Raw genomic sequence first — 144,179 nt, 5'->3', positions numbered from 1 at the left:
TATGTTTACTGTATCGCTTGGACCTTCGTATTGACGATGAAACACAGAAATTGCATCGGAATTAAATACAAAAGGCACAATGCTGACTTAAGTACACGAAGAGTGGCTCTTCTTACGGTCTATGTTTTCAACCATTCCTGTGACACTAGTTATTGATTCCGATGCTTCACTTCAGGTTTACTGTATCCCTTGGACCTTATTATTGCGACGAAACACAGAAATTGCTTCAGATTTAAATACAAAAGACACAATTCCGACTTAAGTACAAGAAGACTGACTCTTCTTACTGACTATGTTTTGAACATCTCCTGTGAGACCAGTATAAAATTACGATACTTCACTATATGTTTACTGTATCGCTTGGACCTTCTTATTGACGATGAAACACAGATATTGCATCGGAATTAAATAAACAAGGCACAATGCCGACTTAAGTACAAAAAGACTGAATCTTCTTACTGACTATGTTTTGAACATCTCCTGTGAGACCAGTATTAAATTCCGATGCTTCACTATATGTTTACTGGATCCCTTGGACCTTCTAATTGATGACAAAACACCGAAATTGCATCGGGATTAAATACAAAAGGCACAATGCCGAGTTAAGTACAAGAAGACTGGCTCTTCTTACTGTCTATGTTTTGAACCATTCCTGTGGCACTAGTCATAGACTCCGATGTTTCACTTCAGGTTTTCTGTAGCCCTTGGACCTTCTTATTGACGACGAAACACAGAAATTGCATCGGTATTAAATACAAAAGGCACAATGTCGACTTAAGTACAAGAAGACTGACTCTTCTTACTGTCTATGTTTTGAACAATTCCTGTGACACTAGTTATAGATTCCGATGCTTCACTTCAGGTTTACTGTATCCCTTGGACCTTCGTAATGACGACGAAACACAGAAATTGCATCGGAATTAAATACAAAAGGCACAATGCCGACTTAAGTACAAGAAGACTGGCTCTTCTTACTGTCTATGTTTTGAACAATTCCTGTGACACTAGTATTAAATTCCGATGCTTCACTATATGTTTACTGCATCGCTTGGGCCTTCTTATTGACGATGAAACACAGAAATTGCATCGGAATTAAATACAAAAGGCACAATGCCGACTTAAGTACAAAAAGACTGACTCATCTAACTGACTATGTTTTGAACATCTCCTGTGAGACCAGTATTAAATTCCGATGCTTCACTATATGTTTACTGGATCCCTTGGACCTTGTTATTGACGACGAAACACAGAAATTGCTTCAGAATTAAATACAAAAGGCACAATGCCGACTTAAGTACAAGAAGACTGGCTCTTCTTACTGTCTACCTTTTGAACCATTCCAGTGACACTAGTTATAGATTCCCATGCTTCACTTCAGGTTTACTGTATCACTTGGACCTTCTAATTGACGACAAAACACAGAAATTGCATCGGGATTAAATAAAAAAGGCACAATGCCGACTTAAGTACAAGAAGACTGGCCCTTCTTATTGTCTATGTTTTGAAACATTCCTGTGGCACTAGTTATAGAATCTGATGTTTCACTTCAGGTTTTCTGTAGCCCTTGGGCCTTCTTATAGACGACGAAACACAGAAATTGCATCGGAATTAAATACAAAAGGCACAGTGCCGACTTAAGTACAAGAACACTGGCTCTTCTTACTGTCTACGTTTTGAACAATTCCTGTGACACTAGTTATAGATTCCGATGCTTCACTTCAGGTTTACTGTATCCCTTGGACCTTCGTATTGACGATCAAACACAGAAATTGCATCGGAATTAAAATTCGGAAGGCACAATGCCGACTTAAGTACAAGAAGACTGGCTCTTCTTACTGTCTATGTTTTGAATCATTCCTGTGGCACTAGTTATAGATTGCGATGATTCACTTCGGGTTTACTGTATCCCTTGGACCTTCTTATTGACGACGAAACACAGAAATTGCGTCGGAATTAAATACAAGAGGCACAATGCCGACTCAAGTACAGGAAGACTGGCTCTTCTTACTGTCTATGTTTTGAACAATTCCTGTGACACTAGTTATTGATTCCGATGCTTCACTTCAGGTTTACTGTATCCCTTGGACCTTATTATTGCGACGAAACACAGAATATGCTTTAGATTTAAATACAAAAGGCACAATGCCGACTTAAGTACAAGAAGACTGGCTCTTCTTACTGTCTATGTTTTGAACCATTGCTGTGACACTAGTTATAGATTCCGATGCTTCACTTCAGGTTTACTGTATCCCTTGGACTTTTGTTATTGACGACGAGACACAGAAATTGCATCGGAATTAAATACAAAAGGCACAATGCCGACTTAAGTACAAGAAGACTGACTCTTCTTACTGACTATGTTTTGAACACCTCTTGTGACACCAGTATTAAATTCCGATGCTTCACTATATGTTTACTGTATCGCTTGGACCTTCGTATTGACGATGAAACACAGAAATTGCATCGGAATTAAATACAAAAGGCACAATGCTGACTTAAGTACAAGAAGAGTGGCTCTTCTTACGGTCTATGTTTTCAACCATTCCTGTGACACTAGTTATTGATTCCGATGCTTCACTTCAGGTTTACTGTATCCCTTGGACCTTATTATTGCGACGAAACACAGAAATTGCTTCAGATTTAAATACAAAAGACACAATTCCGACTTAAGTACAAGAAGACTGACTCTTCTTACTGACTATGTTTTGAACATCTCCTGTGAGACCAGTATTAAATTCCGATACTTCACTATATGTTTACTGTATCGCTTGGACCTTCTTATTGACGATGAAACACAGATATTGCATCGGAATTAAATAAAAAAGGCACAATGCCGACTTAAGTACAAAAAGACTGAATCTTCTTACTGACTATGTTTTGAACATCTCCTGTGAGACCAGTATTAAATTCCGATGCTTCACTATATGTTTACTGGATCCCTTGGACCTTATTATTGACGATGAAACACAGAAATTGCATCGGAATTAAATACAACAGGCACAATGCCGACTTAAGTACAAGAAGAGTGGCTCTTCTTACTGTCAATGCTTTCAACCATTCCTGTGACACTAGTTATAGATTCCGATGCTTCACTTCAGGTTTACTGTATCCCTTGGACCTTATTATTGACGACGAAACACAGAAATTGCTTCAGAATTAAATACAAAAGGCACAATGCCGACTTAAGTACAAGAAGACTGGCTCTTCTTACCGACTATGCTTTGAACCATTCCTGTGACACTAGTTATAGATTCCGATGCTTCACTTCAGGTTTACTGTATCCCTTGGACCTTCTAATTGATGACAAAACACCGAAATTGCATCGGGATTAAATACAAAATGCACAATGCCGACTTAAGTACAAGAAGACTGGCTCTTCTTACTGTCTATGTTTTGAACCATTCCTGTGGCACTAGTTATAGATTCTGATGTTTCACTTCAGGTTTTCTGTAGCCCTTGGACCTTCTTATTGACGACGAAACACAGAAATTGCATCGGAATTAAATACAAAAGGCACAATGCCGACTTAAGTACAAGAACACTGGCTCTTCTTACTGTCTATGTTTTAAACAATTCCTGTGACACTAGTTTTAGATTCCGATGCTTCACTTCAGGTTTACTGTATCCCTTGGACCTTCGCATTGACGATCAAACACAGAAATTGCATCGGAATTAAATACGAAAGGCACAATGCCGACTTAAGTACAAGAAGACTGACTCTTCTTACTGACTATGTTTTGAACACCTCCTGTGAGACCAGTATTAAATTCCGATGCTTCACTATATGTTTACTGTATCGCTTGGACCTTCGTATTGACGATGAAACACAGAAATTGCATCGGAATTAAATACAAAATGCACAATGCTGACTTAAGTACACGAAGAGTGGCTCTTCTTACGGTCTATGTTTTCAACCATTCCTGTGACACTAGTTATTGATTCCGATGCTTCACTTCAGGTTTACTGTATCCCTTGGACCTTATTATTGCGACGAAACACAGAAATTGCTTCAGATTTAAATACAAAAGACACAATTCCGACTTAAGTACAAGAAGACTGACTCTTCTTACTGACTATGTTTTGAACATCTCCTGTGAGACCAGTATTAAATTCCGATACTTCACTATATGTTTACTGTATCGCTTGGACCTTCTTATTGACGATGAAACACAGATATTGCATCGGAATTAAATAAAAAAGGCACAATGCCGACATAAGTACAAAAAAAAACTGAATCTTCTTACTGACTATGTTTTGAACATCTCCTGTGAGACCAGTATTAAATTCCGATGCTTCACTATATGTTTACTGGATCCCTTGGACCTTATTATTGACGATGAAACACAGAAATTGCATCGGAATTAAATACAACAGGCACAATGCCGACTTAAGTACAAGAAGTGTGGCTCTTCTTACTGTCAATGCTTTGAACCATTCCTGTGACACTAGTTATAGATTCCGATGCTTCACTTCAGGTTTACTGTATCCCTTGGACCTTATTATTGACGACGAAACACAGAAATTGCTTCAGAATTAAATTCAAAAAGCACAATGCCGACTTAAGTACAAGAAGACTGGCTCTTCTTACCGACTATGTTTTGAACCATTCCTGTGACACTAGTTATAGATTCCGATGCTTCACTTCAGGTTTACTGTATCCCTTGGACCTTCTAATTGATGACAAAACACCGAAATTGCATCGGGATTAAATACAAAAGGCACAATGCCGACTTAAGTACAAGAAGACTGGCTCTTCTTACTGTCTATGTTTTGAACCATTCCTGTGGCACTAGTCATAGACTCCGATGTTTCACTTCAGGTTTTCTGTAGCCCTTGGACCTTCTTATTGACGACGAAACACAGAAATTGCATCGGTATTAAATACAAAAGGCACAATGTCGACTTAAGTACAAGAAGACTGACTCTTCTTACTGTCTATGTTTTGAACAATTCCTGTGACACTAGTTATAGATTCCGATGCTTCACTTCAGGTTTACTGTATCCCTTGGACCTTCGTAATGACGACGAAACACAGAAATTGCATCGGAATTAAATACAAAAGGCACAATGCCGACTTAAGTACAAGAAGACTGGCTCTTCTTACTGTCTATGTTTTGAACAATTCCTGTGACACTAGTATTAAATTCCGATGCTTCACTATATGTTTACTGCATCGCTTGGGCCTTCTTATTGACGATGAAACACAGAAATTGCATCGGAATTAAATACAAAAGGCACAATGCCGACTTAAGTACAAAAAGACTGACTCATCTAACTGACTATGTTTTGAACATCTCCTGTGAGACCAGTATTAAATTCCGATGCTTCACTATATGTTTACTGGATCCCTTGGACCTTGTTATTGACGACGAAACACAGAAATTGCTTCAGAATTAAATACAAAAGGCACAATGCCGACTTAAGTACAAGAAGACTGGCTCTTCTTACTGTCTACCTTTTGAACCATTCCAGTGCCACTAGTTATAGATTCCCATGCTTCACTTCAGGTTTACTGTATCACTTGGACCTTCTAATTGACGACAAAACACAGAAATTGCATCGGGATTAAATAAAAAAGGCACAATGCCGACTTAAGTACAAGAAGACTGGCCCTTCTTATTGTCTATGTTTTGAACCATTCCTGTGGCACTAGTTATAGATTCTGATGTTTCACTTCAGGTTTTCTGTAGCCCTTGGGCCTTCTTATAGACGACGAAACACAGAAATTGCATCGGAATTAAATACAAAAGGCACAGTGCCGACTTAAGTACAAGAACACTGGCTCTTCTTACTGTCTACGTTTTGAACAATTCCTGTGACACTAGTTATAGAATCCGATGCTTCACTTCAGGTTTACTGTATCCCTTGGACCTTCGTATTGACGATCAAACACAGAAATTGCATCGGAATTAAAATTCGGAAGGCACAATGCCGACTTAAGTACAAGAAGACTGGCTCTTCTTACTGTCTATGTTTTGAATCATTCCTGTGGCACTAGTTATAGATTGCGATGATTCACTTCGGGTTTACTGTATCCCTTGGACCTTCTTATTGACGACGAAACACAGAAATTGCGTCGGAATTAAATACAAGAGGCACAATGCCGACTCAAGTACAGGAAGACTGGCTCTTCTTACTGTCTATGTTTTGAACAATTCCTGTGACACTAGTTATTAATTCCGATGCTTCACTTCAGGTTTACTGTATCCCTTGGACCTTATTATTGCGACGAAACACAGAATATGCTTTAGATTTAAATACAAAAGGCACAATGCCGACTTAAGTACAAGAAGACTGGCTCTTCTTACTGTCTATGTTTTGAACCATTGCTGTGACACTAGTTATAGATTCCGATGCTTCACTTCAGGTTTACTGTATCCCTTGGACTTTCTTATTGACGACGAGACACAGAAATTGCATCGGAATTAAATACAAAAGGCACAATGCCGACTTAAGTACAAGAAGACTGACTCTTCTTACTGACTATGTTTTGAACACCTCCTGTGACACCAGTATTAAATTCCGATGCTTCACTATATGTTTACTGTATCGCTTGGACCTTCGTATTGACGATGAAACACAGAAATTGCATCGGAATTAAATACAAAAGGCACAATGCTGACTTAAGTACAAGAAGAGTGGCTCTTCTTACGGTCTATGTTTTCAACCATTCCTGTGACACTAGTTATTGATTCCGATGCTTCACTTCAGGTTTACTGTATCCCTTGGACCTTATTATTGCGACGAAACACAGAAATTGCTTCAGATTTAAATACAAAAGACACAATTCCGACTTAAGTACAAGAAGACTGACTCTTCTTACTGACTATGTTTTGAACATCTCCTGTGAGACCAGTATTAAATTCCGATACTTCACTATATGTTTACTGTATCGCTTGGACCTTCTTATTGACGATGAAACACAGATATTGCATCGGAATTAAATAAAAAAGGCACAATGCCGACTTAAGTACAAAAAGACTGAATCTTCTTACTGACTATGTTTTGAACATCTCCTGTGAGACCAGTATTAAATTCCGATGCTTCACTATATGTTTACTGGATCCCTTGGACCTTATTATTGACGATGAAACACAGAAATTGCATAGGAATTAAATACAACAGGCACAATGCCGACTTAAGTACAAGAAGTGTGGCTCTTCTTACTGTCAATGCTTTGAACCATTCCTGTGACACTAGTTATAGATTCCGATGCTTCACTTCAGGTTTACTGTATCCCTTGGACCTTATTATTGAGACGAAACACAGAAATTGCTTCAGAATTAAATTCAAAAGGCACAATGCCGACTTAAGTACAAGAAGACTGGCTCTTCTTACCGACTATGCTTTGAACCATTCCTGTGACACTAGTTATGGATTCCGATGCTTCACTTCAGGTTTACTGTATCCCTTGGACCTTCTAATTGATGACAAAACACCGAAATTGCATCGGGATTAAATACAAAAGGCACAATGCCGACTTAAGTACAAGAAGACTGGCTCTTCTTACTGTCTATGTTTTGAACCATTCCTGTGGCACTAGTCATAGACTCCGATGTTTCACTTCAGGTTTTCTGTAGCCCTTGGACCTTCTTATTGACGACGAAACACAGAAATTGCATCGGTATTAAATACAAAAGGCACAATGTCGACTTAAGTACAAGAAGACTGACTCTTCTTACTGTCTATGTTTTGAACAATTCCTGTGACACTAGTTATAGATTCCGATGCTTCACTTCAGGTTTACTGTATCCCTTGGACCTTCGTAATGACGACGAAATACAGAAATTGCATCGGAATTAAATACAAAAGGCACAATGCCGACTTAAGTACAAGAAGACTGGCTCTTCTTAATGTCTATGTTTTGAACAATTCCTGTGACACTAGTATTAAATTCCGATGCTTCACTATATGTTTACTGCATCGCTTGGGCCTTCTTATTGACGATGAAACACAGAAATTGCATCGGAATTAAATACAAAAGGCACAATGCCGACTTAAGTACAAAAAGACTGACTCATCTAACTGACTATGTTTTGAACATCTCCTGTGAGACCAGTATTAAATTCCGATGCTTCACTATATGTTTACTGGATCCCTTGGACCTTGTTATTGACGACGAAACACAGAAATTGCTTCAGAATTAAATACAAAAGGCACAATGCCGACTTAAGTACAAGAAGACTGGCTCTTCTTACTGTCTACCTTTTGAACCATTCCAGTGCCACTAGTTATAGATTCCCATGCTTCACTTCAGGTTTACTGTATCACTTGGACCTTCTAATTGACGACAAAACACAGAAATTGCATCGGGATTAAATAAAAAAGGCACAATGCCGACTTAAGTACAAGAAGACTGGCCCTTCTTATTGTCTATGTTTTGAACCATTCCTGTGGCACTAGTTATAGATTCTGATGTTTCACTTCAGGTTTTCTGTAGCCCTTGGGCCTTCTTATAGACGACGAAACACAGAAATTGCATCGGAATTAAATACAAAAGGCACAGTGCCGACTTAAGTACAAGAACACTGGCTCTTCTTACTGTCTACGTTTTGAACAATTCCTGTGACACTAGTTATAGAATCCGATGCTTCACTTCAGGTTTACTGTAACCCTTGGACCTTCGTATTGACGATCAAACACAGAAATTGCATCGGAATTAAAATTCGGAAGGCACAATGCCGACTTAAGTACAAGAAGACTGGCTCTTCTTACTGTCTATGTTTTGAATCATTCCTGTGGCACTAGTTATAGATTGCGATGATTCACTTCGGGTTTACTGTATCCCTTGGACCTTCTTATTGACGACGAAACACAGAAATTGCGTCGGAATTAAATACAAGAGGCACAATGCTGACTCAAGTACAGGAAGACTGGCTCTTCTTACTGTCTATGTTTTGAACAATTCCTGTGGCACTAGTTATTAATTCCGATGCTTCACTTCAGGTTTACTGTATCCCTTGGACCTTATTATTGCGACGAAACACAGAATATGCTTTAGATTTAAATACAAAAGGCACAATGCCGACTTAAGTACAAGAAGACTGGCTCTTCTTACTGTCTATGTTTTGAACCATTGCTGTGACACTAGTTATAGATTCCGATGCTTCACTTCAGGTTTACTGTATCCCTTGGACTTTCTTATTGACGACGAGACACAGAAATTGCATCGGAATTAAATACAAAAGGCACAATGCCGACTTAAGTACAAGAAGACTGACTCTTCTTACTGACTATGTTTTGAACACCTCCTGTGACACCAGTATTAAATTCCGATGCTTCACTATATGTTTACTGTATCGCTTGGACCTTCGTATTGACGATGAAACACAGAAATTGCATCGGAATTAAATACAAAAGGCACAATGCTGACTTAAGTACAAGAAGAGTGGCTCTTCTTACGGTCTATGTTTTCAACCATTCCTGTGACACTAGTTATTGATTCCGATGCTTCACTTCAGGTTTACTGTATCCCTTGGACCTTATTATTGCGACGAAACACAGAAATTGCTTCAGATTTAAATACAAAAGACACAATTCCGACTTAAGTACAAGAAGACTGACTCTTCTTACTGACTATGTTTTGAACATCTCCTGTGAGACCAGTATTAAATTCCGATACTTCACTATATGTTTACTGTATCGCTTGGACCTTCTTATTGACGATGAAACACAGATATTGCATCGGAATTAAATAAAAAAGGCACAATGCCGACTTAAGTACAAAAAGACTGAATCTTCTTACTGACTATGTTTTGAACATCTCCTGTGAGACCAGTATTAAATTCCGATGCTTCACTATATGTTTACTGGATCCCTTGGACCTTATTATTGACGATGAAACACAGAAATTGCATCGGAATTAAATACAACAGGCACAATGCCGACTTAAGTACAAGAAGAGTGGCTCTTCTTACTGTCAATGCTTTGAACCATTCCTGTGACACTAGTTATAGATTCCGATGCTTCACTTCAGGTTTACTGTATCCCTTGGACCTTATTATTGACGACGAAACACAGAAATTGCTTCAGAATTAAATACAAAAGGCACAATGCCGACTTAAGTACAAGAAGACTGGCTCTTCTTACCGACTATGTTTTGAACCATTCCTGTGACACTAGTTATAGATTCCGATGCTTCACTTCAGGTTTACTGTATCCCTTGGACCTTCTAATTGATGACAAAACACCGAAATTGCATCGGGATTAAATACAAAAGGCACAATGCCGACTTAAGTACAAGAAGACTGGCTCTTCTTACTGTCTATGTTTTGAACCATTCCTGTGGCACTAATTATAGACTCCGATGTTTCACTTCAGGTTTTCTGTAGCCCTTGGACCTTCTTATTGACGACGAAACACAGAAATTGCTTCGGTATTAAATACAAAAGGCACAATGTCGACTTAAGTACAAGAAGACTGACTCTTCTTACTGTCTATGTTTTGAACAATTCCTGTGACACTAGTTATAGATTCCGATGCTTCACTTCAGGTTTACTGTATCCCTTGGACCTTCGTATTGACGACGAAACACTGAAATTGCATCGGAATTAAATACAAAAGGCACAATGCCGACTTAAGTACAAGAAGACTGGCTCTTCTTACTGTCTATGTTTTGAACAATTCCTGTGACACTAGTATTAAATTCCGATGCTTCACTATATGTTTACTGTATCGCTTGGACCTTCTTATTGACGATGAAACACAGATATTGCATCGGAATTAAATACAAAAGGCACAATGCTGACTTACGTACAAGAAGAGTGGCTCTTCTTACGGTCTATGCTTTCAACCATTCCTGTGACACTAGTTATGGATTCCGATGCGTCACTTCAGATTTACTGTATCCCTTGGACCTTCTTATTGACGACGAAACACAAAAATTGCATCGGAATTAAATACAAATGGCACAATGCCGACTTAAGTACAAGAGGACTGACTCTTCTTACTGGCTATGTTTTGAACATCTCCTGTGAAACCAGTATTAAATTCCGATGCCACACTATAAGCTTACTGTATCCCTGGGTCCTTCTTATTGACGACGAAACACAGAAATTGCATCGGAATTAAATACAAAAGTCACAATTCCGACTTAAGTACAAGAAGACAGGCTCTTCTTACTGTCTATATTTTGAACCATTCCATTGACACTAGTTACAGATTCTCATGCTTCACAGCAGGTTTACTGTATCCCTTGGACCTTCTTATTGACGACGATACACAGAAATTGCATCGGAATTAAATACAAAAGGCACAATGCCGACTTAAGTAGAAAAATACTGACTCTTCTTACTTACTATGTTTTGAACATCTCCTGTGAGACCAGTATTAAATTCCGATGCTTCACTATATGTTTACTGTATCCCTTGGACCTTCTTATTGACGATGAAACACAGAAATTGCTTCGGAATTAAATACAAAAGGCGGAATGCCGACTTAAGTACAAGAAGAGTAGCTCTTCTTACTGTCTATGTTTTGAACCATTCCTGTGACACTAGTTATAGATTCCGATGCTTCACTTCAGGTTTACTGTATCCCTTGGACCTTATTATTGACGACGAAACACAGGAATTGCTTCAGAATTAGATACAAAAGGCACAATGCCGACTTAAGTACAATAAGACTGGCTCTTCTTACTGTCTATGTTTTGAACCATTCCTGTGACACTAGTTATAGATTCCGATGCTTCACCTCAGGTTTACTGTATCCTTTGGTCCTTCTTATTGACGATGAAACACAGAAATTGCATCGGAATTAAATACAAGAGGCACAATGCCGACCTAAGTACAGGAAGACTGGTTCTTCTTACTGTCTATGTGTTGAACCATTCCTGTGACACTAGTTATAGATTCCGATGTTTCACTTCAGGTTTACTGTATCCCTTGGACCCCCTAATTGACGACAGAACACAGAAATTGCATCGGGATTAAATACAAAAGGCACAATGCCGTCTTAAGTACAAGAAGACTGGCTCTTCTTACTGTCTATGTTTTGAACCATTCCTGTGGCACTAGTTATAGATTCCGATGTTACACTTCAGGTTAACTGCAGCACTTGGACCTTCTTATTGACGACGAATCACAGAAATTGCATCGGAATTAAATACAAAAGGCACAATGCCGACTTAAGTACAAGAAGACTGGCTCTTCCTACTGTCTATGTTTTGAACAATTCCTGTGACACTAGTATTAAATTCCGATGCTTCACTATATGTATACTGTCTCGCTTGGACCATCTTATTGACGATGAAACACAGAAATTGTATCGGAATTAAATACAAAAGGCACAATGCTGACTTAAGTACAAGAAGAGTGGCTCTTCTTACGGTCTATGCTTTCAACCATTCCTGTGACACTAGTTATGGATTCCGATGCGTCACTTCAGATTTACTGTATCCCTTGGACCTTCTTATTGACGACGAAACACAAAAATTGCATCGGAATTAAATACAAATGGCACAATGACGACTTAAGTACAAGAAGACTTACTCTTCTTATTGGCTATGTTTTTAACATCTCCTGTGAAACCAGTATTAAATTCCGATGCCACACTATAAGTTTACTGTATCCCTTGGACCTTCTTATTGACGACGAAACACAGAAATTGCATCGGAATTAAATACAAAAGTCACAATTCCCACTTAAGTACAAGAAGACTGGCTCTTCTTACTGTCTATATTTTGAACCATTCCATTGACACTAGTTACAGATTCTGATGCTTCACATAAGGTACTGTATCCCTCGGACCTTCTTATTGACGACGATACACAGAAATTGCATCGGAATGAAATACAAAAGGCACAATGCTGACTTAAGTAGAAAAATACTGACTCTTCTTACTTACTATGTTTTGAACATCTCCTGTGAGACCAGTATTCAATTCCGATGCTTCACTATATGTTTACTGTATCCCTTGGACCTTCTTATTGACGATGAAACACAGAAATTGCATCGGAATTAAATACGAAAGGCAGAATGCCGACTTAAGTACAAGAAGAGTGGCTCTTCTTACTGTCTATGTTTTGAACCATTCCTGTGACACTAGTTATAGATTCCGATGCTTCACTTCAGGTTTACTGTGTCCTTTGGACCTTATTAGTGACGACGAAACACAGAAATTGCTTCAGAATTAAATACAAAAGGCACAATGCCGACTTAAGTACAAGAAGACTGGCTCTTCTTACTGTCTATGTTTTGAACCATTCCTGTGACACTAGTTATAGATTCCGATGCTTCACGTCAGGTTTACTGTATCCCATGGACCTTCTAATTGACGACAAAACACAGAAACTGCATCGGGATTAAATACAAAAGGCACAATGCCGACTTACGTACAAGAAGACTGGCTCTTCTTACTGTCTATGTTTTGAACCATTCCTGAAGCACTAGTTATAGATTCCGATGCTTCACTTCAGGTTTACTGTATCCCTTGGACCTTCGTATTAACGACGAAACACAGAAATTGCATCGGAATTAAATACAAAAGACACAATACCGACATAAGGACAAGAATACAGACTCTTCTTACTGACTATGTTTTGAACATTTCCTGTGAGACCAGTATTAAACTCCGATGCTTCACTATACGTTTACTGTATAGCTTGGACCTTCGTATTGACGATGAAACACAGAAATTGCATCGGAATTAAATACAAAAGGCACAATGCTGGCTTAAGTACAAGAAGAGTGGCTCTTCTTACGGTCTATGCTTTCAACGATTCCTGTGACACTAGTTATTGATTCCGATGCTTCACCTCATGTTTACTGTATCCCTTGGACCTTATTATTGCGACGAAACACAGAAATTGCTTCAGATTTAAATACAAAAGGCACAATGCCGACTTAAGTACAAGAAGACTGACTCTTCTTACTGACTATGTTTTGAACATCTCCTGTGAGACCAGTATTAAATTCCGATACTTCACTATATGTTTACTGTATCGCTTGGGCCTTCTTATTGACGATGAAACACAGAAATTGCATCGGAATTAAATACAAAAGGCACAATGCCGACTTAAGTACAAGAAGACTGACTCATCTAACTGACTATGTTTTGAACATCTCCTGTGAGACCAGTATTAAATTCCGATGCTTCACTATATGTTTACTGGATCCCTTGGACCTTGTTATTGACGATGAAACACAGAAATTGCATCGGAATTAAATACAACAGGCACAATGCCGACTTAAGTACAAGAAGAGTGGCTCTTCTTACTGTCTATGCTTTGAACCATTCCTGTGATACTAGTTATAGATTCCGATGCTTCACTTCAGGTTTACTGTATCCCTTGGACCTTATTATTGACGACGAAACACAGAAATTGCTTCAGAATTAAATACAAAAGGCACAATGCCGACTTAAGTACAAGAAAACTGGCTCTTCTTACTGTCTACGTTTTGAACCATTCCAGTGACACTAGTTATAGATTCCCATGCTTCACTTCAGGTTTACTGTATCACTTGGACCTTCTAATTGACGACAAAACACAGAAATTGCATCGGGATTAAATACAAAAGGCACAATGCCGACATAAGTACAAGAAGACTGGCTCTTCTTACTGTCTATGTTTTGAACAATTCCTGTGACACTAGTTATAGATTCTGATGTTTCACTTCAGGTTTTCTGTAGCCCTTGGACCTTCTTATTGACGACGAAACACAGAAATTGCATCGGAATTAAATACAAAAGGCACAATGCCGACTTAAGTACAAGAACACTGGCTCTTCTTACTGTCTATGTTTTGAACAATTCCTGTGACACTAGTTATAGATTCCGATGCTTCACTTCAGGTTTACTGTATCCCTTGGACCTTCGTATTGACGATGAAACACAGAAATTCCATCGGAATTAAATAAGAAAGGCACAATGCCGACTTAAGTACAAGAAGACTGGCTCTTCTTACTCTCTATGTTTTGAACCATTCCTGTGGCACTAGTTATAGATTGCGATGATTCACTTGGGGTTTACTGTATCCCTTGGACCTTCTTATTCACGACGAAACACAGAAATTGCGTCGGAATTAAATACAAGAGGCACAATGCCGACTCAATTACAGGAAGACTGGCTCTTCTTACTGTCTATTTTTTGAACAATTCCTGTGACACTAGTTATTGATTCCGATGCTTCACTTCAGGTTTACTGTATCCCTTGGACCTTATTATTGCGACGAAACACAGAAAATGCTTCAGATTTAAATACAAAAGGCACAATGCCGACTTAAGTACAAGAAGACTGGCTCTTCTTACTGTCTATGTTTTGAACTATTGCTGTGACACTAGTTATAGACTCCGATGTTTCACTTCAGGTTTTCTGTAGCCCTTGGACCCTCTTATTGACGACGAAACACAGAAATTGCATCGGTATTAAATACAAAAGGCACAATGTCGACTTAAGTACAAGAAGACTGACTCTTCTTACTGTCTATGTTTTGAACAATTCCTGTGACACTTGTTATAGATTCCGATGCTTCACTTCAGGTTTACTGTATCCCTTGGACCTTCGTATTGACGACGAAACACAGAAATTGCATCGGAATTAAATACAAAATGCACAATGCCGACTTAAGTACTAGAATACTGGCTCTTCTTACTGACTATGTGTTGAACATTTCCTGTGAGACCAGTATTAAATTCCGATGCTTCACTATATGTTTACTGTATCGCTTGGACCTTCTTATTGACGATGAAACACAGATATTGCATCGGAATTAAATACAAAAGGCACAATGCCGACTTAAGTACAAGAAGAGTGGCTCGTCTTACGGTCTATGTATTCAACCATTCCTGTGACACTAGTTATGGATTCCGATGCTTCACTTCAGATTTACTGTATTCCTTGGACCTTTTTATTGACGACGAAACACAAAAATTGCATCGGAATTAAATACAAAAGGCACAATGCCGACTTAAGTACAAGAAGACTGACTCTTCTTACTGACTATGTTTTGGACATCTCCTGTGAGACCAGTATTAAATTCCGATGCCACACTATATTTTTACTGTATCCCTTGCACCTTCTTATTGACGATGAAACACAGAAATTGCATCGGAATTAAATACGAAAGGCACAATGCCGACTTAAGTACAAGAAGACTGGTTCTTCTTACTGTCTATGTTTTGAACCATTCCTGTGGCACTAGTTATAGATTGCGATGATTCACTTCGGCTTTACTGTATCCCTTGGACCTTCTTATTGACGACGAAACACAGAAATTGAGTCGGAATTAAATACAAGAGGCACAATGCCGACTCAAGTACAGGAAGACTGGCTCTTTTTACTGTCTACGTTTTGAACCATTCCAGTGACACTAGTTATAGATTCCCATGCTTCACTTCAGGTTTACTGTATCCCTTGGACCTTCTAATTGACGACAAAACACAGAAATTGCATCGGGGTTAAATACAAAATGCACAATGACGACTTAAGTACAAGAAGACTGGCTCTTTATACTGTCTATGTTTTGAACCATTCCTGTGGCACTAGTTATAGATTCTGATGTTTCACTTCAGGTTTTCTGTAGCCCTTGGACCTTCTTATTGACGACGAAACACAGAAAATGCATCGGAATTAAATACAAAAGGCACAATGCCGACTTAAGTACAAGAACACTGGCTCGTCTTACTGTCTATGTTTTGAACAATTCCTGTGACACTAGTTATAGATTCCGATGCTTCACTTCATGTTTACTGTATCCCTTGGACCTTCGTATTGACGACGACACACAGAAATTGCATCGGAATTAAATACAAAAGGCACAATGCCGACTTAAGTACAAGAATACTGGCTCTTCTTACTAACTATGTGTTGAACATTTCCTGTGAGACCAGTATTAAATTCCGATGCTTCACTATATGTTTACTGTATCGCTTGGACATTCTTATTGACGATGAAACACAGAAATTGCATCGGAATTAAATACAAAAGGCACAATACTGACTTAAGTACATGAAGAGTGGCTCGTCATACGGTCTATGTATTCAACCATTCCTGTGACACTAGTTATGGATTCCGATGCTTCACTTCAGATTTACTGTATCCCTTGGACCTTCTTATTGACGACGAAACACAAAAATTGCATCGGAATTAAATACAAAAGGCACAATGCCGACTTAAGTACAAGAAGACTGGCTCTTCTTACTGTCTATGTGTTGAACAATTCCTGTGACACTAGTTATAGATTCCGATGCTTCACTTCAGGTTTCCTGTATCCCTTGGACCTTCGTATTGACGACGAAACACAGAAATTGCATCGGAATTAAATACAAAAGACACAATGCCGACTTAAGTACAAGAATACTGGCTCTTCTTACTAACTATGTGTTGAACATTTCCTCTGAGACCAGTATTAAATTACGATGCTTCACTATATGTTTACTGTATCGCTTGGACCTTCTTGTTGACGATGAAACACAGAAATTGCATCGGAATTAAATACAAAAGGCACAATGCTGACTTAAGTACACGAAGAGTGGCTCGTCATACGGTCTATGTATTCAACCATTCCTGTGACACTAGTTATGGATTCCGATGCTTCACTTCAGATTTACTGTATCCCTTGGACCTTCTTATTGACGACGAAACACAAAAATTGCATCGGAATTTAATGCAAAAGGCACAATGCCGACTTAAGTACATGAAGACTGACTCTTCTTACTGTCTATGTTTTGAACCATTCCTGTGACACTAGTTATAGATTCCGATGCTTCACGTCAGGTTTACTGTATCCCATGGACCTTCTAATTGACGACAAAACACAGAAATTGCATCGGGATTAAATACAAAAGGCACAATGCCGACTTAAGTACAAGAAGACTGGCTCTTCTTACTGTCTATGTTTTGAACCATTCCTGAAGCACTAGTTATAGATTCCGATGCTTCACTTCAGGTTTACTGTATCCCTTGGACCTTCGTATTAACGACGAAACACAGAAATTGCATCGGAATTAAATACAAAAGACACAATACCGACATAAGTACAAGAATACAGACTCTTCTTACTGACTATGTTTTGAACATTTCCTGTGAGACCAGTATTAAACTCCGATGCTTCACTATACGTTTACTGTATAGCTTGGACCTTCGTATTGACGATGAAACACAGAAATTGCATCGGAATTTAATACAAAAGGCACAATGCTGGCTTAAGTACAAGAAGAGTGGCTCTTCTTACGGTCTATGCTTTCAACGATTCCTGTGACACTAGTTATTGATTCCGATGCTTCACTTCATGTTTACTGTATCCCTTGGACCTTATTATTGCGACGAAACACAGAAATTGCTTCAGATGTAAATACAAAAGGCACAATGCCGACTTAAGTACAAGAAGACTGACTCTTCTTACTGACTATGTTTTGAACATCTCCTGTGAGACCAGTATTAAATTCCGATACTTCACTATATGTTTACTGTATCGCTTGGGCCTTCTTATTGACGATGAAACACAGAAATTGCATCGGAATTAAATACAAAAGGCACAATGCCGACTTAAGTACAAGAAGACTGACTCATCTAACTGACTATGTTTTGAACATCTCCTGTGAGACCAGTATTAAATTCCGATGCTTCACTATATGTTTACTGGATCCCTTGGACCTTGTTATTGACGATGAAACACAGAAATTGCATCGGAATTAAATACAACAGGCACAATGCCGACTTAAGTACAAGAAGAGTGGCTCTTCTTACTGTCTATGCTTTGAACCATTCCTGTGACACTAGTTATAGATTCCGATGCTTCACTTCAGGTTTACTGTATCCCTTGGACCTTATTATTGACGACGAAACACAGAAATTGCTTCAGAATTAAATACAAAAGGCACAATGCCGACTTAAGTACAAGAAAACTGGCTCTTCTTACTGTCTACGTTTTGAACCATTCCAGTGACACTAGTTATAGATTCCCATGCTTCACTTCAGGTTTACTGTATCACTTGGACCTTCTAATTCACGACAAAACACAGAAATTGCATCGGGATTAAATACAAAAGGCACAATGCCGACATAAGTACAAGAAGACTGGCTCTTTTTACTGTCTATGTTTTGAACCATTCCTGTGGCACTAGTTATAGATTCTGATGTTTCACTTCAGGTTTTCTGTAGCCCTTGGACCTTCTTATTGACGACGAAACACAGAAATTGCATCGGAATTAAATACAAAAGGCACAATGCCGACTTAAGTACAAGAACACTGGCTCTTCTTACTGTCTATGTTTTGAACAATTCCTGTGACACTAGTTATAGATTCCGATGCTTCACTTCAGGTTTACTGTATCCCTTGGACCTTCGTATTGACGATGAAACACAGAAATTCCATCGGAATTAAATACGAAAGGCACAATGCCGACTTAAGTACAAGAAGACTGGCTCTTCTTACTCTCTATGTTTTGAACCATTCCTGTGGCACTAGTTATAGATTGCGATGATTCACTTGGGGTTTACTGTATCCCTTGGACCTTCTTATTCACGACGAAACACAGAAATTGCGTCGGAATTAAATACAAGAGGCACAATGCCGACTCAATTACAGGAAGACTGGCTCTTCTTACTGTCTATGTTTTGAACAATTCCTGTGACACTAGTTATTGATTCCGATGCTTCACTTCAGGTTTACTGTATCCCTTGGACCTTATTATTGCGACGAAACACAGAAAATGCTTCAGATTTAAATACAAAAGGCACAATGCCGACTTAAGTACAAGAAGACTGGCTCTTCTTACTGTCTATGTTTTGAACTATTGCTGTGACACTAGTTATAGACTCCGATGTTTCACTTCAGGTTTTCTGTAGCCCTTGGACCCTCTTATTGACGACGAAACACAGAAATTGCATCGGTATTAAATACAAAAGGCACAATGTCGACTTAAGTACAAGAAGACTGACTCTTCTTACTGTCTATGTTTTGAACAATTCCTGTGACACTTGTTATAGATTCCGATGCTTCACTTCAGGTTTACTGTATCCCTTGGACCTTCGTATTGACGACGAAACACAGAAATTGCATCGGAATTAAATACAAAATGCACAATGCCGACTTAAGTACTAGAATACTGGCTCTTCTTACTGACTATGTGTTGAACATTTCCTGTGAGACCAGTATTAAATTCCGATGCTTCACTATATGTTTACTGTATCGCTTGGACCTTCTTATTGACGATGAAACACAGATATTGCATCGGAATTAAATACAAAAGGCACAATGCTGACTTAAGTACAAGAAGAGTGGCTCGTCTTACGGTCTATGTATTCAACCATTCCTGTGACACTAGTTATGGATTCCGATGCTTCACTTCAGATTTACTGTATTCCTTGGACCTTTTTATTGACGACGAAACACAAAAATTGCATCGGAATTAAATACAAAAGGCACAATGCCGACTTAAGTACAAGAAGACTGACTCTTCTTACTGACTATGTTTTGGACATCTCCTGTGAGACCAGTATTAAATTCCGATGCCACACTATATTTTTACTGTATCCCTTGCACCTTCTTATTGACGATGAAACACAGAAATTGCATCGGAATTAAATACGAAAGGCACAATGCCGACTTAAGTACAAGAAGACTGGTTCTTCTTACTGTCTATGTTTTGAACCATTCCTGTGGCACTAGTTATAGATTGCGATGATTCACTTCGGCTTTACTGTATCCCTTGGACCTTCTTATTGACGACGAAACACAGAAATTGAGTCGGAATTAAATACAAGAGGCACAATGCCGACTCAAGTACAGGAAGACTGGCTCTTTTTACTGTCTACGTTTTGAACCATTCCAGTGACACTAGTTATAGATTCCCATGCTTCACTTCAGGTTTACTGTATCCCTTGGACCTTCTAATTGACGACAAAACACAGAAATTGCATCGGGGTTAAATACAAAATGCACAATGACGACTTAAGTACAAGAAGACTGGCTCTTTTTACTGTCTATGTTTTGAACCATTCCTGTGGCACTAGTTATAGATTCTGATGTTTCACTTCAGGTTTTCTGTAGCCCTTGGACCTTCTTATTGACGACGAAACACAGAAAATGCATCGGAATTAAATACAAAAGGCACAATGCCGACTTAAGTACAAGAACACTGGCTCGTCTTACTGTCTATGTTTTGAACAATTCCTGTGACACTAGTTATAGATTCCGATGCTTCACTTCAGGTTTACTGTATCCCTTGGACCTTCGTATTGACGACGAAACACAGAAATTGCATCGGAATTAAATACAAAAGGCACAATGCCGACTTAAGTACAAGAATACTGGCTCTTCTTACTAACTATGTGTTGAACATTTCCTGTGAGACCAGTATTAAATTCCGATGCTTCACTATATGTTTACTGTATCGCTTGGACATTCTTATTGACGATGAAACACAGAAATTGCATCGGAATTAAATACAAAAGGCACAATACTGACTTAAGTACATGAAGAGTGGCTCGTCATACGGTCTATGTATTCAACCATTCCTGTGACACTAGTTATGGATTCCGATGCTTCACTTCAGATTTACTGTATCCCTTGGACCTTCTTATTGACGACGAAACACAAAAATTGCATCGGAATTAAATACAAAAGGCACAATGCCGACTTAAGTACAAGAAGACTGGCTCTTCTTACTGTCTATGTGTTGAACAATTCCTGTGACACTAGTTATAGATTCCGATGCTTCACTTCAGGTTTCCTGTATCCCTTGGACATTCGTATTGACGACGAAACACAGAAATTGCATCGGAATTAAATACAAAAGACACAATGCCGACTTAAGTACAAGAATACTGGCTCTTCTTACTAACTATGTGTTGAACATTTCCTCTGAGACCAGTATTAAATTCCGATGCTTCACTATCTGTTTACTGTATCGCTTGGACCTTCTTGTTGACGATGAAACACAGAAATTGCATCGGAATTAAATACAAAAGGCACACTGCTGACTTAAGTACACGAAGAGTGGCTCGTCATACGGTCTATGTATTCAACCATTCCTGTGACACTAGTTATGGATTCCGATGCTTCACTTCAGATTTACTGTATCCCTTGGACCTTCTTATTGACGACGAAACACAAAAATTGCATCGGAATTTAATGCAAAAGGCACAATGCCGACTTAAGTACATGAAGACTGACTCTTCTTAATGTCTATGTTTTGAACCATTCCTGTGACACTAGTTATAGATTCCGTTGCTTCACGTCAGGTTTACTGTATCCCATGGACCTTCTAATTGACGACAAAACACAGAAATTGCATCGGGATTAAATACAAAAGGCACAATGCCGACTTAAGTACAAGAAGACTGGCTCTTCTTTGTCTATGTTTTGAACCATTCCTGAAGCACTAGTTATAGATTCCGATGCTTCACTTCAGGTTTACTGTATCCCTTGGACCTTCGTATTAACGACGAAACACAGAAATTGCATCGGAATTAAATACAAAAGACACAATACCGACATAAGTACAAGAATACAGACTCTTCTTACTGACTATGTTTTGAACATTTCCTGTGAGACCAGTATTAAACTCCGATGCTTCACTATACGTTTACTGTATAGCTTGGACCTTCGTGTTGACGATGAAACACAGAAATTGCATCGGAATTAAATACAAAATGCACAATGCTGGCTTAAGTACAAGAAGAGTGGCTCTTCTTACGGTCTATGCTTTCAACGATTCCTGTGACACTAGTTATTGATTCCGATGCTTCACTTCATGTTTACTGTATCCCTTGGACCTTATTATTGCGACGAAACACAGAAATTGCTTCAGATTTAAATACAAAAGGCACAATGCCGACTTAAGTACAAGAAGACTGACTCTTCTTACTGACTATGTTTTGAACATCTCCTGTGAGACCAGTATTAAATTCCGATACTTCACTATATGTTTACTGTATCGCTTGGGCCTTCTTATTGACGATGAAACACAGAAATTGCATCGGAATTAAATACAAAAGGCACAATGCCGACTTAAGTACAAGAAGACTGACTCATCTAACTGACTATGTTTTGAACATCTCCTGTGAGACCAGTATTAAATTCCGATGCTTCACTATATGTTTACTGGATCCCTTGGACCTTGTTATTGACGATGAAACACAGAAATTGCATCGGAATTAAATACAACAGGCACAATGCCGACTTAAGTACAAGAAGAGTGGCTCTTCTTACTGTCTATGCTTTGAACCATTCCTGGTGACACTAGTTATAGATTCCGATGCTTCACTTCAGGTTTACTGTATCCCTTGGACCTTATTATTGACGACGAAACACAGAAATTGCTTCAGAATTAAATACAAAAGGCACAATGCCGACTTAAGTACAAGAAAACTGGCTCTTCTTACTGTCTACGTTTTGAACCATTCCAGTGACACTAGTTATAGATTCCCATGCTTCACTTCAGGTTTACTGTATCACTTGGACCTTCTAATTCACGACAAAACACAGAAATTGCATCGGGATTAAATACAAAAGGCACAATGCCGACATAAGTACAAGAAGACTGGCTCTTTTTACTGTCTATGTTTTGAACCATTCCTGTGGCACTAGTTATAGATTCTGATGTTTCACTTCAGGTTTTCTGTAGCCCTTGGACCTTCTTATTGACGACGAAACACAGAAATTGCATCGGAATTAAATACAAAAGGCACAATGCCGACTTAAGTACAAGAAACACTGGCTCATCTTACTGTCTATGTTTTGAACAATTCCTGTGACACTAGTTATAGATTCCGATGCTTCACTTCAGGTTTACTGTATCCCTTGGACCTTCGTATTGACGATGAAACACAGAAATTCCATCGGAATTAAATACGAAAGGCACAATGCCGACTTAAGTAAAAGAAGACTGGCTCTTCTTACTCTCTATGTTTTGAACCATTCCTGTGGCACTAGTTATAGATTGCGATGATTCACTTGGGGTTTACTGTATCCCTTGGACCTTCTTATTCACGACGAAACACAGAAATTGCGTCGGAATTAAATACAAGAGGCACAATGCCGACTCAATTACAGGAAGACTGGCTGTTCTTACTGTCTATGTTTTGAACAATTCCTGTGACACTAGTTATTGATTCCGATGCTTCACTTCAGGTTTACTGTATCCCTTGGACCTTATTATTGCGACGAAACACAGAAAATGCTTCAGATTTAAATACAAAAGGCACAATGCCGACTTAAGTACAAGAAGACTGGCTCTTCTTACTGTCTATGTTTTGAACTATTGCTGTGACACTAGTTATAGACTCCGATGTTTCACTTCAGGTTTTCTGTAGCCCTTGGACCCTCTTATTGACGACGAAACACAGAAATTGCATCGGTATTAAATACAAAAGGCACAATGTCGACTTAAGTACAAGAAGACTGACTCTTCTTACTGTCTATGTTTTGAACAATTCCTGTGACACTTGTTATAGATTCCGATGCTTCACTTCAGGTTTACTGTATCCCTTGGACCTTCGTATTGACGACGAAACACAGAAATTGCATCGGAATTAAATACAAAATGCACAATGCCGACTTAAGTACTAGAATACTGGCTCTTCTTACTGACTATGTGTTGAACATTTCCTGTGAGACCAGTATTAAATTCCGATGCTTCACTATATGTTTACTGAATCGCTTGGACCTTCTTATTGACGATGAAACACAGATATTGCATCGGAATTAAATACAAAAGGCACAATGCTGACTTAAGTACAAGAAGAGTGGCTCGTCTTACGGTCTATGTATTCAACCATTCCTGTGACACTAGTTATGGATTCCGATGCTTCACTTCAGATTTACTGTATTCCTTGGACCTTTTTATTGACGACGAAACACAAAAATTGCATCGGAATTAAATACAAAAGGCACAATGCCGACTTAAGTACAAGAACACTGGCTCATCTTACTGTCTATGTTTTGAACAATTCCTGTGACACTAGTTATAGATTCCGATGCTTCACTTCAGGTTTACTGTATCCCTTGGACCTTCGTATTGACGATGAAACACAGAAATTCCATCGGAATTAAATACGAAAGGCACAATGCCGACTTAAGTAAAAGAAGACTGGCTCTTCTTACTCTCTATGTTTTGAACCATTCCTGTGGCACTAGTTATAGATTGCGATGATTCACTTGGGGTTTACTGTATCCCTTGGACCTTCTTATTCACGACGAAACACAGAAATTGCGTCGGAATTAAATACAAGAGGCACAATGCCGACTCAATTACAGGAAGACTGGCTGTTCTTACTGTCTATGTTTTGAACAATTCCTGTGACACTAGTTATTGATTCCGATGCTTCACTTCAGGTTTACTGTATCCCTTGGACCTTATTATTGCGACGAAACACAGAAAATGCTTCAGATTTAAATACAAAAGGCACAATGCCGACTTAAGTACAAGAAGACTGGCTCTTCTTACTGTCTATGTTTTGAACTATTGCTGTGACACTAGTTATAGACTCCGATGTTTCACTTCAGGTTTTCTGTAGCCCTTGGACCCTCTTATTGACGACGAAACACAGAAATTGCATCGGTATTAAATACAAAAGGCACAATGTCGACTTAAGTACAAGAAGACTGACTCTTCTTACTGTCTATGTTTTGAACAATTCCTGTGACACTTGTTATAGATTCCGATGCTTCACTTCAGGTTTACTGTATCCCTTGGACCTTCGTATTGACGACGAAACACAGAAATTGCATCGGAATTAAATACAAAATGCACAATGCCGACTTAAGTACTAGAATACTGGCTCTTCTTACTGACTATGTGTTGAACATTTCCTGTGAGACCAGTATTAAATTCCGATGCTTCACTATATGTTTACTGAATCGCTTGGACCTTCTTATTGACGATGAAACACAGATATTGCATCGGAATTAAATACAAAAGGCACAATGCTGACTTAAGTACAAGAAGAGTGGCTCGTCTTACGGTCTATGTATTCAACCATTCCTGTGACACTAGTTATGGATTCCGATGCTTCACTTCAGATTTACTGTATTCCTTGGACCTTTTTATTGACGACGAAACACAAAAATTGCATCGGAATTAAATACAAAAGGCACAATGCCGACTTAAGTACAAGAAGACTGACTCTTCTTACTGACTATGTTTTGGACATCTCCTGTGAGACCAGTATTAAATTCCGATGCCACACTATATTTTTACTGTATCCCTTGCACCTTCTTATTGACGATGAAACACAGAAATTGCATCGGAATTAAATACGAAAGGCACAATGCCGACTTAAGTACAAGTAGACTGGTTCTTCTTACTGTCTATGTTTTCAACCATTCCTGTGGCACTAGTTATAGATTGCGATGATTCACTTCGGCTTTACTGTATCCCTTGGACCTTCTTATTGACGACGAAACACAGAAATTGAGTCGGAATTAAATACAAGACGCACAATGCCGACTCAAGTACAGGAAGACTGGCTCTTTTTACTGTCTACGTTTTGAACCATTCCAGTGACACTAGTTATAGATTCCCATGCTTCACTTCAGGTTTACTGTATCCCTTGGACCTTCTAATTGACGACAAAACACAGAAATTGCATCGGGATTAAATACAAAATGCACAATGACGACTTAAGTACAAGAAGACTGGCTCTTTTTACTGTCTATGTTTTGAACCATTCCTGTGGCACTAGTTATAGATTCTGATGTTTCACTTCAGGTTTTCTGTAGCCCTTGGACCTTCTTATTGACGACGAAACACAGAAAATGCATCGGAATTAAATACAAAAGGCACAATGCCGACTTAAGTACAAGAACACTGGCTCGTCTTACTGTCTATGTTTTGAACAATTCCTGTGACACTAGTTATAGATTCCGATGCTTCACTTCAGGTTTACTGTATCCCTTGGACCTTCGTATTGACGACGAAACACAGAAATTGCATCGGAATTAAATACAAAAGGCACAATGCCGACTTAAGTACAAGAATACTGGCTCTTCTTACTAACTATGTGTTGAACATTTCCTGTGAGACCAGTATTAAATTCCGATGCTTCACTATATGTTTACTGTATCGCTTGGACATTCTTATTGACGATGAAACACAGAAATTGCATCGGAATTAAATACAAAAGGCACAATACTGACTTAAGTACATGAAGAGTGGCTCGTCATACGGTCTATGTATTCAACCATTCCTGTGACACTAGTTATGGATTCCGATGCTTCACTTCAGATTTACTGTATCCCTTGGACCTTCTTATTGACGACGAAACACAAAAATTGCATCGGAATTAAATACAAAAGGCACAATGCCGACTTAAGTACAAGAAGACTGGCTCTTCTTACTGTCTATGTGTTGAACAATTCCTGTGACACTAGTTATAGATTCCGATGCTTCACTTCAGGTTTCCTGTATCCCTTGGACCTTCGTATTGACGACGAAACACAGAAATTGCATCGGAATTAAATACAAAAGACACAATGCCGACTTAAGTACAAGAATACTGGCCCTTCTTACTAACTATGTGTTGAACATTTCCTTTGAGACCAGTATTAAATTCCGATGCTTCACTATATGTTTACTGTATCGCTTGGACCTTCTTGTTGACGATGAAACACAGAAATTGCATCGGAATTAAATACAAAAGGCACAATGCTGACTTAAGTACACGAAGAGTGGCTCGTCATACGGTCTATGTATTCAACCATTCCTGTGACACTAGTTATGGATTCCGATGCTTCACTTCAGATTTACTGTATCCCTTGGACCTTCTTATTGACGACGAAACACAAAAATTGCATCGGAATTTAATGCAAAAGGCACAATGCCGACTTAAGTACATGAAGACTGACTCTTCTTACTGACTATGTTTTGAACATCTCCCGTGAGACCAGTATTAAATTCGGATACCACACTATATTTTTACTGTATCCCTTGCACCTTCTTATTGACGATGAAACACAGAAATTGCATCGGAATTAAATACGAAAGGCACAATGCCGACTTAAGTACAAGAAGACTGGCTCTTCTTACTGTCTATGTTTTGAACCATTCCTGTGGCACTAGTTATAGATTGCGATGATTCACTTCGGGTTTACTGTATCCCTTGGACCTTCTTATTGACGACGAAACACAGAAATTGCGTCGGAATTATATACAAGAGGCACAATGCCGACTCAAGTACAGGAAGACTGGCTCTTCTTACTGTCTATGTTTTGAACAATTCCTGTGACACTAGTTATTGATTCCGATGCTTCACTTCAGGTTTACTGTATCCCTTGGACCTTATTATTGCGACGAAACACAGAAAAATGCTTCAGATTTAAATACAAAAGGCACAATGCCGACTTAAGTACAAGAAGACTGGCTCTTCTTACTGTCTATGTTTTGAACCATTGCTGTGACACTTGTTATAGATTCCGATGCTTCACTTCAGGTTTACTGTATCCCTTGGACCTTCTTATTGACGACGAGACACAGAAATTGCATCGGAATTAAATAAAAAGGCACAATGCCGACTTAAGTACAAGAAAACTGACTCTTCTTACTGACTATGCTTTGAACACCTCCTGTGAGACCAGTATTAAATTCCGATGCTTCACTATATGTTTACTGTATCGCTTGGACCTTCTTATTGACGATGAAACACAGATATTGCATCGGAATTAAATAAAAAAGGCACAATGCCGACTTAAGTACAAAAAGACTGAATCTTCTTACTGACTATGTTTTGAACATCTCCTGTGAGACCAGTATTAAATTCCGATGCTTCACTATATGTTTACTGGATCCCTTGGACCTTATTATTGACGATGAAACACAGAAATTGCATCGGAATTAAATACAACAGGCACAATGCCGACTTAAGTACAAGAAGAGTGGCTCTTCTTACTGTCTATGCTTTGAACCATTCCTGTGACACTAGTTATAGATTCCGATGCTTCACTTCAGGTTTACTGTACCCCTTGGACCTTATTATTGACGACGAAACACAGAAATTGCTTCAGAATTAAATACAAAAGGCACAATCCCGACTTAAGTACAAGAAGACTGGCTCTTCTTACTGTCTATGTTTTGAACCATTCCTGTGACACTAGTTATAGATTCCGATGCTCACTTCAGGTTTACTGTATCCCTTGGACCTTCTAATTGACGACAAAACACCGAAATTAATCGGGATTAAACACAAAAGGCACAATGCCGACTTAAGTACAAGAAGACTGGCTCTTCTTACTGTCTATGTTTTGAACCATTCCTGTGGCACTAGTTATAGATTCCGATGTTTCACTTCAGGTTTTCTGTAGCCCTTGGACCTTCTTATTGACGACGAAACACAGAAATTGCATCGGTATTAAATACAAAAGGCACAATGCCGACTTAAGTACAAGAAGACTGACTCTTCTTACTGTCTATGTTTTGAACAATTCCTGTGACACTAGTTATAGATTCCGATGCTTCACTTCAGGTTTACTGTATCCCTTGGACCTTCGTATTGACGACGAAACACAGAAATTGCATCGGAATTAAATACAAAATGCACAATGCCGACTTAAGTACAAGAATATTGGCTCTTCTTACCGACTATGTGTTGAACATTTCCTGTGAGACCAGTATTAAATTCCGATGGTTCACTATATGTTTACTGTATCGCTTGGACCTTCTTATTGACGATGAAACACAGAAATTGCATCGGAATTAAATACAAAAGGCACAATGCTGACTTAAGTACAAGAAGAGTGGCTCGTCTTACGGTCTATGTATTCAACCATTCCTGTGACACTAGTTATGGATTCCGATGCTTCACTTCAGATTTACTGTATCCCTTGGACCTTCTTATTGACGTCGAAACACAAAAATAGCATCGGAATTAAATACAAAAGGCACAATGCCGACTTAAGTACAAGAAGACTGACTCTTCTTACTGACTATGTTTCGAACATCTCCTGTGAGACCAGTATTAAATTCCGATGCCACACTATATTTTTACTGTATCCCTTGCACCTTCTTATGACGATGAAACACAGAAATTGCATCGGAATTAAATACGAAAGGCACAATGTCGACTTAAGGACAAGAAGACTGGCTCTTCTTACTGTCTATGCTTTGAACCATTCCTGTGGCACTAGTTATAGATTGCGATGCTTCACCTCGGGTTTACTGTATCCCTTGGACCTTCTTATTGACGACGAAACACAGAAATTGCGTCGGAATTAAATACAATAGGCTCAATGCCGACTCAAGTACAAGAAGATTGGCTCTTCTTACTGTCTATGTTTTGAACCATTCCTATGACACTAGTTATAGATTCCGATGCTTCACTTCAGGGTTACTGTATCCCTTGGACCTTCTTATTGACGACAAAACATAAAAATTGCATCGGAATGGAATACAAAAGGCACAATGACGTCTTAAGTACAAGAAGACTGGCTCTTCTTACTGTCTATATTTGTACCATTCCTGTGGCACTAGTTATAGATTCCGATGCTTCACTTCAGGTTTATTGTATCCCTTGGACCTTCTTATTGACGACGAGACACATAAATTGCATCGGAATTAAATACAAAAGGCACAATGCCGGCTTAAGTACAAGAAGACTGACTCTTCTTACTGACTATGTTTTGAACACCTCCCGTGAGACCAGTATTAAATTCCGATGCTTCACTATATGTTTACTGTATCACATGCACCTTCTTATTGACGACGAAACATAAAAATTGCATCGGAATTAAATACAAGAGGCACAATGCCGACTTAAGTACAAGAAGAGTGGCTCTTCTTACGGTCTATGCTTTCAACCATTCCTGTGACACTAGTTATGGATTCCGAAGCTTCACTTCAGATTTACTGTATCCCTTGGACCTTCGTATTGACGACGAAACACAAAAATTGCATCGGAATTAAATACAAATGGCACAATGCCGACTTAAGTACAAGAAGACTGACTCTTCTTACTGTCTATGTTTTGAACAATTCCTGTGACAGTAGTTATAGATTCCGATGCTTCACTTCAGGTTTACTGTATCCCTTGGACCTTCGTATTGACGACGAAACACAGAAATTACATCGGAATTAAATACAAAAGGCACAATGCCGACTTAAGTACATGAAGAGTGGCTCTTCTTACGGTCTATGTTTTCAACCATTCCTGTGACACTAGTTATGGATTCCGATGCTTCACCTCAGGTTTACTCTATCCCTTGGACCTTCTTATTGACGACGAAACACAGAAATTGCATCGGAATTAAATACAAAAGTCACAATTCCGACTTAAGTACAAGAAGACTGGCTCTTCTTACTGTCTATGATTGAACCAATCCTTTCACACTAGTTATAGATTCCGATGCTTCACATCAGGTTTACTGTATCCCTTGGACCTTCTTATTGACGACGATACACAGAAATTGCATCGGAATTAAATACAAAAGGCACAATGCCGACTTAAGTACAAAAAGACTGACTCTTCTTACTGACTATGTTTTGAACTCCTCCTGTGAGACCAGTATTAAATTCTGATGCTTCACTATTTGTTTACTGTATCCCTTGGACCTTCTTATTGACGATGAAACACAGAAATTGCATCGGAATTAAATACAAAAGGCACAATGCCGACTTAAGTACAAGAAGAGTGGCCCTTCTTACTGTCTATGTTTTGAACCATTCCTGTGACACTAGTTATAGATTCCGATGCTTCACTTCAGGTTTACTGTGTCCCTTGGACTTTATTATTGACGACAAAACACAGAAATTGCATCGGGATTAAATACAAAAGGCACAATGCCGACTTAAGTACAAGAGGACTGGCTCTTCTTACTGTCTATGTTTTGAACCATTCCTGTGGCACTAGTTCAAGATTCCGATGTTTCACTTCAGGTTTACTGTAGCCCTTGGACCTTCTTATTGACGACGAAACACAGAAATTGCATCGGAATTAATTACAAAAGGCACAATGCCGACTTAAGTACAAGAAGACTGGCTCTTCTTACTGTCTATGTTTTGAACAATTCCTGTGACACTAGTTATAGATTCCGATGCTTCACTTCAGGTTTACTATATCCCTTGGACCTTCGTATTGACGACGAAACACAGAAATTGCATCGGAATTAAGTACAAAAGGCACAATGCCGACTTAAGTACAAGAATACTGACTCTTCTTACTGACTATGATTTGAACATTTCCTGTGAGACCAGTATTAAATTCCGATGCTTCACTATATGTTTACTGTATCGCTTGGACCTTCTTATTGACGATGAAACACAGAAATTGCATCGGAATTAAATACAAAAGGCGCAATGCTGACTTAAGTACAAGAAGAGTGGCTCTTCTTACGGTCTATGTTTTCAACCATTCCTGTGACACTAGTTATTGATTCCGATGCTTCACTTCAGGTTTACTGTATCCCTTGGACCTTATTATTGCGACGAAACACAGAAATTGCTTCAGATGTAAATACAAAAGGCACAATGCCGACTTAAGTACAAGAAGACTGACTCTTCTTACTGACTATGTTTTGAACATCTCCTGAGAGACCAGTATTAAATTCCGATACTTCACTATATGTATACCGTATAGCTTGGACCCTCTTATTGACGATGAAACACAGAAATTGCATCGGAATTAAATACAAAAGGCACAATGCCGACTTAAGTACAAAAAGACTGACTCTTCTTACTGACTATGTTTTGAACATCTCCTGTGAGACCAGTATTAAATTCCGATGCTTCACTATATGTTTACTGTATCCCTTGGACCTTCTGATTGACGATGAAACACAGAAATTGCATCGGAATTAAATACAAAAGGCACAATGCCGACTTAAGTACAAGAGGAGTGGCTCTTCTTACTGTCTATGTTTTGAACCATTCCTGTGACACTAGTTATAGATTCCGATACTTCACTTCAGGTTTACTGTATCCCTTGGACCTTATTATTGACGTCGAAACACAGAAATTGCTTCAGAATTAAATACAAAAGGGACAATGCCGACTTAAGTACAAGAAGACTGGCTCTTCTTACTGTCTATGTTTTGATCCATTCCTGTGACACTAGTTATAGATTCCGATGCTCCACTTCAGGTTTACTGTATCCCTTGGACCTTCTAATTGACGACAAAACACCGAAATTGCATCGGGATTAAATACAAAAGGCACAATGCCGACTTAAGTACAAGAAGACTGGCTCTTCTTACTGTCTATGTTTTGAACCATTCCTGTGGCACTAGTTATAGATTCCGATGCGTCGCTTCAGGTTTACTGTAGCCCTTGGACCTTCTTATTGACGACGAAACATAGAAATTGCATCGGAATTAAATACAAGAGGCACAATGCCGACTTAAGTACAAGAAGACTGGCTCTTCTTACTGTCTATGTTTTGAACAATTCCTGTGGCACTAGTTATAGATTCCGATGCTTCACTTCAGGTTTACTGTATCCCTTGGACCTTAGTATTGACGACGAAACACAGAAATTGCATCGGAATTAAATACAAAAGGCACAATGTCGACTTAAGTACAAGAATACTGGCTCTACTTACTGACTATGTTTTGAACATTTCCTGTGAGACCAGTATTAAATTCCGATGCTTCACTATATGTTTACTGTATCGCTTGGACCTTCTTATTGACGATGAAATACAGAAATTGCATCGGAATTAAATACAAAAGGCACAATGCTGACTTAAGTACAAGAAGAGTGGCTCTTCTTACGGTCTATGTTTTCAACAATTCCTGTGACACTAGTTATTGATTCCGATGCTTCACTTCAGGTTTTCTGTATCCCTTGGACCTTATTATTGCGACGAAACACAAAAATTGCTTCAGATGTAAATACAAAAGGCACAATGCCGACTTAAGTACAAGAAGACTGACTCTTCTTACCGACAATGTATTGAACATCTCCTGTGAGACCAGTATTAAATTCCGATACTTCACTATATGTTTACCGTATCGCTTGGACCTTCTTATTGACGATGAACCACAGTAATTGCATCGGAATTAAATACAAAAGGCACAATGCCGACTTAAGTACAAGAATACTGACTCTTCTTACTGACTATGTTTTGAACATCTCCTGTGAGACCAGTATTAAATTCCGATGCTTCACTATATGTTTACTGTATCCCTTGGAGCTTATTGACGATGAAACACAGAAATTGCATCGGAATTAAATACAAAAGGCACAATGCCAACTTAAGTACACGAAGAGTGGCTCTTCTTACTGTCTATGTTTTGAACCATTCCTGTGACACTAGTTATAGATTCCGATGCTTCACTTCAGGTTTACTGTATCCCTTGGACCTTATTATTGACGACGAAACACAGAAATTGCTTCAGAATTAAATACAAAAGGCACAATGCCGACTTAAGTACAAGAAGACTGGCTCTTCTTACTGTCTATGTTTTGATCCATTCCTGTGACACTAGTTATAGATTCCGATGCTTCACTTCAGGTTTACTGTATCCCTTGGACCTTCTAATTGACGACAAAACACCGAAATTGCATCGGGATTAAATACAAAAGGCACAATGCCGGCTTAAGTACAAGAAGACTGGCTCTTCTTACTGTCTATGTTTTGAACAATTCCTGTGACACTAGTTATAGATTCCGATGCTTCACTTCAGGTTTACTGTATCCCTTGGACCTTCGTGTTGACGACGAAACACAGAAATTGCATCGGAATTAAATACAAAAGGCACAATGCCGACTTTAGTACAAGAACACTGACTCTACTTACTGACTATGTTTTGAACATTTCCTGTGAGACCAGTATTAAATTCCGATGCTTCACTATATGTTTACCGTATCGCTTGGACCTTGTTATTGACGATGAAATACAGAAATTGCATCGGAATTAAATACAAAAGGCACAATGCTGACTTAAGTACAAGAAGAGTGGCTCTTCTTACGGTCTATGTTTTTAACCATTCCTGTGACACTAGTTATTGTTTCCGATGCTTCACTTCAGGTTTACTGTATCCCTTGGACCTTGTTATTGCGACGAAACACAGAAATTGCTTCAGATGTAAATACAAAAGTCACAATGCCGACTTAAGTACAAGAAGACTGACTCTTCTTACTGACTATGTTTTGAACATCTCCTGTGAGACCAGTATTAAATTCTGATACTCCACTATATGTATACCGTATCGCTTGGACCTTCTTATTGACGATGAAACACAGAAATTGCATCGGAATTAAATACAAAAGGCACAATGCCGACTTAAGCACAAAAAGACTGACTCTTCTTACTGACTATGTTTTGAACATCTCCTGTGAGACCAGTATTAAATTCCGATGCTTCACTATATGTTTACTGTATCCCTTGGACCTTCTTATTGACGATGAAACACAGAAATTGCTTCGGAATTAAATACAAAAGGCACAATGCCGACTTAAGTACAAGAAGAGTGGCTCTTCTTACTGTCTATGTTTTGAACCATTCCTGTGACACTAGTTATAGATTCCGATGCTTCACTTCAGGTTTACTGAATCCCTTGGACCTTATTATTGACGACGAAACACAGAAATTGCTTCAGAATTAAATACAAAAGGCACAATGCCGACTTAAGTACAAGAAGACTGTCTCTTCTTACTGTCTATGTTTTGATCCATTCCTGTGACACTAGTTCAAGATTCCGATGTTTCACTTCAGGTTTACTGTAGCCCTTGGACCTTCTTATTGACGACGAAACACAGAAATTGCATCGGAATTAATTACAAAAGGCACAATGCCGACTTAAGTACAAGAAGACTGGCTCTTCTTACTGTCTATGTTTTGAACAATTCCTGTGACACTAGTTATAGATTCCGATGCTTCACTTCAGGTTTACTATATCCCTTGGACCTTCGTATTGACGACGAAACACAGAAATTGCATCGGAATTAAGTACAAAAGGCACAATGCCGACTTAAGTACAAGAATACTGACTCTTCTTACTGACTATGATTTGAACATTTCCTGTGAGACCAGTATTAAATTCCGATGCTTCACTATATGTTTACTGTATCGCTTGGACCTTCTTATTGACGATGAAACACAGAAATTGCATCGGAATTAAATACAAAAGGCGCAATGCTGACTTAAGTACAAGAAGAGTGGCTCTTCTTACGGTCTATGTTTTCAACCATTCCTGTGACACTAGTTATTGATTCCGATGCTTCACTTCAGGTTTACTGTATCCCTTGGACCTTATTATTGCGACGAAACACAGAAATTGCTTCAGATGTAAATACAAAAGGCACAATGCCGACTTAAGTACAAGAAGACTGACTCTTCTTACTGACTATGTTTTGAACATCTCCTGAGAGACCAGTATTAAATTCCGATACTTCACTATATGTATACCGTATAGCTTGGACCTTCTTATTGACGATGAAACACAGAAATTGCATCGGAATTAAATACAAAAGGCACAATGCCGACTTAAGTACAAAAAGACTGACTCTTCTTACTGACTATGTTTTGAACATCTCCTGTGAGACCAGTATTAAATTCCGATGCTTCACTATATGTTTACTGTATCCCTTGGACCTTCTGATTGACGATGAAACACAGAAATTGCATCGGAATTAAATACAAAAGGCACAATGCCGACTTAAGTACAAGAGGAGTGGCTCTTCTTACTGTCTATGTTTTGAACCATTCCTGTGACACTAGTTATAGATTCCGATACTTCACTTCAGGTTTACTGTATCCCTTGGACCTTATTATTGACGTCGAAACACAGAAATTGCTTCAGAATTAAATACAAAAGGGACAATGCCGACTTAAGTACAAGAAGACTGGCTCTTCTTACTGTCTATGTTTTGATCCATTCCTGTGACACTAGTTATAGATTCCGATGCTCCACTTCAGGTTTACTGTATCCCTTGGACCTTCTAATTGACGACAAAACACCGAAATTGCATCGGGATTAAATACAAAAGGCACAATGCCGACTTAAGTACAAGAAGACTGGCTCTTCTTACTGTCTATGTTTTGAACCATTCCTGTGGCACTAGTTATAGATTCCGATGCGTCGCTTCAGGTTTACTGTAGCCCTTGGACCTTCTTATTGACGACGAAACATAGAAATTGCATCGGAATTAAATACAAGAGGCACAATGCCGACTTAAGTACAAGAAGACTGGCTCTTCTTACTGTCTATGTTTTGAACAATTCCTGTGGCACTAGTTATAGATTCTGATGCTTCACTTCAGGTTTACTGTATCCCTTGGACCTTCGTATTGACGACGAAACACAGAAATTGCATCGGAATTAAATACAAAAGGCACAATGTCGACTTAAGTACAAGAATACTGGCTCTACTTACTGACTATGTTTTGAACATTTCCTGTGAGACCAGTATTAAATTCCGATGCTTCACTATATGTTTACTGTATCGCTTGGACCTTCTTATTGACGATGAAATACAGAAATTGCATCGGAATTAAATACAAAAGGCACAATGCTGACTTAAGTACAAGAAGAGTGGCTCTTCTTACGGTCTATGTTTTCAACAATTCCTGTGACACTAGTTATTGATTCCGATGCTTCACTTCAGGTTGTCTGTATCCCTTGGACCTTATTATTGCGACGAAACACAAAAATTGCTTCAGATGTAAATACAAAAGGCACAATGCCGACTTAAGTACAAGAAGACTGACTCTTCTTACCGACAATGTATTGAACATCTCCTGTGAGACCAGTATTAAATTCCGATACTTCACTATATGTTTACCGTATCGCTTGGACCTTCTTATTGACGATGAACCACAGTAATTGCATCGGAATTAAATACAAAAGGCACAATGCCGACTTAAGTACAAGAATACTGACTCTTCTTACTGACTATGTTTTGAACATCTCCTGTGAGACCAGTATTAAATTCCGATGCTTCACTATATGTTTACTGTATCCCTTGGAGCTTATTGACGATGAAACACAGAAATTGCATCGGAATTAAATACAAAAGGCACAATGCCAACTTAAGTACACGAAGAGTGGCTCTTCTTACTGTCTATGTTTTGAACCATTCCTGTGACACTAGTTATAGATTCCGATGCTTCACTTCAGGTTTACTGTATCCCTTGGACCTTATTATTGACGACGAAACACAGAAATTGCTTCAGAATTAAATACAAAAGGCACAATGCCGACTTAAGTACAAGAAGACTGGCTCTTCTTACTGTCTATGTTTTGATCCATTCCTGTGACACTAGTTATAGATTCCGATGCTTCACTTCAGGTTTACTGTATCCCTTGGACCTTCTAATTGACGACAAAACACCGAAATTGCATCGGGATTAAATACAAAAGGCACAATGCCGGCTTAAGTACAAGAAGACTGGCTCTTCTTACTGTCTATGTTTTGAACAATTCCTGTGACACTAGTTATAGATTCCGATGCTTCACTTCAGGTTTACTGTATCCCTTGGACCTTCGTGTTGACGACGAAACACAGAAATTGCATCGGAATTAAATACAAAAGGCACAATGCCGACTTTAGTACAAGAACACTGACTCTACTTACTGACTATGTTTTGAACATTTCCTGTGAGACCAGTATTAAATTCCGATGCTTCACTATATGTTTACCGTATCGCTTGGACCTTGTTATTGACGATGAAATACAGAAATTGCATCGGAATTAAATACAAAAGGCACAATGCTGACTTAAGTACAAGAAGAGTGGCTCTTCTTACGGTCTATGTTTTTAACCATTCCTGTGACACTAGTTATTGTTTCCGATGCTTCACTTCAGGTTTACTGTATCCCTTGGACCTTGTTATTGCGACGAAACACAGAAATTGCTTCAGATGTAAATACAAAAGTCACAATGCCGACTTAAGTACAAGAAGACTGACTCTTCTTACTGACTATGTTTTGAACATCTCCTGTGAGACCAGTATTAAATCTGATACTCCACTATATGTATACCGTATCGCTTGGACCTTCTTATTGACGATGAAACACAGAAATTGCATCGGAATTAAATACAAAAGGCACAATGCCGACTTAAGCACAAAAAGACTGACTCTTCTTACTGACTATGTTTTGAACATCTCCTGTGAGACCAGTATTAAATTCCGATGCTTCACTATATGTTTACTGTATCCCTTGGACCTTCTTATTGACGATGAAACACAGAAATTGCTTCGGAATTAAATACAAAAGGCACAATGCCGACTTAAGTACAAGAAGAGTGGCTCTTCTTACTGTCTATGTTTTGAACCATTCCTGTGACACTAGTTATAGATTCCGATGCTTCACTTCAGGTTTACTGAATCCCTTGGACCTTATTATTGACGACGAAACACAGAAATTGCTTCAGAATTAAATACAAAAGGCACAATGCCGACTTAAGTACAAGAAGACTGTCTCTTCTTACTGTCTATGTTTTGATCCATTCCTGTGACACTAGTTATAGATTCCGATGCTTCACTTCAGGTTTACTGTATCCCTTGGACCTTCTAATTGACGACAAAACACCGAAATTGCATCGGGATTAAATACAAATGGCACAATGCCGACTTAAGTACAAGAAGACTGGCTCTTCTTACTGTCTATGTTTTGAACCATTCCTGTGGCACTAGTTATAGATTCCGATGCTTCACTTCAGGTTTACTGTATCCCTTGGACCTTATTATTGCGACGAAACACAGAAATTGCTTCAGATGTAAATACAAAAGGCACAATGCCGACATAAGTACAAGAAGACTGACTCTTCTTACCGACTATGTTTTGAACATCTCCTGTGAGACCAGTATTAAATCTGATACTCCACTATATGTATACCGTATCGCTTGGACCTTCTTATTGACGATGAAACACAGAAATTGCATCGGAATTAAATACAAAAGGCACAATGCCGACTTAAGTACAAGAATACTGACTCTTCTTACTGACTATGTTTTGAACACCTCCTGTGAGACCAGTATTAAATTCCGATGCTTCACTATATGTTTACTGTATCCCTTGGACCTTCTTATTGACGATTAAACACAGAAATTGCATCGGAATTAAATACAAAAGGCACAATGCCGACTTAAGTACAAGAAGACTGGCTCTTCTCACTGTCTATGTTTTGAACAATTCCTGTGACACTAGTTATGGATTACGATGCTTGACTTCAGGTTTACTGTATCCCTTGGACCGTCGTATTGACGACGAAACACAGAAATTGCATCGGAATTAAATACAAAAGGCACAATGCCGACTTAACTACAAGAATACTGACTTTTCTTACTGACTATGCTTTGAACATTTCCTGTGAGACAAGTAATAAATTCCGATGCTTCACTATATGTTTACTGTATCGCTTGGACCTTCTTATTGACGATGAATGACAGAAATTGCGTCGGAATTAAATATAAAAGGCACAATGCTGACTTACGTACAAGAAGAGTGGCTCTTCTTACGGTCTATGCTTTCAACCATTCCTGTGACACTAGTTATGGATTCCGAAGCTTCACTTCAGATTTACTGTATCCCTTGGACCTTCGTATTGACGACGAAACACAAAAATTGCATCGGAATTAAATACAAATGGCACAATGCCGACTTAAGTACAAGAAGACTGACTCTTCTTACTGGCTATGTTTTGAACATCTCCTATGGGACCAGAATTAAATTCCGATGCCACACTATATGTTTACTGTATCACATGCACCTTCTTATTGACGATGAAACTCAGAAATTACATCGGAATTAAATACAAAAGGCACAATGCCGACTTAAGTACATGAAGAGTGGCTCTTCTTACGGTCTATGTTTTCAACCATTCCTGTGACACTAGTTATGGATTCCGATGCTTCACCTCAGGTTTACTGTATCCCTTGGACCTTCTTATTGACGACGAAACACAGAAATTGCATCGAAATTAAATACAAAAGTCACAATTCCGACTTAAGTACAAGAAGACTGGCTCTTCTTACTGTCTATGTTTGAACCATTCCTTTGACACTAGTTATAGATTCCGATGCTTCACATCAGGTTTACTGTATCCCTTGGACCTTCTTATTGACGACGATACACAGAAATTGCATCGGAATTAAATACAAAAGGCACAATGCCGACTTAAGTACAAAAAGACTGACTCTTCTTACTGACTATGTTTTGAACACCTCCTGTGAGATAAGTATTAAATTCCGATGCTTCACTATTTGTTTACTGTATCCCTTGGTCCTTCTTATTGACGATGAAACACAGAAATTGCATCGGAATTAAATACAAAAGGCACAATGCCGACTTAAGTACAAGAAGAGTGGCTCTTCTTACTGTCTATGTTTTGAACCATTCCTGTGACACTAGTTATAGATTCCGATGCTTCACTTCAGGTTTACTGTATCCCTTGGACTTTATTATTGACGACAAAACACAGAAATTGCATCGGGATTAAATACAAAAGGCACAATGCCGACTTAAGTACAAGAAGACTGGCTCTTCTTACTGTCTATGTTTTGAACCATTCCTGTGGCACTAGTTCAAGATTCCGATGTTTCAGTTCAGGTTTACTGTAGCCCTTGGACCTTCTTATTGACGACGAAACACAGAAATTGCATCGGAATTAATTACAAAAGGCACAATGCCGACTTAAGTACAAGAAGGCTGGCTCTTCTTACTGTCTATGTTTTGAACAATTCCTGTGACACTAGTTATAGATTCCGATGCTTCACTTGAGGTTTACTATATCCCTTGGACCTTCGTATTGACGACGAAACACAGAAATTGCATCGGAATTAAATACAAAAGGCACAATGCCGACTTAAGTACAAGAATACTGACTCTTCTTACTGACTATGATTTGAACATTTCCTGTGAGACCAGTATTAAATTCCGATGCTTCACTATATGTTTACTGTATCGCTTGGACCTTCTTATTGACGATGAAACACAGAAATTACATTGGAATTAAATACAAAAGGCACAATGCTGACTTAAGTACAAGAAGAGTGGCTCTTCTTACGGTCTATGTTTTCAACCATTCCTGTGACACTAGTTATTGATTCCGATGCTTCACTTCAGGTTTACTGTATCCCTTGGACCTTATTATTGCGACGAAACACAGAAATTGCTTCAGATGTAAATACAAAAGGCACAATGCCGACTTAAGTACAAGAAGACTGACTCTTCTTACTGACTATGTTTTGAACATCTCCTGTGAGACCAGTATTAAATTCCGATACTTCACTATATGTATACCGTATCGCTTGGACCTTCTTATTGACGATGAAACACAGAAATTGCATCGGAATTAAATACAAAAGGCACAATGCCGACTTAAGCACAAAAAGACTGACTCTTCTTACTGACTATGTTTTGAACATCTCCTGTGAGACCAGTATTAAATTCCGATGCTTCACTATATGTTTGCTGTATCCCTTGGACCTTCTTATTGACGATGAAACACAGAAATTGCTTCGGAATTAAATACAAAAGGCACAATGCCGACTTAAGTACAAGAAGAATGGCTCTTCTTACTGTCTATGTTTTGAACCATTCCTGTGACACTAGTTATAGATTCAGATGCTTCACTTCAGGTTTACTGAATCCCTTGGACCTTATTATTGACGACGAAACACAGAAATTGCTTCAGAATTAAATACAAAAGGCACAATGCCGACTTAAGTACAAGAAGACTGTCTCTTCTTACTGTCTATGTTTTGATCCATTCCTGTGACACTAGTTATAGATTCCGATGCTTCACTTCAGGTTTACTGTATCCCTTGGACCTTCTAATTGACGACAAAACACCGAAATTGCATCGGGATTAAATACAAAAGGCACAATGCCGACTTAAGTACAAGAAGACTGGCTCTTCTTACTGTCTATGTTTTGAACCATTCCTGTGGCACTAGTTATAGATTCCGATGTGTCACTTCAGGTTTACTGTAGCCCTTGGACCTTCTTATTGACGACGAAACATAGAAATTGCATCGGAATTAAATACAAGAGGCACAATGCCGACTTAAGTACAAGAAGACTGGCTCTTCTTACTGTCTATGTTTTGAACAATTCCTGTGACACTAGTTATAGATTCCGATGCTTCACTTCAGGTTTACTGTATCCCTTGGACCTTCGTATTGACGACGAAACACAGAAATTGCATCGGAATTAAATACAAAAGGCACAATGCCGACTTAAGTACAAGAATACTGACTCTACTTACTGACTATGTTTTAAACATTTCCTGTGAGACAAGTATTAAATTCCGATGCTTCACCATATGGTTACTGTATCGCTTGGACCTTCTTATTGACGATGAAATACAGAAATTGCATCGGAATTAAATACAAAAGGCACAATGCTGACTTAAGTACAAGAAGAGTGGCTCTTCTTACGGTCTATGTTTTCAACTATTCCTGTGACACTAGTTATTGATTCCGATGCTTCACTTCAGGTTTACTGTATCCCTTGGACCTTATTATTGCGACGAAACACAGAAATTGCTTCAGATGTAAATACAAAAGGCACAATGCCGACATAAGTACAAGAAGACTGACTCTTCTTACCGACTATGTTTTGAACATCTCCTGTGAGACCAGTATTAAATTCCGATACTTCACTATATGTTTACCGTATCGCTTGGACCTTCTTATTGACGATGAAACACAGAAATTGCATCGGAATTAAATACAAAAGGCACAATGCCGACTTAAGTACAAGAATACTGACTCTTCTTACTGACTATGTTTTGAACACCTCCTGTGAGACCAGTATTAAATTCCGATGCTTCACTATATGTTTACTGTATCCCTTGGACCTTCTTATTGACGATTAAACACAGAAATTGCATCGGAATTAAATACAAAAGGCACAATGCCGACTTAAGTACAAGAAGACTGGCTCTTCTCACTGTCTATGTTTTGAACAATTCCTGTGACACTAGTTATGGATTACGATGCTTGACTTCAGGTTTACTGTATCCCTTGGACCGTCGTATTGACGACGAAACACAGAAATTGCATCGGAATTAAATACAAAAGGCACAATGCCGACTTAACTACAAGAATACTGACTTTTCTTACTGACTATGCTTTGAACATTTCCTGTGAGACAAGTAATAAATTCCGATGCTTCACTATATGTTTACTGTATCGCTTGGACCTTCTTATTGACGATGAATGACAGAAATTGCGTCGGAATTAAATATAAAAGGCACAATGCTGACTTACGTACAAGAAGAGTGGCTCTTCTTACGGTCTATGCTTTCAACCATTCCTGTGACACTAGTTATGGATTCCGAAGCTTCACTTCAGATTTACTGTATCCCTTGGACCTTCGTATTGACGACGAAACACAAAAATTGCATCGGAATTAAATACAAATGGCACAATGCCGACTTAAGTACAAGAAGACTGACTCTTCTTACTGGCTATGTTTTGAACATCTCCTATGGGACCAGAATTAAATTCCGATGCCACACTATATGTTTACTGTATCACATGCACCTTCTTATTGACGATGAAACTCAGAAATTACATCGGAATTAAATACAAAAGGCACAATGCCGACTTAAGTACATGAAGAGTGGCTCTTCTTACGGTCTATGTTTTCAACCATTCCTGTGACACTAGTTATGGATTCCGATGCTTCACCTCAGGTTTACTGTATCCCTTGGACCTTCTTATTGACGACGAAACACAGAAATTGCATCGAAATTAAATACAAAAGTCACAATTCCGACTTAAGTACAAGAAGACTGGCTCTTCTTACTGTCTATGTTTGAACCATTCCTTTGACACTAGTTATAGATTCCGATGCTTCACATCAGGTTTACTGTATCCCTTGGACCTTCTTATTGACGACGATACACAGAAATTGCATCGGAATTAAATACAAAAGGCACAATGCCGACTTAAGTACAAAAAGACTGACTCTTCTTACTGACTATGTTTTGAACACCTCCTGTGAGATAAGTATTAAATTCCGATGCTTCACTATTTGTTTACTGTATCCCTTGGTCCTTCTTATTGACGATGAAACACAGAAATTGCATCGGAATTAAATTCAAAAGGCACAATGCCGACTTAAGTACAAGAAGAGTGGCTCTTCTTACTGTCTATGTTTTGAACCATTCCTGTGACACTAGTTATAGATTCCGATGCTTCACTTCAGGTTTACTGTATCCCTTGGACTTTATTATTGACGACAAAACACAGAAATTGCATCGGGATTAAATACAAAAGGCACAATGCCGACTTAAGTACAAGAAGACTGGCTCTTCTTACTGTCTATGTTTTGAACCATTCCTGTGGCACTAGTTCAAGATTCCGATGTTTCAGTTCAGGTTTACTGTAGCCCTTGGACCTTCTTATTGACGACGAAACACAGAAATTGCATCGGAATTAATTACAAAAGGCACAATGCCGACTTAAGTACAAGAAGGCTGGCTCTTCTTACTGTCTATGTTTTGAACAATTCCTGTGACACTAGTTATAGATTCCGATGCTTCACTTCAGGTTTACTATATCCCTTGGACCTTCGTATTGACGACGAAACACAGAAATTGCATCGGAATTAAATACAAAAGGCATAATGCCGACTTAAGTACAAGAATACTGACTCTTCTTACTGACTATGATTTGAACATTTCCTGTGAGACCAGTATTAAATTCCGATGCTTCACTATATGTTTACTGTATCGCTTGGACCTTCTTATTGACGATGAAACACAGAAATTACATTGGAATTAAATACAAAAGGCACAATGCTGACTTAAGTACAAGAAGAGTGGCTCTTCTTACGGTCTATGTTTTCAACCATTCCTGTGACACTAGTTATTGATTCCGATGCTTCACTTCAGGTTTACTGTATCCCTTGGACCTTATTATTGCGACGAAACACAGAAATTGCTTCAGATGTAAATACAAAAGGCACAATGCCGACTTAAGTACAAGAAGACTGACTCTTCTTACTGACTATGTTTTGAACATCTCCTGTGAGACCAGTATTAAATTCCGATACTTCACTATATGTATACCGTATCGCTTGGACCTTCTTATTGACGATGAAACACAGAAATTGCATCGGAATTAAATACAAAAGGCACAATGCCGACTTAAGCACAAAAAGACTGACTCTTCTTACTGACTATGTTTTGAACATCTCCTGTGAGACCAGTATTAAATTCTGATGCTTCACTATATGTTTACTGTATCCCTTGGACCTTCTTATTGACGATGAAACACAGAAATTGCTTCGGAATTAAATACAAAAGGCACAATGCCGACTTAAGTACAAGAAGAGTGGCTCTTCTTACTGTCTATGTTTTGAACCATTCCTGTGACACTAGTTATAGATTCCGATGCTTCACTTCAGGTTTACTGAATCCCTTGGACCTTATTATTGACGACGAAACACAGAAATTGCTTCAGAATTAAATACAAAAGGCACAATGCCGACTTAAGTACAAGAAGACTGTCTCTTCTTACTGTCTATGTTTTGATCCATTCCTGTGACACTAGTTATAGATTACGATGCTTCACTTCAGGTTTACTGTATCCCTTGGACCTTCTAATTGACGACAAAACACCGAAATTGCATCGGGATTAAATACAAAAGGCACAATGCCGACTTAAGTACAAGAAGACTGGCTCTTCTTACTGTCTATGTTTTGAACCATTCCTGTGGCACTAGTTATAGATTCCGATGTGTCACTTCAGGTTTACTGTAGCCCTTGGACCTTCTTATTGACGACGAAACATAGAAATTGCATCGGAATTAAATACAAGAGGCACAATGCCGACTTAAGTACAAGAAGACTGGCTCTTCTTACTGTCTATGTTTTGAACAATTCCTGTGACACTAGTTATAGATTCCGATGCTTCACTTCAGGTTTACTGTATCCCTTGGACCTTCGTATTGACGACGAAACACAGAAATTGCATCGGAATTAAATACAAAAGGCACAATGCCGACTTAAGTACAAGAATACTGACTCTACTTACTGACTATGTTTTAAACATTTCCTGTGAGACAAGTATTAAATTCCGATGCTTCACCATATGGTTACTGTATCGCTTGGACCTTCTTATTGACGATGAAATACAGAAATTGCATCGGAATTAAATACAAAAGGCACAATGCTGACTTAAGTACAAGAAGAGTGGCTCTTCTTACGGTCTATGTTTTCAACTATTCCTGTGACACTAGTTATTGATTCCGATGCTTCACTTCAGGTTTACTGTATCCCTTGGACCTTATTATTGCGACGAAACACAGAAATTGCTTCAGATGTAAATACAAAAGGCACAATGCCGACTTAAGTACAAGAAGACTGACTCTTCTTACCGACTATGTTTTGAACATCTCCTGTGAGACCAGTATTAAATTCCGATACTTCACTATATGTTTACCGTATCGCTTGGACCTTCTTATTGACGATGAAACACAGAAATTGCATCGGAATTAAATACAAAAGGCACAATGCCGACTTAAGTACAAGAATACTGACTCTTCTTACTGACTATGTTTTGAACACCTCCTGTGAGACCAGTATTAAATTCCGATGCTTCACTATATGTTTACTGTATCGCTTGGACCTTCTTATTGACGATGAAACACAGAAATTACATTGGAATTAAATACAAAAGGCACAATGCTGACTTAAGTACAAGAAGAGTGGCTCTTCTTACGGTCTATGTTTTCAACCATTCCTGTGACACTACTTATTGATTCCGATGCTTCACTTCAGGTTTACTGTATCCCTTGGACCTTATTATTGCGACGAAACACAGAAATTGCTTCAGATGTAAATACAAAAGGCACAATGCCGACTTAAGTACAAGAAGACTGACTCTTCTTACTGACTATGTTTTGAACATCTCCTGTGAGACCAGTATTAAATTCCGATACTTCACTATATGTATACCGTATCGCTTGGACCTTCTTATTGACGATGAAACACAGAAATTGCATCGGAATTAAATACAAAAGGCACAATGCCGACTTAAGTACAAAAAGACTGACTCTTCTTACTCACTATGTTTTGAACATCTCCTGTGAGACCAGTATTAAATTCCGATGCTTCACTATATGTTTACTGTATCCCTTGGACCTTCTTATTGACGATCAAAAACACAGAAATTGCATCGGAATTAAGTACAAAAGGCACAATGCCGACTTAAGTACAAGAAGAGTGGCTCTTCTTACTGTCTATGTTTTGAACCATTCCTGTGACACTAGTTATAGATTCCGATGTGTCACTTCAGGTTTACTGTAGCCCTTTAACCTTCTTATTGACGACGGAACATAGAAATTGCATCGGAATTAAATACAAGAGGCACAATGCCGACTTAAGTATAAGAAGACTGGCTCTTCTTACTGTCTATGTTTTGAACAATTCCTGTGACACTAGTTATAGATTCCGATGCTTCACTTCAGGTTTACTGTATCCCTTGGACCTTCGTATTGACGACGAAACACAGAAATTGCATCGGAATTAAATACAAAAGGCACAATGCCGACTTAAATACAAGAATACTGACTCTACTTACTGACTACGTTTTGAACATTTCCTGTGAGACCAGTATTAAATTCCGATGCTTCACTATATGTTTACTGTATCGCTTGGACCTTCTTATTGACGATGAAATACAAAAATTGCATCGGAATTAAATACAAAAGGCACAATGCTGACTTAAGTACAAGAAGAGTGGCTCTTCTTACGGTCTATGTTTTCAACTATTCCTGTGACACTAGTTATTGATTCCGATGCTTCACTTCAGGTTTACTGTATCCCTTGGACCTTATTATTGCGACGAAACACAGAAATTGCTTCAGATGTAAATACAAAAGGCACAATGCCGACTTAAGTACAAGAAGACTGACTCTTCTTACCGACTATGTTTTGAACATCTCCTGTGAGACCAGTATTAAATTCCGATACTTCACTATATGTTTACCGTATCGCTTGGACCTACTTATTGACGATGAAACACAGTAATTGCATCGGAATTAAATACAAAAGGCACAATGCCGACTTAAGTACAAGAATACTGACTCTTCTTACTGACTATGTTTTGAACATCTCCTGTGAGACAAGTATTAAATTCCGATGCTTCACTATATGTTTACTGTATCCCTTGGACCTTATTGACGATGAACACAGAAATTGCATCGGAATTAAATACAAAAGGCACAATGCCGACTTAAGTACAAGAAGAGTGGCTCTTCTTACTGTCTATGTTTTGAACCATTCCTGTGACACTAGTTATAGATTCCGATGCTTCACTTCAGGTTTACTGTATCCCTTGGACCTTATTATTGACGACGAAACACAGAAATTGCTTCAGAATTAAATACACAAGGCACAATGCCGACTTAAGTACAAGAAGACTGGCTCTTCATACTGTCTATGTTTTGATCCATTCCTGTGACACTAGTTATAGATTCCGATGCTTCACTTCAGGTTTACTGTATCCCTTGGACCTTCTAATTGACGACAAAACACCGATATTGCATCGGGATTAAATACAAAAATGCACAATGCCGACTTAAGTACAAGAAGACTGGCTCTTCTTACTGTCTATGTTTTGAACAATTCCTGTGACACTAGTTATAGATTCCGATGCTTCACTTCAGGTTTACTGTATCCCTTGGACCTTCGTATTGACGACGAAACACAGATATTGCATCGGAATTAAATACAAAATGCACAATGCCGACTTTAGTACAAGAACACTGACTCTACTTACTGACTATGTTTTGAACATTTCCTGTGAGACCAGTATTAAATTCCGATGCTTCACTACATGTTTACTGTATCGCTTTTACCTTGTTATTGACGATGAAATACAGAAATTGCATCGGAATTAAATACAAAAGGCACAATGCTGACTTAAGTACACGAAGAGTGGCTCTTCTTACGGTCTATGTTTTTAACCATTCCTGTGACACTAGTTATTGTTTCCGATGCTTCACTTCAGGTTTACTGTATCCCTTGGACTTTATTATTGCGACGAAACACAGAAATTGCTTATGATGTAAATACAAAAGTCACAATGCCGACTTAAGTACAAGAAGACTGACTCTTCTTACTGACTATGTTTTGAACATCTCGTGTGAGACCAGTATTAAATTCCGATACTTGACTATATGTATACCGTATCGCTTGGACCTTCTTATTGACGATGAAACACAGAAATTGCATCGGAATTAAATACAAAAGGCACAATGCCGACTTAAGTACAAAAAGACTGACTCTTCTTACTGACTATGTTTTGAACATCTCCTGTGAGACCAGTATTAAATTCCGATGCTTCACTATATGTTTACTGTATCCCTTGGACCTTCTTATTGACGATGAAACACAGAAATTGCTTCGGAATTAAATACAAAAGGCACAATGCCGACTTAAGTACAAGAAGAGTGGCTCTTCTTACTGTCTATGTTTTGAACCATTCCTGTGACACTAGTTATAGATTTCGATGCTTCACTTCAGGTTTACTGTATCCCTTGGACCTTATTATTGACGACGAAACACAGAAATAGCTTCAGAATTAAATACAAAAGGCACAATGTCGACTTAAGTACAAGAAGTCTGGCTCTTCTTACTGTCTATGTTTTGATCCATTCCTGTGACACTAGTTATAGATTCCGATGCTTCACTTCAGGTTTACTGTATCCCTTGGACCTTCTAATTGACGACAAAACACCGAAATTGCATCGGGATTAAATACAAAAGGCACAATGCCGACTTAAGTACAAGAAGACTGGCTCTTCTTACTGTCTATGTTTTGAACCATTCCTGTGGCACTAGTTATAGATTCCGATGTGTCACTTCAGGTTTACTGTAGCCCTTGGACCTTCTTATTGACGACGAAACATAGAAATTGCATCGGAATTAAATACAAGAGGCACAATGCCGACTTAAGTACAAGAAGACTGGCTCTTCTTACTGTCTATGTTTTGAACAATTCCTGTGACACTAGTTATAGATTCCGATGCTTCACTTCAGGTTTACTGTATCCCTTGGACCTTCGTATTGACGACGAAACACAGAAATTGCATCGGAATTAAATACAAAAGGCACAATGCCGTCTTAAGTACAAGAATACTGACTCTACTTACTGACTATGTTTTGAACATTTCCTGTGAGACCAGTATTAAATTCCGATGCTTCACTATATGTTCACTGTATCGCTTGGACCTTTTTATTGACGATGAAATTCAGAAATTGCATCGGAATTAAATACAAAAGGCACAATGCTGACTTAAGTACAAGAAGAGTGGCTCTTCTTACGGTCTATGTTTTCAACTATTCCTGTGACACTAGTTATTGATTCCGATGCTTCACTTCAGGTTTACTGTATCCCTTGGACCTTATTATTGCGACGAAACACAGAAATTGCTTCAAATGTAAATACAAAAGGCACAATGCCGACTTAAGTACAAGAAGACTGACTCTTCTTACCGACTATGTTTTGAACATCTCCTGTGAGACCAGTATTAAATTCTGATACTTCACTATATGTTTACCGTATCGCTTGGACCTTCTTATTGACGATGAAACACAGAAATTGCATCGGAATTAAATACAAAAGGCACAATGCCGACTTAAGTACAAGAATACTGACTCTTCTTACTGACTATGATTTGAACATCTCCTGTGAGACCAGTATTAAATTCCGATGCTTCACTATATGTTTACTGTATCCCTTGGACCTTATTGACGATGAACACAGAAATTGCATCGGAATTAAATACAAAAGGCACAATGCCGACTTAAGTACAAGAAGAGTGGCTCTTCTTACTGTCTATGTTTTGAACCATTCCTGTGACACTAGTTATAGATTCCGATGCTTCACTTCAGGTTTACTGTATCCCTTGGACCTTCTAATTGACGACAAAACACCGATATTGCATCGGGATTAAATACAAAAATGCACAATGCCGACTTAAGTACAAGAAGACTGGCTCTTCTTACTGTCTATGTTTTGAACAATTCCTGTGACACTAGTTATAGATTCCGATGCTTCACTTCAGGTTTACTGTATCCCTTGGACCTTCGTATTGACGACGAAACACAGATATTGCATCGGAATTAAATACAAAATGCACAATGCCGACTTTAGTACAAGAACACTGACTCTACTTACTGACTATGTTTTGAACATTTCCTGTGAGACCAGTATTAAATTCCGATGCTTCACTACATGTTTACTGTATCGCTTTTACCTTGTTATTGACGATGAAATACAGAAATTGCATCGGAATTAAATACAAAAGGCACAATGCTGACTTAAGTACACGAAGAGTGGCTCTTCTTACGGTCTATGTTTTTAACCATTCCTGTGACACTAGTTATTGTTTCCGATGCTTCACTTCAGGTTTACTGTATCCCTTGGACTTTATTATTGCGACGAAACACAGAAATTGCTTATGATGTAAATACAAAAGTCACAATGCCGACTTAAGTACAAGAAGACTGACTCTTCTTACTGACTATGTTTTGAACATCTCGTGTGAGACCAGTATTAAATTCCGATACTTGACTATATGTATACCGTATCGCTTGGACCTTCTTATTGACGATGAAACACAGAAATTGCATCGGAATTAAATACAAAAGGCACAATGCCGACTTAAGTACAAAAAGACTGACTCTTCTTACTGACTATGTTTTGAACATCTCCTGTGAGACCAGTATTAAATTCCGATGCTTCACTATATGTTTACTGTATCCCTTGGACCTTCTTATTGACGATGAAACACAGAAATTGCTTCGGAATTAAATACAAAAGGCACAATGCCGACTTAAGTACAAGAAGAGTGGCTCTTCTTACTGTCTATGTTTTGAACCATTCCTGTGACACTAGTTATAGATTTCGATGCTTCACTTCAGGTTTACTGTATCCCTTGGACCTTATTATTGACGACGAAACACAGAAATAGCTTCAGAATTAAATACAAAAGGCACAATGTCGACTTAAGTACAAGAAGTCTGGCTCTTCTTACTGTCTATGTTTTGATCCATTCCTGTGACACTAGTTATAGATTCCGATGCTTCACTTCAGGTTTACTGTATCCCTTGGACCTTCTAATTGACGACAAAACACCGAAATTGCATCGGGATTAAATACAAAAGGCACAATGCCGACTTAAGTACAAGAAGACTGGCTCTTCTTACTGTCTATGTTTTGAACCTTTCCTGTGGCACTAGTTATAGATTCCGATGTGTCACTTCAGGTTTACTGTAGCCCTTGGACCTTCTTATTGACGACGAAACATAGAAATTGCATCGGAATTAAATACAAGAGGCACAATGCCGACTTAAGTACAAGAAGACTGGCTCTTCTTACTGTCTATGTTTTGAACAATTCCTGTGACACTAGTTATAGATTCCGATGCTTCACTTCAGGTTTACTGTATCCCTTGGACCTTCGTATTGACGACGAAACACAGAAATTGCATCGGAATTAAATACAAAAGGCACAATGCCGTCTTAAGTACAAGAATACTGACTCTACTTACTGACTATGTTTTGAACATTTCCTGTGAGACCAGTATTAAATTCCGATGCTTCACTATATGTTCACTGTATCGCTTGGACCTTTTTATTGACGATGAAATTCAGAAATTGCATCGGAATTAAATACAAAAGGCACAATGCTGACTTAAGTACAAGAAGAGTGGCTCTTCTTACGGTCTATGTTTTCAACTATTCCTGTGACACTAGTTATTGATTCCGATGCTTCACTTCAGGTTTACTGTATCCCTTGGACCTTATTATTGCGACGAAACACAGAAATTGCTTCAAATGTAAATACAAAAGGCACAATGCCGACTTAAGTACAAGAAGACTGACTCTTCTTACCGACTATGTTTTGAACATCTCCTGTGAGACCAGTATTAAATTCTGATACTTCACTATATGTTTACCGTATCGCTTGGACCTTCTTATTGACGATGAAACACAGAAATTGCATCGGAATTAAATACAAAAGGCACAATGCCGACTTAAGTACAAGAATACTGACTCTTCTTACTGACTATGATTTGAACATCTCCTGTGAGACCAGTATTAAATTCCGATGCTTCACTATATGTTTACTGTATCCCTTGGACCTTATTGAATATGAAACACAGAAATTGCATCGCAATTAAATACAAAAGGCACAATGCCGACTTAAGTACAAGAAGAGTGGCTCTTCTTACTGTCTATGTTTTGAACCATTCCTGTAACACTAGTTATAGATTCCGATGCTTCACTTCAGGTTTACTGTATCCCTTGGACCCTATTATTGACGACGAAACACAGAAATTGCTTCAGAATTAAATACAAAAGGCACAATGCCGACTTCAGTACAAGAAGACTGGCTCTTCTTACTGTCTATGTTTTGATCCATTCCTGTGACACTAGTTATAGATTCCGATGCTTCACTTCAGGTTTACTGTATCCCTTGGACCTTCTAATTGACGACAAAACACCGAAATTGCATCGGGATTAAATACAAAAGGCACAATGCCGACTTAAGTACAAGAATACTGACTCTTCTTACTGACTATGTTTTGAACATCTCCTGTGAGACCAGTATTAAATTCCGATGCTTCACTATATGTTTACTGTATCCCTTGGACCTTATTGAATATGAAACACAGAAATTTCATCGGGATTAAATACAAAAGGCACAATGCCGACTTAAGTACAAGAAGACTGGCTCTTCTTACTGTCTATGATATGAACAATTCCTGTGACACTAGTTATAGATTCCGATGCTTCACTTCAGGTTTACTGTATCCCTTGGACCTTCGTATTGACGACGAAACACAGAATTTGCATCGGAATTAAATACAAAAGTCACAATGCCGACTTAAGTACAAGAAGACTGACTCTTCTTACTGACTATGTTTTGAACATCCCCTGTGAGACCAGTATTTAATTCCGATGCTTCACTATATGTTTACTGTATCCCTTGGACCTTCTTATTGACGATGAAACACAGAAATTGCTTCGGAATTAAATACAAAAGGCACAATGCCGACTTAAGTACAAGAAGAGTGGCTCTTCTTACTGTCTATGTTTTGAACCATTCCTGTGACACTAGTTATAGATTCCGATGCTTCACTTCAGGTTTACTGTATCCCTTGGACCTTATTATTGACGACGAAACACAGAAATAGCTTCAGAATTAAATACAAAAGGCACAATGCCGGCTTGAGTACAAGAAGACTGGCTCTTCTTACTGTCTATGTTTTGATCCATTCCTGTGACACTAGTTATAGATTGCGATGCTTCACATCAGGTTTACTGTATCCCTTGGACCTTCTAATTGACAACAAAACACCGAAATTGCATCGGGATTAAATACAAAAGGCACAATGCCGACTCAAGTACAAGAAGACTGGCTCTTCTTACTGTCTATGTTTTGAACCATTCCTGTGGCACTAGTTATAGATTCCGATGTGTCACTTCAGGTTTACTGTAGCCCTTGGACCTTCTTATTGACGACAAAACATAGAAATTGCATCGGAATTAAATACAAGAGGCACAATGCCGACTTAAGTACAAGAAGACTGGCTCTTCTTACTGTCTATGTTTTGAACAATTCCTGTGACACTAGTTATAGATTCCGATGCTTCACTTCAGGTTTACTGTATCCCTTGGACCTTCGTATTGACGACGAAACACAGAAATTGCATCGGAATTAAATACAAAAGGCACAATGCCGACTTAAGTACAAGAATACTGACTCTACTTACTGACTATGATTTGAACATTTCCTGTGAGACCAGTATTAAATTCCGATGCTTCACTATATGTTCACTGTATCGCTTGGACCTCTTTATTGAAGATGAAATTCAGAAATTGCATCGGAATTAAATACAAAAGGCACAATGCTGACTTAAGTACAAGAAGAGTGGCTCTTCTTACGGTCTATGTTTTCAACTATTCCTGTGACACTAGTTATTGATTCCGATGCTTCACTTCAGGTTTACTGTATCCCTTGGACCTTATTATTGCGACGAAACACAGAAATTGCTTCAGATGTAAATACAAAAGGCACAATGCCGACTTAAGTACAAGGAGACTGACTCTTCTTACCGACTATGTTTTGAACATCTCCTGTGAGACCAGTATTAAATTCTGATACTTCACTATATGTTTACCGTATCGCTTGGACCTTCTTATTGACGATGAAACACAGAAATTGCATCGGAATTAAATGCAAAAGGCACAATGCCGACTTAAGTACAAGATTACTGACTCTTCTTACTGACTATGTTTTGAACATCTCCTGTGAGACCAGTATTAAATTCCGATGCTTCTCTATATGTTTACTGTATCCCTTGGACCTTATTGAATATGAAACACAGAAATTGCTTCGGAATTAAATACAAAAGGCACAATGAAGACTTAAGTACAAGAAGAGTGGCTCTTCTTACTGTCTATGTTTTGAACCATTCCTGTGACACTAGTTATAGATTCCGATGCTTCACTTCAGGTTTACTGTATCCCTTGGACCCTATTATTGACGACGAAACACAGAAATTGCTTCAGAATTAAATACAAAAGGCACAATGCCGACTTCAGTACAAGAAGACTGGCTCTTCTTACTGTCTATGTTTTGATCCATTCCTGTGACACTAGTTATAGATTCCGATGCTTCACTTCAGGTTTACTGTATCCCTTGGACCTTCTAATTGACGACAAAACACCGAAATTGCATCGGGATTAAATACAAAAGGCACAATGCCGACTTAAGTACAAGAAGACTGGCTCTTCTTACTGTCTATGATATGAACAATTCCTGTGACACTAGTTATAGATTCCGATACTTCACTCCAGGTTTACTGTATCCCTTGGACCTTCGTATTGACGACGAAACACAGAATTTGCATCGGAATTAAATACAAAAGGCACAATGCCGACTTTAGTACAAGAACACTGACTCTACTTACTGACTATGTTTTGAACATTTCCTGTGAGACCAGTATTAAATTCCGATGCTTCACTATATGTTTACTGTATCGCTTGGACCTTGTTATTGACGATGAAATACAGAAATTGCATCGGAATTAAATACAAAAGGCACAATGCTGACTTAAGTACAAGAGGAGTGGCTCTTCTTACGGTCTATGTTTTTAACCATTCCTGTGACACTAGTTATTGTTTCCGATGCTTCACTTCAGGTTTACTGTATCCCTTGGACCTTATTATTGCGACGAAACACAGAAATTGCTTCAGATGTAAATACAAAAGTCACAATGCCGACTTAAGTACAAGAAGACTGACTCTTCTTACTGAATATGTTTTGAACATCCCCTGTGAGACCAGTATTTAATTCCGATGCTTCACTATATGTTTACTGTATCCCTTGGACCTTCTTATTGACGATGAAACACAGAAATTGCATCGGAATTAAATACAAAAGGAACAATGCCGACTTAAGTTCAACAAGAGTGGCTCTTCTTACTGTCTATGTTTTGAACCATTCCTGTTACACTAGTTATAGATTCCGATGCTTCACTTCAGGTTTACTGTATCCCTTGGACCTTATTATTGACGACGAAACACAGAAATTGCTTCAGAATTAAATACAAAAGGCACAATGCCGACTTAAGTACAAGAAGACTGGCTCTTCTTACTGTCTATGCTTTGATCCATTCCTGTGACACTAGTTACAGATTCCGATGCTTCACTTCAGGTTTTCTGTATCCCTTGGACCTTCTATTTGACGACAAAACACCGAAAATGCATCGGGATTAAATACAAAAGGCACAATGCCGACTTAAGTACAAGAAGACTGGATCTTCTTACTGTCTATGTTGTGAACCATTCCTGTGGCACTAGTTTTAGATTCCGATGATTCACTTCAGGTTTACTGTAGCCCTTGGACCTTCTTTTTGACGGTGAAACATAGAAATTGCATCGGAATTAAATACAAAAGGCACAATGCCGACTTAAGTACAAGAAGACTGGCTCTTCTTACTGTCTATGTTTTGAACAACTCCTGTGAGACCAGCATTATATTCCGATGCTTCACTATATGTTTACTGTATCGTTTGGACCTTCTTATTGACAATGAAACGCAGAAATTGCATCGGAATTAAATACAAAAGGCACAATGCCGACTTAAGTACAAGAAGACTGGCTCTTCTTACTGTGTATGTTTTGAACAATTCCTGTGACACTAGTTATTGACTCCGACGCTTCACTTCAGGTTTACTGTATCCCTTGGACCTTATTATTGCGACGAAACACAGAAATTGCTTCAGATTTAAATACAAAAGGCACAAGCCGACTTCAGTACAAGAAGACTGGCTCTTCTTACTGTCTATGTTTTGAACCATTCCTGTGGCACTAGTTATAGATTCCGATGCTGCACTTCAGGTTTACTGTATCCCTTGGACCTGCTTATTGACGACGAGACACAGAAATTGCATCGGAATTAAATACAAAAGGTACAATGCCGACTTAAGTATAAGGAGACTGACTCTTCTTACTGACTATGTTTTGAACATCTCCTGTGAGACCAGTATTTAATTCCGATGCTTCACTATATGTTTACTGTATCGCTTCGACCTTCTTATTGACGACGAAACACAGAAATTGCATCGGAATCAAATACAAAAGGCACAATGCCGACTTAAGTACAAAAAGACTGACTCATCTTACTGACTATGTTTTGAACATCTCCTGTGAGACCCGTATTAACTTCCGATGCTTCACTATATGTTTACTGGATCCCTTGGACCTTCTTATTGACGATGAAACACAGAAATTGCATCGGAATTAAGTACAACAGGCACAATGCCGACTTAAGTACAAGAAGAGTGGCTCTTCTTACTGTCTATGTTTTGAACAATTCCTGGGACACTAGTTATAGATTCCGATCCTTCACTTCAGGTTTACTGTATCACTTGCACCTTCTAAATGACGACAAAACACAGAAATTGCATCGGGATTAAATACAAAAGGCACAATGCCGACTTAAGTACAAGAATACTGACTCATCTTACTGACTATGTTTTGAACATTTCCTGTGAGACCAGTATTAAATTCCGATGCTTCACCTCAGGTTTACTGTATTCCTTGGGCCTTCTTATTGACGATGAAACACAGAAATTGCATCGGAATTAAATACAAAAGGCACAATGCCGACATAAGTACATGAAGACTGGCTCTTCTTACTGTCTATGTTTTGAACCATTCCTGTGGCACTAGTTATGGATTCCGATGTTTAACTTCAGGTTAACTGTAGCCCTTGGACCTTCTTATTGACGACGAATCACAGAAATTGCATCGCAATTAAATACAATAGGCACAATGCCGACTTAAGTACAAGAAGACTGGCACTTCTTACTGTCTATGTTTTGAACAATTCCTGTGACACTAGTATTAAATTCCGATGCTTCACTATATTTTTACTGTATCGCTTGGACCTTCTTATTGACGATGAAACACAGAAATTGCATCGGAATTAAATACAAAAGGCGCAATGCTGACTTAAGTACAAGAAGAGTGGCTCTTCTTACGGTCTATGCTTTCAACCATTCCTGTGACACTAGTTATGGATTCCGATGCGTCACTTCAGATTTACTGTTCCCTTGGACCTTCTTATTGACGACGAAACACAAAAATTGCATCGGAATTAAATACAAATGGCACAATGCCAACTTAAGTACAAGAAGACTGACTCTTCTTACTGTCTATGTTTTGAACATCTCCTGTGAGACCAGTATTAAATTCCGATGCAACACTGTAAGTTTACTGTATCCCCTGCACCTTCTTATTGACGATGAAACACAGAAATTGCAACGGAATTAAATACAAAAGGCACAATGCCGACTTAAGTACAAGAAGAGTGGCTCTTCTTACGGTCTATGTTTTGAACCATTCCTGTGACACTAGTTATAGATTCCGATGCTTCACTTCAGGTTTACTGTATCCCTTGGACCCTATTATTGACGACGAAACACAGAAATTGCTTCAGAATTAAATACAAAAGGCACAATGCCGACTTCAGTACAAGAAGACTGGCTCTTCTTACTGTCTATGTTTTGATCCATTCCTGTGACACTAGTTATAGATTCCGATGCTTCATTTCAGGTTTACTGTATCCCTTGGACCTTCTAATTGACGACAAAACACCGAAATTGCATCGGGATTAAATACAAAAGGCACAATGCCGACTTAAGTACAAGAAGACTGGCTCTTCTTACTGTCTATGATGTGAACAATTCCTGTGACACTAGTTATAGTTTCCGATGCTTCACTTCAGGTTTACTGTATCCCTTGGACCTTCGTATTGACGACGAAACACAGAATTTGCATCGGAATTAAATACAAAAGGCACAATGCCGACTTTAGTACAAGAACACTGACTCTACTTACTGACTATGTTTTGAACATTTCCTGTGAGACCAGTATTAAATTCCGATGCTTCACTATATGTTTACTGTATCGCTTGGACCTTGTTATTGACGATGAAATACAGAAATTGCATCGGAATTAAATACAAAAGGCACAATGCTGACTTAAGTACAAGAGGAGTGGCTCTTCTTACGGTCTATGTTTTTAACCATTCCTGTGACACTAGTTATTGTTTCCGATGCTTCACTTCAGGTTTACTGTATCCCTTGGACCTTATTATTGCGACGAAACACAGAAATTGCTTCAGATGTAAATACAAAAGTCACAATGCCGACTTAAGTACAAGAAGACTGACTCTTCTTACTGACTATGATTTGAACATCCCCTGTGAGACCAGTATTTAATTCCGATGCTTCACTATATGTTTACTGTATCCCTTGGACCTTCTTATTGACGATGAAACACAGAAATTGCATCGGAATTAAATACAAAAGGAACAATGCCGACTTAAGTTCAACAAGAGTGGCTCTTCTTACTGTCTATGTTTTGAACCATTCCTGTGACACTAGTTATAGATTCCGATGCTTCACTTCAGGTTTACTGTATCCCTTGGACCTTATTATTGACGACGAAACACAGAAATTGCTTCAGAATTAAATACAAAAAGCACAATGCCGACTTAAGTACAAGAAGACTGGCTCTTCTTACTGTCTATGTTTTGATCCATTCCTGTGACACTAGTTACAGATTCCGATGCTTCACTTCAGGTTTACTGTATCCCTTGGACCTTCTATTTGACGACAAAACACCGAAATTGCATCGGGATTAAATACAAAAGGCACAATGCCGACTTAAGTACAAGAAGACTGGATCTTCTTACTGTCTATGTTGTGAACCATTCCTGTGGCACTAGTTTTAGATTCCGATGATTCACTTCAGGTTTACTGTAGCCCTTGGACCTTCTTATTGACGGCGAAACATAGAAATTGCATCGGAATTAAATACAAAAGGCACAATGCCGACTTAAGTACAAGAAGACTGGCTCTTCTTACTGTCTATGTTTTGAACAACTCCTGTGAGACCAGCATTATATTCCGATGCTTCACTATATGTTTACTGTATCGTTTGGACCTTCTTATTGACAATGAAACGCAGAAATTACATCGGAATTAAATACAAAAGGCACAATGCCGACTTAAGTACAAGAAGACTGGCTCTTCTTACTGTGTATGTTTTGAACAATTCCTGTGACACTAGTTATTGATTCCGACGCTTCACTTCAGGTTTACTGTATCCCTTGGACCTTATTATTGCGACGAAGCACAGAAATTGCTTCAGATTTAAATACAAAAGGCACAAGCCGACTTCAGTACAAGAAGACTGGCTCTTCTTACTGTCTATGTTTTGAACCATTCCTGTGGCACTAGTTATAGATTCCGATGCTGCACATCAGGTTTACTGTATCCCTTGGACCTGCTTATTGACGACGAGACACAGAAATTGCATCGGAATTAAATACAAAAGGTACAATGCCGACTTAAGTATAAGGAGACTGACTCTTCTTACTGACTATGTTTTGAACATCTCCTGTGAGACCAGTATTTAATTCCGATGCTTCACTATATGTTTACTGTATCGCTTCGACCTTCTTATTGACGACGAAACACAGAAATTGCATCGGAACCAAATACAAAAGGCACAATGCCGACTTAAGTACAAAAAGACTGACTCATCTTACTGACTATGTTTTGAACATCTCCTGTGAGACCAGTATTAACTTCCGATGCTTCACTATATGTTTACTGGATCCCTTGGACCTTCTTATTGACGATGAAACACAGAAATTGCATCGGAATTAAATACAACAGGCACAATGCCGACTTAAGTACAAGAAGAGTGGCTCTTCTTACTGTCTATGTTTTGAACAATTCCTGGGACACTAGTTATAGATTCCGATGCTTCACTTCAGGGTTACTGTATCCCTTGTACCTTCTAAATGACGACAAAACACAGAAATTGCATCGGGATTAAATACAAAAGGCACAATGCCGACTTAAGTACAAGAATACTGACTCATCTTACTGACTATGTTTTGAACATTTCCTGTGACACCAGTATTAAATTCCGATGCTTCACCTCAGGTTTATTGTATCCCTTGGGCCTTCTTATTGACGATGAAACACAGAAATTGCATCGGAATTAAATACAAAAGGCACAATGCCGACATAAGTACATGAAGACTGGCTCTTCTTACTGTCTATGTTTTGAACCATTCCTGTAGCACTAGTTATAGATTCCGATGTTTGACTTCAGGTTAACTGTAGCCCTTGGACCTTCTTATTGACGACGAATCACAGAAATTGCATCGCAATTAAATACAATAGGCACAATGCCAACTTAAGTACAAGAAGACTGGCACTTCTTACTGTCTATGTTTTGAACAATTCCTGTGACACTAGTATTAAATTCCGATGCTTCACTATATTTTTACTGTATCGCTTGGACCTTCTTATTGACGATGAAACACAGAAATTGCATCGGAATTAAATACAATAGGCGCAATGCTGACTTAAGTACAAGAAGAGTGGCTCTTCTTACGGTCTATGCTTTCAACCATTCCTGTGACACTAGTTATGGATTCCGATGCGTCACTTCAGATTTACTGTTCCCTTGGACCTTCTTATTGACGACGAAACACAAAAATTGCATCGGAATTAAATACAAATGGCACAATGCAAACTTAAGTACAAGAAGACTGACTCTTCTTACTGGCTATGTTTTGAACATCTCCTGTGAGACCAGTATTAAATTCCGATGCAACACTGTAAGTTTACTGTATCCCCTGCACCTTCTTATTGACGATGAAACACAGAAATTGCAACGGAATTAAATACAAAAGGCACAATGCCGACTTAAGTACAAGAAGAGTGGCTCTTCTTACGGTCTATGTTTTGAACCATTCCTGTGACACTAGTTATAGATTCCGATGCTTCACTTCAGGTTTACTGTATCCCTTGGACCTTATTATTGACGATGAAACACAGAAATAGCTTCAGAATTAAATACAAAAGGCACAATGCCGACTTAAGTACAAGAAGACTGGCTCTTCTTACTGTCTATGTTTTGATCCATTCCTGTGACACTAGTTATAGATTCCGATGCTTCACTTCAGGTTTACTGTATCCCTTGGACCTTCTAATTGACGACAAAACACCGAAATTGCATCGGGATTAAATACAAAAGGCACAATGCCGACTTAAGTACAAGAAGACTGGCTCTTCTTACTGTCTATGTTTTGAACCATTCCTGTGGCACTAGTTATAGATTCCGATGTGTCACTTCAGATTTACTGTAGCCCTTGGACCTTGTTATTGACGACGAAACATAGAAATTGCATCGGAATTAAATACAAGAGGCACAATGCCGACTTAAGTACAAGAAGACTGGCTCTTCTTACTGTCTATGTTTTGAACAATTCCTGTGACACTAGTTATAGATTCCGATGCTTCACTTCAGGTTTACTGTATCCCTTGGACCTTCGTATTGACGACGAAACACAGAAATTGCATCGGAATTAAATACAAAAGGCACAAAGCCGACTTAAGTACAAGAATACTGACTCTACTTACTGACTATGTTTTGAACATTTCCTGTGAGACCAGTATTAAATTCCGATGCTTCACTATATGTTCACTGTATCGCTTGGACCTTTTTATTGACGATGAAATTCAGAAATTGTATCGGAATTAAATACAAGAGGCACAATGCCGACTTAAGTATAAGAAGACTGGCTCTTCTTACGGTCTATGTTTTCAACTATTCCTGTGACACTAGTTATTGATTCCGATGCTTCACTTCAGGTTTACTGTATCCCTTGGACCTTATTATTGCGGCGAAACACAGAAATTGCTTCAGATGTAAATACAAAAGGCACAATGCCGACTTAAGTACAAGAAGACTGACTCTTCTTACCGACTATGTTTTGAACATCTCCTGTGAGACCAGTATTAAATTCTGATACTTCAGTATATGTTTACCGTATCGCTTGGACCTTCTTATTGACGATGAAACACAGAAATTGCATCGGAATTAAATACAAAAGGCACAATGCCGACTTAAGTACAAGAATACTGACTCTTCTTACTGACTATGTTTTGAACATCTCCTGTGAGACCAGTATTAAATTCCGATGCTTCACTATATGTTTACTGTATCCCTTGGACCTTATTGAATATGAAACACAGAAATTGCATCGGAATTAAATACAAAAGGCACAATGCCGACTTAAGTACAAGAAGAGTGGCTCTTCTTACTGTCTATGTTTTGAACCATTCCTGTGACACTAGTTATAGATTCCGATGCTTCACGTCAGGTTTACTGTATCCCTTGGACCCTATTATTGACGACGAAACACAGAAATTGCTTCAGAATTAAATACAAAAGGCACAATGCCGACTTCAGTACAAGAAGACTGGCTCTTCTTACTGTCTATGTTTTGATCAATTCCTGTGACACTAGTTATAGATTCCGATGCTTCACTTCAGGTTTACTGTATCCCTTGGACCTTCTAATTGACGACAAAACACCGAAATTGCATCGGGATTAAATACAAAAGGCACAATGCCGACTTAAGTACAAGAAGACTGGCTCTTCTTACTGTCTATGATATGAACAATTCCTGTGACACTAGTTATAGATTCCGATGCTTCACTTCAGGTTTACTGTATCCCTTGGACCTTCGTATTGACGACGAAACACAGAATTTGCATCGGAATTAAATACAAAAGGCACAATGCCGACTTTAGTACAAGAACACTGACTCTACTTACTGACTATGTTTTGAACATTTCCTGTGAGACCAGTATTAAATTCCGATGCTTCACTATATGTTTACTGTATCGCTTGGACCTTGTTATTGACGATGAAATACAGAAATTGCATCGGAAATAAATACAAAAGGCACAATGCTGACTTAAGTACAAGAGGAGTGGCTCTTCTTATGGTCTATGTTTTTAACCATTCCTGTGACACTAGTTATTGTTTCCGATGCTTCACTTCAGGTTTACTGTATCCCTTGGACCTTATTATTGCGACGAAACACAGAAATTGCTTCAGATGTAAATACAAAAGTCACAATGCCGACTTAAGTACAAGAAGACTGACTCTTCTTACTGACTATGTTTTGAACATCCCCTGTGAGACCAGTATTTAATTCCGATGCTTCACTATATGTTTACTGTATCCCTTGGACCTTCTTATTGACGATGAAACACAGAAATTGCATCGGAATTAAATACAAAAGGAGCAATGCCGACTTAAGTTCAACAAGAGTGGCTCTTCTTACTGTCTATGTTTTGAACCATTCCTGTGACACTAGTTATAGATTCCGATGCTTCACTTCAGGTTTACTGTATCCCTTGGACCTTATTATTGACGACGAAACACAGATATTGCTTCAGAATTAAATACAAAAGGCACAATGCCGACTTAAGTACAAGAAGACTGGCTCTTCTTACTGTCTATGTTTTGATCCATTCCTGTGACACTAGTTACAGATTCCGATGCTTCACTTCAGGTTTACTGTATCTCTTGGACCTTCTATTTGACGACAAAACACCGAAATTGCATCGGGATTAAATACAAAAGGCACAATGCCGACTTAAGTACAAGAAGACTGGATCTTCTTACTGTCTATGTTGTGAACCATTCCTGTGGCACTAGTTTTAGATTCCGATGATTCACTTCAGGTTTACTGTAGCCCTTGGACCTTCTTATTGACGGCGAAACATAGAAATTGCATCGGAATTAAATACAAAAGGCACAATGCAGACTTAAGTACAAGAAGACTGGCTCTTCTTACTGTCTATGTTTTGAACAACTCCTGTGAGACCAGCATTATATTCCGATGCTTCACTATATGTTTACTGTATCGTTTGGACCTTCTTATTGACAATGAAACGCAGAAATTGCATCGGAATTAAATACAAAAGGCACAATGCCGACTTAAGTACAAGAAGACTGGCTCTTCTTACTGTGTATGTTTTGAACAATTCCTGTGACACTAGTTATTGATTCCGACGCTTCACTTCAGGTTTACTGTATCCCTTGGACCTTATTATTGCGACGAAACACAGAAATTGCTTCAGATTTAAATACAAAAGGCACAAGCCGACTTCAGTACAAGAAGACTGGCTCTTCTTACTGTCTATGTTTTGAACCATTCCTGTGGCACTAGTTATAGATTCCGATGCTGCACTTCAGGTTTACTGTATCCCTTGGACCTGCTTATTGACGACGAGACACAGAAATTGCATCGGAATTAAATACAAAAGGTACAATGCCGACTTAAGTATAAGGAGACTGACTCTTCTTACTGACTATGTTTTGAACATCTCCTGTGAGACCAGTATTTAATTCCGATGCTTCACTATATGTTTACTGTATCGCTTCGACCTTCTTATTGACGACGAAACACAGAAATTGCATCGGAATCAAATACAAAAGGCACAATGCCGACTTAAGTACAAAAAGACTGACTCATCTTACTGACTATGTTTTGAACATCTCCTGTGAGACCAGTATTAACTTCCGATGCTTCACTATATGTTTACTGGATCCCTTGGACCTTCTTATTGACGATGAAACACAGAAATTGCATCGGAATTAAATACAACAGGCACAATGCCGACTTAAGTACAAGAAGAGTGGCTCTTCTTACTGTCTATGTTTTGAACAATTCCTGGGACACTAGTTATAGATTCCGATGCTTCACTTCAGGGTTACTGTATCCCTTGCACCTTCTAAATGACGACAAAACACAGAAATTGCATCGGGATTAAATACAAAATGCACAATGCCGACTTAAGTACAAGAATACTGACTCATCTTACTGACTATGTTTTGAACATTTCCTGTGAGACCAGTATTAAATTCCGATGCTTCACCTCAGGCTTACTGTATCCCTTGGGCCTTCTTTTTGACGATGAAACACAGAAATTGCATCGGAATTAAATACAAAAGGCACAATGCCGACATAAGTACATGAAGACTGGCTCTTCTTACTGTCTATGTTTTGAACCATTCCTGTGGCACTAGTTATAGATTCCGATGTTTGACTTCAGGTTAACTGTAGCCCTTGGACCTTCTTATTGACGACGAATCACAGAAATTGCATCGCAATTAAATACAATAGGCACAATGCCGACTTAAGTACAAGAAGACTGGCACTTCTTACTGTCTATGTTTTGAACAATTCCTGTGACACTAGTATTAAATTCCGATGCTTCACTATATTTTTACTGTATCGCTTGGACCTTCTTATTGACGATGAAACACAGAAATTGCATCGGAATTAAATACAAAAGGCGCAATGCTGACTTAAGTACAAGAAGAGTGGCTCTTCTTACGGTCTATGCTTTCAACCATTCCTGTGACACTAGTTATGGATTCCGATGCGTCACTTCAGATTTACTGTTCCCTTGGACCTTCTTATTGACGACGAAACACAAAAATTGCATCGGAATTAAATACAAATGGCACAATGCCAACTTAAGTACAAGAAGACTGACTCTTCTTACTGGCTATGTTTTGAACATCTCCTGTGAGACCAGTATTAAATTCCGATGCAACACTATAAGTTTACTGTATCCCCTGCACCTTCTTATTGACGATGAAACACAGAAATTGCAACGGAATTAAATACAAAAGGCACAATGCCGACTTAAGTACAAGAAGAGTGGCTCTTCTTACGGTCTATGTTTTGAACCATTCCTGTGACACTAGTTATAGATTCCGATGCTTCACTTCAGGTTTACTGTATCCCTTGGACCTTATTATTGACGACGAAACACAGAAATAGCTTCAGAATTAAATACAAAAGGCACAATGCCGGGTTAAGTTCAAGAAGACTGGCTCTTCTTACTGTCTATGTTTTGATCTATTCCTGTGACACTAGTTATAGATTCCGATGCTTCACTTCAGGTTTACTGTATCCCTTGGACCTTCTAATTGACGACAAAACACCGAAATTGCATCGGGATTAAATACAAAAGGCACAATGCCGACTTAAGTACAAGAAGACTGGCTCTTCTTACTGTCTATGTTTTGAACCATTCCTGTGGCACTAGTTATAGATTCCGATGTGTCACTTCAGGTTTACTGTAGCCCTTGGACCTTCTTATTGACGACGAAACATAGAAATTGCATCGGAATTAAATACAAGAGGCACAATGCCGACTTAAGTACAAGAAGACTGGCTCTTCTTACTGTCTATGTTTTGAACAATTCCTGTGACACTAGTTATAGATTCCGATGCTTCACTTCAGGTTTACTGTATCCCTTGGACCTTCGTATTGACGACGAAACACAGAAATTGCATCGGAATTAAATACAAAAGGCACAATGCCGACTTAAGTACAAGAAGACTGGCTCTTCTTACGGTCTATGTTTTCAACTATTCCTGTGACACTAGTTATTGATTCCGATGCTTCACTTCAGGTTTACTGTATCCCTTGGACCTTATTATTGCGACGAAACACAGAAATTGCTTCAGATGTAAATACAAAAGGCACAATGCCGACTTAAGTACAAGAAGACTGACTCTTCTTACCGACTATGTTTTGAACATCTCCTGTGAGACCAGTATTAAATTCTGATACTTCACTATATGTTTACCGTATCGCTTGGACCTTCTTATTGACGATGAAACACAGAAATTGCATCGGAATTAAATACAAAAGGCACAATGCCGACTTAAGTACAAGAATACTGACTCTTCTTACTGACTATGTTTTGAACATCTCCTGTGAGACCAGTATTAAATTCCGATGCTTCACTATATGTTTACTGTATCCCTTGGACCTTATTGAATATGAAACACAGAAATTGCATCGGAATTAAATACAAAAGGCACAATGCCGACTTAAGTACAAGAAGAGTGGCTCTTCTTACTGTCTATGTTTTGAACCATTCCTGTGACACTAGTTATAGATTCCGATGCTTCACGTCAGGTTTACTGTATCCCTTGGACCCTATTATTGACGACGAAACACAGAAATTGCTTCAGAATTAAATACAAAAGGCACAATGCCGACTTCAGTACAAGAAGACTGGCTCTTCTTACTGTCTATGTTTTGATCTATTCCTGTGACACTAGTTATAGATTCCGATGCTTCACTTCAGGTTTACTATATCCCTTGGACCTTCTAATTGACGACAAAACACCGAAATTGCATCGGGATTAAATACAAAAGGCACAATGCCGACTTAAGTACAAGAAGACTGGCTCTTCTTACTGTCTATGATATGAACAATTCCTGTGACACTAGTTATAGATTCCGATGCTTCACTTCAGGTTTACTGTATCCCTTGGACCTTCGTATTGACGACGAAACACAGAATTTGCATCGGAATTAAATACAAAAGGCACAATGCCGACTTTAGTACAAGAACACTGACTCTACTTACTGACTATGTTTTGAACATTTCCTGTGAGACCAGTATTAAATTCCGATGCTTCACTATATGTTTACTGTATCGCTTGGACCTTGTTATTGACGATGAAATACAGAAATTGCATCGGAAATAAATACAAAAGGCACAATGCTGACTTAAGTACAAGAGGAGTGGCTCTTCTTACGGTCTATGTTTTTAACCATTCCTGTGACACTAGTTATTGTTTCCGATGCTTCACTTCAGGTTTACTGTATCCCTTGGACCTTATTATTGCGACGAAACACAGAAATTGCTTCAGATGTAAATACAAAAGTCACAATGCCGACTTAAGTACAAGAAGACTGACTCTTCTTACTGACTATGTTTTGAACATCCCCTGTGAGACCAGTATTTAATTCCGATGCTTCACTATATGTTTACTGTATCCCTTGGACCTTCTTATTGACGATGAAACACGGAAATTGCATCGGAATTAAATACAAAAGGAGCAATGCCGACTTAAGTTCAACAAGAGTGGCTCTTCTTACTGTCTATGTTTTGAACCATTCCTGTGACACTAGTTATAGATTCCGATGCTTCACTTCAGGTTTACTGTATCCCTTGGACCTTATTATTGACGACGAAACACAGATATTGCTTCAGAATTAAATACAAAAGGCACAATGCCGACTTAAGTACAAGAAGACTGGCTCTTCTTACTGTCTATGTTTTGATCCATTCCTGTGACACTAGTTACAGATTCCGATGCTTCACTTCAGGTTTACTGTATCTCTTGGACCTTCTATTTGACGACAAAACACCGAAATTGCATCGGGATTAAATACAAAAGGCACAATGCCGACTTAAGTACAAGAAGACTGGATCTTCTTACTGTCTATGTTGTGAACCATTCCTGTGGCACTAGTTTTAGATTCCGATGATTCACTTCAGGTTTACTGTAGCCCTTGGACCTTCTTATTGACGGCGAAACATAGAAATTGCATCGGAATTAAATACAAAAGGCACAATGCCGACTTAAGTACAAGAAGACTGGCTCTTCTTACTGTCTATGTTTTGAACAACTCCTGTGAGACCAGCATTATATTCCGATGCTTCACTATATGTTTACTGTATCGTTTGGACCTTCTTATTGACAATGAAACGCAGAAATTGCATCGGAATTAAATACAAAAGGCACAATGCCGACTTAAGTACAAGAAGACTGGCTCTTCTTACTGTGTATGTTTTGAACAATTCCTGTGACACTAGTTATTGATTCCGACGCTTCACTTCAGGTTTACTGTATCCCTTGGACCTTATTATTGCGACGAAACACAGAAATTGCTTCTGATTTAAATACAAAAGGCACAAGCCGACTTCAGTACAAGAAGACTGGCTCTTCTTACTGTCTATGGTTTGAACCATTCCTGTGGCACTAGTTATTGATTCCGATGCTGCACTTCAGGTTTACTGTATCCCTTGGACCTGCTTATTGACGACGAGACACAGAAATTGCATCGGAATTAAATACAAAAGGTACAATGCCGACTTAAGTATAAGGAGACTGACTCTTCTTACTGACTATGTTTTGAACATCTCCTGTGAGACCAGTATTTAATTCCGATGCTTCACTATATGTTTACTGTATCGCTTCGACCTTCTTATTGACGACGAAACACAGAAATTGCATCGGAATCAAATACAAAAGGCACAATGCCGACTTAAGTACAAAAAGACTGACTCATCTTACTGACTATATTTTGAACATCTCCTGTGAGACCAGTATTAACTTCCGATGCTTCACTATATGTTTACTGGATCCCTTGGACCTTCTTATTGACGATGAAACACAGAAATTGCATCGGAATTAAATACAACAGGCACAATGCCGACTTAAGTACAAGAAGAGTGGCTCTTCTTACTGTCTATGTTTTGAACAATTCCTGGGACACTAGTTATAGATTCCGATGCTTCACTTCAGGTTTACTGTATCCCTTGCACCTTCTAAATGAAGACAAAACACAGAAATTGCATCGGGATTAAATACAAAAGGCACAATGCCGACTTAAGTACAAGAATACTGACTCATCTTACTGACTATGTTTTGAACATTTCCTGTGAGACCAGTATTAAATTCCGATGCTTCACCTCAGGTTTACTGTATCCCTTGGGCCTTCTTATTGACGATCAAACACAGAAATTGCATCGGAATTAAATACAAAAGGCATAATGCCGACATAAGTACATGAAGACTGGCTCTTCTTACTGTCTATGTTTTGAACCATTCCTGTGGCACTAGTTATAGATTCCGATGTTTGACTTCAGGTTAACTGTAGCCCTTGGACCTTCTTATTGACGACGAATCACAGAAATTGCATCGCAATTAAATACAATAGGCACAATGCCGACTTAAGTACAAGAAGACTGGCACTTCTTACTGTCTATGTTTTGAACAATTCCTGTGACACTAGTATTAAATTCCGATGCTTCACTATATTTTTACTGTATCGCTTGGACCTTCTTATTGACGATGAAACACAGAAATTGCATCGGAATTAAATACAAAAGGCGCAATGCTGACTTAAGTACAAGAAGAGTGGCTCTTCTTACGGTCTATGCTTTCAACCACTCCTGTGACACTAGTTATGGATTCCGATGCGTCACTTCAGATTTACTGTTCCCTTGGACCTTCTTATTGACGACGAAACACAAAAATTGCATCGGAATTAAATACAAATGGCACAATGCCAACTTAAGTACAAGAAGACTGACTCTTCTTACTGGCTATGTTTTGAACATCTCCTGTGAGACCAGTATTAAATTCCGATGCAACACTGTAAGTTTACTGTATCCCCTGCACCTTCTTATTGACGATGAAACACAGAAATTGCAACGGAATTAAATACAAAAGTCACAATTCCGACTTAAGTACAAGAAGACTGGCTCTTCTTACTGTCTATATATTGAACCATTCCATTTCTTACTAGTTACAGATTCCGATGCTTCACATCAGGTTTTCTGTATCCCTTGGACCTTCTTATTGACGACGATACACAGAAATTGCATCGGAATTAAATACAAAAGGCTCAATGCCGAGTTAAGTACAAAAAGACTGACTCTTCTTACTGACTATGTTTTGAACATCTCCTGTGAGACCAGTATTAAATTCCGATGCTTCACTATATGTTTACTGTATCCCTTGGACCTTATTATTGACGACGAAGCACAGAAATTGCTTCAGAATTACATACAAAAGGCACAATGCCGACCTAAGTACAAGAAGACTGGCTCTTCTTACTGTCTATGTTCTGAACCATTCCTGTGACACTAGTTATAGATTCCGATGCTTCACGTCAGCTTTACTGTATTCCTTGGACCTTCTAATTGACGACAAAACACAGAATTTGCCTCGGGATTAAATACAAAAGGCACAATGCTGACTTAAGTACAAGAAGGCTGGCTCTTCTTACTGTTTATGTTATGAACCATTCCTGTGGCACTAGTTATAGATTCCGATGTTTCACTTCAGGTTTACTGTAGCCCTTGGACCTTCTTATTGACGACGAAACACAGAAATTGCATCGGAATTAAATACAAAAGGCACAATGCCGACTTAAGTACAAGAAGACTGGCTCTTCTTACTGTCTATGATTTGAACAGTTCCTGTGACACTAGTTATAGATTCCGATGCTTCACTTCAGGTTTACTGTATCCCTTGGACCTTCGTATTGACGACGAAACACAGAAATTGCATCGGAATTAAATACAAAAGGCACAATGCCGACTTAAGTACAAGAATACTGACTCTACTTACTGACTATGTTTTGAACATTTCCTGTGAGACCAGTATTAAATTCCGATGCTTCACTATATGTTCACTGTATCGCTTGGACCTTTTTATTGACGATGACATTCAGAAATTGCATCGGAATTAAATACAAAAGGCACAACGCTGACTTAAGTACAAGAAGAGTGGCTCTTCTTACGGTCTATGTTTTCAACTATTCCTGTGACACTAGTTATTGATTCCGATGCTTCACTTCAGGTTTACTGTATCCCTTGGACCTTATTATTGCGACGAAACACAGAAATTGCTTCAGATGTAAATACAAAAGGCACAATGCCGACTTAAGTACAAGAAGACTGACTCTTCTTACCGACTATGTTTTGAACATCTCCTGTGAGACCAGTATTAAATTATGATACTTCACTATATGTTTACCGTAATGCTTGGACCTTCTTATTGACGATGAAACACAGAAATTGCATCGGAATTAAATACAAAAGGCACAATGCCGACTTAAGTACAAGAATACTGACTCTTCTTACTGACTATGTTTTGAACATCTCCTGTGAGACCAGTATTAAATTCCGATGCTTCATTATATGTTTACTGTATCCCTTGGACCTTATTGACGATGAAACACAGAAATTGCATCGGAATTAAATACAAAAGGCACAATGCCGACTTAAGTACAAGAAGAGTGGCTCTTCTTACTGTCTATGTTTTGAACCATTCCTGTGACACTAGTTATAGATTCCGATGCTTCACTTCAGGTTTACTGTATCCCTTGGACCTTATTATTGACGACGAAAGACAGAAATTGCTTCAGAATTAAATACAAAAGGCACAATGCCGACTTCAGTACAAGAAGACTGGCTCTTCTTACTGTCTATGTTTTGATCCATTCCTGTGACACTAGTTATAGATTCCGATGCTTCACTTCAGGTTTACTGTATCCCTTGGACCTTCTAATTGACGACAAAACACCGAAATTGCATCGGGATTAAATACAAAAGGCACAATGCCGACTTAAGTACAAGAAGACTGGCTCTTCATACTGTCTATGATTTGAACAATTCCTGTGACACTAGTTATAGATTCCGATGCTTCACTTCAGGTTTACTGTATCCCTTGGACCTTCGTATTGACGACGAAACACAGAATTTGCATCAAAATTAAATACAAAAGGCACAATGCCGACTTTAGTACAAGAACACTGACTCTACTTACTGACTATGTTTTGAACATTTCCTGTGAGACCAGTATTAAATTCCGATGCTTCACTATATGTTTACTGTATCGCTTGGACCTTGTTATTGACGATGAAATACAGAAATTGCATCGGAATTAAATACAAAAGGCACAATGCTGACTTAAGTACAAGAGGAGTGGCTCTTCTTACGGTCTATGTTTTTAACCATTCCTGTGACACTAGTTATTGTTTCCGATGCTTCAGTTCAGGTTTACTGTATCCCTTGGACCTTATTATTGCGACGAAACACAGAAATTGCTTCAGATGTAAATACAAAAGTCACAATGCCGACTTAAGTACAAGAAGACTGACTCTTCTTACTGACTATGTTTTGAACATCTCCTGTGAGACCAGTATTTAATTCCGATGCTTCACTATACGTTTACTGTATCCCTTGGACCTTCTTATTGACGATGAAACACAGAAATTGCATCGGAATTAAATACAAAAGGCACAATGCCGACTTAAGTACAAGAAGACTGGCTCTTCTTACTGTGTATGTTTTGAACAATTCCTGTGACACTAGTTATTGATTCCGACGCTTCACTTCAGGTTTACTGTATCCCTTGGACCTTATTATTGCGACGAAACACAGAAATTGCTTCAGATTTAAATACAAAAGGCACAAGCCGACTTCAGTACAAGAAGACTGGCTCTTCTTACTGTCTATGTTTTGAACCATTCCTGTGACACTAATTATAGATTCCGATGCTTCACTTCAGGTTTACTGTATCCCTTGGACCTTCTTATTGACGACAAAACACAAATATTGCATCGGAATTAAATACAATTGGCACAATGCCGACTTAAGTACAAGGAGACTGGCTCTTCTTACTGTCTCTGTTTTGAACCATTCCTGTGGCACTAGTTATAGATTCCGATGCTGTACTTCGAGTTTACTGTATCCCTTGGACCTTCTTATTGACGACGAGACACAGAAATTGCATCGGAATTAAATACAAAAGGTACAATGCCGACTTAAGTATAAGGAGACTGACTCTTCTTATTGATTATGTTTTGAACACCTCCTGTGAGACCAGTATTAAATTCCGATGCTTCACTATATGTTTACTGTATCCCTTGGACCGTCGTATTGACGATGAAACACAGAAATTGCATCGGAATTAAATACAAAAGGCACAATGCCGACTTAAGTGCAAGAATACTGACTCTTCTTACTGACTATGTTTTGAACATTTCCTGTGAGACCAGTATTAAATTCCGATGCTTCACTATATGTTTACTGTATCGCTTGGACCTTCGTATTGACGATGAAACACAGAATTTGCATCGGAATTAAATACAAAAGGCACAATGCTGACTTAAGTACAAGAAGAGTGGCTCTTCTTACGGTCTATGTTTTCAACCATTCCTGTGACACTAGTTATTGATTCCGATGCTTCACTTCAGGTTTGCTGTATCCCTTGGACCTTATTATTGCGACGAAACACAGAAAGTGCTTCAGATTTAAATACAAAAGGCACAATGCCGACTTAAGTACAAGAAAACTGACTCTTCTTACTGACTATGTTTTGAACATCTCCTGTGAGATCAGTATTAAATTCCGATACTTCACTATATGTTTACTGTATCGCTTCGACCTTCTTATTGACGATGAAACACAGAAATTGCATCGGAATCAAATACAAAAGGCACAATGCCAACTTAAGTACAAAAAGACTGACTCATCTTACTGACTATGTTTTGAACATCTCCTGTGAGACCAGTATTAACTTCCGATGCTTCACTATATGTTTACTGGATCCCTTGGACCTTCTTATTGACGATGAAACACAGAAATTGCATCGGAATTAAATACAACAGGCACAATGCCGACTTAAGTACAAGAAGAGTGGCTCTTCTTACTGTCTATGTTTTGAACTATTCCTGTGACACTAGTTATAGATTCCGATGCTTCACTTCAGGTTTACTGTATCCCTTGGACCTTCTAAATGACGACAAAACACAGAAATTGCATCGGGATTAAATACAAAAGGCACAATGCCGACTTAAGTACAAGAATACTGACTCATCTTACTGACTATGTTTTGAACATTTCCTGTGAGACCAGTATTAAATTCCGATGCTTCACCTCAGGTTTACTGTTTCCCTTGGACCTTCTTATTGACGATGAAACACAGAAATTGCATCGGAATTAAATACAAAAGGCACAATGCCGACATAAGTACAGGAAGACTGGCTCTTCTTACTGTCTATGTTTTGAACCATTCCTGTGGCACTAGTTATAGATTCCGATGTTTGACTTCAGGTTAACTGTAGCCCATGGACCATCTTATTGACGACGAATCACAGAAATTGCATCGCAATTAAATACAAAAGGCACAATGCCGACTTAAGTACAAGAAGACTGGCACTTCTTACTGTCTATGTTTTGAACAATTCCTGTGACACTAGTATTAAATTCCGATGCTTCACTATATTTTTACTGTATCGCTTGGACCTTCTTATTGACGATGAAACACAGAAATTGCATCGGAATTAAATACAAAAGGCGCAATGCTGACTTAAGTACAAGAAGAGTGGCTCTTCTTACGGTCTATGCTTTCAACCATTCCTGTGACACTAGTTATGGATTCCGATGCGTCACTTCAGATTTACTGTTCCCTTGGACCTTCTTATTGACGACGAAACACAAAAATTGCATCGGAATTAAATACAAATGGCACAATGCCGACTTAAGTACAAGAAGACTGACTCTTCTTACTGGCTATGTTTTGAACATCTCCTGTGAGACCAGTATTAAATTCCGATGCAACACTAAAAGTTTACTGTATCCCTTGCACCTTCTTATTGACGATGAAACACAGAAATTGCAACGGAATTAAATACAAAAGGCACAATGCCGACTTAAGTACAAGAAGAGTGGCTCTTCTTACGGTCTATGTTTTCAACCATTCCTGTGACACCAGTTATGGATTCCGATGCTTCACCTCAGGTTTACTGTATCCCTTGGACCTTCTTATTGACGACGAAACACAGAAATTGCATCGGAATTAAATACAAAAGTCACAATTCCGACTTAAGTACAAGAAGACTGGCTCTTCTTACTGTCTATATTTTGAACCATTCCATTGACACTAGTTACAGATTCCGATGCTTCACATCAGGTTTACTGTATCCCTTGGACCTTCTTATTGACGACGATACACAGAAATTGCATCGGAATTAAATACAAAAGGCACAATGCCGACTTAAGTACAAAAAGACTGACTCTTCTTACTGACTATGTTTTGAACATCTCCTGTGAGACCAGTATTAAATTCCGATGCTTCACTATATGTTTACTGTATCCCTTGGACCTTCTTATTGACGATGAAACACAGAAATTGCATCGGAATTAAATACTAAAGGCAGAATGCCGACTTAAGTACAAGAAGACTGGCTCTTCTTACTGTCTATGTTCTGAACCATTCCTGTGACACTAGTTATAGATTCCGATGCTTCACGTCAGCTTTACTGTATTCCTTGGACCTTCTAATTGACGACAAAACACAGAAATTGCATCGGGATTAAATACAAAAGGCACAATGCTGACTTAAGTACTAGAAGGCTGGCTCTTCTTACTGTTTATGTTTTGAACCATTCCTGTGGCACTAGTTATAGATTCCGATGTTTCACTTCAGGTTTACTGTAGCCCTTGGACCTTCGTATTGACGACGAAACACAGAAATTGCATCGGAATTAAATACAAAATGCACAATACCGACTTAACTACAAGAATACTGACTCTTCGTACTGACTATGTTTTGAACATTTCCTGTGGGACCAGTATTAAATTCCGATGCTTCACTATATGTTTACTGTATCGCTTGGACCTTCGTATTGACGATGAAACACAGAAATTGCATCGGAATTAAATACAAAAGGCACAATGCTGACTTAAGTACAAGAAGAGTGTCTCTTCTTACGGTCTATGATTTCAACCATTCCTGTGACACTAGTTATTGATTCCGATGCTTCACTTCGGGATTACTGTATCCCTTGGACCTTATTATTGCGACGAAACACAGAAATTGCTTCAGATTTAAATACAAAAGGCACAATGCCGACTTAAGTACAAGAAGACTGACTCTTCTTACTGACTATGCTTTGAACATCTCCTGTGAGACTAGTATTAAATTCCGATACTTCACTATATGTTTACTGTATCGCTTGGACCTTCTTATTGTCGATGAAACACAGAAATCGCATCGGAATTAAACACATAAGGCACAATGCCGACTTAAGTACAAAAAGACTGACTCATCTCACTGACTATGTTTTGAACATCTCCTGTGAGACCAGTATTAAATTCCGATGCTTCACTATATGTTTACTGGATCCCTTGGACCTTCTTATTGACGATGAAACACAGAAATTGCATCGGAATTAAATACAACAGGCACAATGCCGACTTAAGTAGAAGAAGAGTGGCTCTTCTTACTGTCTATGCTTTGAACCAGTCCTGTGACACTAGTTATAGATTCCGATGCTTCACTTCTGGTTTACTGCATCACTTGGACCATATTATTGACGACGAAACACAGAAATTGCTTCAGAATTAAGTACAAAAGGCACAATGCCGACTTAAGTACAAGAAGACTGGCTCTTCTTACTGTCTATGTTTTGAACCATTCCTGTGACACTAGTTATAGATTCCGATGCTTCACTTCAGGTTTACTGTATCCCTTGGACCTTCTAATTGACGACAAAACACAGAAGTTGCAACGGGATTAAATACAAAAGGCACAATGCCGACTTAAGTACAAGAATACTGACTCATCTTACTGACTATGTTTAGAACACTTCCTGTGAGACCAGTATTATATTCCGATGCTTCACTATATGTTTACTTTATTGTTTGGACCTTCTTATTGACGATGAAACGCAGAAATTGCATCGGAATTAAATACAAAAGGCACAATGCCGACATAAGTACAGGAAGACAGGCTCTTCTTACTGTCTATGTTTTGAACCATTCCTGTGACACTAGTTATAGATTCCGATGCTTCACTTCAGGTTTGCTGTATCCCTTGGACCTCCTAATTGACGACAAAACACAGAAATTGCATCGGGATTAAATACAAAAGGCACAATGCCGACTTAAGTACAAGAAGCCTGGCTCTTCTTACTGTCTATGTTTTGAACCATTCCTGTGGCACTAGTTATAGATTCCGATGTTTCACTTCAGGTTAACTGTAGCCCTTGGACCATCTTATTGACGACGAATCACAGAAATTGCATCGGAATTAAATACAAAAGGCACAATGCCGACTTAAGTACAAGAATACTGGCTCTTCTTACTATCTATTTTTTGAACAATTCCTGTGACACTAGTCATAGGTTCCCATGCTTCACTATATGTTTACTGTATCGCTTGGACCTTCTTACTGACGACAAAACACAGATATTGCATCGGGATTAAACACAAAAGGCACAATGCCGACTTAAGTACAAGAAGAGTGGCTCTTCTTACGGTCTATGTTTTCAATCATTCCTGTGACACTAGTTATGGTTTCCGATGCTTCACCTCAGGTTTACTGTATCCCTTTTACCTTCTTATTGACGACGAAACACAGAAATTGCATCGGAATTGAATACAAAAGTCACAATTCCGACTTAAGTACAAGAAGACTGGCTCTTCTTAATGTCTATATTTTGAACCATTCCATTGACACTAGTTACAGATTCCGATGCTTCACATCAGTTTTACTGTATCCCTTGGACCTTCTTATTGACTACGATACACAGATATTGCATCGGAATTAAATACAAAAGGCACAATGCCGACTTAAGTACAAAAAGTCTGACTCTTCTTACTTACTACGTTTTGAACATCTCCCGTGACACCAGTATTAAATTCCGATGCTTCACTATATGTTTACTGTATCCCTTGGACCTTCTTATTGACGATGAAACACAGAAATTGCATCGGAATTAAATACAAAAGGCAGAATGCCGACTTAAGTACAAGAAGAGTGGCTCTTCTTACTGTCTATGTTTTGAACCATTCCTGTGACACTAGTTATAGATTCCGATGCTTCACTTCTGGTTTACTGTATCCCTTGGACCTTATTATTGACGACGAAACACAGAAATTGCTTCAGAATTAAATACAAAAGGCACAATGCCGACTTAAGTACAAGAAGACTGGCTCTTCTTACTGTCTATGTTTTGAACCATTCCTGTGACACTAGTTATAGATTCCGATGCTTCACGTCAGGTTTACTGTATCCCTTGGACCTTCGTATTGACGACAAAACACAGAAATTGCATCGGGATTAAATACAAAAGGCACAATGCCGACTTAAGTACAATAAGACTGGCTCTTTTTACTGTCTATGTTTTGAACCATTCCTGTGGCACTAGTTATAGATTCCGATGCTTCACTTCAGGTTTACTGTATCCCTTGGACCTTCGTATTGACGACGAAACACAGAAATTGCATCGGAATTAAATACAAAAGGCACAATACCGACGTAAGTACAAGAATACTGACTCTTCTTACTGACTATGTTTTTAACATTTCCTGTGAGACCAGTATTAAATTCCGATGCTTCACTATATGTTTACTGTATCGCTTGGACCTTCGTATTGACGATGAAACACAGAAATTACATCGGAATTAAAAACAAAATGCATAATGCTGACTTAAGTACAAGAAGGGTGGCTCTTCTTACGGTCAATGTTTTCAACCATTCCTGTGACACTAGTTATTGATTCCGATGCTTCACTTCAGGTTTACTGTATCCCTTGGACCTTATTATTGCGACGAAACACAGAAATTGCTTCAGATTTAAATGCATAGGCACAATGCCGACTTAAGTACAAGAAGACTGACTCTTCTTACTGACTATGGTTTGAACATCTCCTGTGAGACCAGTATTAAATTCCGATACCTCACTATATGTTTACTGTATCGCTTGGACCTTCTTATTGACGATGAAACTCAGAAAATGCATCGGAATTAAATACAAAAGGCATAATGCCGACTTAAGTACAAAAAGACTGACTCATCTTACTGACTATGTTTTGAACATCTCCTTTGAGACCAGTATTAAATTCCGATGCTTTACTATATGTTTACTGGATCCCTTGGACCTTCTTATTGACGATGAAACACAGAAATTGCATCGGAATTAAATACAACAGGCACAATGCCGACTTAAGTACAAGAAGAGTGGCTCTTCTTACTGTCTATGCTTTGAACCATTCCTGTGACACTAGTTATAGATTCCGATGCTTCACTTCAGGTTTACTGTATCCCTTGGACCTTATTATTGACGACGAAACACAGAAATTGCTTCAGAATTAAATACAAAAGGCACAATGCCGACTTAAGTACAAGAAGACTGGCTCTTCTTACTGTCTGTGTTTTGAACCATTCCTGTGACACTAGTCATAGGTTCCCATGCTTCACTTCAGGTTTACTGTATCCCTTGGACCTTCTAATTGACGAAATAACACAGAAATTGCATCGGGATTAAATACAAAAAGCACAATGCCGACTTAAGTACAAGAAGAGTGGCTCTTTTTACTGTCTATGTTTTCAACAATTCCTGTGACACTAGTTATTGATTCCGATGCTTCACTTCAGGTTTACTGTATCCCTAGGACCTTATTATTGCGACGAAACACAGAAATTGCTTCAGATTTAAATACAAAAGGCACAATGCCGACAAAAGTACAAGAAGACTGGCTCTTCTTACTGTCTATGTTTGAACCATTCCTGTGACACTAGTTATAGATTCCGATGCTTCACTTCAGGTTTACTGTATCCCTTGGACCTTCTTATTGACGACGAAACACAGAAATTTTATGGGAATTAAATACAAAAGGCACAATGCCGACTTAAGTACAAGAAGACTTTTTCTTCTTACTGTCTATGCTTTGAACAATTCCTGTGACACTAGTTATAGATTCCGATGCTTCACTTCAGGTTTACTGTATCCCATGGACCTTCGGATTGACGACGAAACACAGAAATTGCATCGGAATTAAATACAAAAGGTACAATACCGACTTAAGTACAAGAATACTGACTCTCCTTACTGACTATGTTTTGAACATGTCCTGTGAGACCAGTATTAAATTCCGATGCTTCACTATGTGTTTACTGTATCGCTTGGACCTTCGTATTGACGATGAAACACAGAAATTGCATCGGAATTAAATACAAAAGGCACAATGCTGACTTAAGTACAAGGAGAGTGGCTCTTCTTACGGTCTATGTTTTCAACCATTCCTGTGACACTAGTTATTGATTCCGATGCTTCACTTCAGGTTTACGGTATTCCTTGGACCTTATTATTGCGACGAAACACAGAAATTGCTTCAGATTTAAATACAAAACGCACAATTCCGACTTAAGTACAAGAAGACTGAGTGTTCTTACTGACTATGTTTTGAACATCTCCTGTGAGACCAGTATTAAATTCCGATACTTCACTATATGTTTACAGTATCGCTTGGACCTGCTTATTGACGATGAAACACAGATATTGCATCGGAATTAAATACATAAGGCACAATGCCGACTTAAGTAAAGAAAACTGACTCTTCTTACTGTCTATGTTTTGAACCATTCCTGTGGCACTAGTTATAGATTGCGATGCTTCACCTCGGGTTTACTGTATCCCTTGGACCTTCTTATTGACGACGAAAAACAGAAATTGCGTCGGAATTAAATACAAAAGGCACAATGCCGACTTAAGTACAAGAAGACTGGCTCTTCTTACTGTCTATGTTTTGAACCATTCCTGTGGCACTAGTTATAGATTGCGATGCTTCACCTCGGGTTTACTGTATCCCTTGGACCTTCTTATTGACGACGAAACACAGAAATTGCTTCGGAATTAAATACATAAGGCACAATGCCGACTTAAGTACAAGATGACTGGCTCTTCTTACTGACTATGTTTTGAACATCTCCTGTGAGACCAGTATTAAATTCCGATGCCACACTATATTTTTACTGTATCCCTTGCACCTTCTTATTGACGATGAAACACAGAAATTGCATCGGAATTAAATACGAAAGGCACAATGCCGACTTAAGTACAAAAAGACTGGCTCTTCTTACTGTCTATGTTTTGAACCATTCCTGTGGCACTAGTTATAGATTGCGATGCTTCACCTCGGGATTTCTGTATCCCTTGGACCTTCTTATTGACGACGAAACACAGTAATTGCGTCGGAATGAAATACAAAAGGCACAATGTCGACTCAAGTACAAGAAGATTGGCTCTTCTTACTGTCTATGCTTTGAACAAATCCTGTGACACTAGTTATAGATTCCGATGCTTCACTTCAGGTTTACTGTATCCCTTGGACCTTCTTATTGACGACAAAACACAAAAATTGCATCGGAATTAAATACAAAAGGCACAATGCCGACTTAAGTACAAGAAGAGTTGCTCTTCTTACGGTCTATGTTCTCAATCATTCCTGTTACACTAGTTATGGATTCCGATGCTTCACCTCAGGTTTACTGTATCCCTTGGACCTTCTTATTGACGACGAAACACAGAAATTGCATCGGAATTGAATACAAAGGTCACAATTCCGACTTAAGTACGAGAAGACTGGCTCTTCTTACTGTCTATATTTTGAACCATTCCATTGACACTAGTTACAGATTCCGATGCTTCACATCAGTTTTACTGTATCCCTTGTACCTTCTTATTGACGACGATACACAGAAATTGCATCGGAATTAAATACAATAGGCACAATGCCGACTTAAGTACAAAAAGACTGACTCTTCTTACTTACTACGTTTTGAACATCTCCTGTGAGAACAGTATTAAATTCCGATGCTTCACTATATGTTTACTGTATCCCTTGGACCTTCTTATTGACGATGATACTCAGAAATTGCATCGGAATTAAATACAAAAGGCAGAATGCCGACTTAAGTACAAGAAGAGTGGCTCTTCTTACTGTCTATGTTTTGAACCATTCCTGTGACACTAGTTATATATTCCGATGCTTCACTTCAGGTTTACTGTATCCCTTGGACCTTATTATTGACGACGAAACACAGAAATTGCTTCAGAATTAAATACAAAAGGCACAATGCCGACTTAAGTACAAGAAGACTGGCTCTTCTTACTGTCTATGTTTTGAACCATTCCTGTGACACTAGTTATAGATTCCGATGCTTCACGTCAGGTTTACTGTATCCCTTGGACCTTCGAATTGACGACAAAACACAGAAATTGCATCGGGATTAAATACAAAAGGCACAATGCCGACTTAAGTACAATATGACTGGCTCTTCTTACTGTCTATGTTTTGAACCATTCCTGTGGCACTGGTTATAGATTCCGATGCTTCACTTCTGGTTTACTGTATCCCTTGGACCTTCGTATTGACGACGAAACACAGAAATTGCATCGGAATTAAATACAAAAGGCACAATACCGACGTAAGTACAAGAATACTGACTCTTTTTACTGACTATGTTTTTAACATTTCCTGTGAGACCAGTATTAAATTCCGATGCTTCACTATATGTTTACTGTATCGCTTGGACCTTCGTATTGACGATGAAACACAGAAATTGCATCGGAATTAAAAACAAAAGGCACAATGCTGACTTAAGTACAAGAAGAGTGGCTCTTCTTACGGTCAATGTTTTCAACCAGTCCTGTGACACTAGTTATAGATTCCGATGCTTCACTTCTGGTTTACTGCATCACTTGGACCATATTATTGACGACGAAACACAGAAATTGCTTCAGAATTAAGTACAAAAGGCACAATGCCGACTTAAGTACAAGAAGACTGGCTCTTCTTACTGTCTATGTTTTGAACCATTCCTGTGACACTAGTTATAGATTCCGATGCTTCATTTCAGGTTTACTGTATCCCTTGGACCTTCTAATTGACGACAAAACACAGAAGTTGCAACGGGATTAAATACAAAAGGCACAATGCCGACTTAAGTACAAGAATACTGACTCATCTTACTGACTATGTTTAGAACACTTCCTGTGAGACCAGTATTATATTCCGATGCTTCACTATATGTTTACTTTATTGTTTGGACCTTCTTATTGACGATGAAACGCAGAAATTGCATCGGAATTAAATAAAAAAGGCACAATGCCGATTTAAGTACAAGAAGAGTGGCTCTTCTTACGGTCTATGTTTTCAACCATTCCTGTGACACTAGTTATGGATTCCGATGCTTCACTTCAGGTTTACTGTATCCTTTGGACCTTCTTATTGACGACGAAACACAGAAATTGCATCGGAATTAAATACAAAAGGCACAATGCCGACTTAAGTACAAGAAGACTGGCTCTTCCTACTGACTATGTTTTGAACACCTCCTGTGAGACCAGTATTAAATTCCGATGCTTCACCTCAGGTTTACTGTATCCCTTGGACCTTCTTATTGACGATGAAACACAGAAATTGCATCGGAATTAAATACAAAAGGCACAATGCCGACATAAGTACAGGAAGACAGGCTCTTCTTACTGTCTATGTTTTGAACCATTCCTGTGACACTAGTTATAGATTCCGATGCTTCACTTCAGGTTTGCTGTATCCTTTGGACCTCCTAATTGACGACAAAACACAGAAATTGCATCGGGATTAAATACAAAAGGCACAATGCCGACTTAAGTACAAGAAGCCTGGCTCTTCTTACTGTCTATGTTTTGAACCATTCCTGTGGCACTAGTTATAGATTCCGATGTTTCACTTCAGGTTAACTGTAGCCCTTGGACCTTCTTATTGACGACGAATCACAGAAATTGCATCGGAATTAAATACAAAAGGCACAATGCCGCATTAAGTACAAGAATACTGGCTCTTCTTACTATCTATTTTTTGAACAATTCCTGTGACACTAGTCATAGGTTCCCATGCTTCACTATATGTTTACTGTATCGCTTGGACCTTCTTATTGACGACAAAACACAGATATTGCATCGGGATTAAACACAAAAGGCACAATGCCGACTTAAGTACAAGAAGAGTGGCTCTTCTTACGGTCTATGTTTTCAATCATTCCTGTGACACTAGTTATGGTTTCCGATGCTTCACCTCAGGTTTACTGTATCCCTTTTACCTTCTTATTGACGACGAAACACAGAAATTGCATCGGAATTGAATACAAAAGTCACAATTCCGACTTAAGTACAAGAAGACTGGCTCTTCTTAATGTCTATATTTTGAACCATTCCATTGACACTAGTTACAGATTCCGATGCTTCACATCAGTTTTACTGTATCCCTTGGACCTTCTTATTGACTACGATACACAGATATTGCATCGGAATTAAATACAAAAGGCACAATGCCGACTTAAGTACAAAAAGACTGACTCTTCTTACTTACTACGTTTTGAACATCTCCCGTGACACCAGTATTAAATTCCGATGCTTCACTATATGTTTACTGTATCCCTTGGACCTTCTTATTGACGATGAAACACAGAAATTGCATCGGAATTAAATACAAAAGGCAGAATGCCGACTTAAGTACAAGAAGAGTGGCTCTTCTTACTGTCTATGTTTTGAACCATTCCTGTGACACTAGTTATAGATTCCGATGCTTCACTTCTGGTTTACTGTATCCCTTGGACCTTATTATTGACGACGAAACACAGAAATTGCTTCAGAATTAAATACAAAAGGCACAATGCCGACTTAAGTACAAGAAGACTGGCTCTTCTTACTGTCTATGTTTTGAACCATTCCTGTGACACTAGTTATAGATTCCGATGCTTCACGTCAGGTTTACTGTATCCCTTGGACCTTCGAATTGACGACAAAACACAGAAATTGCATCGGGATTAAATACAAAAGGCACAATGCCGACTTAAGTACAATAAGACTGGCTCTTTTTACTGTCTATGTTTTGAACCATTCCTGTGGCACTAGTTATAGATTCCGATGCTTCACTTCAGGTTTACTGTATCCCTTGGACCTTCGTATTGACGACGAAACACAGAAATTGCATCGGAATTAAATACAAAAGGCACAATACCGACGTAAGTACAAGAATACTGACTCTTCTTACTGACTATGTTTTTAACATTTCCTGTGAGACCAGTATTAAATTCCGATGCTTCACTATATGTTTACTGTATCGCTTGGACCTTCGTATTGACGATGAAACACAGAAATTGCATCGGAATTAAAAACAAAATGCACAATGCTGACTTAAGTACAAGAAGGGTGGCTCTTCTTACGGTCAATGTTTTCAACCATTCCTGTGACACTAGTTATTGATTCCGATGCTTCACTTCAGGTTTACTGTATCCCTTGGACCTTATTATTGCGACGAAACACAGAAATGGCTTCAGATTTAAATGCAAAAGGCACAATGCCGACTTAAGTACAAGAAGACTGACTCTTCTTACTGACTATGGTTTGAACATCTCCTGTGAGACCAGTATTAAATTCCGATACCTCACTATATGTTTACTGTATCGCTTGGACCTTCTTATTGACGATGAAACACAGAAAATGCATCGGAATTAAATACAAAAGGCATAATGCCGACTTAAGTACAAAAAGACTGACTCATCTTACTGACTATGTTTTGAACATCTCCTTTGAGACCAGTATTAAATTCCGATGCTTTACTATATGTTTACTGGATCCCTTGGACCTTCTTATTGACGACGAAACACAGTAATTGCGTCGGAATGAAATACAAAAGGCACAATGTCGACTCAAGTACAAGAAGATTGGCTCTTCTTACTGTCTATGCTTTGAACAAATCCTGTGACACTAGTTATAGATTCCGATGCTTCACTTCAGGTTTACTGTATCCCTTGGACCTTCTTATTGACGACAAAACACAAAAATTGCATCGGAATTAAATACAAAAGGCACAATGCCGACTTAAGTACAAGAAGAGTTGCTCTTCTTACGGTCTATGTTCTCAATCATTCCTGTTACACTAGTTATGGATTCCGATGCTTCACCTCAGGTTTACTGTATCCCTTGGACCTTCTTATTGACGACGAAACACAGAAATTGCATCGGAATTGAATACAAAGGTCACAATTCCGACTTAAGTACGAGAAGACTGGCTCTTCTTACTGTCTATATTTTGAACCATTCCATTGACACTAGTTACAGATTCCGATGCTTCACATCAGTTTTACTGTATCCCTTGTACCTTCTTATTGACGACGATACACAGAAATTGCATCGGAATTAAATACAATAGGCACAATGCCGACTTAAGTACAAAAAGACTGACTCTTCTTACTTACTACGTTTTGAACATCTCCTGTGAGAACAGTATTAAATTCCGATGCTTCACTATATGTTTACTGTATCCCTTGGACCTTCTTATTGACGATGATACTCAGAAATTGCATCGGAATTAAATACAAAAGGCAGAATGCCGACTTAAGTACAAGAAGAGTGGCTCTTCTTACTGTCTATGTTTTGAACCATTCCTGTGACACTAGTTATATATTCCGATGCTTCACTTCAGGTTTACTGTATCCCTTGGACCTTATTATTGACGACGAAACACAGAAATTGCTTCAGAATTAAATACAAAAGGCACAATGCCGACTTAAGTACAAGAAGACTGGCTCTTCTTACTGTCTATGTTTTGAACCATTCCTGTGACACTAGTTATAGATTCCGATGCTTCACGTCAGGTTTACTGTATCCCTTGGACCTTCGAATTGACGACAAAACACAGAAATTGCATCGGGATTAAATACAAAAGGCACAATGCCGACTTAAGTACAATATGACTGGCTCTTCTTACTGTCTATGTTTTGAACCATTCCTGTGGCACTGGTTATAGATTCCGATGCTTCACTTCTGGTTTACTGTATCCCTTGGACCTTCGTATTGACGACGAAACACAGAAATTGCATCGGAATTAAATACAAAAGGCACAATACCGACGTAAGTACAAGAATACTGACTCTTTTTACTGACTATGTTTTTAACATTTCCTGTGAGACCAGTATTAAATTCCGATGCTTCACTATATGTTTACTGTATCGCTTGGACCTTCGTATTGACGATGAAACACAGAAATTGCATCGGAATTAAAAACAAAAGGCACAATGCTGACTTAAGTACAAGAAGAGTGGCTCTTCTTACGGTCAATGTTTTCAACCAGTCCTGTGACACTAGTTATAGATTCCGATGCTTCACTTCTGGTTTACTGCATCACTTGGACCATATTATTGACGACGAAACACAGAAATTGCTTCAGAATTAAGTACAAAAGGCACAATGCCGACTTAAGTACAAGAAGACTGGCTCTTCTTACTGTCTATGTTTTGAACCATTCCTGTGACACTAGTTATAGATTCCGATGCTTCATTTCAGGTTTACTGTATCCCTTGGACCTTCTAATTGACGACAAAACACAGAAGTTGCAACGGGATTAAATACAAAAGGCACAATGCCGACTTAAGTACAAGAATACTGACTCATCTTACTGACTATGTTTAGAACACTTCCTGTGAGACCAGTATTATATTCCGATGCTTCACTATATGTTTACTTTATTGTTTGGACCTTCTTATTGACGATGAAACGCAGAAATTGCATCGGAATTAAATAAAAAAGGCACAATGCCGATTTAAGTACAAGAAGAGTGGCTCTTCTTACGGTCTATGTTTTCAACCATTCCTGTGACACTAGTTATGGATTCCGATGCTTCACTTCAGGTTTACTGTATCCTTTGGACCTTCTTATTGACGACGAAACACAGAAATTGCATCGGAATTAAATACAAAAGGCACAATGCCGACTTAAGTACAAGAAGACTGGCTCTTCCTACTGACTATGTTTTGAACACCTCCTGTGAGACCAGTATTAAATTCCGATGCTTCACCTCAGGTTTACTGTATCCCTTGGACCTTCTTATTGACGATGAAACACAGAAATTGCATCGGAATTAAATACAAAAGGCACAATGCCGACATAAGTACAGGAAGACAGGCTCTTCTTACTGTCTATGTTTTGAACCATTCCTGTGACACTAGTTATAGATTCCGATGCTTCACTTCAGGTTTGCTGTATCCTTTGGACCTCCTAATTGACGACAAAACACAGAAATTGCATCGGGATTAAATACAAAAGGCACAATGCCGACTTAAGTACAAGAAGCCTGGCTCTTCTTACTGTCTATGTTTTGAACCATTCCTGTGGCACTAGTTATAGATTCCGATGTTTCACTTCAGGTTAACTGTAGCCCTTGGACCTTCTTATTGACGACGAATCACAGAAATTGCATCGGAATTAAATACAAAAGGCACAATGCCGACTTAAGTACAAGAATACTGGCTCTTCTTACTATCTATTTTTTGAACAATTCCTGTGACACTAGTCATAGGTTCCCATGCTTCACTATATGTTTACTGTATCGCTTGGACCTTCTTATTGACGACAAAACACAGATATTGCATCGGGATTAAACACAAAAGGCACAATGCCGACTTAAGTACAAGAAGAGTGGCTCTTCTTACGGTCTATGTTTTCAATCATTCCTGTGACACTAGTTATGGTTTCCGATGCTTCACCTCAGGTTTACTGTATCCCTTTTACCTTCTTATTGACGACGAAACACAGAAATTGCATCGGAATTGAATACAAAAGTCACAATTCCGACTTAAGTACAAGAAGACTGGCTCTTCTTAATGTCTATATTTTGAACCATTCCATTGACACTAGTTACAGATTCCGATGCTTCACATCAGTTTTACTGTATCCCTTGGACCTTCTTATTGACTACGATACACAGATATTGCATCGGAATTAAATACAAAAGGCACAATGCCGACTTAAGTACAAAAAGACTGACTCTTCTTACTTACTACGTTTTGAACATCTCCCGTGACACCAGTATTAAATTCCGATGCTTCACTATATGTTTACTGTATCCCTTGGACCTTCTTATTGACGATGAAACACAGAAATTGCATCGGAATTAAATACAAAAGGCAGAATGCCGACTTAAGTACAAGAAGAGTGGCTCTTCTTACTGTCTATGTTTTGAACCATTCCTGTGACACTAGTTATAGATTCCGATGCTTCACTTCTGGTTTACTGTATCCCTTGGACCTTATTATTGACGACGAAACACAGAAATTGCTTCAGAATTAAATACAAAAGGCACAATGCCGACTTAAGTACAAGAAGACTGGCTCTTCTTACTGTCTATGTTTTGAACCATTCCTGTGACACTAGTTATAGATTCCGATGCTTCACGTCAGGTTTACTGTATCCCTTGGACCTTCGAATTGACGACAAAACACAGAAATTGCATCGGGATTAAATACAAAAGGCACAATGCCGACTTAAGTACAATAAGACTGGCTCTTTTTACTGTCTATGTTTTGAACCATTCCTGTGGCACTAGTTATAGATTCCGATGCTTCACTTCAGGTTTACTGTATCCCTTGGACCTTCGTATTGACGACGAAACACAGAAATTGCATCGGAATTAAATACAAAAGGCACAATACCGACGTAAGTACAAGAATACTGACTCTTCTTACTGACTATGTTTTTAACATTTCCTGTGAGACCAGTATTAAATTCCGATGCTTCACTATATGTTTACTGTATCGCTTGGACCTTCGTATTGACGATGAAACACAGAAATTGCATCGGAATTAAAAACAAAATGCACAATGCTGACTTAAGTACAAGAAGGGTGGCTCTTCTTACGGTCAATGTTTTCAACCATTCCTGTGACACTAGTTATTGATTCCGATGCTTCACTTCAGGTTTACTGTATCCCTTGGACCTTATTATTGCGACGAAACACAGAAATGGCTTCAGATTTAAATGCAAAAGGCACAATGCCGACTTAAGTACAAGAAGACTGACTCTTCTTACTGACTATGGTTTGAACATCTCCTGTGAGACCAGTATTAAATTCCGATACCTCACTATATGTTTACTGTATCGCTTGGACCTTCTTATTGACGATGAAACACAGAAAATGCATCGGAATTAAATACAAAAGGCATAATGCCGACTTAAGTACAAAAAGACTGACTCATCTTACTGACTATGTTTTGAACATCTCCTTTGAGACCAGTATTAAATTCCGATGCTTTACTATATGTTTACTGGATCCCTTGGACCTTCTTATTGACGATGAAACACAGAAATTGCATCGGAATTAAATACAACAGGCACAATGCCGACTTAAGTACAAGAAGAGTGGCTCTTCTTACTGTCTATGCTTTGAACCATTCCTGTGACACTAGTTATAGATTCCGATGCTTCACTTCAGGTTTACTGTATCCCTTGGACCTTATTATTGACGACGAAACACAGAAATTGCTTCAGAATTAAATACAAAAGGCACAATGCCGACTTAAGTACAAGAAGAGTGGCTCTTTTTACTGTCTATGTTTTCAACAATTCCTGTGACACTAGTTTTTGATTCCGATGCTTCACTTCAGGTTTACTGTATCCCTAGGACCTTATTATTGCGACGAAACACAGAAATTGCTTCAGATTTAAATACAAAAGGCACAATGCCGACAAAAGTACAAGAAGACTGGCTCTTCTTACTGTCTATGTTTGAACCATTCCTGTGACACTAGTTATAGATTCCGATGCTTTACTTCAGGTTTACTGTATCCCTTGGACCTTCTTATTGACGACGAAACACAGAAATTTTATGGGAATTAAATACAAAAGGCACAATGCCGACTTAAGTACAAGAAGACTTTTTCTTCTTACTGTCTATGCTTTGAACAATTCCTGTGACACTAGTTATAGATTCCGATGCTTCACTTCAGGTTTACTGTATCCCATGGACCTTCGGATTGACGACGAAACACAGAAATTGCATCGGAATTAAATACAAAAGGTACAATACCGACTTAAGTACAAGAATACTGACTCTTCTTACTGACTATGTTTTGAACATGTCCTGTGAGACCAGTATTAAATTCCGATGCTTCACTATGTGTTTACTGTATCGCTTGGACCTTCGTATTGACGATGAAACACAGAAATTGCATCGGAATTAAATACAAAAGGCACAATGCTGACTTAAGTACAAGGAGAGTGGCTCTTCTTACGGTCTATGTTTTCAACCATTCCTGTGACACTAGTTATTGATTCCGATGCTTCACTTCAGGTTTACGGTATTCCTTGGACCTTATTATTGCGACGAAACACAGAAATTGCGTCGGAATTAAATACAAAAGGCACAATGCCGACTTAAGTACAAGAAGACTGGCTATTCTTACTGTCTATGTTTTGAACCATTCCTGTGGCACTAGTTATAGATTGCGATGCTTCACCTCGGGTTTACTGTATCCCTTGGACCTTCTTATTGACGACGAAACACAGAAATTGCTTCGGAATTAAATACATAAGGCACAATGCCGACTTAAGTACAAGATGACTGGCTCTTCTTACTGACTATGTTTTGAACATCTCCTGTGAGACCAGTATTAAATTCCGATGCCACACTATATTTTTACTGTATCCCTTGCACCTTCTTATTGACGATGAAACACAGAAATTGCATCGGAATTAAATACGAAAGGCACAATGCCGACTTAAGTACAAAAAGACTGGCTCTTCTTACTGTCTATGTTTTGAACCATTCCTGTGGCACTAGTTATAGATTGCGATGCTTCACCTCGGGATTTCTGTATCCCTTGGACCTTCTTATTGACGACGAAACACAGTAATTGCGTCGGAATGAAATACAAAAGGCACAATGTCGACTCAAATACAAGAAGATTGGCTCTTCTTACTGTCTATGCTTTGAACAATTCCTGTGACACTAGTTATAGATTCCGATGCTTCACTTCAGGTTTACTGTATCCCTTGGACCTTCTTATTGACGACAAAACACAAAAATTGCATCGGAATTAAATACAAGAGGCACAATGCCGACTTAAGTACAAGAAGAGTTGCTTTTCTTACGGTCTATGTTCTCAATCATTCCTGTTACACTAGTTATGGATTCCGATGCTTCACCTCAGGTTTACTGTATCCCTTGGACCTTCTTATTGACGACGAAACACAGAAATTGCATCGGAATTGAATACAAAGGTCACAATTCCGACTTAAGTACGAGAAGACTGGCTCTTCTTACTGTCTATATTTTGAACCATTCCATTGACACTAGTTACAGATTCCGATGCTTCACATCAGTTTTACTGTATCCCTTGTACCTTCTTATTGACGACGATACACAGAAATTGCATCGGAATTAAATACAATAGGCACAATGCCGACTTAAATACAAAAAGACTGACTCTTCTTACTTACTACGTTTTGAACATCTCCTGTGAGAACAGTATTAAATTCCGATGCTTCACTATATGTTTACTGTATCCCTTGGACCTTCTTATTGACGATGATACTCAGAAATTGCATCGGAATTAAATACAAAAGGCAGAATGCCGACTTAAGTACAAGAAGAGTGGCTCTTCTTACTGTCTATGTTTTGAACCATTCCTGTGACACTAGTTATATATTCCGATGCTTCACTTCAGGTTTACTGTATCCCTTGGACCTTATTATTGACGACGAAACACAGAAATTGCTTCAGAATTAAATACAAAAGGCACAATGCCGACTTAAGTACAAGAAGACTGGCTCTTCTTACTGTCTATGTTTTGAACCATTCCTGTGACACTAGTTATAGATTCCGATGCTTCACGTCAGGTTTACTGTATCCCTTGGACCTTCGAATTGACGACAAAACACAGAAATTGCATCGGGATTAAATACAAAAGGCACAATGCCGACTTAAGTACAATATGACTGGCTCTTCTTACTGTCTATGTTTTGAACCATTCCTGTGGCACTAGTTATAGATTCCGATGCTTCACTTCTGGTTTACTGTATCCCTTGGACCTTCGTATTGACGACGAAACACAGAAATTGCATAGGAATTAAATACAAAAGGCACAATACCGACGTAAGTACAAGAATACTGACTCTTTTTACTGACTATGTTTTTAACATTTCCTGTGAGACCAGTATTAAATTCCGATGCTTCACTATATGTTTACTGTATCGCTTGGACCTTCGTATTGACGATGAAACACAGAAATTGCATCGGAATTAAAAACAAAAGGCACAATGCTGACTTAAGTACAAGAAGAGTGGCTCTTCTTACGGTCAATGTTTTCAACCATTCCTGTGACACTAGTTATTGATTCCGATGCTTCACTTCAGGTTTACTGTATCCCTTCGACCTTATTACTGCGACGAAACACAGAAATTGCTTCAGATTTAAATGCAAAAGGCACAATGCCGACTTAAGTACAAGAAGACTGACTCTTCTTACTGACTATGGTTTCAACATCTCCTGTGAGACCAGTATTAAATTCCGATATTTCACTATATGTTTACTGTATCGCTTGGACCTTCTTATTGACGATGAAACACAGAAATTGCATCGGAATTAAATACAAAAGGCATAATGCCGACTTAAGTACAAAAAGACTGACTCATCTTACTGACTATGTTTTGAACATCTCCTTTGAGACCAGTATTAAATTCCGATGCTTTACTATATGTTTACTGGATCCCTTGGACCTTCTTATTGACGATGAAACACAGAAATTGCATCGCAATTAAATACAAAAGGCACAATGCCGACTTAAGTACAAGAAGACTGGCACTTCTTACTGTCTATGTTTTGAACAATTCCTGTGACACTAGTATTAAATTCCGATGCTTCACTATATTTTTACTGTATCGCTTGGACCTTCTTATTGACGATGAAACACAGAAATTGCATCGGAATTAAATACTAAAGGCAGAATGCCGACTTAAGTACAAGAAGAGTGGCTCTTCTTACTGTCTATGTTTTGAACCATTCCTGTGACACTAGTTATAGATTCCGATGCTTCACTTCAGGTTTACTGTATCCCTTGGACCTTATTATTGACGACGAAGCACAGAAATTGCTTCAGAATTAAATACAAAAGGCACAATGCCGACTTAAGTACAAGAAGACTGGCTCTTCTTACTGTCTGTGTTTTGAACCATTCCTGTGACACTAGTTATAGGTTCCCATGCTTCACGTCAGGTTTACTGTATCCCTTGGACCTTCTAATTGACGAAATAACACAGAAATTGCATCGGGATTAAATACAAAAAGCACAATGCCGACTTAAGAACAAGAAGAGTGGCTCTTCTTATTGTCTATGTTTTCAATCATTCCTGTGACACTAGTTATGGAGTCCGATGCTTCACCTCAGGTTTACTGTATCCCTTGGACCTTCTTATTGACGACGAAACACAGACATTGCATCGGAATTGAATACAAAAGTCACAATTCCGTCTTAAGTACAAGAAGACTGGCTCTTCTTACTGTCTATATTTTGAACCATTCCATTGACACTAGTTACAGATTCCGATGCTTCACATCAGTTTTACTGTATCCCTTGGACCTTCTTATTGACGACGAAACACAGAAATTGCATCGGAATTAAATACAAAATGCACAATGCCGACTTAAGTACAAGAAGACTGGCTCTTTTTACTGTCTATGTTTTCAACAATTCCTGTGACACTTGTTATTGATTCCGATGCTTCACTTCAGGTTTACTGTATCCCTAAGACCTTATTATTGCGACGAAACACAGAAATTGCTTCAGATTTAAATACAAAAGGCACAATGCCGACTTAAGTACAAGAAGACTGGCTCTTCTTACTGTCTATGCTTTGAACCATTCCTGTGACACTAGTTATAGATTCCGATGCTTCACTTCAGGTTTACTGTATCCCTTGGACCTTCTTATTGACGACGAGACACAGAAATTGCATCGGAATTAAATACAAAAAGCACAATGCCGACTTAAGTACAAGAAGACTGACTCTTCTTACTGACTATGTTTTGAACACCTCCTGTGAGACCAGTATTACATTCCGATGCTTCACTATATGTTTACTGTATCCCTTGGACCTTCTTATTGACGATGAAACACAGAAATTGCATCGGAATTATATACAAAAGGCACAATGCCGACTTAAGTACAAGAAGACTGGCTCTTCTCACTGTCTATGTTTTGAACCATTCCTGTAACACAAGTTATAGATTCCGATGCTTCACTTCAGGTTTACTGTATCCCTTGGACCTTCTAATTGACGACAAAACACAGAAATTGCTTCAGAATTAAATACAAAAGGCACAATGCCGACTTAAGTACAAGAAGACTGGCTCTTCTTACTGTCTATGTTTTGAACCATTCCTGTGACACTAGTTATAGATTCCGATGCTTCACGTCAGGTTTACTGTATCCCTTGGACCTTCGAATTGCCGACAAAACACAGAAATTGCATCGGGATTAAATACAAAAGGCACAATGCCGACTTAAGTACAATAAGACTGGCTCTTCTTACAGTCTATGTTTTGAACCATTCCTGTGGCACTAGTTGTAGATTCCGATGCTTCACTTCAGGTTTACTGTATCCCTTGGACCTTCGTATTGACGACGAAACACAGAAATTGCATCGGAATTAAATACAAAAGGCACAATACCGACGTAAGTACAAGAATACTGACTCTTCTTACTGACTATGTTTTTAACATTTCCTGTGAGACCAGTATTAAATTCCGATGCTTCACTATATGTTTACTGTATCGCTTGGACCTTCGTATTGACGATGAAACACAGAAATTGCATCGGAATTAAAAACAAAAGGCACAATGCTGACTTAAGTACAAGAAGAGTGGCTCTTCTTACGGTCAATGTTTTCAACCATTCCTGTGACACTAGTTATTGATTCCGATGCTTCACTTCAGGTTTACTGTATCCCATGGACCTTATTACTGCGACGAAACACAGAAATTGCTTCAGATTTAAATGCAAAGGCACAATGCCGACTTAAGTACAAGAAGACTGACTCTTCTTACTGACTATGGTTTGAACATCTCCTGTGAGACCAGTATTAAATTCCGATACTTCACTATATGTTTACTGTATCGCTTGGACCTTCTTATTTAAGATGAAACACAGAAATTGCATCGGAATTAAATACAAAAGGCATAATGCCGACTTAAGTACAAAAAGACTGACTTATCTTACTGACTATGTTTTGAACATCTCCTTTGAGACCAGTATTAAATTCCGATGCTTTACTATATGTTTACTGGATCCCTTGGACCTTCTTATTGACGATGAAACACAGAAATTGCATCGGAATTAAATACAACAGGCACAATGCCGACTTAAGTACAAGAAGAGTGGCTCTTCTTACTGTCTATGCTTTGAACCATTCCTGTGACACTAGTTATAGATTCCGATGCTTCACTTCAGGTTTACTGTATCCCTTGGACCTTATTATTGATGACGAAACACAGAAATTGCTTCAGAATTAAATACAAAAGGCACAATGCCGACTTAAGTACAAGAAGACTGGCTCTTCTTACTGTCTGTGTTTTGAACCATTCCTGTGACACTAGTCATAGGTTCCCATGCTTCACGTCAGGTTTACTGTATCCCTTGGACCTTCTAATTGACGAAATAACACAGAAATTGCATCGGGATTAAATACAAAAAGCACAATGCCGACTTAAGAACAAGAAGAGTGGCTCTTCTTATTGTCTATGTTTTCAATCATTCCTGTGACACTAGTTATGGAGTCCGATGCTTCACCTCAGGTTTACTGTATCCCTTGGACCTTCTTATTGACGACGAAACACAGACATTGCATCGGAATTGAATACAAAAGTCACAATTCCGTCTTAAGTACAAGAAGACTGGCTCTTCTTACTGTCTATATTTTGAACCATTCCATTGACACCAGTTACAGATTCCGATGCTTCACATCAGTTTTACTGTATCCCTTGGACCTTCTTATTGACGACGAAACACAGAAATTGCATCGGAATTAAATACAAAAGGCACAATGCCGACTTAAGTACAAGAAGACTGGCTCTTTTTACTGTCTATTTTTTCAACAATTCCTGTGACACTTGTTATTGATTCCGATGCTTCACTTCAGGTTTACTGTATCCCTAAGACCTTATTATTGCGACGAAACACAGAAATTGCTTCAGATTTAAATACAAAAGGCACAATGCCGACTTAAGTACAAGAAGACTGGCTCTTCTTACTGTCTATGCTTTGAACCATTCCTGTGACACTAGTTATAGATTCCGATGCTTCACTTCAGGTTTACTGTATCCCTTGGACCTTCTTATTGACGACGAGACATAGAAATTGCATCGGAATTAAATACAAAAAGCACAATGCCGACTTAAGAACAAGAAGACTGACTCTTCTTACTGACTATGTTTTGAACACCTCCTGTGAGACCAGTATTACATTCCGATGCTTCACTATATGTTTACTGTATCCCTTGGACCTTCTTATTGACGATGAAACACAGAAATTGCATCGGAATTATATACAAAAGGCACAATGCCGACTTAAGTACAAGAAGACTGGCTCTTCTCACTGTCTATGTTTTGAACCATTCCTGTAACACAAGTTAGAGATTCCGATGCTTCACTTCAGGTTTACTGTATCCCTTGGACCTTCGAATTGCCGACAAAACACAGAAATTGCATCGGGATTAAATACAAAAGGCACAATGCCGACTTAAGTACAATAAGACTGGCTCTTCTTACAGTCTATGTTTTGAACCATTCCTGTGGCACTAGTTATAGATTCCGATGCTTCACTTCAGGTTTACTGTATCCGTTGGACCTTCGTATTGACGACGAAACACAGAAATTGCATCGGAATTAAATACAAAAGGCACAATACCGACGTAAGTACAAGAATACTGACTCTTCTTACTGACTATGTTTTTAACATTTCCTGTGAGACCAGTATTAAATTCCGATGCTTCACTATATGTTTACTGTATCGCTTGGACCTTCGTATTGACGATGAAACACAGAAATTGCATCGGAATTAAAAACAAAAGGCACAATGCTGACTTAAGTACAAGAAGAGTGGCTCTTCTTACGGTCAATGTTTTCAACCATTCCTGTGACACTAGTTATTGATTCCGATGCTTCACTTCAGGTTTACTGTATCCCTTGGACCTTATTACTGCGACGAAACACAGAAATTGCTTCAGATTTAAATGCAAAGGCACAATGCCGACTTAAGTACAAGAAGACTGACTCTTCTTACTGACTATGGTTTGAACATCTCCTGTGAGACCAGTATTAAATTCCGATACTTCACTATATGTTTACTGTATCGCTTGGACCTTCTTATTTAAGATGAAACACAGAAATTGCATCGGATTTAAATACAACAGGCACAATGCCGACTTAAGTACAAGAAGAGTGGCTCTTCTTACTGTCTGTGCTTTGAACCATTCCTGTGACACTAGTTATAGATTCCGATGCTTCACTTCAGGTTTACTGTATCCCATGGACCTTATTATTGACGACGAAACACAGAAATTGCTTCAGAATTAAATACAAAAGGCACAATGCCGACTTAAGTACAAGAAGACTGGCTCTTCTTACTGTCTGTGTTTTGAACCATTCCTGTGACACTAGTCATAGGTTCCCATGCTTCACTTCAGGTTTACTGTATCCCTTGGACCTTCTAATTGACGAAATAACACAGAAATTGCATCGGGATTAAATACAAAAAGCACAATGCCGACTTAAGTACAAGAAGAGTGGCTCTTCTTACGGTCTATGTTTTCAATCATTCCTGTGACACTAGTTATGGATTCCGATGCTTCACCTCAAGTTTACTGTATCCCTTGGACCTTCTTATTGACGACGAAACACAGACATTGCATCGGAATTGAATACAAAAGTCACAATTCCGTCTTAAGTACAAGAAGACTGGCTCTTCTTACTGTCTATATTTTGAACCATTCCATTGACACTAGTTACAGATTCCGATGCTTCACATCAGTTTTACTGTATCCCTTGGACCTTCTTATTGACGACGAAACACAGAAATTGCATCGGAATTAAATACAAAAGGCACAATGCCGACTTAAGTACAAGAAGACTGGCTCTTTTTACTGTCTGTGTTTTTCAACAATTCCTGTGACACTTGTTATTGATTCCGATGCTTCACTTCAGGTTTACTGTATCCCTAAGACCTAATTATTGCGACGAAACACAGAAATTGCTTCAGATTTAAATACAAAAGGCACAATGCCGACTTAAGTACAAGAAGACTGGCTCTTCTTACTGTCTATGTTTTGAACCATTCCTGTGACACTAGTTATTGATTCCGATGCTTCACTTCAGGGTTTACTGTATCCCTTGGACCTTCTTATTGAAGACGAGACACAGAAATTGCATCGGAATTAAATACAAAAAGCACAATGCCGACTTAAGTACAAGAAGACTGACTCTCCTTACTGACTATGTTTTGAACACCTCCAGTGAGACCAGTATTAAATTCCGATGCTTCACTATATGTTTATTGTATCCCTCGGACCTTCTTATTGACGATGAAACACAGAAATTGCATCGGAATTATATACAAAAGGCACAATGCCGACTTAAGTACAAGAAGACTGGCTCTTCTCACTGTCTATGTTTTGAACCATTCCTGTGACACTAGTTATAGATTCCGATGCTTCACTTCAGGTTTACTGTATCCCTTGGACCTTCTAATTGACGACAAAACACAGAAATGGCATCGGGATTAAATAGAAAAGGCACAATGCCGACTTAAGTACAAGAAGACTGGCTGTTCTTACTGTCTATGTTTTGAACCATTCCTGTGGCACTAGTTATAGATTGCGATGTTTCACTTCAGGTTTACTGTAGCCCTTGGACCTTCTTATTGATGACGAAACACAGAAATTGTATCGGAATTAAATACAAAAGGCACAATGCCGACTTAAGTACAAGAAGACTTTTTCTTCTTACTGTCTATGTTTTGAACAATTAATGTGACACTAGTTATAGATTCCGATTCTTCACTTCAGGTTTACTGTATCCCATGGACCTTCGTATTGACGACGAAACACAGAAATTGCATCGGAATTAAATACAAAAGGTACAATACCGACGTAAGTACAAGAATACTGACTCTTCTTACTGACTATGTTTTGAACATGTCCTGTGAGACCAGTATTAACTTCCGATGCTTCACTATATGTTTACTGTATCGCTTGGACCTTCGTATTGACGATGAAACACAGAAATTGCATCGGAATTAAATACAAAAGGCACAATGCTGACTTAAGTACAAGGAGAGTGGCTCTTCTTACGGTCTATGTTTTCAACCATTCCTGTGACACTAGTTATTGATTCCGATGCTTCACTTCAGGTTTACGGTATTCCCTGGACCTTATTATTGCGACGAAACACAGAAATTGCTTCAGATTTAAATACAAAACGCACAATTCCGACTTAAGTACAAGAAGACTGAGTCTACTAACTGACTATGTTTTGAACATCTCCTGTGAGACCAGTATTAAATTCCGATACTTCACTATATGTTTACTGTATCGCTTGGACCTTCTTATTGACGATGAAACACAGATATTGCATCGGAATTAAATACAAAAGGCACATTGCCGACTTAAGTACAAAAAGACTGAATCTTCTTACTGACTATGTTTTGAACATCTCCTGTGAGACCAGTATTAAATTCCGATGCTTCACTATACGTTTACTGGATCCCTTGGACCTTCTTATTGACGATGAAACACTGAAATTGCATCGGAATTAAATACAACAGGCACAATGCCGACTTAAGTACAAGAAGAGTGGCTCTTCTTACTGTCTATGCTTTGAACCATTCTGTGACACTAGTTATAGATTCCGATGCTTCACTTCAGGTTTACTGTATCCTTGGACCTTCTTATTGACGACGAAACACAGAATTGCATCGGTATTAAATACAAAAGGCACAATGCGACTTAAGTACAAGAAAACTGACTCTTCTTACTGTCTATGTTTTGAACCATTCCTGTGGCACTAGTTATAGATTGCGATGCTTCACCTCGGGTTTACTGTATCCCTTGGACCTTCTTATTGACGACGAAACACAGAAATTGCGTCGGAATTAAATACAAAAGGGCACAATGCCGACTTAAGTACAAGAAGACTGGCTCTTCTTACTGTCTATGTTTTTGAACCATTCCTGTGGCACTAGTTATAGATTGCGATGCTTCACCTCGGTTTACTGTATCCCTTGGACCTTCTTATTGACGACGAAACACAGAAATTGCGTCGAGATTAAATACATAAGGCACAATGCCGACTTAAGTACAAGATGACTGGCTCTTCTTACTGACTATGTTTTGAACATCTCCTGTGAGACCAGTATTAAATTCCGATGCCACACTATATTTTTACTGTATCCCTTGCACCTTCTTATTGACGATGAAACACAGAAATTGCATCGGAATTAAATACGAAAGGCACAATGCCGACTTAAGTACAAGAAGACTGGCTCTTCTTACTGTCTATGTTTTGAACCATTCCTGTGGCACTAGTTATTGCGATGCTTCACCTCGGGATTTCTGTATCCCTTGGACCTTCTTATTGACGACGAAACACAGTAATTGCGTCGGAATGAAATACAAAAGGTCACAATGTCGACTCAAGTACAAGAAGATTGGCTCTTCTTACTGTCTATGTTTTGAACAATTCCTGTGACACTAGTTATTGATTTCGATGCTTCACTTCAGGTTACTGTATCCCTTGGACCTTATTATTGCGACGAACACAGAATTGCTTCAGATTTAAATACAAAAAGGCACCATGCCGACCTTAGTACAAGAAGACTGGCTCTTCTTACTGTCTATGTTTTGAACCACTCCTATGACACTAGTTATAGATTCCGATGCTTCACTTCAGGTTTACTGTATCCCTTGGACCTTCTTATCTACGACAAACACAAAAATTGCATCGAATTATATACAAAAGGCACAATGCCGACTTAAGTACAAGAAGACTGGCTCTTCTTACCGTCTATGTTTTGAACCATTCCTGTGGCACTAGTTATAGATTCCGATGCTTCCCTTCAGGTTTATTGTTATCCCTTGGACCTTCGTATTGACGACGAGACAAAGAATATTGCATCGGGAATTAAATACAAAAGGCACAATGCCCGACTTAAGTCCAAGAAGACTGACTCTTCTTACTGACCATGTTTTGACACACTCCTGTGAGACCAGTATTAAATTCCGATGCTTCACTATATGTTTTACTGTATCCCTTGGACCTTCTTATTGACGATGAAACACAGAAATTGGCATCGGAATTAAATACAAAAGGCACAATGCCGACTTAAGTACAAGAAGACTGGCTCTTCTCACTGTCTATGTTTTGAACCATTCCTGTGACACTAGTTATAGATTCCGATGCTTCACTTCAGGTTACTGTATCCCTTGGACCTTCAATCGACGACAAAACACAGAAATTGCATCGGGATTAAATACAAAAGGCAACAATGCGACTTAAGTACAAGAAGACTGGCTCTTCTTACTGTCTATATTTTTGAACCATTCCTGTGGCACTAGTTATAGATTTCCGATGTTTCACTTCAGGTTTACTGTAGCCATTGGACCCTCTTATTGGCGACGAAACACCGAAATTGCATCGGAATTAAATACAAAAGGCACAATGCCGACTTAAGTAAAAGAAGACTGGCTCTTCTTACTGTCTATGTTTTGAACAATTCCTGTGACACTAGTTATAGATTACGATGCTTCACTTCAGGTTTACTGTATCCCTTGGACCTTCATATTGACGACGAAACACAGAAATTGCATCGGAATTAAATACAAAAGGCACAATGCCGACTGAAATACAAGAATACTGACTCTTCTTACTGACTATGTTTTGAACATGTCCTGTTACACCAGTATTAAATTCCGATGCTTCACTATATGTTTACTGTATCGCTTGGACCTTCGTATTGACGATGAAACACAGAAATTGCATCGGAATTAAATACGAAAGGCACAATGCCGACTTAAGTACAAGAAGACTGATTCTTCTTACTGACTATGTTTTGAACATCTCCTGTGAGACCAGTATTAAATTCCGATGCTGCACTATATGTTTACTGTATCGCTTGGACCTTCGTATTGACGATGAAACACAGAAATTGCATCGGAATTAAATACAAAAGGCACAATGCTGACTTAAGTACAAGAAGAGTGGCTCTTCTTACTGTCTGTGCTTTGAACCATTCCTGTGACACTAGTTATAGATTCCGATGCTTCACTTCAGGTTTACTGTATCCCATGGACCTTATTATTGACGACGAAACACAGAAATTGCTTCAGAATTAAATACAAAAGGCACAATGCCGACTTAAGTACAAGAAGACTGGCTCTTCTTACTGTCTGTGTTTTGAACCATTCCTGTGACACTAGTCATAGGTTCCCATGCTTCACTTCAGGTTTACTGTATCCCTTGGACCTTCTAATTGACGAAATAACACAGAAATTGCATCGGGATTAAATACAAAAAGCACAATGCCGACTTAAGTACAAGAAGAGTGGCTCTTCTTACGGTCTATGTTTTCAATCATTCCTGTGACACTAGTTATGGATTCCGATGCTTCACCTCAAGTTTACTGTATCCCTTGGACCTTCTTATTGACGATGAAACACAGACATTGCATCGGAATTGAATACAAAAGTCTCAATTCCGTCTTAAGTACAAGAAGACTGGCTCCTCTTACTGTCTATATTTTGAACCATTCCATTGACACTAGTTACAGATTCCGATGCTTCACATCAGTTTTACTGTATCCCTTGGACCTTCTTATTGACGACGAAACACAGAAATTGCATCGGAATTGAATACAAAAGTCACAATTCCGTCTTAAGTACAAGAAGACTGGCTCTTCTTACTGTCTATATTTTGAACCATTCCATTGACACTAGTTACAGATTCCGATGCTTCACATCAGTTTTACTGTATCCCTTGGACCTTCTTATTGACGACGAAACACAGAAATTGCATCGGAATTAAATACAAAAGGCACAATGCCGACTTAAGTACAAGAAGACTGGCTCTTTTTACTGTCTATGTTTTCAACAATTCCTGTGACACTTGTTATTGATTCCGATGCTTCACTTCAGGTTTACTGTATCCCTAAGACCTTATTATTGCGACGAAACACAGAAATTGCTTCAGATTTAAATACAAAAGGCACAATGCCGACTTAAGTACAAGAAGACTGGCTCTTCTTACTGTCTATGCTTTGAACCATTCCTGTGACACTAGTTATAGATTCCGATGCTTCACTTCAGGTTTACTGTATCCCTTGGACCTTCGTATTGACGACGAGACACAGAAATTGCATCGGAATTAAATACAAAAAGCACAATGCCGAATTAAGTACAAGAAGACTGACTCTTCTAACTGACTATGTTTTGAACACCTCCTGTGAGACCAGTATTACATTCCGATGCTTCACTATATGTTTACTGTATCCCTTGGACCTTCTTATTGACGAAGAAACACAGAAATTGCATCGGAATTATATACAAAAGGCACAATGCCGACTTAAGTACAAGAAGACTGGCTCTTCTCACTGTCTATGTTTTGAACCATTCCTGTAACACAAGTTATAGATTCCGATGCTTCACTTCAGGTTTACTGTATCCCTTGGACCTTCTAATTGGCGACAAAACACAGAAATTGCTTCAGAATTAAATACAAAAGGCACAATGCCGACTTAAGTACAAGAAGACTGGCTCTTCTTACTGTCTATGTTTTGAACCATTCCTGTGACACTAGTTATAGATTCCGATGCTTCACGTCAGGTTTACTGTATCCCTTGGACCTTCGAATTGCCGACAAAACACAGAAATTGCATCGGGACTAAATACAAAAAGCACAATGCCGACTTAAGTACAATAAGACTGGCTCTTCTTACAGTCTATGTTTTGAACCATTCCTGTGGCACTAGTTATAGATTCCGATGCTTCACTTCAGGTTTACTGTATCCCTTGGACCTTCGTATTGACGACGAAACACAGAAATTGCATCGGAATTAAATACAAAAGGCACAATACCGACGTAAGTACAAGAATACTGACTCTTCTTACTGACTATGTTTTTAACATTTCCTGTGAGACCAGTATTAAATTCCGATGCTTCACTATATGTTTACTGTATCGCTTGGACCTTCGTATTGACGATGAAACACAGAAATTGCATCGGAATTAAAAACAAAAGGCACAATGCTGACTTAAGTACAAGAAGAGTGGCTCTTCTTACGGTCAATGTTTTCAACCATTCCTGTGACTCTAGTTATTGATTCCGATGCTTCACTTCAGGTTTACTGTATCCCTTGGACCTTATTACTGCGACGAAACACAGAAATTGCTTCAGATTTAAATGCAAAGGCACAATGCCGACTTAAGTACAAGAAGACTGACTCTTCTTACTGACTATGGTTTGAACATCTCCTGTGAGACCAGTATTAAATTCCGATACTTCACTATATGTTTACTGTATCGCTTGGACCTTCTTATTTAAGATGAAACACAGAAATTGCATCGGAATTAAATACAACAGGCACAATGCCGACTTAAGTACAAGAAGAGTGGCTCTTCTTACTTTCTGTGCTTTGAACCATCCCTGTGACACTAGTTATAGATTCCGATGCTTCACTTCAGGTTTACTGTATCCCATGGACCTTATTATTGACGACGAAACACAGAAATTGCTTCAGAATTAAATACAAAAGGCACAATGCCGACTTAAGTACAAGAAGACTGGCTCTTCTTACTGTCTGTGTTTTGAACCATTCCTGTGACACTAGTCATAGGTTCCCATGCTTCACTTCAGGTTTACTGTATCCCTTGGACCTTCTAATTGACGAAATAACACAGAAATTGCATCGGGATTAAATACAAAAAGCACAATGCCGACTTAAGTACTAGAAGAGTGGCTCTTCTTACGGTCTATGTTTTAAATCATTCCTGTGACACTAGTTATGGATTCCGATGCTTCACCTCAAGTTTACTGTATCCCTTGGACCTTCTTATTGACGACGAAACACAGACATTGCATCGGAATTGAATACAAAAGTCACAATTCCGTCTTAAGTACAAGAAGACTGGCTCTTCTTACTGTCTATATTTTGAACCATTCCATTGACACTAGTTACAGATTCCGATGCTTCACATCAGTTTTACTGTATCCCTTGGACCTTCTTATTGACGACGAAACACAGAAATTGCATCGGAATTAAATACAAAAGGCACAATGCCGACTTAAGTACAAGAAGACTGCCTCTTTTTACTGTCTATGTTTTCAACAATTCCTGTGACACTTGTTATTGATTCCGATGCTGCACTTCAGGTTTACTGTATCCCTAAGACCTAATTATTGCGACGAAACACAGAAATTGCTTCAGATTTAAATACAAAAGGCACAATGCCGACTTAAGTACAAGAAGACTGGCTCTTCTTACTGTCTATGTTTTGAACCATTCCTGTGACACTAGTTATTGATTCCGATGCTTCACTTCAGGTTTACTGTATCCCTTGGACCTTCTTATTGAAGACGAGACACAGAAATTGCATCGGAATTAAATACAAAAAGCACAATGCCGACTTAAGTACAAGAAGACTGACTCTCCTTACTGACTATGTTTTGAACACCTCCAGTGAGACCAGTATTAAATTCCGATGCTTCACTATATGTTTATTGTATCCCTCGGACCTTCTTATTGACGATGAAACACAGAAATTGCATCGGAATTATATACAAAAGGCACAATGCCGACTTAAGTACAAGAAGACTGGCTCTTCTCACTGTCTATGTTTTGAACCATTCCTGTGACACTAGTTATAGATTCCGATGCTTCACTTCAGGTTTACTGTATCCCTTGGACCTTCTAATTGACGACAAAACACAGAAATGGCATCGGGATTAAATAGAAAAGGCACAATGCCGACTTAAGTACAAGAAGACTGGCTCTTCTTACTGTCTATGTTTTGAACCATTCCTGTGGCACTAGTTATAGATTGCGATGTTTCACTTCAGGTTTAGTGTAGCCCTTGACCCTTCTTATTGATGACGAAACACAGAAATTGTATCGGAATTAAATACAAAAGGCACAATGCCGACTTAAGTACAAGAAGACTTTTTCTTCTTACTGTCTATGTTTTGAACAATTAATGTGACACTAGTTATAGATTCCGATTCTTCACTTCAGGTTTACTGTATCCCATGGACCTTCGTATTGACGACGAAACACAGAAATTGCATCGGAATTAAATACAAAAGGTACAATGCCGACTTAAGTACAAGAATACTGACTCTTCTTACTGACTATGTTTTGAACATGTCCTGTGAGACCAGTATTAACTTCCGATGCTTCACTATATGTTTACTGTATCGCTTGGACCTTCGTATTGACGATGAAACACAGAAATTGCATCGGAATTAAATACAAAAGGCACAATGCTGACTTAAGTACAAGGAGAGTGGCTCTTCTTACGGTGTATGTTTTCAACCATTCCTGTGACACTAGTTATTGATTCCGATGCTTCACTTCAGGTTTACGGTATTCCCTGGACCTTATTATTGCGACGAAACACAGAAATTGCTTCAGATTTAAATACAAAACGCACAATTCCGACTTAAGTACAAGAAGACTGAGTCTACTAACTGACTATGTTTTGAACATCTCCTGTGAGACCAGTATTAAATTCCGATACTTCACTATATGTTTACTGTATCGCTTGGACCTTCTTATTGACGATGAAACACAGATATTGCATCGGAATTAAATACAAAAGGCACATTGCCGACTTAAGTACAAAAAGACTGAATCTTCTTACTGACTATGTTTTGAACATCTCCTGTGAGACCAGTATTAAATTCCGATGCTTCACTATACGTTTACTGGATCCCTTGGACCTTCTTATTGACGATGAAACACTGAAATTGCATCGGAATTAAATACAACAGGCACAATGCCGACTTAAGTACAAGAAGAGTGGCTCTTCTTACTGTCTATGCTTTGAACCATTCCTGTGACACTAGTTATAGATTCCGATGCTTCACTTCAGGTTTACTGTATCCTTGGACCTTCTTATTGACGACGAAACACAGAAATTGCATCGGTATTAAATACAAAAGGCACAATGCCGACTTAAGTACAAGAAAACTGACTCTTCTTACTGTCTATGTTTTGAACCATTCCTGTGGCACTAGTTATAGATTGCGATGCTTCACCTCGGGTTTACTGTATCCCTTGGACCTTCTTATTGACGACGAAACACAGAAATTGCGTCGGAATTAAATACAAAAGGCACAATGCCGACTTAAGTACAAGAAGACTGGCTCTTCTTACTGTCTATGTTTTGAACCATTCCTGTGGCACTAGTTATAGATTGCGATGCTTCACCTCGGGTTTACTGTATCCCTTGGACCTTCTTATTGACGACGAAACACAGAAATTGCGTCGAGATTAAATACATAAGGCACAATGCCGACTTAAGTACAAGATGACTGGCTCTTCTTACTGACTATGTTTTGAACATCTCCTGTGAGACCAGTATTAAATTCCGATGCCACACTATATTTTTACTGTATCCCTTGCACCTTCTTATTGACGATGAAACACAGAAATTGCATCGGAATTAAATACGAAAGGCCACAATGCCGACTTAAGTACAAGAAGACTGGCTCTTCTTACTGTCTATGTTTTGAACCATTCCTGTGGCACTAGTTATAGATTGCGATGCTTCACCTCGGGATTTCTGTATCCCTTGGACCTTCTTATTGACGACGAAAACACAGTAATTGCGTCGGAATGAAATACAAAAGGCACAATGTCGACTCAAGTACAAGAAGATTGGCTCTTCTTACTGTCTTGTTTTGAACAATTCCTGTGACACTAGTTATTGATTCCGATGCTTCACTTCAGGTTTACTGTATCCCTTGGACCTTATTATTGCGACGAAACACAGAAATTGCTTCAGATTTAAATACAAAAGGCACCATGCCGACCTTAGTACAAGAAGACTGGCTCTTCTTACTGTCTATGTTTTGAACCACTCCTATGACACTAGTTATAGATTCCGATGCTTCACTTCAGGTTTACTGTATCCCTTGGACCTTCTTATCTACGACAAAACACAAAAAATTGCATCGGAATTATATACAAAAGGCACAATGCCGACTTAAGTACAAGAAGACTGGCTCTTCTTACCGTCTATGTTTTGAACCATTCCTGTGGCACTAGTTATAGATTCCGATGCTTCCCTTCAGGTTTATTGTATCCCTTGGACCTTCTTATTGACGACGAGACAAAGAAATTGCATCGGAATTAAATACAAAAGGCACAATGCCGACTTAAGTCCAAGAAGACTGACTCTTCTTACTGACCATGTTTTGCACACCTCCTGTGAGACCAGTATTAATTTCCGATGCTTCACTATATGTTTACTGTATCCCTTGGACCTTCTTATTGACGATGAAACACAGAAATTGCATCGGAATTAAATACAAAAGGCACAATGCCGACTTAAGTACAAGAAGACTGGCTCTTCTCACTGTCTATGTTTTGAACCATTCCTGTGACACTAGTTATAGATTCCGATGCTTCACTTCAGGTTTACTGTATCCCTTGGACCTTCAATCGACGACAAAACACAGAAATTGCATCGGGATTAAATACAAAAGGCACAATGCCGACTTAAGTACAAGAAGACTGGCTCTTCTTACTGTCTATATTTTGAACCATTCCTGTGGCACTAGTTATAGATTCCGATGTTTCACTTCAGGTTTACTGTAGCCATTGGACCCTCTTATTGGCGACGAAACACCGAAATTGCATCGGAATTAAATACAAAAGGCACAATGCCGACTTAAGTAAAAGAAGACTGGCTCTTCTTACTGTCTATGTTTTGAACAATTCCTGTGACACTAGTTATAGATTACGATGCTTCACTTCAGGTTTACTGTATCCCTTGGACCTTCATATTGACAACGAAACACAGAAATTGCATCGGAATTAAATACAAAAGGCACAATGCCGACTGAAATACAAGAATACTGACTCTTCTTACTGACTATGTTTTGAACATGTCCTGTTACACCAGTATTAAATTCCGATGCTTCACTATATGTTTACTGTATCGCTTGGACCTTCGTATTGACGATGAAACACAGAAATTGCATCGGAATTAAATACGAAAGGCACAATGCCGACTTAAGTACAAGAAGACTGACTCTTCTTACTGACTATGTTTTGAACATCTCCTGTGAGACCAGTATTAAATTCCGATGCTTCACTATATGTTTACTGTATCGCTTGGACCTTCGTATTGACGATGAAACACAGAAATTGCATCGGAATTAAATACAAAAGGCACAATGCTGACTTAAGTACAAGAAGAGTGGCTCTTCTTACGGTCTATGTTAGCAACCATTCCTGTGACACTAGTTATTGATTCCGATGCTTCACTTCAGGTTTACTGTATCCCTTGGACCTTATTATTGCGACGAAACACAGAAATTGCTCCAGATTTAAATACAAAAGGCACAATTCCGACTTAAGTACAAGAAGACTGAGTCTTCTTACTGACTATGTTTTGAACATCTCCTGTGAGACCAGTATTAAATTCCGATACTTCACTATATGTTTACTGTATCGCTTGGACCTTCTTAATGACGATGAAACACAGATATTGCATCGCATTTAAATACAAAAGGCACAATGCCGACTTAAGTACAAAAAGACTGAATCTTCTTACTGACTATGTTTTGAACATCTCCTGTGAGACCAGTATTAAATTCCGATGCTTCACTATATGTTTACTGGATCCCTTGGACCTTCTTATTGACGATGAAACACAGAAATTGCATCTGAATTAAATACAACAGGCACAATGCAGACTTAAGTACAAGAAGAGTGGCTCTTCTTACTGTCTATGCTTTGAACCATTCCTGTGACACTAGTTATAGATTCCGATGCTTCACTTCAGGTTTACTGTATCCCCTTGGACCTTATTATTGACGACAAAACACCGAAATTGCATCGGGATTAAATACAAAAGGCACAATGCCGACTTAAGTACAAGAAGACTGGCTCTTCTTACTGTCTATGTTTTGAACCATTCCTGTGGCATTAGTTATACATTCCGATGTTTCACTTCAGGTTTTCTGTAGCCCTTGGACCTTCTTATTGACGACGAAACACAGAAATTGCATCGGAATTAAATACAAAAGGCACAATGCCGACTTAAGCACAAGAATACTGGCTCTTCTTACTGACTATGTGTTGAACAATTCCTGTGAGACCAGTATTAAATTCCGATGCTCCACTATATGTTTACCATATCGCTTGGACCTTCTTATTGACGATGAAACACAGAAATTGCATCGGAATTAAATACAAAAGGCACAATGCTGACTTAAGTACAAGAAGAGTGGCTCGTCTTACGGTCTATGTATTCAACCATTCCTGTGACACTAGTTATAGATTCCGATGCTTCATTTTAGATTTACTGTATCCCTTGGACCTTCCTATTGACGACGAAACACAAAAATTGCTTCGGAATTAAATACAAAAGGCACAATGCCGACTTAAGTACAAGAAGACTGACTCTTCTTACTGACTATGTTTGAACATCTCCTGTGAGACCAGTATTAAATTCCGATGCCACACTATATTTTTACTGTATCCCTTGCACCTTCTTATTGACGATGAAACACAGAAATTGCATCGGAATTAAATACGAAAGGCACAATGCCGACTTAAGTACAAGAAGACTGGCTCTTCTTACTGTCTATGTTTTGAACCATTCCTGTGGCACTAGTTATAGATTGCGATGCTTCACCTCGGGTTTACTGTATCCCTTGGACATTCTTATTGACGACGAAACACAGAAATTGCGTCGGAATTAAATACAAAAGGCACAATGCCGACTCAAGTACAAGGAGATTGGCTCTTCTTACTGTCTATGTTTTGAACAATTCCTGTGACACTAGTTATTGATTCCGATGCTTCACTTCAGGTTTACTGTATCCCTTGGACCTTTTTATTGCGACGAAACACAGAAATTGCTTCAGATTTAAATACAAAAGGCACAATGCCGACTTAAGTACAAGAAGACTGGCTCTTCTTACTGTCTATGCTTTGAACCATTCCTATGACACTAGTTATAGATTCCGATGCTTCACTTCAGGTTTACTGTATCCCTTGGACCTTCTTATTGACGACAAAACACAAAAATTGCATCGGAATTAAATACAAAAGGCACAATGCCGACTTAAGTACAAGAAGACTGGCTCTTCTTACTGTCTATGTTTTGAACCATTCCTGTGGCACTAGTTATAGATTCCGATGCTTCACTTCAGGTTTATTGTATCCCTTGGACCTTCTTATTGACGACGAGACACAGAAATTGCATCGGAATTAAATACAAAAGGCACAATGCCGACTTAAGTACAAGAAGACTGACTCTTCTTACTGACTATGTTTTGAACACCTCCTGTGAGACCAGTATTAAATTCCGATGCTTCACTATATGTTTACTGTATCCCTTGGACCTTCTTATTGACGATGAAACACAGAAATTGCATCGGAATTAAATACAAAAGGCACAATGCCGACTTAAGTACAAGAAGACTGGCTCTTCTCACTGTCTATGTTTTGAACCATTCCTGTGACACTAGTTATAGATTCCGATGCTTCACTTCAGGTTTACTGTATCCCTTGGACCTTCAATTGACGACAAAACACAGAAATTGCATCGGGATTAAATACAAAAGGCACAATGCCGACTTAAGTACAAGAAGACTGGCTCTTCTTACTGTCTATATTTTGAACCATTCCTGTGGCACTAGTAATAGATTCCGATGTTTCACTTCAGGTTTACTGTAGCCCTTGGACCCTCTTATTGGCGACGAAACACCGAAATTGCATCGGAATTAAATACAAAAGGCACAATGCCGACTTAAATAAAAGAAGACTGGCTCTTCTTACTGTCTAGGTTTTGAACAATTCCTGTGACACTAGTTATAGGTTACGATGCTTCACTTCAGGTTTACTGTATCCCCTGGACCTTCGTATTGACGACGAAACACAGAAATTGCATCGGAATTAAATACAAAAGGCACAATGCCGACTTAAGTACAAGAATACTGACTCTTCTTACTGACTATGTTTTGAACATTTCCTGTGAGACCAGTACTAAATTCCGATGCTTCACTATATGTTTACTGTATCGCTTGGACCTTCTTATTGACGATGAAAGACAGAAATTGCATCGGAAGTAAATATAAAAGGCACAATGCTGACTTAAGAACAAGAAGAGTGGCTCTTCTTACGGTCTATGCTTTCAACCATTCTTGTGACACTAGTTATGGATTCCGATGCTTCACTTCAGATTCTCTGTATCCCTTGGACCATCGTATTGACGACGAAACACAAAAATTGAATCGGAATTAAATACAAATGGCACAATGCCGAATAAAGTACAAGAAGACTGACTCTCCTTACTGGCTATGTCTTGAACATCTCCTATGAGACCAGTATTAAATTCCGATGCCACACTATATGTTTACTGTATCCCTTGCACCTTCTTATTGACGATGAAACTCAGAAATTGCATCGGAATTAAATACAAAAGGCACAATGCCGACTTAAGTACAAGAAGAGTGGCTCTTCTTACTGTCTATGTTTTGAACCATTCCTGTGACACTAGATATAGTTTCCGATGCTTCACTTCAGGTTTACTGTATCCCTTGGACCTTATTATTGACGACAAAACACAGAAATTGCTTTGGGATTAAATACAAAAGGCACAATGCCGACTTAAGTACCAGAAGACTGGCTCTTCTTTCTGTCTATGTTTTGAACCATTCCTGTGGCACTAGTTATAGATGCCGATGATTCACTTCAGGTTTACTGTAGCCCTTGGACCTTCTTATTGACGACGAAACACAGAAATTGCATCGGAATTAAATACAGAAGGCACAATGCCGACTTAAGTACAAGAAGACTGGCTCTTCTTACTGTCTATGTTTTGAACAATTCCTGTGACACTAGTTATAGATTCCGATGCTTCGCTTCATTTTTACTGTATCCCTTGGACATTCGTATTGAGGACGAAACACAGAAATTGCATCGGAATTAAATACAAAAGGCACAATGCCGACTTAAGTACAAGAATACTGACTCTTCTTACTCACTATGTTTTGAACATTTCCTGTGAGACCAGTATTAAATTCCGATGCTTCACTATATGTTTACTGTATCGCTTGGACCTTCTTATTGACGATGAAACACAGAAATTGCATCGGAATTAAATACAAAAAGCACAATGCTGACTTAAGTACAAGAAGAGTGGCTCTTCTAACGGTCTATGTTTTCAACCATTCCTGTGACACTAGTTATTGATTCCGATGCTTCACTTCAGGTTTACTGTATCCCTTGGACCATATTATTGCGACGAAACACAGAAATTGCTTCAGATGTAAATACAAAAGGCACAATGCCGACTTAAGTACAAGAAGACTGACTCTTCTTACTGACTATGCTTTGAACATCTCCTGTGAGACCAGTATTGAATCCCGATACTTCACTATATGTTTACCGTATCGCTTGGACCTTCTTATTGACGATGAAACACAGAAATTGCATCGGAATTAAATACAAAAGGCACAATGCCGACTTAAGTACAAAAAGCCTGACTATTCTTACTGACTATGTTTTGAACATCTCCTGTGAGACCAGTATTAAATTCCGTTGCTTCACTATATGTTTACTGTATCGCTTGGACCTTCTTATTGACGATGAAATACAGAAATTGCATCGGAATTAAATACAAAAGGCACAATGCTGACTTAAGTACTAGAAGAGAGGCTCTTCTTACGGTCTATGTTTTTAACCATTCCTGTGACACTAGTTATTGATTCCGATGCTTCACTTCAGGTTTACTGTATCCCTTGGACCTTGTTATTGACGACGAAACACAGAAATTGCTTCAGAATTAAATACAAAAGGCACAATGCCGACTTAAGTACAAAAAAACTGACTCTTCTTACTGACTATGTTTTGAACACCTCCTGTGAGACCAGTATTAAATTCCGATGCTTCACTATATGTTAACTGCATCCCTTGGACCTTCTTATTGACGATGAAACAAAGAAATTGCATCGGAATTAATTACAAAAGGCACAATGCCGACTTAAGTACAAGAAGAGTGGCTCTTCTTACTGTCTATGTTTTGAACCATTCCTGTGACACTACTTATAGTTTCCGATGCTTCACTTCAGGTTTACTGTTTCCCTTGGACCTTATTATTGACGACAAAACACAGAAATTGCATTGGGATTAAATACAAAAGGCACAATGCCGACTTAAGTACAAGAAGACTGGCTCTTCTTTCTGTCTATGTTTTGAACCATTCCTGTGGCACTAGTTATAGATGCCGATGATTCACTTCAGGTTTACTGTAGCCCTTGGACATTCTTATTGACGACGAAACACAGAAATTGCATCGGAATTAAATACAAAAGGCACAATGCCAACTTAAGTACAAGAAGACTGGCTCTTCTTACTGTCTATGTTTTGAACAATTCCTGTGACACTAGTTATAGAATCCGATGCTTCGCTTCATTTTTACTGTATCCCTTGGACCTTCGTATTGAGGACGAAACACAGAAATTGCATCGGAATTAAATACAAAAGGCACAATGGCGACTTAAGTACAAGAATACTGACTCTTCTTACTCACTATGTTTTGAACATTTCCTGTGAGACCAGTATTAAATTCCGATGCTTCACTATATGTTTACTGTATCGCTTGGACCTTCTTATTGACGATGAAACACAGAAATTGCATCGGAATTAAATACAAAAGGCACAATGCTGACTTAAATACAAGAAGAGTGGCTCTTCTTACGGTCTATGTTTTCAACCATTCCTGTGACACTAGTTATTGATTCCGATGCTTCACTTCAGGTTTACTGTATCCCTTGGACCATATTATTGCAACGAAACACAGAAATTGCTTCAGATGTAAATACAAAAGGCACAATGCCGACGTAAGTACAAGAATACTGACTCTTCTTACTCACTATGTTTTGAACATTTCCTGTGAGACCAGTATTAAATTCCGATGCTTCACTATATGTTTACTGTATCGCTTGGACCTTCTTATTGACGATGAAAGACAGAAATTGCATCGGAATTAAATATAAAAGGCACAATGCCGACTTAAGTACAAGAAGAGTGGCTCTTCTTACTGTCTATGCTTTGAACCATTCCTGTGACACTAGTTATAGATTCCGATGCTTCACTTCAGGTTTACTGTATCCTTGGACCTTCTTATTGACGACGAAACACAGAAATTGCATCGGTATTAAATACAAAAGGCACAATGCCGACTTAAGTACAAGAAAACTGACTCTTCTTACTGTCTATGTTTTGAACCATTCCTGTGGCACTAGTTATAGATTGCGATGCTTCACCTCGGGTTTACTGTATCCCTTGGACCTTCTTATTGACGACGAAACACAGAAATTGCGTCGGAATTAAATACAAAAGGCACAATGCCGACTTAAGTACAAGAAGACTGGCTCTTCTTACTGTCTATGTTTTGAACCATTCCTGTGGCACTAGTTATAGATTGCGATGCTTCACCTCGGGTTTACTGTATCCCTTGGACCTTCTTATTGACGACGAAACACAGAAATTGCGTCGGAATTAAATACATAAGGCACAATGCCGACTTAAGTACAAGATGACTGGCTCTTCTTCCTGACTATGTTTTGAACATCTCCTGTGAGACCAGTATTAAATTCCGATGCCACACTATATTTTTACTGTATCCCTTGCACCTTCTTATTGACGATGAAACACAGAAATTGCATCGGAATTAAATACGAAAGGCACAATGCCGACTTAAGTACAAGAAGACTGGCTCTTCTTACTGTCTATGTTTTGAACCATTCCTGTGGCACTAGTTATAGATTGCGATGCTTCCCCTCGGGATTTCTGTATCCCTTGGACCTTCTTATTGACGACGAAACACAGTAATTGCGTCGGAATGAAATACAAAAGGCACAATGTCGACTCAAGTACAAGAAGATTGGCTCTTCTTACTGTCTATGTTTTGAACAATTCCTGTGACACTAGTTATTGATTCCGATGCTTCACTTCAGGTTTACTGTATCCCTTGGACCTTATTATTGCGACGAAACACAGAAATTGCTTCAGATTTAAATACAAAAGGCACCATGCCGACCTTAGTACAAGAAGACTGGCTCTTCTTACTGTCTATGTTTTGAACCACTCCTATGACACTAGTTATAGATTCCGATGCTTCACTTCAGGTTTACTGTATCCCTTGGACCTTCTTATCTACGACAAAACACAAAAATTGCATCGGAATTATATACAAAAGGCACAATGCCGACTTAAGTACAAGAAGACTGGCTCTTCTTACCGTCTATGTTTTGAACCATTCCTGTGGCACTAGTTATAGATTCCGATGCTTCACTTCAGGTTTATTGTATCCCTTGGACCTTCTTATTGACGACGAGACAAAGAAATTGCATCGGAATTAAATACAAAAGGCACAATGCCGACTTAAGTCCAAGAAGACTGACTCTTCTTACTGACCATGTTTTGCACACCTCCTGTGAGACCAGTATTAAATTCCGATGCTTCACTATATGTTTACTGTATCCCTTGGACCTTCTTATTGACGATGAAACACAGAAATTGCATCGGAATTAAATACAAAAGGCACAATGCCGACTTAAGTACAAGAAGACTGGCTCTTCTCACTGTCTATGTTTTGAACCATTCCTGTGACACTAGTTATAGATTCCGATGCTTCACTTCAGGTTTACTGTATCCCTTGGACCTTCAATCGACGACAAAACACAGAAATTGCATCGGGATTAAATACAAAAGGCACAATGCCGACTTAAGTACAAGAAGACTGGCTCTTCTTACTGTCTATATTTTGAAACATTCCTGTGGCACTAGTTATAGATTCCGATGTTTCACTTCAGGTTTACTGTAGCCATTGGACCCTCTTATTGGCGACGAAACACCGAAATTGCATCGGAATTAAATACAAAAGGCACAATGCCGACTTAAGTAAAAGAAGACTGGCTCTTCTTACTGACTATGTTTTGAACATGTCCTGTTACACCAGTATTAAATTCCGATGCTTCACTATATGTTTACTGTATCGCTTGGACCTTCGTATTGACGATGAAACACAGAAATTGCATCGGAATTAAATACGAAAGGCACAATGCCGACTTAAGTACAAGAAGACTGACTCTTCTTACTGACTATGTTTTGAACATCTCCTGTGAGACCAGTATTAAATTCCGATGCTTCACTATATGTTTACTGTATCGCTTGGACCTTCGTATTGACGATGAAACACAGAAATTGCATCGGAATTAAATACAAAAGGCACAATGCTGACTTAAGTACAAGAAGAGTGGCTCTTCTTACGGTCTATGTTAGCAACCATTCCTGTGACACTAGTTATTGATTCCGATGCTTCACTTCAGGTTTACTGTATCCCTTGGACCTTATTATTGCGACGAAACACAGAAATTGCTCCAGATTTAAATACAAAAGGCACAATTCCGACTTAAGTACAAGAAGACTGAGTCTTCTTACTGACTATGATTTGAACATCTCCTGTGAGACCAGTATTAAATTCCGATACTTCACTATATGTTTACTGTATCGCTTGGACCTTCTTAATGACGATGAAACACAGATATTGCATCGCATTTAAATACAAAAGGCACAATGCCGACTTAAGTACAAAAAGACTGAATCTTCTTACTGACTATGTTTTGAACATCTCCTGTGAGAGCAGTATTAAATTCCGATGCTTCACTATATGTTTACTGGATCCCTTGGACCTTCTTATTGACGATGAAACACAGAAATTGCATCTGAATTAAATACAACAGGCACAATGCAGACTTAAGTACAAGAAGAGTGGCTCTTCTTACTGTCTATGCTTTGAACCATTCCTGTGACACTAGTTATAGATTCCGATGCTTCACTTCAGGTTTACTGTATCCCCTTGGACCTTATTATTGACGACAAAACACCGAAATTGCATCGGGATTAAATACAAAAGGCACAATGCCGACTTAAGTACAAGAAGACTGGCTCTTCTTACTGTCTATGTTTTGAACCATTCCTGTGGCATTAGTTATACATTCCGATGTTTCACTTCAGGTTTTCTGTAGCCCTTGGACCTTCTTATTGACGACGAAACACAGAAATTGCATCGGAATTAAATACAAAAGGCACAATGCCGACTTAAGAACAAGAATACTGGCTCTTCTTACTGACTATGTGTTGAACAATTCCTGTGAGACCAGTATTAAATTCCGATGCTCCACTATATGTTTACCATATCGCTTGGACCTTCTTATTGACGATGAAACACAGAAATTGCATCGGAATTAAATACAAAAGGCACAATGCTGACTTAAGTACAAGAAGAGTGGCTCGTCTTACGGTCTATGTATTCAACCATTCCTGTGACACTAGTTATAGATTCCGATGCTTCATTTTAGATTTACTGTATCCCTTGGACCTTCCTATTGACGACGAAACACAAAAATTGGTTCGGAATTAAATACAAAAGGCACAATGCCGACTTAAGTACAAGAAGACTGACTCTTCTTACTGACTATGTTTGAACATCTCCTGTGAGACCAGTATTAAATTCCGATGCCACACTATATTTTTACTGTATCCCTTGCACCTTCTTATTGACGATGAAACACAGAAATTGCATCGGAATTAAATACGAAAGGCACAATGCCGACTTAAGTACAAGAAGACTGGCTCTTCTTACTGTCTATGTTTTGAACCATTCCTGTGGCACTAGTTATAGATTGCGATGCTTCACCTCGGGTTTACTGTATCCCTTGGACATTCTTATTGACGACGAAACACAGAAATTGCGTCGGAATTAAATACAAAAGGCACAATGCCGACTCAAGTACAAGGAGATTGGCTCTTCTTACTGTCTATGTTTTGAACAATTCCTGTGACACTAGTTATTGATTCCGATGCTTCACTTCAGGTTTACTGTATCCCTTGGACCTTTTTATTGCGACGAAACACAGAAATTGCTTCAGATTTAAATACAAAAGGCACAATGCCGACTTAAGTACAAGAAGACTGGCTCTTCTTACTGTCTATGCTTTGAACCATTCCTATGACACTAGTTATAGATTCCGATGCTTCACTTCAGGTTTACTGTATCCCTTGGACCTTCTTATTGACGACAAAACACAAAAATTGCATCGGAATTAAATACAAAAGGCACAATGCCGACTTAAGTACAAGAAGACTGGCTCTTCTTACTGTCTATGTTTTGAACCATTCCTGTGGCACTAGTTATAGATTCCGATGCTTCACTTCAGGTTTATTGTATCCCTTGGACCTTCTTATTGACGACGAGACACAGAAATTGCATCGGAATTAAATACAAAAGGCACAATGCCGACTTAAGTACAAGAAGACTGACTCTTCTTACTGACTATGTTTTGAACACCTCCTGTGAGACCAGTATTAAATTCCGATGCTTCACTATATGTTTACTGTATCCCTTGGACCTTCTTATTGACGATGAAACACAGAAATTGCATCGGAATTAAATACAAAAGGCACAATGCCGACTTAAGTACAAGAAGACTGGCTCTTCTCACTGTCTATGTTTTGAACCATTCCTGTGACACTAGTTATAGATTCCGATGCTTCACTTCAGGTTTACTGTATCCCTTGGACCTTCAATTGACGACAAAACACAGAAATTGCATCGGGATTAAATACAAAAGGCACAATGCCGACTTAAGTACAAGAAGACTGGCTCTTCTTACTGTCTATATTTTGAACCATTCCTGTGGCACTAGTAATAGATTCCGATGTTTCACTTCAGGTTTACTGTAGCCCTTGGACCCTCTTATTGGCGACGAAACACCGAAATTGCATCGGAATTAAATACAAAAGGCACAATGCCGACTTAAATAAAAGAAGACTGGCTCTTCTTACTGTCTAGGTTTTGAACAATTCCTGTGACACTAGTTTTAGGTTACGATGCTTCACTTCAGGTTTACTGTATCCCCTGGACCTTCGTATTGACGACGAAACACAGAAATTGCATCGGAATTAAATACAAAAGGCACAATGCCGACTTAAGTACAAGAATACTGACTCTTCTTACTGACTATGTTTGAACATTTCCTGTGAGACCAGTACTAAATTCCGATGCTTCACTATATGTTTACTGTATCGCTTGGACCTTCTTATTGACGATGAAAGACAGAAATTGCATCGGAATTAAATATAAAAGGCACAATGCTGACTTAAGAACAAGAAGAGTGGCTCTTCTTACGGTCTATGCTTTCAACCATTCCTGTGACACTAGTTATGGATTCCGATGCTTCACTTCAGATTCTCTGTATCCCTTGGACCATCGTATTGACGACGAAACACAAAAATTGAATCGGAATTAAATACAAATGGCACAATGCCGGCTTAAGTACAAGAAGACTGACTCTCCTTACTGGCTATGTCTTGAACATCTCCTATGAGACCAGTATTAAATTCCGATGCCACACTATATGTTTACTGTATCCCTTGCACCTTCTTATTGACGATGAAACTCAGAAATTGCATCGGAATTAAATACAAAAGGCACAATGCCGACTTAAGTACAAGAAGAGTGGCTCTTCTTACTGTCTATGTTTTGAACCATTCCTGTGACACTAGATATAGTTTCCGATGCTTCACTTCAGGTTTACTGTATCCCTTGGACCTTATTATTGACGACAAAACACAGAAATTGCTTTGGGATTAAATACAAAAGGCACAATGCCGACTTAAGTACCAGAAGACTGGCTCTTCTTTCTGTCTATGTTTTGAACCATTCCTGTGGCACTAGTTATAGATGCCGATGATTCACTTCAGGTTTACTGTAGCCCTTGGACCTTCTTATTGACGACGAAACACAGAAATTGCATCGGAATTAAATACAGAAGGCACAATGCCGACTTAAGTACAAGAAGACTGGCTCTTCTTACTGTCTATGTTTTGAACAATTCCTGTGACACTAGTTATAGATTCCGATGCTTCGCTTCATTTTTACTGTATCCCTTGGACATTCGTATTGAGGACGAAACACAGAAATTGCATCGGAATTAAATACAAAAGGCACAATGCCGACTTAAGTACAAGAATACTGACTCTTCTTACTCACTATGTTTTGAACATTTCCTGTGAGACCAGTATTAAATTCCGATGCTTCACTATATGTTTACTGTATCGCTTGGACCTTCTTATTGACGATGAAACACAGAAATTGCATCGGAATTAAATACAAAAAGCACAATGCTGACTTAAGTGCAAGAAGAGTGGCTCTTCTAACGGTCTATGTTTTCAACCATTCCTGTGACACTAGTTATTGATTCCGATGCTTCACTTCAGGTTTACTGTATCCCTTGGACCATATTATTGCGACGAAACACAGAAATTGCTTCAGATGTAAATACAAAAGGCACAATGCCGACTTAAGTACAAGAAGACTGACTCTTCTTACTGACTATGCTTTGAACATCTCCTGTGAGACCAGTATTGAATCCCGATACTTCACTATATGTTTACCGTATCGCTTGGACCTTCTTATTGACGATGAAACACAGAAATTGCATCGGAATTAAATACAAAAGGCACAATGCCGACTTAAGTACAAAAAGCCTGACTATTCTTACTGACTATGTTTTGAACATCTCCTGTGAGACCAGTATTAAATTCCGTTGCTTCACTATATGTTTACTGTATCGCTTGGACCTTCTTATTGACGATGAAATACAGAAATTGCATCGGAATTAAATACAAAAGGCACAATGCTGACTTAAGTACTAGAAGAGAGGCTCTTCTTACGGTCTATGTTTTTAACCATTCCTGTGACACTAGTTATTGATTCCGATGCTTCACTTCAGGTTTACTGTATCCCTTGGACCTTGTTATTGACGACGAAACACAGAAATTGCTTCAGAATTAAATACAAAAGGCACAATGCCGACTTAAGTACAAAAAGACTGACTCTTCTTACTGACTATGTTTTGAACACCTCCTGTGAGACCAGTATTAAATTCCGATGCTTCACTATATGTTAACTGCATCCCTTGGACCTTCTTATTGACGATGAAACAAAGAAATTGCATCGGAATTAAATACAAAAGGCACAATGCCGACTTAAGTACAAGAAGAGTGGCTCTTCTTACTGTCTATGTTTTGAACCATTCCTGTGACACTACTTATAGTTTCCGATGCTTCACTTCAGGTTTACTGTATCCCTTGGACCTTATTATTGACGACAAAACACAGAAATTGCATTGGGATTAAATACAAAAGGCACAATGCCGACTTAAGTACAAGAAGACTGGCTCTTCTTTCTGTCTATGTTTTGAACCATTCCTGTGGCACTAGTTATAGATGCCGATGATTCACTTCAGGTTTACTGTAGCCCTTGGACATTCTTATTGACGACGAAACACAGAAATTGCATCGGAATTAAATACAAAAGGCACAATGCCAACTTAAGTACAAGAAGACTGGCTCTTCTTACTGTCTATGTTTTGAACAATTCCTGTGACACTAGTTATAGAATCCGATGCTTCGCTTCATTTTTACTGTATCCCTTGGACCTTCGTATTGAGGACGAAACACAGAAATTGCATCGGAATTAAATACAAAAGGCACAATGCCGACTTAAGTACAAGAATACTGACTCTTCTTACTCACTATGTTTTGAACATTTCCTGTGAGACCAGTATTAAATTCCGATGCTTCACTATATGTTTACTGTATCGCTTGGACCTTCTTATTGACGATGAAACACAGAAATTGCATCGGAATTAAATACAAAAGGCACAATGCTGACTTAAATACAAGAAGAGTGGCTCTTCTTACGGTCTATGTTTTCAACCATTCCTGTGACACTAGTTATTGATTCCGATGCTTCACTTCAGGTTTACTGTATCCCTTGGACCATATTATTGCAACGAAACACAGAAATTGCTTCAGATGTAAATACAAAAGGCACAATGCCGACGTAAGTACAAGAATACTGACTCTTCTTACTGACTATGCTTTGAACCTCTCCTGTGAGACCAGTATTGAATCCCGATACTTCACTATATGTTTACCGTATCGCTGGGCCCTTCTTATTGACGATGAAACACAGAAATTGCATCGGAATTAAATACAAAAGGCACAATGCCGACTTAAGTACAAAAAGACTGAATATTCTTACTGACAATGTTTTGAACATCTCCTGTGAGACCAGTATTAAATTCCGATGCTTCACTATATGTTTACTGTATCGCTTGGACCTTCTTATTGACGATGAAACACAGAAATTGCATCGGAATTAAATACAAAAGGCACAATGCTGACTTAAGTACAAGAAGAGTGGCTCGTCTTACGGTCTTTGTATTCAACCATTCCTGTGACACTAGTTATGGATTCCGATGCCTCACTTCAGATTTACGGTATCCCTTGGACTTTCTTATTGACGACGAAACACAAAAATTGCCTCGGAATTAAATACAAAAGGCACAATGCCGACTTAAGTCCAAGAAGACTGACTCTTCTTACTGACTATGTTTTGCACACCTCCTGTGAGACCAGTATTAAATTCCGATGCTTCACTATATGTTTACTGTATCCCTTGGACCTTCTTATTGACGATGAAACACAGAAATTGCATCGGAATTAAATACAAAAGGCACAATGCCGACTTAAGTACAAGAAGACTGGCTCTTCTCACTGTCTATGTTTCGAACCATTCCTGTGACACTAGTTATAGATTCCGATGCTTCACTTCAGGTTTACTGTATCCCTTGGACCTTCAATCGACGACAAAACACAGAAATTGCATCGGGATTAAATACAAAATGCACAATGCCGACTTAAGTACAAGAAGACTGGCTCTTCTTACTGTCTATATTTTGAACCATTCCTGTGGCACTAGTTATAGATTCCGATGTTTCACTTCAGGTTTACTGTAGCCCTTGGACCCTCTTATTGGCGACGAAACACCGAAATTGCATCGGAATTAAATACAAAAGGCACAATGCCGACTTAAGTAAAAGAAGACTGGCTCTTCTTACTGTCTATGTTTTGAACAATTCCTGTGACACTAGTTATAGATTACGATGCTTTACTTCAGGTTTACTGTATCCCTTGGACCTTCGTATTGACGACGAAACACAGAATTTGTATCGGAATTAAATGCAAAAGGCACAATGCCGACTGAAGTACAAGAATACTGACTCTTCTTACTGACTATGTTTTGAACATGTCCTGTTACACCAGTATTAAATTCCGATGCTTCACTATATGTTTACTGTATCCCTTGGACCTTATTATAGCGACGAAACACAGAAATTGCTTCAGATTTAAATTCAAAAGGCACAATGCCCACTTAAGTACAAGAAGACTGGCTCTTCTTACTGTCTATGTTTTGAACCATTCCTGTGACACTTGTTATAGATTCCGATGCTTCACTTAAGGTTTACTGTATCCCTTGGACCTTCTTATTGACGACGAGACACAGAAATTGCATCGGAATTAAATACAAAAGGCACAATGCCGACTTAAGTACAAGAAGACTGACTCTTCTTACTGACTATGTTTTGAACATCTCCTGTGAGACCAGTATTAAATTCCGATGCTTCACTATATGTTTACTGTATCCCTTGGACCATCTTATTGACGATGAAACACAGAAATTGCATCGCAATTATATACAAAAGGCACAATGCCGACTTAAGTACAAGAAGACTGGCTCTTCTCACTGTCTATGTTTTGAACCATTCTTGTGACACTAGTTATAGATTACGATGCTTCACTTCAGGTTTACTGTATCCCTTGCACCTTCTAATTGACGACAAATCACAGAAATTGCATCGGGATTAAATAGAAAAGGCACAATGCCAACTTAAGTACAAGTAGACTGGCTCTTCTTACTGTCTATATTTTGAACCATTCCTGTGGCACTAGTTATAGATTCCGATGTTTCACTTCAGGTTTACTGTATCCCTTGGACCTTCGTATTGACGACGAAACACAGAAATTGCATCGGAATTAAATACAAAAGGTACAATACCGACTTAAGTACAAGAATACTGACTCTTCTTACTGACTATGTTTTGAACATGTCCTGTGAGACCAGTATTAAATTCCGATGCTTCACTATATGTTTACTGTATCGCTTGGACCTTCGTATTGACGATGAAACACAGAAATTGCATCGGAATTAAATACAAAAGGCACAATGCTGACTGAAGTACAAGAATAGTGGCTCTTCTTACGGTCTATGTTAGCAACCATTCCTGTGACACTAGTTATTGATTCCGATGCTTCACTTCAGGTTTACTGTATCCCTTGGACCTTATTATTGCGACGAAACACAGAAATTGATTCAGATTTAAATACAAAAGGCACAATTCCGACTTAAGTACAAGAAGACTGAGTCTTCTTACTGACTATGTTTTGAACATCTCCTGTGAGACCAGTATTAAATTCCGATACTTCACTATATGTTTACTGTATCGCTTGGACCTTCTTAATGACGATGAAACACAGATATTGCATCGCATTTATATACAAAAGGCACAATGCCGACTTAAGTACAAAAAGACTGAATCTTCTTACTGACTATGTTTTGAACATCTCCTGTGAGACCAGTATTAAATTCCGATACTTCACTATATGTTTACTGTATCGCTTGGACCTTCTTAATGACGATGAAACACAGATATTGCATCGCATTTATATACAAAAGGCACAATGCCGACTTAAGTACAAAAAGACTGAATCTTCTTACTGACTATGTTTTGAACATCTCCTGTGAGACCAGTATTAAATTCCGATGCTTCACTATATGTTTACTGGATCCCTTGGACCTTCTTATTGACGATGAAACACAGAAATTGCATCGGAATTAAATACAAAAGGCACAATGCTGACTTAAGTACAAGAAGAGTGGCTCGTCTTACGGTCTTTGTATTCAACCATTCCTGTGACACTAGTTATGGATTCCGATGCCTCACTTCAGATTTACGGTATCCCTTGGACTTTCTTATTGACGACGAAACACAAAAATTGCCTCGGAATTAAATACAAAAGGCACAATGCCGACTTAAGTCCAAGAAGACTGACTCTTCTTACTGACTATGTTTTGCACACCTCCTGTGAGACCAGTATTAAATTCCGATGCTTCACTATATGTTTACTGTATCCCTTGGACCTTCTTATTGACGATGAAACACAGAAATTGCATCGGAATTAAATACAAAAGGCACAATGCCGACTTAAGTACAAGAAGACTGGCTCTTCTCACTGTCTATGTTTCGAACCATTCCTGTGACACTAGTTATAGATTCCGATGCTTCACTTCAGGTTTACTGTATCCCTTGGACCTTCAATCGACGACAAAACACAGAAATTGCATCGGGATTAAATACAAAAGGCACAATGCCGACTTAAGTACAAGAAGACTGGCTCTTCTTACTGTCTATATTTTGAACCATTCCTGTGGCACTAGTTATAGATTCCGATGTTTCACTTCAGGTTTACTGTAGCCCTTGGACCCTCTTATTGGCGACGAAACACCGAAATTGCATCGGAATTAAATACAAAAGGCACAATGCCGACTTAAGTAAAAGAAGACTGGCTCTTCTTACTGTCTATGTTTTGAACAATTCCTGTGACACTAGTTATAGATTACGATGCTTTACTTCAGGTTTACTGTATCCCTTGGACCTTCGTATTGACGACGAAACACAGAATTTGTATCGGAATTAAATACAAAAGGCACAATGCCGACTGAAGTTCAAGAATACTGACTCTTCTTACTGACTATGTTTTGAACATGTCCTGTTACACCAGTATTAAATTCCGATGCTTCACTATATGTTTACTGTATCGCTTGGACCTTCGTATTGACGATGAAACACAGAAATTGCATCGGAATTAAATACGAAAGGCACAATGCCGACTTAAGTACAAGAAGACTGGCTCTTCTTACTGTCTATGTTTTGAACCATTCCTGTGGCACTAGTTATAGATGGCGATGCTTCACTTCGGGTTTACTGTGTCCTTTGGACCTTCTTATTGACGACGAAACACAGAAATTGCGTCGGAAATAAATACAAGAGGCACAATGCAGATTCAAGTACAAGAAGACTGGCTCTTCTTACTGCCTATGTTTTCAACAATTCCTGTGACACTAGTTATTGATTCCGATGCTTCACTTCAGGTTTACTGTATCCCTTGGACCTTATTATAGCGACGAAACACAGAAATTGCTTCAGATTTAAATTCAAAAGGCACAATGCCCACTTAAGTACAAGAAGACTGGCTCTTCTTACTGTCTATGTTTTGAACCATTCCTGTGACACTTGTTATAGATTCCGATGCTTCACTTAAGGTTTACTGTATCCCTTGGACCTTCTTATTGACGACGAGACACAGAAATTGCATCGGAATTAAATACAAAAGGCACAATGCCGACTTAAGTACAAGAAGACTGACTCTTCTTACTGACTATGTTTTGAACATCTCCTGTGAGACCAGTATTAAATTCCGATGCTTCACTATATGTTTACTGTATCCCTTGGACCATCTTATTGACGATGAAACACAGAAATTGCATCGCAATTATATACAAAAGGCACAATGCCGACTTAAGTACAAGAAGACTGGCTCTTCTCACTGTCTATGTTTTGAACCATTCTTGTGACACTAGTTATAGATTACGATGCTTCACTTCAGGTTTACTGTATCCCTTGGACCTTCTACTTGACGACAAATCACAGAAATTGCATCGGGATTAAATAGAAAAGGCACAATGCCAACTTAAGTACAAGTAGACTGGCTCTTCTTACTGTCTATATTTTGAACCATTCCTGTGGCACTAGTTATAGATTCCGATGTTTCACTTCAGGTTTACTGTATCCCTTGGACCTTCGTATTGACGACGAAACACAGAAATTGCATCGGAATTAAATACAAAAGGTACAATACCGACTTAAGTACAAGAATACTGACTCTTCTTACTGACTATGTTTTGAACATGTCCTGTGAGACCAGTATTAAATTCCGATGCTTCACTATATGTTTACTGTATCGCTTGGACCTTCGTATTGACGATGAAACACAGAAATTGCATCGGAATTAAATACAAAAGGCACAATGCTGACTGAAGTACAAGAATAGTGGCTCTTCTTACGGTCTATGTTAGCAACCATTCCTGTGACACTAGTTATTGATTCCGATGCTTCACTTCAGGTTTACTGTATCCCTTGGACCTTATTATTGCGACGAAACACAGAAATTGATTCAGATTTAAATACAAAAGGCACAATTCCGACTTAAGTACAAGAAGACTGAGTCTTCTTACTGACTATGTTTTGAACATCTCCTGTGAGACCAGTATTAAATTCCGATACTTCACTATATGTTTACTGTATCGCTTGGACCTTCTTAATGACGATGAAACACAGATATTGCATCGCATTTATATACAAAAGGCACAATGCCGACTTAAGTACAAAAAGACTGAATCTTCTTACTGACTATGTTTTGAACATCTCCTGTGAGACCAGTATTAAATTCCGATGCTTCACTATATGTTTACTGGATCCCTTGGACCTTCTTATTGACGATGAAACACTGAAATTGCATCGGAATTAAATACAACAGGCACAATGCCGACTTAAGTACAAGAAGAGAGGCTCTTCTTACTGTCTATGCTTTGAACCATTCCTGTGACACTAGTTATAGATTCCGATGCTTCACTTCAGGTTTACTGTATCCCTTGGAGCTTCTTATTGACGACGAAACACAGAAATTGCATCGGTATTAAATACAAAAGGCACAATGCCGACTTAAGTACAAGAAAACTGACTCTTCTTACTGTCTATGTTTTGAACCATTCCTGTGGCACTAGTTATAGATTGCGATGCTTCACCTCGGGTTTACTGTATCCCTTGGACCTTCTTATTGACGACGAAACACAGAAATTGCGTCGGAATTAAATACAAAAGGCACAACGCCGACTTAAGTACAAGAAGACTGGCTCTTCTTACTGTCTATGTTTTGAACCATTCCTGTGGCACTAGTTATAGATTGCGATGCTTCACCTCGGGTTTACTGTATCCCTTGGACCTTCTTATTGACGACGAAACACAGAAATTGCGTCGGAATTAAATACATAAGGCACAATGCCGACTTAAGTACAAGATGACTGGCTCTTCTTACTGACTATGTTTTGAACATCTCCTGTGAGACCAGTATTAAATTCCGATGCCACACTATATTTTTACTGTATCCCTTGCACCTTCTTATTGTCGATGAAACACAGAAATTGCATCGGAATTAAATACGAAAGGCACAATGCCGACTTAAGTACAAGAAGACTGGCTCTTCTTGCTGTCTATGTTTTGAACCATTCCTGTGGCACTAGTTATAGATTGCGATGCTTCACCTCGGGATTTCTGTATCCCTTGGACCTTCTTATTGACGACGAAACACAGTAATTGCGTCGGAATGAAATACAAAAGGCACAATGTCGACTCAAGTACAAGAAGATTGGCTCTTCTTACTGTCTATGTTTTGAACAATTCCTGTGACACTAGTTATTGATTCCGATGCTTCACTTCAGGTTTACTGTATCCCTTGGACCTTCTTATTGACGACAAAACACAAAAATTGCATCGGAATTATATACAAAAGGCACAATGCCGACTTAAGTACAAGAAGACTGGCTCTTCTTACCGTCTATGTTTTGAACCATTCCTGTGGCACTAGTTATAGATTCCGATGCTTCACTTCAGGTTTATTGTATCCCTTGGACCTTCTTATTGACGACGAGACACAGAAATTGCATCGGAATTAAATACAAAAGGCACAATGCCGACGTAAGTCCAAGAAGACTGACTCTTCTTACTGACCATGTTTTGCACACCTCCTGTGAGACCAGTATTAAATTCCGATGCTTCACTATATGTTTACTGTATCCCTTGGACCTTCTTATTGACGATGAAACACAGAAATTGCATCGGAATTAAATACAAAAGGCATAATGCCGACTTAAGTACAAGAAGACTGGCCCTTCTCACTGTCTATGTTTTGAACCATTCCTGTGACAGTAGTTATAGATTCCGATTCTTCACTTCAGGTTTACTGGATCCCTTGGACCTTCAATCGACGACAAAACACAGAAATTGCATCGGGATTAAATACAAAAGGCACAATGCCGACTTAAGTACAAGAAGAATGGCTCTTCTTACTGTCTATATTTTGAACCATTCCTGTGGCACTAGTTATAGATTCCGATGTTTCACTTCAGGTTTACTGTAGCCCTTGGACCCTCTTATTGGCGACGAAACACCGAAATTGCATCGGAATTAAATACAAAAGGCACAATGCCGACTTAAGTAAAAGAAGACTGGCTCTTCTTACTGTCTATGTTTTGAACAATTCCTGTGACACTAGTTATAGATTACGATGCTTCACTTCAGGTTTACTGTATTCCTTGGACCTTCATATTGACGACGAAACACAGAAATTGCATCGGAATTAAATACAAAAGGCACAATGCCGACTGAAGTACAAGAATACTGACTCTTCTTACTGACTATGTTTTGAACATGTCCTGTTACACCAGTATTAAATTCCGATGCTTCACTATATGTTTACTGTATCGCTTGGACCTTCGTATTGACGATGAAACACAGAAATTGCATCGGAATTAAATACGAAAGGCACAATGCCGACTTAAGTACAAGAAGACTGACTCTTCTTACTGACTATGTTTTGAACATCTCCTGTGAGACCAGTATTAAATTCCGATGCTTCTCTATATGTTTACTGTATCGCTTGGACCTTCGTATTGACGATGAAACACAGAAATTGCATCGGAATTAAATACAAAAGGCACAATGCTGACTTAAGTACAAGAAGAGTGGCTCTTCTTACGGTCTATGTTAGCAACCATTCCTGTGACACTAGTTATTGATTCCGATGCTTTACTTCAGGTTTACTGTATCCCTTGGACCTTATTATTGCGACGAAACACAGAAATTGCTTCAGATTTAAATACAAAAGGCACAATTCCGACTTAGGTACAAGAAGACTGAGTCTTCTTACTGACTATGTTTTGAACATCTCCTGTGAGACCAGTATTAAATTCCGATACTTCACTATATGTTTACTGTATCGCTTGGACCTTCTTAATGACGATGAAACACAGATATTGCATCGCATTTAAATACAAAAGGCACAATGCCGACTTAAGTACAAATAGACTGAATCTTCTTACTGACTATGTTTGAACATCTCCTGTGAGACCAGTATTAAATTCCGATGCTTCACTATATGTTTACTGGATCCCTTGGACCTTCTTATTGACGATGAAACACAGAAATTGCATCGGAATTAAATACAACAGGCACAATGCAGACTTAAGTACAAGAAGAGTGGCTCATCTTACTGTCTATGCTTTGAACCATTCCTGTGACACTAGTTATAGATTCCGATGCTTCACTTCAGGTTTACTGTATCCCCTTGGACCTTATAATTGACGACAAAACACCGAAATTGCATCGGGATTAAATACAAAAGGCACAATGCCGACTTAAGTACAAGAAGACTGGCTCTTCTTACTGTCTATGTTTAGAACCATTCCTGTGGCATTAGTTATACATTCCGATGTTTCACTTCAGGTTTTCTGTAGCCCTTGGACCTTCTTATTGACGACGAAACACAGAAATTGCATCGGAATTAAATACAAAAGGCACAATGCCGACTTAAGCACAAGAATACTGGCTCTTCTTACTGACTATGTGTTGAACAATTCCTGTGAGACCAGTATTAAATTCCGATACTCCACTATATGTTTACTATATCGCTTGGACCTTCTTATTGACGATGAAACACAGAAATTGCATCGGAATTAAATACAAAAGGCACAATGCTGACTTAAGTACAAGAAGAGTGGCTCGTCTTACGGTCTATGTATTCAACCATTCCTGTGACACTAGTTATAGATTCCGATGCTTCATTTTAGATTTACTGTCTCCCTTGGACCTTCTTATTGACGACGAAACACAAAAATTGCATCGGAATTAAATACAAAAGGCACAATGCCGACTTAAGTACAAGAAGACTGACTCTTCTTACTGACTATGTTTTGAACATCTCCTGTGAGACCAGTATTAAATTCCGATGCCACACTATATTTTTACTGTATCCCTTGCACCTTCTTATTGACGATGAAACACAGAAATTGCATCGGAATTAAATACGAAAGGCACAATGCCGACTTAAGTACAAGAAGACTGGCTCTTCTTACTGTCTATGTTTTGAACCATTCCTGTGGCACTAGTTATAGATTGCGATGCTTCACCTCGGGTTTACTGTATCCCTTGGACATTCTTATTGACGACGAAACACAGAAATTGCGTCGGAATTAAATACAAAAGGCACAATGCCGACTCAAGTACAAGGAGATTGGCTCTTCTTACTGTCTATGTTTTGAACAATTCCTGTGACACTAGTTATTGATTCCGATGCTTCACTTCAGGTTTACTGTATCCCTTGGACCTTATTATTGCGACGAAACACAGAAATTGCTTCAGATTTAAATACAAAAGGCACAATGCCGACTTAAGTACAAGAAGACTTGCTCTTCTTACTGTCTATGCTTTGAACCATTCCTATGACACTAGTTATAGATACCGATGCTTCACTTCAGGTTTACTGTATCCCTTGGACCTTCTTATTGACGACAAAACACAAAAATTGCATCGGAATTAAATACAAAAGGCACAATGCCGACTTAAGTACAAGAAGACTGGCTCTTCTTACTGTCTATGTTTTGAACCATTCCTGTGGCACTAGTTATAGATTCCGATGCTTCACTTCAGGTTTATTGTATCCCTTGGACCTTCTTATTGACGACGAGACACAGAAATTGCATCGGAATTAAATACAAAAGGCACAATGCCGACTTAAGTACAAGAAGACTGACTCTTCTTACTGACTATGTTTTGAACACCTCCTGTGAGACCAGTATTAAATTCCGATGCTTCACTATATGTTTACTGTATCCCTTGGACCTTCTTATTGACGGTGAAACACAGAAATTGCATCGGAATTAAATACAAAAGGCACAATGCCGACTTAAGTACAAGAAGACTGGCTCTTCTCACTGTCTATGTTTTGAACCATTCCTGTGACACTAGTTATAGATTCCGATGCTTCACTTCAGGTTTACTGTATCCCTTGGACCTTCAATTGACGACAAAACACAGAAATTGCATCGGGATTAAATACAAAAGGCACAATGCCGACTTAAGTACAAGAAGACTGGCTCTTCTTACTGTCTATATTTTGAACCATTCCTGTGGCACTAGTTATAGATTCCGATGTTTCACTTCAGGTTTACTGTAGCCCTTGGACCCTCTTATTGGCGACGAAACACCGAAATTGCATCGGAATTAAATACAAAAGGCACAATGCCGACTTAAATAAAAGAAGACTGGCTCTTCTTACTGTCTATGTTTTGAACAATTCCTGTGACACTAGTTATAGGTTACGATGCTTCACTTCAGGTTTACTGTATCACCTGGACCTTCGTATTGACAACGAAACACAGAAATTGCATCGGAATTAAATACAAAAGGCACAATGCCGACTTAAGTACAAGAATACTGACTCTTCTTACTGACTATGTTTTGAACATTTCCTGTGAGACCAGTATTAAATTCCGATGCTTCACTATATGTTTACTGTATCGCTTGGACCTTCTTATTGACGATGAAAGACAGAAATAGCATCGGAATTAAATATAAAAGGCACAATGCTGACTTAAGAACAAGAAGAGTGGCTCTTCTTACGGTCTATGCTTTCAACCATTCCTGTGACACTAGTTATGGATTCCGATGCTTCACTTCAGATTCTCTGTATCCCTTGGACCATCGTATTGACGACGAAACACAAAAATTGAATCGGAATTAAATACAAATGGCACAATGCCGACTTAAGTACAAGAAGACTGACTCTCCTTACTGGCTATGTCTTGAACATCTCCTATGAGACCAGTATTAAATTCCGATGCCACACAATATGTTTACTGTATCCCTTGCACCTTCTTATTGACGATGAAACTCAGAAATTGCATCGGAATTAAATACAAAAGGCACAATGCCGACTTAAGTACAAGAAGAGTGGCTCTTCTTACTGTCTATGTTTTGAACCATTCCTGTGACACTAGATATAGTTTCCGATGCTTCACTTCAGGTTTACTGTATCCCTTGGACCTTATTATTGACGACAAAACACAGAAATTGCATTGGGATTAAATACAAAATGCACAATGCCGACTTAAGTACAAGAAGACTGGCTCTTCTTTCTGTCTATGTTTTGAACCATTCCTGTGGCACTAGTTATAGATGCCGATGATTCACTTCAGGTTTACTCTAGCCCTTGGACCTTCTTATTGACGACGAAACACAGAAATTGCATCGGAATTAAATACAGAAGGCACAATGCCGACTTAAGTACAAGAAGACTGGCTCTTCTTACTGTCTATGTTTTGAACAATTCCTGTGACACTAGTTATAGATTCCGATGCTTCGCTTCATTTTTACTGTATCCCTTGGACATTCGTATTGAGGACGAAACACAGAAATTGCATCGGAATTAAATACAAAAGGCCAATGCCGACTTAAGTACAAGAATACTGACTCTTCTTACTCACTATGTTTTGAACATTTCCTGTGAGACCAGTATTAAATTCCGATGCTTCACTATATGTTTACTGTATCGCTTGGACCTTCTTATTGACGATGAAACACAGACATTGCATCGGAATTAAATACAAAAAGCACAATGCTGACTTAAGTACAAGAAGAGTGGCTCTTCTAACGGTCTATGTTTTCAACCAATCCTGTGACACTAGTTATTGATTCCGATGCTTCACTTCAGGTTTACTGTATCCCTTGGACCATATTATTGCGACGAAACACAGAAATTGCTTCAGATGTAAATACAAAAGGCACAATGCCGACTTAAGTACAAGAAAACTGACTATTCTTACTGACTATGTTTTGAACATCTCCTGTGAGACCAGTATTAAATTCCGTTGCTTCACTATATGTTTACTGTATCGCTTGGACCTTCTTATTGACGATGAAATACAGAAATTGCATCGGAATTAAATACAAAAGGCACAATGCTGACTTAAGTACTAGAAGAGAGGCTCTTTTTACGGTCTATGTTTTCAACCATTCCTGTGACACTAGTTATTGATTCCGATGCTTCACTTCAGGTTTACTGTATCCCTTGGACCTTATTATTGACGACGAAATACAGAAATTGCTTCAGAATTAAATACAAACGGCACAATGCCGACTTAAGTACAAAAAGACTGACTCTTCTTACTGACTATGTTTTGAATACCTCCTGTGAGACCAGTATTAAATTCCGATGCTTCACTATATGTTAACTGTATCCCTTGGACCTTCTTATTGACGATGAAACAAAGAAATTGGATCGGAATTAAATACAAAAGGCACAATGCCGACTTAAGTACAAGAAGAGTGGCTCTTCTTACTGTCTATGTTTTGAACCATTCCTGTGACACTACTTATAGTTTCCGATGCTTCACTTCAGGTTTACTGTATCCCTTGGACCTTATTATTGACGACAAAACACAGAAATTGCATTGGGATTAAATACAAAAGGCACAATGCCGACTTAAGTACAAGAAGACTGGCTCTTCTTTCTGTCTATGTTTTGAACCATTCCTGTGGCACTAGTTATAGATGCCGATGATTCACTTCAGGTTTACTGTAGCCCTTGGACCTTCTTATTGACGACGAAACACAGAAATTGCATCGGAATTAAATACAAAAGGCACAATGCCGACTTAAGTACAAGAAGACTGGCTTTTCTTACTGTCTATGTTTTGAACAATTCCTGTGACACTAGTTATAGAATCCGATGCTTCACTTCAGGTTTACTGTATCCCTTGGACCATATTATTGCAACGAAACACAGAAATTGCTTCAGATGTAAATACAAAAGGCACAATGCCGACTTAAGTACAAGAATACTGACTCTTCTTACTGACTATGCTTTGAACATCTCCTGTGAGACCAGTATTGAATCCCGATACTTCACTATATGTTTACCGTACCGCTGGGACCTTCTTATTGACGATGAAACACAGAAATTGCATCGGAATTAGATACAAAAGGCACAATGCCGACTTAAGTACAAAAAGACTGACTATTCTTACTGACAATGATTTGAACATCTCCTGTGAGACCAGTATTAAATTCCGATGCTTCACTATATGTTTACTGTATCGCTTGGACCTTCTTATTGACGATGAAACACAGAAATTGCATCGGAATTAAATACAAAAGGCACAATGCTGACTTAAGTACAAGAAGAGTGGCTCGTCTTACGGTCTATGCATTCAACCATTCCTGTGACACTAGTTATGGATTCCGATGCCTCACTTCAGATTTACGGTATCCCTTGGACTTTCTTATTGACGACGAAACACAAAAATTGCCTCGGAATTAAATACAAAAGGCACAATGCCGACTTAAGTCCAAGAAGACTGACTCTTCTTACTGACTATGTTTTGCACACCTCCTGTGAGACCAGTATTAAATTCCGATGCTTCACTATATGTTTACTGTATCCCTTGGACCTTCTTATTGACGATGAAACACAGAAATTGCATCGGAATTAAATACAAAAGGCACAATGCCGTCTTAAGTACAAGAAGACTGGCTCTTCTCACTGTCTATGTTTTGAACCATTCCTGTGACACTAGTTATAGATTCCGATGCTTCACTTCAGGATTACTGTATCCCTTGGACCTTCAATCGACGACAAAACACAGAAATTGCATCGGGATTAAATACAAAAGGCACAATGCCGACTTAAGTACAAGAAGACTGGCTCTTCTTACTGTCTATATTTTGAACCATTCCTGTGGCACTAGTTATAGATTCCGATGTTTCACTTCAGGTTTACTGTAGCCCTTGGACCCTCTTATTGGCGACGAAACACCGAAATTGCATCGGAATTAAATACAAAAGGCACAATGCCGACTTAAGTAAAAGAAGACTGGCTCTTCCTACTGTCTATGTTTTGAACAATTCCTGTGACACTAGTTATAGATTACGATGCTTCACTTCAGGGTTACTGTATCCCTTCGACCTTCGTATTGACGACGAAACACAGAAATTGCATCGGAATTAAATACAAAAGGCACAATGCCGACTGAAGTACAAGAATACTGACTCTTCTTACTGACTGTGTTTTGAACATGTCCTGTTACACCAGTATTAAATTCCGATGCTTCACTATATGTTTACTGTATCGCTTGGACCTTCGTATTGACGATGAAACACAGAAATTGCATCGGAATTAAATACGAAAGGCACAATGCCGACTTAAGTACAAGAAGACTGGCTCTTCTTACTGTCTATGTTTTGAACCATTCCTGTGGCACTAGTTATAGATGGCGATGCTTCACTTCGGGTTTACTGTGTCCTTTGGACCTTCTTATTGACGACGAAACACAGAAATTGCGTCGGAATTAAATACAAGAGGCACAATGCCGATTCAAGTACAAGAAGACTGGCTCTTCTTACTGCCTATGTTTTCAACAGTTCCTGTGACACTAGTTATTGATTCCGATGCTTCACTTCAGGTTTACTGTATCCCTTGGACCTTATTATAGCGACGAAACACAGAAATTGCTTCAGATTTAAATTCAAAAGGCACAATGCCGACTTAAGTACAAGAAGACTGGCTCTTCTTACTGTCTATGTTTTGAACCATTCCTGTGACACTTGTTATAGATTCCGATGCTTCACTTAAGGTTTACTGTATCCCTTGGACCTTCTTATTGACGACGAGACACAGAAATTGCATCGGAATTAAATACAAAAGGCACAATGCCGACTTAAGTACAAGAAGACTGACTCTTCTTACTGACTATGTTTTGAACATCTCCTGTGAGACCAGTATTAAATTCCGATGCTTCACTATATGTTTACTGTATCCCTTGGACCATCTTATTGACGATGAAACACAGAAATTGCATCGCAATTATATACAAAAGGCACAATGCCGACTTAAGTACAAGAAGACTGGCTCTTCTCACTGTCTATGTTTTGAACCATTCTTGTGACACTAGTTATAGATTACGATGCTTCACTTCAGGTTTACTGTATCCCTTCGACCTTCTAATTGACGACAAATCACAGAAATTGCATCGGGATTAAATAGAAAAGGCACAATGCCAACTTAAGTACAAGAAGACTGGCTCTTCTTACTGTCTATATTTTGAACCATTCCTGTGGCACTAGTTATAGATTCCGATGTTTCACTTCAGGTTTACTGTATCCCTTGGACCTTCGTATTGACGACGAAACACAGAAATTGCATCGGAATTAAATACAAAAGGTACAATACCGACTTAAGTACAAGAATACTGACTCTTCTTACTGACTATGTTTTGAACATGTCCTGTGAGACCAGTATTAAATTCCGATGCTTCACTATATGTTTGCTGTATCGCTTGGACCTTCGTATTGACGATGAAACACAGAAATTGCATCGCATTTAAATACAAAAGGCACAATGCCGACTTAAGTACAAAAAGACTGAATCTTCTTACTGACTATGTTTTGAACATCTCCTGTGAGACCAGTATTAAATTCTGATGCTTCACTATATGTTTACTGGATCCCTTGGACGTTTTTATTGACGATGAAACACAGAAATTGCATCGGAATTAAATACAACAGGCACAATGCAGACTTAAGTACAAGAAGAGTGGCTCTTCTTACTGTCTATGCTTTGAACCATTCCTGTGACACTAGTTATAGATTCCGATGCTTCACTTCAGGTTTACTGTATCCCCTTGGACCTTATTATTGACGACGAAACACAGAAATTGCTTCAGAATTAAATACAAAAGGCACAATGCCGACTTAAGTACAAGAAGACTGGCTCTTCTTGCTGTCTATGTTTTGAACCATTCCTGTGACACTAGTTATAGATTCCGATGCTTCACTTCAGGTTTACTGTATCCCTTGGACCTTATTATTGACGACGAAACACAGAAATAGCATCGGAATTAAATACAAAAGGCACAATGCCGACTTAAGCACAAGAATACTGGCTCTTCTTACTGACTATGTGTTGAACAATTCCTGTGAGACCAGTATTAAATTCCGATGCTCCACTATATGTTTACTATATCGCTTGGACCTTCTTATTGACGATGAAACACAGAAATTGCATCGGAATTAAATACAAAAGGCACAATGCTGACTTAAGTACAAGAAGACTGACTCTTCTTACTGACTATGTTTTGAACATCTCCTGTGAGACCAGTATTAAATTCCGATGCCACACTATATTTTTACTGTTTCCCTTGCACCTTCTTATTGACGATGAAACACAGAAATTGCATCGGAATTAAATACGAAAGGCACAATGCCGACTTAAGTACAAGAAGACTGGCTCTTCTTACGGTCTATGTTTTGAACCATTCCTGTGGCACTAGTTATAGATTGCGATGCTTCACCTCGGGTTTACTGTATCCCTTGGACATTCTTATTGACGACGAAACACAGAAATTGCGTCGGAATTAAATACAAATGGCACAATGCCGACTCAAGTACAAGGAGATTGGCTCTTCTTACTGTCTATGTTTTGAACAATTCCTGTGACACTAGTTATTGATTCCGATGCTTCACTTCAGGTTTACTGTATCCCTTGGACCTTATTATTGCGACGAAACACAGAAATTGCTTCAGATTTAAATACAAAAGGCACAATGCCGACTTAAGTACAAGAAGACTGGCTCTTCTTACTGTCTATGCTTTGAACCATTCCTATGACACTAGTTATAGATTCCGATGCTTCACTTCAGGTTTACTGTATCCCTTGGACCGTCTTATTGACGACAAAACACAAAAATTGCATCGGAATTAAATACAAAAGGCACAATGCCGACTTAAGTACAAGAAGACTGGCTCTTCTTACTGTCTATGTTTTGAACCATTCCTGTGGCACTAGTTATAGATTCCGATGCTTCACTTCAGGTTTATTGTATCCCTTGGACCTTCTTATTGACGACGAGACACAGAAATTGCATCGGAATTAAATACAAAAGGCACAATGCCGACTTAAGTACAAGAAGACTGACTCTTCTTACTGACTATGTTTTGAACACCTCCTGTGAGACCAGTATTAAATTCCGATGCTTCACTATATGTTTACCGTATCCCTTGGACCTTCTTATTGACGATGAAACACAGAAATTGCATCGGAATTAAATACAAAAGGCACAATGCCGACTTAAGTACAAGAAGACTGGCTCTTCTCACTGTCTATGATTTGAACCATTCCTGTGACACTAGTTATAGATTCCGATGCTTCACTTCAGGTTTACTGTATCCCTTGG

Source organism: Schistocerca piceifrons, unplaced genomic scaffold, assembly GCF_021461385.2.
Source record: "Schistocerca piceifrons isolate TAMUIC-IGC-003096 unplaced genomic scaffold, iqSchPice1.1 HiC_scaffold_2325, whole genome shotgun sequence".
In the NCBI taxonomy this organism is placed as follows: domain Eukaryota; kingdom Metazoa; phylum Arthropoda; class Insecta; order Orthoptera; family Acrididae; genus Schistocerca; species Schistocerca piceifrons.
The sequence above is the reverse complement of the archived record's forward strand: the minus strand, read 5'-3'. Positions refer to the sequence as shown.